General features: G+C 41.5%; 9 protein-coding genes across 16 annotated transcripts; 1 reads left to right on the forward strand and 8 right to left on the reverse strand.

Annotated features, from left to right (window-relative positions):
- Nucleotides 1-7099: 7099 nt before the first annotated feature.
- On the forward strand, nt 7100-15645 carry cdkn1d (cyclin-dependent kinase inhibitor 1D). The gene is made up of 4 exons (XM_084049646.1): nt 7100-7290; nt 10999-11182; nt 11879-12212; nt 12350-15645. Exons 2-4 carry the CDS (start codon nt 11003-11005, stop codon nt 12406-12408), a joined length of 573 nt encoding a protein of 190 aa, XP_083905772.1. The 5' UTR covers nt 7100-7290; nt 10999-11002; the 3' UTR covers nt 12409-15645.
- Nucleotides 15646-27265: 11620 nt separating this feature from the next.
- slc37a3 (solute carrier family 37 member 3) lies at nt 27266-47208 on the reverse strand. Of its 6 annotated transcripts, none has more exons than XM_084050468.1 (15): nt 47102-47208; nt 46152-46210; nt 44481-44750; nt 42795-42909; nt 41507-41599; nt 40520-40603; nt 39627-39772; nt 38329-38425; nt 37634-37718; nt 36149-36381; nt 35013-35154; nt 33911-34012; nt 32419-32618; nt 30409-30474; nt 27266-29822 (listed from the first exon to the last, which is right to left on the reverse strand). In XM_084050468.1, the coding sequence occupies exons 3-15, from the start codon at nt 44558-44560 to the stop codon at nt 29730-29732; spliced, it is 1536 nt and encodes a 511-aa protein (XP_083906594.1). In that variant the 5' UTR covers nt 44561-44750; nt 46152-46210; nt 47102-47208; the 3' UTR covers nt 27266-29729. The 6 variants fall into 6 exon arrangements, with proteins under 6 accessions (XP_083906594.1, XP_083906593.1, XP_083906597.1 ...); XM_084050467.1 differs by having other exon boundaries at nt 46152-46226; nt 47102-47183; XM_084050471.1 differs by having other exon boundaries at nt 44481-44627; nt 46152-46226; nt 47102-47178.
- LOC311039605 (C-C chemokine receptor type 8-like) lies at nt 44684-52220 on the reverse strand (the record flags this gene model as incomplete). The annotated part of the gene is made up of 4 exons (XM_084049545.1): nt 52112-52220; nt 50456-51519; nt 46163-46226; nt 44684-44750 (listed from the first exon to the last, which is right to left on the reverse strand). The coding sequence occupies exons 1-4, from the start codon at nt 52159-52161 to the stop codon at nt 44684-44686; spliced, it is 1245 nt and encodes a 414-aa protein (XP_083905671.1). The 5' UTR covers nt 52162-52220.
- A 5432-nt stretch (nt 52221-57652) lies between these two features.
- On the reverse strand, nt 57653-60165 carry LOC311040243 (C-C chemokine receptor type 8-like). The gene is made up of 2 exons (XM_084050400.1): nt 60034-60165; nt 57653-58867 (listed from the first exon to the last, which is right to left on the reverse strand). Exons 1-2 carry the CDS (start codon nt 60081-60083, stop codon nt 57892-57894), a joined length of 1026 nt encoding a protein of 341 aa, XP_083906526.1. The 5' UTR covers nt 60084-60165; the 3' UTR covers nt 57653-57891.
- Nucleotides 60166-68550: 8385 nt separating this feature from the next.
- LOC311040242 (C-C chemokine receptor type 8-like) lies at nt 68551-79338 on the reverse strand. 2 transcript variants are annotated; one of them, XR_014600250.1, is made up of 2 exons: nt 76528-77846; nt 68551-68639 (listed from the first exon to the last, which is right to left on the reverse strand). XR_014600250.1 is itself a non-coding variant. In XM_084050399.1 (2 exons), the coding sequence occupies exon 2, from the start codon at nt 77782-77784 to the stop codon at nt 76711-76713; it is 1074 nt and encodes a 357-aa protein (XP_083906525.1). In that variant the 5' UTR covers nt 77785-77794; nt 79321-79338; the 3' UTR covers nt 75952-76710. The 2 variants fall into 2 exon arrangements, 1 of the variants encoding a protein (XP_083906525.1); XM_084050399.1 differs by lacking the exon at nt 68551-68639 and adding an exon at nt 79321-79338 and having other exon boundaries at nt 75952-77794.
- On the reverse strand, nt 68560-71140 carry LOC311040241 (C-C chemokine receptor type 4-like). Its single transcript, XM_084050398.1, has 2 exons — nt 71021-71140; nt 68560-69895 (listed from the first exon to the last, which is right to left on the reverse strand). Exons 1-2 carry the CDS (start codon nt 71068-71070, stop codon nt 68767-68769), a joined length of 1179 nt encoding a protein of 392 aa, XP_083906524.1. The 5' UTR covers nt 71071-71140; the 3' UTR covers nt 68560-68766.
- A 61-nt stretch (nt 79339-79399) lies between the features above and the next one.
- Nucleotides 79400-84516, reverse strand: LOC311040042 (C-C chemokine receptor type 1-like; the record flags this gene model as incomplete). The annotated part of the gene is made up of 3 exons (XM_084050115.1): nt 84395-84516; nt 82151-83216; nt 79400-79447 (listed from the first exon to the last, which is right to left on the reverse strand). Exons 1-3 carry the CDS (start codon nt 84442-84444, stop codon nt 79400-79402), a joined length of 1164 nt encoding a protein of 387 aa, XP_083906241.1. The 5' UTR covers nt 84445-84516.
- A 1796-nt stretch (nt 84517-86312) lies between these two features.
- On the reverse strand, nt 86313-104700 carry LOC311039606 (C-C chemokine receptor type 4-like; the record flags this gene model as incomplete). The annotated part of the gene is made up of 2 exons (XM_084049546.1): nt 104686-104700; nt 86313-87306 (listed from the first exon to the last, which is right to left on the reverse strand). Exon 2 carries the CDS (start codon nt 87294-87296, stop codon nt 86313-86315), a length of 984 nt encoding a protein of 327 aa, XP_083905672.1. The 5' UTR covers nt 87297-87306; nt 104686-104700.
- A 3519-nt stretch (nt 104701-108219) lies between these two features.
- LOC311039859 (C-C chemokine receptor type 1-like) lies at nt 108220-113498 on the reverse strand. 2 transcript variants are annotated; one of them, XM_084049867.1, is made up of 2 exons: nt 113276-113498; nt 108220-110190 (listed from the first exon to the last, which is right to left on the reverse strand). In XM_084049867.1, exon 2 carries the CDS (start codon nt 110178-110180, stop codon nt 109074-109076), a length of 1107 nt encoding a protein of 368 aa, XP_083905993.1. In that variant the 5' UTR covers nt 110181-110190; nt 113276-113498; the 3' UTR covers nt 108220-109073. The 2 variants fall into 2 exon arrangements, with proteins under 2 accessions (XP_083905993.1, XP_083905992.1); XM_084049866.1 differs by lacking the exon at nt 113276-113498 and adding an exon at nt 111484-111570.
- Between the last annotated feature and the right edge of the window lie 6405 nt (nt 113499-119903).

The following is a 119903-nucleotide window of genomic DNA, read 5'->3' on the forward strand; positions in this document are numbered from 1 at the left end:
TCCAGTGCCAATTCTTCCTTCATATTAATCGATTATTTCATTAAATGATCAATTATCAATTCTTTGTTATTTAAACATAATCGATTAAATCGATTAGTTGGATCAAGTGCTGCGCCCCTACAACGTGGCAGCAGTACAGCAGATCAATGCCTGCCTCAACATGATGAACATAAATCACCATTTCCTTTCATTTTGTGCTCTCTAGGCTGTAGTTTAATTTAGTTTGGTGTAATAGCATAATTAGAATTCGATTTTTCTGTCCCTCATAAATCATTCAGAAGCTTTTTTTGGTTTTCTGCCCGGTGGCTATATTCCTGTCCTCTCCTCTTCTCATCCTCAAACGCGGCACGCCTAGCTCATATAATTGGCTCTGGTGTGTCAGTCATTTACGGTGTGCATAAACAGCCTACTGTCTGCCGCAAGCCGACAAGAGCTTTGATTTCCGCAGTGGTGGAAAGTAACCAAGTTCATTTACTCAAGGACTGTACTTAACGCTGTATGTAACCTTTTTTGTGTTATTACTAATGTTATTTTGTGGGGCCGATTTTAAAGACGCCTTCTAAATCCTAACCTAAGTTTTCTGAAAAACTTGAAATTGATATTCAAAAAATGTATACGTTGGCTATTCAAAAGTCAGATTTATAATACAGGAATTTTACTTGTAACAGAGTATTTTCATATTGTGGTATTGCTACGTTTACTTAAGTAAAACACATCACATTATTTCTTCCACCACTAGATTTCCTCAAGTCAAGGGCAGAGGCATGCTAGGGAAAACCCCCTTACTGCACCTGTACACCGGTTATTTCCCTCTCCTCTCTCTGTCTCACTGCCCCCTCCATTTCCCCTTCACCACACAACTTTCCTGTTGAACAGAAACTACTCTACATGGTATATCCACAGTGCTGTTGGCTGTGCCAGTCAACCACCATGGAGACAGACTATTCACAATCACTGAATCTAACAGGTGTTTGGCCCTGGAGGATGCCATTCAAATGCCAGCACAAAAACCCTATATGTATAATTATGCCCACCGTTACGAGGTATTTGTAATGTGGGTGACGTATTTGCCAGTTAAGAATGTACAAACGATTCCTGATCACTATGGTAATTTGTGTATAACAGGTTCCACATCATTTCCGTAATACGCGTAATACGCAGACAGAATGATATGTTATTACAAAGTGAAGCAAAATGGCAATGTTTGGATTGAATGATCACCTTCGTAGAGACACGCCTCTCTTTGTTGGGTGAAAGGGCGTATTCACAGGCCAGGGATGGTGGAACAGAGACAATGGACTTAATGGCCACATAACGCATAATGACGGAATGCTTATTAACACGTTTGCACAACGGTAGAACTGTTAGGATTAAGGTTAGGGTGTGTCAGAATAAATGTGTACACACAGACACAGACACACACACACACACACACACACACACACACACACACACACACACACACACACACACACACACACACACACACACACACACACACACACACACACACACACACACACACACACACACACACACACACACACACACACACACACACACACACACACACACACACACACACACACAGGGATTAGGATCTTGAACAATAAGGATGGGCTGGTGATGGTAAACACTGACTAGATCACGCTGGCGAGGCATTATTGTTTGTTGATGACCCTTCAAACTTCATAATGTGTACAGACATCTTGACACACAGATTAGTAGGGAATTAAGGACCGGGGGCAACACAACATTTTAATTCAGATAATCACAAACACAGCACTGTATTCCAAAACGATTACAGTAACCAGCACGAGTACTATAACGTGTTCCATTGCAAAATAAGGCAGCTTCCATTTGAATACATTTTTTAATTAATAACTAGAAACTAACTAAGACCATTTTTGTAGTTTTACCCAATTAAAAAATATAGTCAAATTCTACCTTAACAGAATAATATAGTCTAGTTAGCATCTAAAACTGAGTTGTAGTTTATTCTATCAATAAATTAAATACATTTAGTTTTAACTTTTGTATTAATATTATTGTTTTAATTTATATATTTTTTTAAACTGGAGGGACAAATGAGAACCCTTTGTTGGGCAGTTGACAAACATCAAATGTCTGTTGGAATCAGGGACGTGCTGGGCCCCTAATTCAGCCTGGGAATCTCAGATAGAGAGGCCCGTAAAGTGCAGGGCCAATGGCCGCTCACCATATTTTTTACAGCTTTTTAAACAGCTGGCCGTCCGGTACTTAATTTCGGCCGTTTTTTTTTTAACGGCCGGCCTGGTCGGCCTGGAATGGAATTGTCCCAAATTTCCCAGTGGCCAGCACGTCCCTGGTTGGAATTGTCAAAGGTTTGTAGTATTATGCAGCTGATGCTTGTCCAAACCTCCAGCTATAAACATAAAATAAAATAAAACGTTTATATTATATTAATATTCTGTTGTAATGTGTAAATGTATTTTGAATTATGCGATCCAGCTGTTCATGGAAAAATACGTTTTTTAGATATTTTTGAGCCTTGTTGGGAACAACTACATAGCAACTGTACCTTGAATTTTTTTTAACACATAAGCCCTATTCATACACTTTAAAAAAAAATAGCAGATCTACAAGCTCACCAGGCATCAATTCGCGATGTGATGCTTCTTTTTTTTTAGGTTTGAAAATGTTCGCCTATTTTTTGGCATGCCCAAAATAGGAATGCCAGGTTGAAAGTGGTCCCATGTGAAAATAGTGCCCTCTTAACAGACACATTCCACAGTGCTGATGTCATCAGTAGTAGCCTACCCCTCCCCTTTTCTTTTTGTGTGAGAGCTGGCGAGAACTTCTGGGAACTCAGATTAGTAGTAGTAGCCTAATCCCTGACTGTCATTGTCAGACTCATTCACAAACACTACATACTCGCCTCGTCTTTGTGGTTTGACCATTGACTAAGGACTTCAAATCAATATTGAGATTATTTCAAACGTTCGCCTCAATTACAATTAATGTACGATTATTGAAAAAAAATAATTAAATCATATATTTATTGAAAATAGCTGAGCTACAAGCTCACAACGTGTTGCAACTATTTGTGTGAGCCACCATTTTACAACCAAGTATACCACAGGGTTAAGAGGTTGATCAGACTAAACTATTAGAATTTTTGGTTCTCGATTATTCAATTAACCCAGGCAAACACTACATGAGCAACATTAAGTGGGTTATTACTTGTAAATATCAGTTTCAATATATTTTCGGTTAATTGCCCAGCCCTAGACTATACCCAAATCAGTTATTTTAGTACATTCATATCAGGCTGGTTTTGACAGCAGAGAGTTGCTTCTCTATTTATTATTATGGGGCGTCAATACGTATTTTAACAGACATTAAGGACTTCCCATAATGGTATAGTGACAATGTACCTCATAAACCCATAATTGTACAATGGAATGTGTAACCTTCGGCTCAAATGGCCTTGTGCATGCACGTTGGATGTTCAAACAAAGGACACGTGATTGGTTCAAAGTGTGATGTATACACATTTACCTAGAATTCACCTCCATAGGGGTGTTGGCTCTGCAAACAGGCCTCTCAGATGACCATGATGTCACTGCACAACAGACACTGTCAGTCATCCATTAGTAAGCCAGGAGCAACCTGTAACCCAGAACCTTTACGTAATGATCTGACTGAGAACACTTGTCACGACAGACTCAACACTGATGAGCAGTCAAAATACAACAAAACTGTACAAATACATCAATGGATCAGTGTTGTGTTTTGCATTATGCAACCTACTTGTTTGACAAGCCAATTTGTCTTATCATTATTAAAGTTGCAATCCGGAAGTTACTGTAATGAATAAAATGTTACATAAACAAACAACATAACACACACACACACACACACACACACACACACACACACACACACACACACACACGTAAATATATATATATATATCAATACACCTACTGGTAGCCCTGCCTGGAGCTAATAAGCGTACTATCACCCCCCTGGCCAAGAGAGAGAGTTCCCTCTTGAATGACGGGTAGACATTTCTTATCTTGCGCGTCGCGTTACCCCTTAAGCCTAAACTTTTTAGGCATTTTAAAATTGTGAAAATAGCCGATCTACATCGACACGGTGTGAGCTTGTAGATTGGCTAGTTCAACTATATATATTTTTTTAAATAGTAAATAATGCCTTAAAGGTTTAGGCATAAGGGGTAAGACAAGGGCCCTTGGTCTCTCACACAGTAGAAGACCAAGGTTAACACCGGAAGAAATCCACATACAGTGTTTTTTATCATTAGGCTACATACCTTATCTTTACCAATGCAGTTTGATGAGCCTGTTTGTTTTAATGCCATATGAATGTAGCAAGTGGTGACAATGTTTACCACTGAGATACTGTTATAGAGCATATTGAGTACTTGCTCAGGGGAGATATTGCATTTTGAGCTTCAGGCAGTACCACTTGTCAACCAGTAGTGGTCCTACCGGACCACCGGCTCTAAATGTCTGAATAGAGATCAGGGAGACCTATTACTACTGCTTTAACATACTCTACCATACAGATTAGTCACAATAACATTTTATTCACTTTAAAAAAATGTGAAATAAGTTAAAGTTCATATAAGGTTATTACATAAGTTATGTAATCTTCAGTAATGTAATATAAGGTTATGGAACGACACCGGTGACCCTAAAGCAAGTTCAGCCACGAAACCTCCCCTTGATTTCTATGCATATTGCCCGCCAAAACTCCTTTACCGCCAAACCTAAGCACGTGGGAAAGAGCTGGAGAGAGAGAGACGGAGTGAACCTATAGGTTGAATTGGGCTATAGGCCCCTGTGCCTCACGTTGCAGACTGCAGTTCCACGTGACTTGGACAGTTGGAGGGCTGCCAAGACTGTGACGTGATGCATGCACGAGAATGTATGTCACACATTGGAGGACTTGACCTACTTCCTGCCGCACTGCAGGAGAACACAGAGCAACAAGGGCACAGTTTGAATTGAGCAAGATTCCTTCTTCCTCTCCCACTCACAGGCTGGGGGCCGGGGGCCCCCCATGCACTGTAATCAGTGGTGGTAGGAGAAGTACTCACATTTTGTGCTTGAGTAAAAGTACCAATACCACAATGTAGAAAGTACTCCGTTACGAATAAAGGTCTGGTATTCAAAATGTACTTTGAGTAAAAGTACAAAATAATTCGCATTCAAATGTTCTTAAGTACTGAAAGTAAAAGTACTCATTTTGCAGAATGTCCCATTTCACAAGTTTCCACATGAATGCTTTGAAAATAGCAGATCTACAAGCTCGCAAAGCGATGCGTTGTGAGCTTATAGCTCGGCTATTTTCAAATAGCCTAGGTATGCATAGGGCTCAAGTGGTTAATAGGTTTTGCAATCATAATCTAAATCTACAAAGTAACTAGTATCTAAAGTTGTCAAATAATTGTAGTGGAGTAAAAAGTAAAATATTTGCCTCTGAGATGTAGTGGAGTAGAAGTAAAAGTATTGAAAATTGGAAACACTCCAGTAAAGCAAAACATCCTCAAAAGTGTACTTAAGTACAGTACTTGAGTAAATGTACTTACTTTACACCACTGAGAAAGATTCCTTCTTCCTCTCGCTCAGGCTGGGGCCCCTGCACTGCAACAAAAAAAAAAGTGTCAATTTAACTCAGAGACTCTTTAAATGGCACCAGGCGGGTCCATTTGGTCCCATTTATACACTCTCTGACTGAGTTACAAACGGGTGTAGCATTCCGTTTGGTTACGTATGTAGACTGAGGTTAAACGAACACTCTGGGTTTTTATTGTGTGCGGAAAACTCCCGGGAACCACTGTCGCATGCAGTCTTACTGAGAAGTGAATACTGAGTACTGAGAAAGGCATTCCTTATGACTAATGGGTGCATTTCAACACTATTCGCAGAAATTCGCACTGTTCTTTCTGCGTGCATACACAACTTCTTTCTTTCTTTTTTTCCCCAGCTATGTCTTTTTCTTTTTTCACCCTTTTTTTAAAATAAAACAAGAAAACTGATCAAAACAAAATAGCTAAAAATAAATGCTTAAACTGAAAAATACCCCCAAAAAAAGGTTTCACAGAAGATATTCATTAAATAAACAAACAAACAAACAAACAAACAAATAAAGAGACTGTCAAGTCTCTAGGATATCTGAGTGCATCTTAATTGTCATTATCATTATAAACTTACAGGGGGTTAAGTTTAATACAAAAATACATTTAAAAAAAAGTTAATCAGTTATGACAGAGCACATGGGCTCTTTTGGAGTACATATTAAATGTTGACTATTTATGTTTATTTATGATGAGGCTATGAACTTTACAGAGGTGTCACAGAGCAGTGTTTCTCGATGTCTGGTCCGGGGACCACCAGGGGTCGAAAGAGTTTGAGAACTAGTTCAGAAGGCATTTGTTGTAGAATGAAGAAAGGTAGAAGACTCACATGTCTCTAGTAGAGGAGGTTGTTGTTTTGACCCCCACTGGATTCCAAGAACAGGGGGATTGTTTTGATGAAAAGCACGTGATGTAGAGGAGCCAGGAGCCCCCCCCCCCCACACACACCCAACCACCCACCACCCTTCAGGTTCATAACAAACACGCTGTATGTAGTCAGCAGTGGTGGAAAAAGTACAACATTATTTTACTTAAGTAAAAGTATCAATACTGTAATACAGAAATACTCTATTACTCTATTTAGTCTGGAATTCAGAGCAGATCTACAAGGCCACAATGCGTCACATGAGCTTGTAGATCAGCTATTTTCAAGGCTACAGTTAATATGTATGTTTTGTAATGATAATCAAAATCTACAAGTTACTAACTAAAGTTTTCAAATAATTGTAGTGGAGTAGTATAATATTTGCCTCTGAGATGTAGTGGATTAGAAGTAAAAGTACAGAAAATTGGAAATACTCCAGTAAAGTAAAAGTACCTCAAAATCGTACTTAAGTACAGTCCTTGAGTAAATGTACTTACTTTACACCACTGCCCCTCCCCCTTCAGGTCCATAACAAACATGTAGTGAGATAGTCAGGGGGAAGGCTTTAGGTGGGTAGTGTCTATAACCTACTACTACTATAGTATACTACTACTACTACTACTACTTCAGCGTGGTGTTGTTTTTACTGACTGTCACAGAGGAGCCTACGGATCGTCTCTTTAAGGAACTCAAACAGCGTGCTTGTTTTGTTTTTAAACGAAATACATTGTAATCGTTTCCCAGGATTATACTACTTTTTGCGTTTCCGACACTAATGGTAAGAGACGTTTCAGTTCTTGTTTTTTTTTTTGTTTTCTTTACCATTTTGCTTGTTAATATTTAATAACGTTTGTAATGATTGTTCTATTTCAATGCTATTCGTTGTAATTATGCCTGTGGCACATTTATGATGTTTTCGGTTTCATAGCTTTAAGAGGTCTAAACGATCAATGTAGGCTGTAAAGTAAATAACGATGTGAAAAAGCCAATTATCAGCATATACTTGGTTTTAGGGGAGGTTAAAAAGGCACATTTTTGATTGAAAAGCCAGATTATTTATCTGTCTTTGGTCTTAAATTCTCATCTGGTTTTGACAAGACGGGGTCCGTTGTGTCGCATCCTACGTATAATATTGTGGACTAGTGTCGGACTCGTAGATATGTGAGTCAACTTATGTCTTATATACAGTTCTAGTCATTGCGCCATACTTTACGACTATTACAAACAAGGTTTAGGGGAGCATATTATTGATTTTTTTTTGTCAGAAGTAAAAAGAAAAAAATGAGTTGAAGCTACGGTGTTGTTTTCCTCGGTAGTGTCGTACCGGGAGACACCGCTAGGGGCGTAGATCTGCACACAGCACCGACCGCGCCCACCTTTTCCACGTAAACAACTTTCACTAGAACAGCATGGTTCTCAACGTCGGGCTCGGGGACCACCGGTGGTCCAAATGTACCCTTATTTACTTGCTTCCACACCAATACATTATCCTTATGTTTTCATCTAAAACTTGTGGACAGTTTTAACCCGTCATAGGCCTATTATCTCAAACCAGTTGCGCAACACCCATTTCCAGTGGTGTAAAGTCATTAAGTACATGTACTCAAGTACTGTAGGCTACTTCCTACAGTGTTGAGGTATTTTTTACTTTACTGGAGTACCAATTTTCCATACTTTTACTTACTTCTACTCCACTACATCTCAGAACCAAATATTGTACTACTTTTACTCCACTATAATTATTATTATAATTATTTCAAAACATACATGCACTTCAACACTTTTATATACTTCGGCAGTTCAGCTAAAATATTTTCAAAAGACTTCTATATAGGCTACATTTTGAAAACTTGTGAAATGGGACATTCTGCCTAACTAGTACTTTTACTTTTACTATTTTAAGTATAGTACATTTTGAATACTGGACTTTTAACACAGTATTTCTACCTTGTGGCATTAAAAAAAATGTGAGTACTTCTTCCAACACTGCCTATTTCTAACACCCAACCTGCCAGCCAGGACCGCCAGGACCCATCTCTCATGTACTTTTGATGTGAGCCCTTTTAGATAATGCTCTTGTTCAAAAATAACTTGTTGGTGTTTAGACACATGAGAGCTTATAGCTGCTGATGAATTAAAAGCCTATAGGCTATATTTGCTGCACTCACAATGCCCTTTGCCTGCAGTAGTGTGTGAGCTTTTTATTAATTCTGGGTTGAGGTGATGGAATAATGAGTGCTATTCACAGTCCGTTAGTGACTCACTGTCTGGCCTGGCCTGGCCTGGGCACACCTCCTTTTACTGCTGCAGAGCCTCATTCATGCCAGCCTGATGCTAATGAACCACTGAGCCGTCAATACCACAATGTAGAAATACTCTACTCAATTGACTTGAGTAAAAGTACAAGAGTATTGGTATCAAAAATTCTAAATGTACTTAAAGTACCAAAAGTAGAAAGTACTCATTTATGCAGATATGTGTGTAAGGCTGTGTTGTGTAATCATAGCCTATCTACAAAGTAACTAGTAACTAAAGTTTTCAAATAATTGTAGTGGAGTTAAAAGTATAAAATGTTTCTCTCTGAGATGTAGTGGAGTAGAAGTAAAATTACTGACAATTGGAAATACTCCAGTAAAGTAAAAAAATATACCACAGAATTGTACTTAAGTACAGTACAGAGTAAATGTACTTTAGTTACTTTAAACCACTGGCCTTTGGTCAGGCGGGTAAAACGGCAGTGCAAGGAGGCAAAATGGGAAGGGAAAAACTTACGCAACGTAGACGTTTGTGAGGGTTCATACAGCAGACAGCAGGGCAAGAAAAGGGAAGGTTACCGTCAAACAAGGCTCAGATTAGATAAAGGCCTACAGGTCGGCGGGGAAGCTCCTTTAGTCTACAACAAGGTAAAGTGATCTGTCTGTGGCCTGTGGGTTATTAGAATGTGGATTCTAGATCTCTAGTTAAGATGCAAATGGCATTCAAGGGAATTCATTCATCTCCATTTTCAATTTCAGCTTTATTGACACTACAGGTTTAGAAAAGTGGGTGAAATATTTGTTTTTGTACAAGCTCCCATTAGGCTATTTGTAGTTTTCAGGAAAGGGAAGAATAGAGATAGGAAAAAAGATCAAGGAAAACGGGTCAGATATTAAAACATTCCTGATAGGAGTATAGTGAAATGTATACTAGGCTACAATTAAGTTCAGATATTCTAAAAATGGCATGGGGATCAGGGGATTTTTGGTTTATTGGAGACTCCTTCTGTGAGTTTAATCAATAGTGGATTCAGCTCTAAAAGGAGCTAGCTAAACAGATGGTATTATACTTTTTCAGAAGGATGGAGAGGGTGCCAAAAGTAATATATGACACTTAGCTAATTACTTTATGATGCCAAGTAACAAGTAAATTACTGTTACCTTTCAAAGGAGTAATGAGCAAATAATACTAACTTATTACAAGTGGCTGTGGACATGGCTTTACGCTGGCCCAACATTCCGCGCTATATGGTCTTTTTCTACAGTTGACCTTTTGCATTTGACCTCTGGCTGCCAGACACCAGAGCAGGTGGAGGATGGGGTTCAAATCAGGGTGCACAGGGCAGGGTGCACAGGGCAGGGCGTATGGGTGAATACTGACAGGGATTTATTTGGTGTCGCTCTAATCTGATAGTCATTCCCTGTAGTAATTACTCAGTGGGTTAGGGCACACATGTGTCTGATCACATAAAACACCAAAGCACAGGAGGGCAAACTGCCAGGGGTTGGGGGGGTGGGGGTGTACTTGTATTTCTATACTTGTGAGGGCCAAATGTGCCCGCAACTATAGTAGAATCTGAGAAATAGACATTGTGAGGACAATTTTCCTGGTTCTCACAAGATAAATGCTTATTTTATGGGTAGAGGGGTTAGGTTTACAATTAGGAAAATATTCAGGGTGGGGTTAGGATTCAACATTTAGAAGTTAGGTTTTGGGGTTGGACTTGCATGCATAGTTTACACATACAGACCCTGTAGATTGGCTATTTGCGGCGTTAGGGTTAGGCATCTTAAAATGTTCATGTCCTCAGAAGTATAGTAATACAAACGTGTGTGTAAGTGTGGTTTTTAAGCACTTAATGCCTAGTGTGTGTGCAACACGTAATCCACGCCTATAAAACTGAGATCACACCTCATTGAAACTATGCAGGCCATAGTTTCAACATACTCCACACTAAACCAGTGGTTCTCAAAGTTGGGTCCGAGGACTCCCAGGGGTGGGGGGGGGGTGTTCCAAGAATAAGCTCACTACAAAGTTTGGCAAGATTTAGAAAAATCCTGAAGAAGATTTGAAATAATTTTGAAAATATTTTAGCGACACAAATCTTATCCTATGGGGGTCCCTGGCACAACATCTTTTCAGATGGGGGTCCGTGGCCAAATACATGACAATGACGTTGTTTGAGAACCAGTGCATTAAACTTTGCATGTGTGTGTGTGCGCTCTCACAGGGAAATGGCGATGGATTCTTCATCGACATCTTTGGGCGCACCGTGTGATTCGGACCTGGCCATCCTGGGGGGCATCGAGGCCCTGAACCTGAAGGTGGGTCCGGTGCGGAGGAACCTGTTCGGCCCGGTGGACCACCGGCAGCTCCAGCAGGACTTCCAGAAGCTGCTCAGCATGAGCGTGGAGGTAAGGCCTGTCACAGTCATTACATACATAATCGCCTGCACCCCATTTGGATGCTATCAATAGATTGAATGGGACATTAGCATGTTTTATCAGACCATTGAATGGGCGAAGTAGGCGACATACTGACCTACCCGTGATTTATCAGACCATTCATTGGGTGTAATCAGGACATACTGACCTACTGACGGAGATGACTTATAAAGTAAGTTTCGGTTTCGGACCATGACGGAAGCGCGCAGTCTCAAGCGAACTGGAAACACAAGATGTTCGCTTGAGCCTACTCAGCGCCGTTCGAATTATGTATCGATAGGCACAGAATGGTAAATCATGTTCTGGGGACTGCTCCGCCCCCGAGTAGGTCAGTATCTCCTAATTACGCCCAATGAATAGTCTGATAAATCGCGGGTAGGTCAGAATGTCGCTTACTTCGCCCATTCAATGGTGGTCTGATAATCACGGGTAGGTCAGTATGTCGCCTACTCGCCCATTCAATGGTCTGATAAAACGTGATATTGTCCCATTCAATGCATTGATAGCATTCGAAGCCGGTGGTTTGTTTACAAAGCCTAAAAGTTAAAAAAAAATTGCTTCAGTGTTCAATGCCAAAAACACAATTAAATTGTCAATCGCAATTCTTTGTTCGACAATATTAATCGCCAACTAATATTTAATGATCGTCATTTCTCTATGCGTTAGGTAGCCACCAAGCGCTGGAGCTTCGACTTCCAGGGCGACCGGCCCACGCCAGGGTCCGCTGTGGAGTGGGAGGAGCTACGGTGCCAGGATGTGCCAGCGTTCTACCGCAGCTGCGTGGTGAGACACGCCGCCGCGGGGGCTGGCCTCGGCAGGAAGGGCGCCCAGAGGCGACCAGTGTCGCCGGCTTCACCGGCGTCCTCCTCCTCGTCCGTCGAGGGCTCCCCGGGGTCCAGCAGCAGCTCATGCGGGTCGGGGGACGAGTATCTGGAGTTGGCCACCAGGAGGTGCTACAGGCTTCAGAGGCCGATCAAACGCAAGCAGGCCAACATCACAGGTCAGTCAGCCCTTTTATCGTACAGCGAATAGCTTGAAGATATGCTATTTTGTGGCATTCTTGAAAAAAATGTGGAACTTTTTTTGAAATTCTTTGCGTTAACACCTGTCCTAATGTGGTGTTCTTGCCCTTCGCAGATTTCTTCAGGGTGAAGAAGCGGAGGCTCCTACATTATAAAGGCTCTTCTCGACAATAGAAAAGACCTGAGGCCCTTGACCCACTCAGTGGCACACACGTCCTCTGCAAAAGCCACCGAAGTCTCCTATCCTCTGTATGTAGCAAATTACTAATTGACTGTCCAAAACCTCAACTAACGCGGGCTTAAAAGCTCCTCCGACAACAACAGATACCTTGTCATTACTTACATGGAAGCTACCATACAAGTCCACCAGGCTTGGATTCCGTTTTTTGTATATATGGTTTATACACATATTGTATACAATTTCTTTCAAGCTTGTATGTTTTTAAAGCTTTTTTGTTTTTGTTTTGTTCAATTATACTGTGAAATCATTTGAGTGCACTCTGTCAGGGAATGACCATGACTAGGCTCAAGCTCTAAAAAGGTTCATTCTCAGGCTCAGGCCGTTGCTGTTATTTATTTTATTTTTTTCCAAGGTTCATGTGACCGTAGTCCTCGACCCCTCTTTGTCTCTCGCCAAGCGCATAAGAGCTGCAACTATCCATTATTTCTTAGATTACTTTTAATTCTATCGATTACTTTTAATTAATTGAATAAGAGAAGCACATCTTTATATATATATTTTAGATTTTGTACACATAACAAATTATTAGCTAATTTCTGGAAGTGGTATTTTATACTTTTTGCATAACGGTGTCATGCAAAAATATTGAAAATACCAGATCTACAAGCTCACGACATGAGTTGTGATTTTCACTTTTTGTGAAAGTTTTTGCCTACAATGACATGCCGAAAATAGGGATCAATTATCAATTTATTATTTTATTAAATTATCAATACATTTTATTTTATTTTATTATCGATTAAATCGATTAGTGTTGCAGCCCCATTTATTAGTGCGAGTTACTATTCCTGGCCCCCGCTACTTTTAGTCTGACCCTGCAGCTCGGAAAGACTTTTGAGTGCGGCAGGACGAGGAAGGGGTCAAATTTTGGCAGCACGCCTTTGATTAGTTCCAGGTTAAAAGGTAATGCGTCCGTGCCTGGACAATAGGGACTTCTAAAGTAAATTAATAATATTGTTTTTACTCTAAGGTTGATTATACGGTTTATTTATTTATCTTTTGCAATCCTAGGTCGTAAAAAAGTAACAAATTGCAAAGAAAAGCCCAAAAAATACAAAAAAACAACAACCATAAGCAATGCGTAAAACGAGGTAAGATAAGGTCTTTCTCAAAACCTGTGCCATTGCCCTTATATTATGCATTAGGTAAAAAAAAACAGTTAAATGAGGCGAGAGAAGTCATTATGGGCGACAATACACTCCACCGTTGCCACTTTGTGTCTTTCTTCCATCTTAAACCATTGACTTCTCTGTCCATAATAATCAAAACGATCATTTTGAAAGCACAAATTATACCGTGCGCCTAACCTGTATTTTATTACCTATCTTGCTTTGTATCATTTGCATAATGGGGTTGTAAAAATCTATCTAGGATTTTGCTGTTGTGGTGAACAGACCAGAGATGACCTTATGTGCTTGTATTTTTGTCAGCTTGATGGCTTTTTAATGATGTAGCATGTTCTACTCTTCTCTTTGTAAATCTGTAGGGCTTTGAACACGCCTCTTTTCTCTATGAAGGGAATGTAGCATTGACAGTTGTAAGGAGTGGATATTATGTTATCACTGACGTGAAATGTGTCACGTTTCTACCGCTGTGCAGTAGTCTGGATGTGAGTCATGTGTGTTGTACATATTTACATGTACGTCTATCAGTGTGGTGCGTTTGCCTGTGTGTGTGTGTGTGTGTGTGTGTGTGGCTTGTTAGCCTTTGTGGCAGCTGAGATGATTTGAACCAAAGAGGAATATTACTACACCATTTAACCACTTAAGCCCTATATACATTTGTTGTACGACAAATGGCAAACATTGTCATTTTTGTTTTAATGCGCCCAAAATAGGGAGGATAGGGTTAACGTGGTTAAACACCAATGCATCATCGACATGTTCTTCTTCGACTGCTGCTTGAGTGAAAAGTGATGGGTCACAGTTCATAAAAACACACCTGTGTCTTCAAAGTTCATCTAATGCTAAACACACTCTCAATTGGTTCAACGCAGACTGGAGTAACATTTGATTTGAAGTGACCCATAACCTACTCAAGCAGCAGAGGGAAGAGTCCTTTATTCATTTTTGTTTTTTTGTTACTGGATAAATAGCCATAATCTGGATTAACATCTACCTCATTCAGTGATTTGTCAAAAAAGTTGGACAAATCACATTAATAAGTATAATAATACTTTTTTTAAACAAAAAAAAAAGAAATACGGAAAAATAGGAAATAATCCATTTGTTTGTTTTTTAAGTAATGTAAAATCAAACTGAAACCGAGCCACCTGGACCTGTAAAAGTCCATTTGGGTCCATTTGTACACTCTCAGAGTTACAAATGGATAAATTAACAGAAGATTCTGTGCAGTTCAGCCTAATAAATAGGATTATGGTGGTAATTTGACTTGTCGGTTAATCTCGACCATACAGAGTTTATTTTGTAGACATTCAGTGAGGTTTTATGCTTCACAAATGACATGTGTGTATTTGTTCGTTTGTGTGTGACAGTCTGTGTGCTTGTGTCTCTTTTCAGCGTGTTCAAAACAAAACTTTAAAAGTATATATTAACTTATTTTGTTTTTCAATTTGTTCAGAGGGATATAATTACAAATGCCCTATTTTTGATATAACTAACTGATCATGTGTTTTTTTGTAACATATTTTGCACTACATTTTTACAAGAATTCTGATTCTCATGGCATATCAGGCAGTGTTTGACAAAAAAAAAATGTTTTCCCTGTCATTGGCTGGGGCACAGCCTGTATAGTAGTCTCTGGGTTTTAAAGTATATACATAGATCATAAATCTGGTGGTCAAAAACATGCATAGAGACAGTTATACATTTCCAGTCATGTCTTTAATAAAACCTAACTTCATAGTTACTGGGTCGTCATTTCCACACCTTGCCTAACAGTCGGTGCCCCACCATGCCCCCCAAAAACAAATATTAGCTTTCCTAATTGACCTGTCGCAGGTTCAATTATAGCATTCCTATGGCCAATTATATGCTTGAATGCATGGTAATCTCGGTATACACAGTTTGTGATACTTTTATAGTAATTAATATTGGCCTATGTATCTTTTTTTAAACATGTAATGAGAAGTGTAACTGTATGGGAACAGAATCATATCCATTTTGATTGGGTTTTTATCTGTATACAAATAAATGTTGTTGAGCACTGTTGACTTTGGTATCATTTGGTTGTGTACAGTGTTCAAAATATAATGGTTAATAAATGATATTGACAAAAAACGTTTTTTTTGGTGTTAACATAATTTCCATGGCTGTCAGAATCTCAGTGTTATATGCTAAACTAGAGCGAGAACTCTGAAAATAAGATCATTTACCACCTAGTGGTCATAAAGTAACACTACATCTCATCGCTACAAAGTGGCTAGTTTACCAGTGGTTCTCAAAGTGGGGTCCGGGGACCTCCAGGGGTCCTTGAGACCACTTTAAGCCCATTTTGGGAGTCCTTACTTCCTGAGGATTCCAGCAAAGCTTCTAAAGCCAGCTGGAACCTCTCCTTTGGCTTGCCCCCCCACATCAGTGTCACTACTTTCCCCTTTATGTCATGCTCCTGCTCTCCACCTTGCACAGCAATCATTCAGCCCCAACACACCTCCTCCTGCCCTCCACCAGCCACCATCGTCAGGCCCCTGTATCCTATTATAATTCTAGTAAGCTCACGGTGGTGGTTGGTGGTAGGGTGGACTCTTGATCAAACTGCGCATGCGTCGTTGCCAGGTTTCGCGAGAGAAACAAGCAGCAAGGTCTATGAAAACGAGGCCAAACCAAACGAACCCTATAACACCAACATTGGCCCTAAAGCGCTTACAATCGGCGGACATGGCAACACCGACGCCGACGCTACACCATAGACCCCGCCCACTCTCTACTGTGGAAAGTAAACACTCCAGATTTTTTCCCCCACACACGATGCACATTAGCTCCATAAAGAACGGTTCTATGTCGTTCTCTTCCAGGATCGGGCGAACGTCCGCCAAGGCTCCGCTGTTTACCCTTTTGTATACATCGTATCCCAAAACTAATGGTAGATTCTAAACCGCACGGATGTTTTTAAGGTTTGGTCGGCTGCATAATATTTTAGGTCGCCAGCGAAACTACCCGTTTAAATCGCTTATTTAGTCAGCCTGTGGCCATGTTTGGCTGCTCATATTCCCCTACTGAAAATAGCTCATCTACAAGCTCACAACGCCTCGCGATGCGTTGTGAAAATAGGGAGATGGAGAGAGAGAGAGAGGGACGGAGAGAATACTCAAATACCTTGAGTAAAAACACTTCACAGTACTGAAAATGAGTACAAATACTTAAAAGTACTGAAAATGAGTAAAAAATACTTCAAAGTTGAAAAACAAAGTACAAATACTTAAAGATTGATAAAAACACAAAAAATACCTAAAAGTTGAGGAAAACAGTAAAAATACTTAAAAATAGGGGGGCGCCACGACGGGGCGCGCGCGGGGGAGAAACCGCGCGACAGGACGTGCATTAACCCCAACTTTGCAAATACTTTCGCCTGCGCCCTTCACCGGGTATGGTCTAGTCAGTTTGTAATGAGACCAGATTAAGTGGGGACCGCCTTCCGACTGTGTCTGCTTGATTGATGTGATAAAAATACTCAATGTGAAAAACTATATACTGTACTTGCTTGGTCTACGGGCAGGGCAGCACAAGAAGATGTGGCACTGATCAGCCCAGTGTTCCTGAGATTAGCCGTGGACGGACGGGCGGACGGACGGACGGACAGACAGAGACAGACGGGGTGAACATATAATCTCCCCCCTTGCCTTCGGCCTGGTGAAGAGAACACATTTAGTTGTCGAGACCTGTGATGAGGTGTATTTAAGTAATATTATTGTTTCATTTTGTGTATTTTACGTAATGACATCACACAATGACATCATCACAATGACATCACAACATTGTCATCACAACCATGTAAATGTCTTATAAAGTGTATTGTCAAATAAAAACAACAACATTTGGCATCAAACCCCCGGATAAGAGTATAGTGATTTGATTTGAACATTGGTACTCATATAAGCTTCATTTCAAAGACATCAAGCGTAAATCAAAGCAATGTCCCTGCTGAGCTACAAGTCCGAAGAAGAAATAAGCCACCTGCTTGACGACTACGGAATATACCACGGCCCTGTGGTCGACAGCACCAGAGGTCTGTATGAGAGGAAGCTGACCGAGGCCATGAAACGGCCCAAACCAAGCCCTGATATTAAAACCTACTGCAGAGAAGAGGATGTCACCGATGTCACACACATGTTACAGGTCAGAAATGACGGACTGGGAAACAGACCTTGCATGAGGAATGTGTGCCACGTTGATACGCCACCGTCCACATGCAAACATGTCTCTTCCACACCATCAATGTCTAGCGGGGACACTCAAAGGGACGTAGCGCAATCGTCTAGTCTGGTCCCCCGGTGGGTCAAGGTCCTGGTCTTCCTAGCAGTGGCAGTTTTTCTCTACTTTGTGTTCTCCGAAATGGACACATCATACAGTGGTCTTTAAACATCATCGCTGAAAGTGAAGGACCGCCAGGTGACTGGACAGCATATAAACCGTCACACACTTAAAGTGTCATTGATGCAAGTGTCCCTCCGTCAACTAAATAAAAAGAGGCTATACCTTTATGCGTTGCTACAGGTCATTTCAGATGGCCTGTGCCATGTGTCAAAGCTCCAAAATATAACAGTGCTCTGAGAGACGTGTCAACAGGTTTTGACGCGTCCAATGACGCCTCCAGTGTGGTTGCAGACACCATTGTAAACAATGGCTGATAATGTCCTTTAGAATCAATGGTGGTCGAGTAAAAAACACAAAAATGTAATTTGCTCAGGAGACGTTAGTTCTATGAAGCCCTGGACTTTGTTGGAACCGAGCTAAAGGGGATGAGATTAGCTGTCCAGAGAGAAGCCACACACACATTGCTACTGCCTGGTTTCTATTTACTGTTCAGTGTGCTTTTCCGGTCAAGTACCCGCCTCCTGTATCTGGTCATTTCTTGTGCACGCTGCAAAGAAGTACCATGACACATACGCATGTTATGTGGGGATAATAGAACATAAAAAGAAAAGAAAATCTACGGTCTTCAAAGAAAAACATTTTCCACTCCTCCACAAATGCACAGGTGCAAAAATGTCACAAACATGACATCCGTGACGCAACATGCCCATATATGGGTGGGACATCAGACATAATTTCAAAGGGTGCAAAAAATTGGATGTTACGTGACATCTGTGTGACTGTCGTTACATGCCCAAATATGGCTGGGACATCAGACATAATTTAAACAGGCGCAAAAATGTGGTTGTGACGTGACATCTGCGACGTAACATGCCCATATATGAACCCATGAAAATTGTGTTGTTAAGCTTGATTTTCTCAGTTTCTCAAAAAGTTTATAACAATATATGACTATTGACATACAAATAATGCTCTGTTTGACTTGCGCAAGATAAAATGGTCTCACATCCTTGACATAGGCCATTATACTAATGTGGTGGGAACAGCATGCTCTTTTCAATAAGGTAGGCGATTTTACCAGGTGGCCACAGTGTCATGAAGAGATGATTTAAGCAAAAAAAACAAAGAAAACCCTCAAAAATGTACATGCTTCAATATTTTAGGAAGCTGGCAACATATCAATGAAGAGGTCAAAGTATTGAACATAACCACCAGAGAGACAGCCTGCAACATGGACCATTGTTGTTGGAGGACTAAACCAAAATGCCTCTGCCTTAATATGAGTGCAGCACCAATTGGGATTGGAACAAAGACATGATGAATGTATAGCGGTCATGCACCAATGCACCATATTGTTATTTTGTATGGCATGGGTCTGTGTGCATGCAAGCATGTGTCTGTAGCTAATCTCACAAACTGTTGGACTGACAGATTTCTTGTGCACAACCGCCAGTAGTTTTTTTTTTCCCCTACCCGTTTTGTAATTACAGTATATATTGTCAAAGCGGTTGGGACCGGAGTGAAGCTGAGATAATTACATTACATTATACTTACATTTTATAATGGAAGTCAAAGGGGCTGGGACCGCTGTGCCCAGATTTGGTGATGAGCAATGTCATCATTGATAAGTCATATACAACAGGGGCTCTCAAAGTTAAATTAGTTAATGTAGCATCAACATCAGTTTAACCATTTTGAGCCCATTTTATACTTCATAATGTTTGAGTAATGTAGAAAGATAGTGAAATTGTGTCAAATTGTTCCGCAGCCAAATACTCAATTTGGGGGTCCTTCACATGACAACGTTTGAGAACCACTGATATACAGTAGGAAGTTATAAATGTTGTGTGTCAAGGCTATTCATTTACGGCAGTGGCTGACAGTGGCTGACCCTCACGGGTCTGTAACTCTCAAGATTGTACAAATGAAACCAAATGGACCCCTCAGAGTTAAGTTAACAATTAATTCCATATTACAGTGTAGAGGGTCCCAGTAAGAAATTTAAAAAGTTGAAAACCACTGCATTCGGGAATAAAGCGTTAAGTTCAAGTGCATTAATACTACAACCAATGTAAGAAATCGAATCATGCAAAGTGGAGAAACATGGATGCATTAAGACAACTAAAGGCTCACAAAAGAAACAGCAGAGCTGCAAACCTCCGGTGACCGTCAGCCTGACAAGCCTTTGTGGAGCATAGGGCACAACAAAGACAAGATTATTGGTTCTCAACCTTTAAAGTTTCAAGGACCTCCAGTTTGATTAGGCCACAAACCCCCATTTGATATAATTTAGAATCCACATTGTAAAATCCTCAGTGTTATTTTAACTCCTGAGTTTGTGAAAGAGAAACCCCCGGCAGTGGAGTTCAGGTTTGTAGACTATGACAAGGGACAGGTCTGCACCTAATCCGATTTGAAGAATTTGGGGTGGAGGTTCTTTCTTGGCCTACTGGGAGTGTGCATGCAAAGCACGCCACTCGGTCTACGGTGTCCGAAATTAGCTGCTCACAGACAAGCAATCTCCCTCGGCCAGTTCCGGCGCGAATATACAGTGACACTGGCAAATGACTCATGAGTCATTAAGGTTGTAGGTCACCCGAGGGTCACTATTTAAATGATGACTTATTCAAAACACAATTCATCCAACTGCTTTGTTATGTGGTGCGTACATTTAAGTCATGTTAAATCCAGATTCTCAGGATGGGGAAAAAAAATACTGGGGAGAGAGGTCAGGGGCGTCATTTGGGGGTCCCAGGAGGATGGCTGTTGTTTGTCCAGTTTGTTTGCGTGTTGAATGAGTGGAAACAAGCCTTTGGCTGTTTTGTGTCTCATCCATTTGGCGTTACGTTGTACTGCTGTACTAAAAAATGTTCAGTGTTATATTCAGTTATTTTATGTACATATACATTCTCAACACCACTGGTTCTCAATGTGGGGTCCGGGGACCACCAGGGGTTCAAATGGACCCGTACAGGTCTGTAACCGAGTGTACAAATCGAACCAAGTACCATGAGGGTACATCTGGTTCCATTTCACTCTCAATTAACAATGAGGATTTTACAGTGTAAATTGGGGTTCCAAATCTGATTAAATGGGGGTCTCAAACTGGGGGTTGCGAACCATGCTCATCTAACATGTGTTACATTATAGATGCGTGTTTTCTTATCTGCAATGATACATTTCATTAACCACCTTCAACCTGGCGTCCCTATTTTGGGAATGTCATTATATACTTTTTTTCAAAAGTGTAAATAATTGTAACGTTTCTTCCAAAAGCAAAAACATGCTCACAACACGTCTCATCATCACACATTGAGCTATTTTTTTAAGTGGTCACTGCCCGGGGGACTCAACCCGGCGGCGGGTTGACCGCCCGGGGCCGGGGATCCCCTTCGGGAGACTCAGCCCTGGTGCGTCCTGACCGGTGCACCGCTCGGGCGGGGACCGGCCCTCGTACATCGGGCGCTAGGGGTCGGCGACGATGTCTGAATTGACATGTGAGAGGGGTTTGTAATCGAGACGACAACCCTCTACTACACAACCACCAACATCATTACTATACTGGAACCCTAATCTACACTTTAAAATCCTCAGCGCTTATTTAACTCAAAGAGTGTAAAAATGGAACCAAATGGACCCCATTCATTCATACACTCTCAAAGAGCCACAGACCCAGGCAGGGTCCATTTGGACTCCTGGTGGTCCGCAGACAAATGTTGAGCAACACTGTGCTCTAAAAAACCCTCCGCTTTTAGCCTCCATCTCAGACAAGCCTTCGTATGGCAGGCTCGAGACCAAAACACAAGACAACACAGCAATAAATGAAGTGCGAGTATAAATACAAAGTGTAGAGGAAAATCCACCGTCTGGCTTGGCTCTTCCTCTTCCTCTTCTTGATCATGTTGGGATCGAACGCCGTGTAGTCAGAGAGCTTGGCCTTCTTCTTGATGGCGTTGGCCACCGAGCAGCGCGAGTGGCACGTCTCACACTGAAGGATGTCCAGGGTGGCGTCGTTGTTCTGGAGGACGGTGTTGGGGGAAAGGCAGGCGCGACACTCCACATACTCCTTGACGTAGCTTCTCAACACGCGCTCGATGTGCTTCAGCTCAAGGAGTTTGCCTTTGAACACGAGCTTGTTGCTGCTGTCTATGGAGGCACTTGTGCTCAGCTCGACGGAGAGGAACGTCAGCAGGTGCTTGGGCTTGCGATGCAGCAGTCTGCAGATGTCCGTGAAGTTCACCACGGCCATTTTCTTCTTGGCCTTCACTCGCACCACGTGAGGCTTTATGCCCAGCTTGTCGTACGTGTCACCTCCTCCCTCCGATTCTACCTGCTGGTAGGGCTCCTCCTGTTTCTTGCTCTTGGACATGTTGGGGTCGAAAACTCTAGCCTGATGACATGTTTGTGGACTGAAAATAGCCTGATATCTGGTTTTAAGTTCTATCCCTCAAGTGCATCTTCCATGTAGGGTGTAAAACAACTAATGAAACCGTGGAGATAATTGAAAGTAGTCGGTTCAGTTACTGTTTAAATACCCAGATGGTCCACAGAGGCGTGACGTATTGTAGGTTAAGCTTCTCAGCCAATCACATGAGGCAAGTCGTCCATAAGCGGGTCTGTCTGTCTGGTCTGCATGCCTGTCTTGTCTGGAGCTAATCTCCCAAGCCCCTGGACTGGTCAGTGCCATATTTCTTGTGCACCCTGCCAGTAGGCCAACTTAGTACCTACTTTGTGTCCAGGTAGATCAGTCGAGACCTCGCCTTTGGCCCGCAAGGTTTTGGGTTCAATCCCAGGCACCGCACTGCCCAGCACAATGCATGAGTAGCACTGCGTGGGTAACTAAGTTGTGCAGTAAGTACTGGGAGCTGATGGTAGGGGTTGTGCTCCACTTCTCTCTGCCGATCAATTACAACAATAAGCCACTCGGACCCATGCATAAAATGTCACCGATAGGATGTTATTTATATGCCAGATGTAAATAATTAAAGCTGATCCTTTTTATTGACACCAGAAGTTGCAGATGTCCCAAAGGGTGCAACCAAGACGAGAGGCCGTATAGGGACGTAGAAAGTCAGACAGAAGAGGCAAAAGCCCGAACCCCATTACAGCACAACATTTCTCTAAATAGCAGTAGCAGCCTTTTTTTGAGCGGTGCAACCGCTCCTATAAGTGGGTTTAGGACCCATCCGTGGCGAAAGTTTTTCTTTCCGTCGTGAAAATTTGTCTTTCGCTGTGACGCCATGCTGTGGAAAACACGCCCATTGGTTAAGCTCCGCAGGACGTACTGTGATTGGCTAGCGAGACGCATGATGAAATTAATAACTCATAAATATCACCGCTCACTTCACACTGGGTGTGATTTTTTTTTAGGATAAGTCAGCTAACCTGTGGGCCATGAGGACATTGCAAGTGGGCCCCCAAATAATTGAGAAAACATTGATCATAAAAATAAACAGTTAAACATGGTCTGAAAATGCACAAGGTCCACCCATCTGACCACTTAACACGGCAGCCGAGTGGTCAGACGGGCACTGCCGGACAGATAGATCTTTGGACATTTTATAGAAGTTAGTAAGATGTTGGTACTGAATGGGAACATTAATTTGTAGTATCCTTGTTGGCCACCAGATGGTGCACTGACTGTCTTGTGATTTCAGTGTTTAACTTAAGAAGCACTTGAATTTTACTTTATCACTTTCCCAACCTTCTCTCCTCTATACTGTTTCTTTCAGAAATGTATCTAAAAGAAATTGCCATATAAAATATACTAACTCAAGGATTAAAAAAAAACAAAAAACAAATCTCACAACTGAAATAGTTTGTTTCACAGGGGTTAGAAAGTGTGAAACACTAGTGCTGCGTTTCCTAAACAATTAGCACATAGACCATTATAATTTGAAACCAACCGTTTGTTCTTGCTGTTCTACTTACAGCCAACCAGTTGAAGAAATTTCAGTTTTTTTTAATTATAACATATCAAAGACCATTAGATGCTTCTGAACATCAATTTACAATTAAGCAACAAAACATATATTAAATTGTTAGTTTGAACCATTCTAATACTATTTCATATAAAAATGCCTGAAATCCAGTGCACGATTCCTGCAATGCTTTGGTATCATGGTTTGGGCGAACATTTGGAACGCCATGTTCTGGTGAAGGATAATGTAGCGAGTGAGGTGCACATCACTAGAGAGCTGCTGCAGGTCTGTACAACAAACAATACTCTAAATTCCCAACAACTTTAACATTGACCAAATGACTAAAACCCAATTAGAATATGGCTTTTAGATTTCCACAACCCACACCTGATTGAACTGGCTGGCTGTGTGAAACTGATCGAGATGGAAATTGGCCAGGTTTTTCCCATGCCATGAAAGATGAGCATGATGGCGAGCTAACCACGACCCAGAGAGGCCTGAAGGGTCTACTACAATAATTTGGCCTGCCAGGGCGGGTAGGCCAAATCTGCAGCAGCAGCCACACACCCACTTCCCCTCAATTCACACATCTACACTGCCCTCACATTACCATTGCCCTCTGACAATACCACTTACTCTGCCTACCTCAAGAGCTGCTTAAGGACTTGTTTGGAATTTGATGAAACATGTGTTGTTTTATAAAATGAAATAAATTGTTTTATTTTATCAATACATGGTACATTTTCTTCACTTCCGTCTCCTCCTACCTATTTAACCCATTAAGACCTGGAGAAGCATCTGTGTCATTTTTAAGATTTGAGCTAAAAAGCATTATTTTACATATTGGCTATTCAAAAATAGCGGATATACACGCTCATAGCGTGGCACCGAGTGCCGCGCTATGAGCTTGTAGATCTAGGGTGACCACCCGTCCCGAAATTCGCGGGACAGTCCCGAAATTGGACCCTCTGTCCCGCGTCCCGCACAAGCAGAGCAATGTCCCGAAAATCAAAGATATGAAAAAAAAAGAAAAAACGATTTTTTTTGGGATAATAAATCGGTAAAATCAGGCAAAAATAAGAATTAAATAACATAACCCTAACCTAACCCTAATCTTAACCCTAAAACCGAAATAAAGAAACCAAAAACGAACCCAATCCGCCCAGAACCGCGCGCGAACGGGAGTGCATGAGGATCGTGCATGTGTCCCGCGATGTCCCGCGGAACGGGTACGTCTGTCCCTCAATGGGTCTGTTTGAAGGTGGTCACCCTATGTAGATAGGCCAAATACATATCATTTTGGGGGTCCTCCATCAGAATACTGTTGGGATTTAGAAGACATTTGTAGAATCGGCCACAGATGACCCACTTCGCTTCCACGACTTGCCCGCATCTCAAATAAACGGGTGTGTGTTTCTATGGAGAGCCTACCTCATATATGAGACTCCAGTCAGCCAAGCCCTGAAGAGCTCCGAGTCTGAACAGGTCATGGTTGGTAGAACGTGATTTAAGAAATTGGGCTCATCAGGGTCATCATTTAACTGTGCTGAAATTCTATAATAAATACATTTTACAGACAAAAGTAATATGCTCAAAATAAGATTTATAAAAATGGCACACCTGCAATCGGCTTGAAAAGGCGAACACCTGCACAAGCCTTATATCCTGCACTGTTTACTCCCTCAATTAACCACTATTAACCTTTAATATACATTTGAACAGTCCGATTTTACAGTCTACATCAAAAGAGTGAAAATAGAGAACTCAGTTTCTCTAATGAATATCAAAGCTACAATCTGGGATTTGAATGAATACGATTCTATTTTAACATATCTCTATGGTTGAGTATGCTAGCACATGATCTGCAGTGGCTGGAGGTGGTCTCCACCCCACACTTATGTTGAGAGGTGTGGGGAGACCACACCACCCTTAAAAAAGGCGTAAATATGGCCTTAAAAATACTTTAATGTCTTAAATTCATGCTTCAATGGTCTTACAAAATGCCAAAGACAGGGACGGACCAGAATGACGCAGCCCATAGGCTTTCACTCGCTTCCGTTATGTTGTCGGGGAACATCAGCGAGCGTTATCATAATAATAGGGAGTCAAAGGTACTCCAAAGGGAGTGCATGATGACGGGAAGCCATAGCCAATAACATTTGCAAAAAAGGTTTTTTTTTTGTCCCCGCCAGGCCGAAGGCGTGGCCGAGACCATGTTTTCGCCCCCGTCCTTCCGTCCGTGTACAGCAAATCTCTGGCACCGTTGGACAGATCAGCATGAAACCGTGCACAGACTCCCTGGAGACCAGAGCAGATTGCCGTGAAACTTTGCGCTCACATTCCCACTAGGCCAAGGCCAAGTGATCGAGACTTGGATGTGATTGGTTGAGGTTTGGATCGGAAAAGGAGTCGGACGTTGATGATGGGGGATCGTATGATTGGACCAAAGAATACACTGCGTTTTCAATGGCAGAAAAATGATGAGAGATGTTTGGAAGAACTCGCATGAGATTTTTCGGAAGCGAAGACAAGAGGAGCCAGTGGCAAGTTTTGATGTTTGGGAGTTGAACAGTGTGAATTTTAGAACAGTGACTGTACACATGTATAATCTGTATGCGACAGAAGATGACATTTGGGGATTTAAAGATTTGTTCCAGATAACACTTTCTGCCATTGTGCGTTTTCTTCAAAACGCACATTTTACTACTACTCCTACAGATTGTCAAAAAAAGTGTGCTTTAAGGAGCACACTATGCTCAATACATGCAAGGTCACACTACTCTGAATCTGACCAGGGAAGCTCAGTCAGCTTCAAACACAAAACTCACTAAAAACAAAATGTGGAAGGACTTTTGCACTTTTGGCCATTGTTAACCCATTTAGACCTGGAACCCAATACATACAGTAACTATACCTTTCAATCCGGGAACCCCTTTGGGGTAGTTGTTGCCATGTACAGTATAGCAACATAACGTTTTTGTAATGTTTGAATAAATATTTTTATTTTTTCAGAAAACGTAGTCAGGATTTAGAAGGCGTTTTTAGAATCGGTAAACAATGAACATGCATTAACGGTCCAACAATTAATCTAACAAATCAATTTAATCCATTATTTAAAAAATAAATCAATAACTTAATAAAATAATCAATAACCTATCCCTATTTTTGAGATGTAATCATAGGTGAAAAGTAAAAAATACATAGACAAAATAGCTGATCTACAAGCTCACAACGCACATCAGCTATTTTCACTGTTATTGCATGACACTGTTGTGCGACAAAATAACAATTTTAAGTGGTTCATCAATTAGTTGGTATATAAAAAACAAACATAGGCTATATATTAAACGTGTTTCTCGATTATTCGATAAATCAAAAAAGTAATCAATAATAAAATAATCAATAGTTGCAGCCCTAATGAAGTCATTAAGGACTAAGTAATGTGCAACAGCATTCCCTAGATTTTCTTTATTAGGGCTATAAGATTATCTGTCTGAAATTAAACTGTATTCACAGCCATTCACCAACACTGACACAGCTGAAAAAGCTGGAAAGAAAACCTACCAACTTCTGCTTGTAGTGTTTGAAAAATGTTGTGGTGCAAGACATTTTGAGATGGACTGAAAAAGTCTCCTTGTTTTGGTACACGTGCATTAATCAGTGTAGTTAAAAGGTAAGTGATTTTTTTTGGTTAATACAAAACATTTTTTGTTTAAATGTTTTGGTTAAATTACTATATTCTGATAGCAATCATTGCTATAGAGTGTTTGTTCAGTAACAGGAGTCTCCCCATTTCTCCAGCTCTTTAATAAACAGAAAACATATTTTCAGGTGGGTTACAAAATGTCAGCCAATCAAGAGAGTACCCATTTATCAGCTTAGTTTTTATAGTGTTTCAGTTCCAATTTTGTCATCACTTTCTTCTGTGTGCACTTGTTTAATTTGTATCCTGTCTGAAATCTCTATCCTGATTGGATCAAATTGGTATCCCGACCTGAAAATGCATGTTCTGTTCAATAAAGAGCTGGAGAGACATGGGGACATTCTATAACAATGAGTACAGAATAAAGAGCTATTTAACACTTATTTTAACCAAAGAAAATGACCCTACCTTCAAACAATTAAACACAATCCCTTCAACTATAAGACTGTTTACACCATGATGAAGGCCCTGTGAAGCCTGGTAGGGCATGGTCACACATACTCGTCAGAAGCGTCCCGTTTACTTCCATTCTATTTAGGGACACACCATTAATCGTTCATCAAATCGGTATCGGATAATATTTACTTAATCACTTCAACCCCATATGGTTGCCTGGAGACCCTCAGGGCTCTATATTAGCGTATTTTTTATTATTGTGGGGAAGGCTTTTGCTGAAAATAGCTGATAGCGTCGCGTTGTGAGTTGTCGATCTGCTATTCGACTTGACCAATTCAATCAGTCATCGGATATTGCTCATCCCTATTTCTATGGAAGCAAAGCTTCCCAGTGTGGCATATTGATGGCATTGACGTGTGTTGATTTCATCATGTCTGGAGCATGGAGTTCAACACCGGTGAACTTTGACAGTAGGAAAGAAGAGCGTCGTTGACGCCACTTGGCTGGCATTTGGCTTGTAGTTTTCTTTCAGTGAGCCAACCATTCCAACGTCAGCCAAACAAACTACACAGCAGAAAACTAGGTTAATTGGCGCGTCTGCCGCCTCGGCAGACATGCGTTGGCTATACTTCTTCTCAGACGCGTATCTGTGACCGTACCCTTGTACTTGTCGCACAACGAAAAAAGTCAAAAGATTTCGATCCAAATTAAGATCTTTCCCACCTTGTCCACACATGAAATAGCAGGCACACTGTGCCTATACATAACATATTTTCTTGCTTTAAGTTCTTGTTTCTAATTTCCTTCTGTGACAGTGAAGAAGGCTTCATTTTTGGCCAGTTTTTTTGTTTGGTGGTTAGTTTTTGTTTGGGTTTTCCATTAGCTCCAGACACTAAAAGAGAAATGTGTTTGTTTGAAAGGAAAATTCATTCACTTGGGCCTTAATAGTTCAGCTTACACAAGATTAAAAAAATAAAATAAACATAGGCTTACAGTATACTATACAGTATGTATCCTAAAATAAGACTCTACATGGATGACTTAATGAATGATACAATTGGGATTTCCCTTTCACCTGACTTGGCTCGGCTCAACTCTGCTCAAGTAAAACCACATCTTAAAAAATTGAATATTTACATCGATTGCACAAATAAAACTATACATAATAATACATTCCGAGTTGACGCTGAAATAATCCACAGGCAGGTCCAATTGAGAAGTTGCATCCTGATCACAGGAAGTCCTACAGTACCATGTCTCAATCAGGAACTTAAAAAACTCAAAATCCAGCACTGGCGAATCTGCAACGCAGCTCAAACTAAGATACTGTGATGATCGCTAAGACCTTGTACGAGTAGAACTATAATTTACAGCACATTTCACATTTTTGCTCGTAATCCACAGCCATGTGTAGAGAGGGAGAACGACGGCCGCGGCGTGTCTCTTGCTCAAGCGCGCGCCGTCAAGATGTGCATCCGTTGTGGGCAATTAACTTCAAGTTACAAGACGACCTCGATAACCGCAGCGCCAAAAATCCGATGCTGTATTATTCCTTTTCCTCTGTACAGATGGAATTCTAACCGTGCCACTATGAGGAAAATATTGTCCGACAGATCATTCCCCAAGTATCTAAGCTTACCCCGGAAGACTGGACTTGTTAGTGGACGGGGGAAATTGAAAGACTGGCGTGCCAGAAACATACTCCCAGAAGGAACGTTAAGGCCGGTGACTCGTTGAGGCTTTCAGAGCTGGCGGACGAGAGCCCGCCTGTCTCTCCACAAGGTATGGAGCTCCTTGAAGATCAGGGGACCGATGAACATGATGCTGCACCCTGTCTGTAGTCACAGACACACACAAAAACACAGAATTAGATCCCTCTGATTTCATTGCCATTTCAGTATCTGCAGCAGTGAAGTCACGAGAGATTTACTGATTTACACTGGGGATTTGTACGCTTTTTTTTTTTACAGTAAAAATGGTATGAGATGGGGGTCCATGGTCTAATGCAGTGGTTCGCAAAGTGGGGTCCGGTGACGCCCAGAGGTCCCTGATTGGGTTCAGGACCAAAGGCTAAGGGTATTTGGGGATCCTGCTGGGCATGGAAAAGTTTGGGATCATCCCCTGATCAAGACTTAGCACATCATGTGAACATCATGTGAACAGAAGAGTGATGCAACCGGGGAAATATATCACGAAGGTTCAATGTAAACCAGTGGTTCTTCTCAAAGTGAGGTCCACGGACTCTCTGGGTCACTTGAAGGGGGTTCCAAATGGACCCTTACAGGTCTGTAACCCTGAGAGTGTACAAATGGAACCAAATGGACACTCACGGGTCCATTTAGTTCCATTCGTACGTACACTCTCAAAGAGTTATAATGGTCCTTGAAATTAAAAAGTGCAGAAAAGGGGAATATATCTTACCATGACAATGAAGAAGTAGAAGACACTGATCCAGCCCAGTTTGCTCTCGATCAGTGACACCAAGTACTGCAGGACAATACAGTGTTGTAAAAAAAATGCAGGAGATTCACTCGCACAGTCACAGCGATGCTAATCATACATTCATCAACATGAATGTGCTAAGGACTGGCTCTTAAAGGGATTGTTCACCCAAAAAAAACGTTTTTCTATTGGCTTAGGAATGCGACAAAAAATAATAATCCATGAATACAAGTCTCCAAAAAGTCATTTTGGGGGTGAACTATCCCTTTAAAGGGGAAATCCACCCATTTTCAATATTTAACTATGTCATTAATATAGCATAAAGGAGTTGTGTGGAAATAAGAAAAAAGTTCCCCCCTTTCTGTGTTGCCTTGAACTGGAGGATTGATTGTGGGTTTAACATTGCAAATTACAACGTGATGACTCATCATGTTGTAATTTGCAATGTTAAACCCACAATCAATCCTCCAGTTCAAGGCAACACAGAAAGGGGGGAACTTTTTTCTTATTTCCACACAACTCCTTTATGCTATATTAATGACATAGTTAAATATTGAAAATGGGTGGATTTCCCCTTTAAGTGCTGTATTCAGTCTTCTATCTGTGCTCCCTCCCTCTCTCCCTCTCTCTACATGCAAGGCTATGGCACCCTCCCTCTCCCCCGGCTAATGTTTATTTATACTTTGTTGTACAAAAGGTGTCACGCACCAAAATTAGCAGTTCTACAAGCTTGTGAGCTTGTAGATTGGCTATTCTTCGGCGCTCAACACCATCACATGACAAAGTACATCAGTTAAAATGTACGGCTCAGTGCTGTTTACCAACCGATGTTACAAAACGTCAAATACTGAGGTTCAAGAGTTTTATTCACATCCATCATGCTGGAACAATGCATGGAGTGAAAATACTTTATATTTTGCTTATAGGAGATGCATGCAATCAGTATTCATGTCTGCAAAGATGTGTTAATTAGCAGGAATGTGGCACAATTCAAAAGTGAAAGCAGTGCTCTGTTGATTTAATTTAGTGTTAAATTTGTGTATTTCTTCTGAGATGCACAGAATGTATACGAATGAATTCGCATACATTTTATTAAAAAATGGGTACATTAGTAGAAATGTACAGTAGCACAACATAGAAGAAAAAAAGATTGTCACTAAATTGTGCGAATAATCTTGATCTCAATATTGATAAAACATAAACCGTGATAATAATTTTGGCCATAATCATGCAGGCTTGGGGTCCTTCCTGCATACATTTGATTGCGGTTTAACATTAATATATTAAATAAAGCTTATACTTATACTCGGCGGTCCATCCAACATGTTTAGCTCAGCCATCGCCGCTGACCTGGGCAGCTCACAACGCGCGTGGCGAGCTCGTAGATCGGCTATTTTTGGCTATTGTCTTTATCAGTGGTGTAAATTAACTAAGTATATTTACTGTGCTTTCTGTGGGTGAAAACAAATTCCACCCACTGCTTTACAGCCATGTCATGTGACAATAAAACTCTGATTCCGATTCTCTACTTAAGTACAACTTCAAAGGTACTGTATTACCATTGCTTGATACATTATACACTGCTCAAAATAATTAAGGGAACACTTTGATCCCTTAATTCTTTTGAGCAGTTTTTGTTAGCAGTATGTACACAGTTAATGAAAATTCAAAATAATTAAGGGTTCATAGTGTTCCCTACATTTCTTTGAGCAGTATACTTCTACTCCACTACTTTGCAGATTTAAATAATTAATCAAAAATATGTTTTCTTCTTTTTTTTGTTGTGTAAAATAGGGCTGAAGTGGTTAATTATCAATAATTAGAGTCCAGCATGATGTATATGATTCTGCATAATGAGTATAATTAATTTAACTGACGCCAATAATGCTGACTTAAGATTTTGAATGCAGGACTTTTACTTGCAAGAAAGTATTTTTATGCATCGGTATTGCTTCATTTACTTAAAGTCCAAAATCGGAACACTAATACCTGGCCGCCTGCGGCTCCGATGCTGCCGGTGCCATCTATGATGCCCGTGACGGTGGCGAGGGCCTTGCGGCTGCCCTTCAGGGCCTCCTGTCTGCCCAGGTCAGCCGAGATGGCCGAGCTGATCATGTTGGACGGACCGCCGATGAAGAAACCTGTGGTGGCCAACAGTGCAGCATTCACCACCTTGTCATCAGGAGAGTCTGAGAGAGAGAGAGAGAGGGGTGGGGGGGGGGGGGGGGGGGTAAAGACACGAGATGATAAAGAGATGAGGTTGGGATTGTCTAGCCTCGCGTAGCCAGACTATATCACTATATCACTGCGTGGATATGAGTCTGGTGCTTCCATGAGGACGTTTTTTTTTCCCAAGGGGCGGGATCAAAACAATGGCCCTCGACGCAATTGGTTAGACCTACAACCAACTACCAATTACAGTCTCCCATATTTGAATCCTGGGCCCTGATTGGTCACCCACGTCTTCTGGAGCAGGAAATGGATTATCTATGGAGCGGTGCCAGACCCAAATCGCAGAGTGCAAATTTTTTTTTTGATTCGTCTGGTCCCAGGCTAGGGATTGTCCATGAGAAAACACCTAGAATGTCCCATAGACTCAAGTTTACATCAGTGGTTCTCAAAGTGCAGTTCAAGGACACCCACCGTCCTTGGGTGGGTTCCAGGGGGTCCCTAGCAAAATGAGGCACTGTTTAACTTCACTATTATTTAACCCAATGAGTAAGACTGCCCATTCAGATTTTACTCTCACCACTGCTGTAAAAATGTTTTATAAATCTAATCCAAAAACAATCAGTGTCAGATTGAGGGTACTTGACAAGAAAATGTTTGAGAACCACTCGTTTACGTGATGTGACATTTTGGATGATTCAGTGAAATAAGTCTGTGCATTTACGTCTGTAGTCCACCAGGGGTCATAAATTGTAGAAAAAGACATAATAGCAATAGGGAAAATTGTAATACACCATGCCAGCTGTTTGTGCATGGCTCGGAATCAATGTCTTAAAAGCACACTCTGGCAACACCCTTAATAAATCCTAGATAAACAAGAGTATTCAGGGGTAGCTCACCGCTCCCATATGCTCACACAGTGGAAACGACAACATATGTATCAGTCATACACCAAAATCCTCAGTTTAACTCTGAAAGTGTACAAATGTAACCAAATGGGTACATTTGGTTACATTTGTACACTACTGTACACTGTAATTATATTAGCATATTTTTTAGATGAATGAACACGAAGGACTATATTCTGTATGCAGATTAGACTGTGTGTGTGTGTGTGTGTGTGTGTGTGTGTGTGTGTGTGTGTGTGTGTGTGTGTGTGTGTGTGTGTGTGTGTGTGCGTGCGTGCGTGCGTGCGTGCGTGCGTGCGTGCGTGCGTGCGTGCGTGCGTGCGTGCGTGCGTGCGTGCGTGCGTGCGTGCGTGCGTGCGTGCGTGCGTGCGTGCGTGCGTGCGTGCGTGCGTGCGTGTACTCACGGCTGTAGCCCACCAGGGACCCCATGGCCAGCAGCAAACTGACCGCCAACACAGGCGCTCTCTTGCCCAAGCAGTCAGAGATCAGACCCTGCACTGTACCTCCTGAGAAAGACAGGGACAAATGGTATTGGGGCATTATGCTTCAGACGTGTCACCTGAGCTTGTAAATCAGCTATTTCTGGTGTTTGCTATACAAAGTATATAGGGCTTAGGTGGTTAAGAAAAAGTCACTCAGTTTTCACTCATTGAACCCAGTGTGTATTGAACAAGGAGTGATCACACTTGTTCTAGGAACTGAGAGGCAAACTGGAACCGGAAGTTTGATGGAACCTTGAAGTCAAAGAGCATAGTGTATTAAAAGTGTATAAACAATATATTTAAATTCTTATGACCTTTGTCAGATAATCACTTCAATAAAAGAAGACATATCACACGCTTTCTGATCTCTTGATCTTCAACGTGCACACTATATAATTTTATTGAGGTATCTAAAAAGCATAATGACTGTGGACTGTCTTGGTCCATTCTGCCCAGGCAAGAAACGTACTCTTTGCTCCTTAGATATAGAGTGCACATTGAAACACTGTGTGATTATGTCTTCTTTTATTTCCTGGTCCTTCTTTGATAAAGGTCACAATCACTCAAAGTTTATGTCTTCTTTTATTTCCTGGTCCTTCTTTGATAAAGGTCACAATCACTCAAAGTTAGTGACAATTCATACGCTTGCCCATCTGCCTCGAAAACTTTTGACTCCTGTTTGCCTCCAAGTGCCTAGAACATGATATCTCTGTTCTCTCCTTGTTCAATATTGTTGCTAAGGGGCAGAAACCTTGTATTTCTATATTCAAATTATTTATGTTTTTCCGTAAATAAATGCAGTACTTCCTCATACAAGTGTCATGCAAAAGTAGAAGAAATAACTGATGCACAAGCTCACATCGCGTTGCATTGCGGTGCATTGTGAGCAGTACACTACATAACTATATCCAAGGCGTAATGCCCTAATCGGGGTACGATCGGTTCACTGTATCATCAATGTGTATGACGTGAACACACTTGGCGTTGTCTTAAACACTATTGGTGGGGCACACTTGTCACTCACCGATGATCCCGCCCACGTCGTACCAGATGGACAGGCGGTCGGCCTGGGCCTCCTTCCAGCCGTAGTTGTTGCTCAGGTAGAACGGAAGCCAGAAGAAGAAGGAGTAATTCACCAGTTTCAGACAGGCGTAGGCCAGGGAATACTGCAACACAGGGTGGGAGGGGTAATTAGAAATACGGGGGGAAAAAAACACAGGCCTGTCCCAACAACAACTCAACTCAAAGTTCAACTCATTAAACTCACCCACGCCTTTTTGTCTAAATGTGTATTTTATTTACCCAACTTTTATTGTTCTCTTACTGGTATTCTATGTGGCCTGTATAAGATACTATACAGATAAAATGATATGATTGGGATGATGTCACGAGTTAACATTGTGTCCTGTGCTACTCTCCCCTAGTTGGAATGCATACACAGTAATCTTAACCACTTTCAACCTGGTGTTCATATTTTGGGCATGTCATTACAGGCATGCCCAGACAAGTGTTTGCAACATTTTCATTGAAAATAGCAGATCTACAAGCTCACAACGCGTATAAAATAGTATAAAATAAGCGTTTAAAAGATTGTACATCTGGTACTGAATGTAAGGACTGAATGAGACAGACCAAATGCAAATATGCTCACAAAATATGACGGCAGGAGACTGGGGGTGACTCATCCTACTATAAATGTGTGTGTCTGTAGTTCACCTATCTCGAGCACCGCCTGACTGACCGACTTCAAACTCGGCACCTGTGTCACTGATGACCCCTCGGAGTGCTTTAGCCGGCCTCGGACGGGCGGGCGGTTCAAATCAATATCACGATTATTTAAAACTTTTGCCATGATTAAGATTAGGGCACAACGCATCGCAATGCAACATGCTGTGAGCTTGTAGTTCGGCTATTTTAGCAATTGTTTTACAACAAAGTATAATACAGGGTTAAGTGCTTAATCAGACTAATAGATTTAGTCAATTATGAAAAAGATATCTTTTTTTTTTGTCTTGGAAACATGCTTCTGAATTATTCGTTTAGAGACACACATTTTATGATGTTAAGAGGGAATCTTTAAAATCCTAAAGGATCCCAGCCCTAACTGTACATTGAACAGAGATTAGTTTCTCCATCACGGTCAAGACAACATGGACTCACGGGTAGGACGCCGGGCAGGCAGAAGGCCTGGCAGAACCCGATGGGGGCGGGAGGAGGACGGGGCGGCGGCTCGTCCTGTTCCTGGATGGAGTAGTAGCCTCCGTTACACACCTCCACCTCCTCCTCCTCCCCCTCCTCCTCCTCCTCCACCTCCTCGTCACTCATCAGAGGGCGGTGGCTGTCCGTGTCCGTCTCCACCCGCCGCACACACGGCTCCTCCTCCAAATCCAGACCTGACGGAGAGACGCAACATGGAGAGAGAGAGACAGACAGAGAGAGAGGGAGAGAGAGAGAGAGAGAGAGAGAGAAGGAGAGAGATAGAGAGACACACAGAGAGCGAGCCATGTTCAATACAATCTCTGGGAACAAGACTTTCTACACCAGTGTTTCCCAAACACTGGGTCGGGACCCAATTTTACGGGTCGCGAGTAAACTTTTGTTTATTACAATTTTATTTCTGAAGATTTTTTTAAAGTAAATGAATTAACAAGACATTTCAAAAGAATTTCATACATTTTCAATTAACATTCATTAAAAAAATAAAAAAAATAAAATAGTAGTGACAATAGCAGATCTACAAGCTCATAATGCGTCGCGATGCGTTGTGAGCATGTAGTCGGCTATTTTCACTAGTTTGGGCCCCGGGGAGACATCAAATTTCTATGTCTCGAGCTAAAACGTTTGGGAACCACTGTTCTACACCACCGATTCTCAGCGTGGGGTCCGGTGACCCCCAGGGGTCCTTGAGGGAGTTCCAGGGGGTCCCCAGCTAAAAGACTGCTATTTAATGGTTCTGTAACTCTGAGAGTCATCATTTGGTCCATTTGTATAGTGTGCTGTATGTATATTGGGGTCCCAGAGATAAAAATCTTATCAAATGGTGGTCTGTGGCCTAATATGCATATCAAACTGGGGGTCCTTGAAATCAAAAAGGTTGTGAATCACTGCCTATAGCTACAGGGTGAACTATTTTAAACACCCATTCCTCTGCAAAATAATGAAAGGCATGCAAATTCTATAATATACAATTCTATATAATAGAGTTAAATAACTCCATAATGTATTATTACATGTAATTGAGTTTTATTATATATAATTCTATGGAACAGACCCAAAAGAAAAGCTTTACTGTTGTGCGTGAACTCACTCTCATGAGACCAGTAGTACTACTTGTCAACCAGTAGGTGTCCTACCGAACAGCAAGGTCTAAATGTCTCAATGGAAGAGTAGGAAGACCACCTCCAACCACTGTACATGTTTTATTGTATTAACATATCGTTGCTGTCGGGCAGAATCCTCTTATCTCCATATTTTTACTTTTTGTGTTTTTACGTAAATGAATGCCCTACTACTTGATCATACTCACACAAACGTATCCAAAGTAGCAGATCTGCAAGCCTGCATGCATTCAACACATATCTTACAACACACATTCAAATGATGGGTAAGGTAATCGATATCCAAGAAGCTTGTTGGGACACTTACCAACTTCTTTGGGGGAGGTGAGCAGACCAAAGAACACGACCACGCCACCAGCAAACTGCACCACAGACGTCACTAGAAAGGCATACTGAACGCACCCAGACACACAACCACAACCAGTTAGCATATACTTTTGTACTTTAGCTATCTACACATGTCTTCTAAATCCAGTCTTCTGAAAAACTTATGTTGCTATAATATCAGTGGTGCTCAAACTTTATCATAATTGTCAAGGGCCCCCAAAATTATATGTATTTGGCCACGGACCACCATCTCAAAATATTTCGTTCCAGGGACCCCCAAGAAGCAAAGATTTGAGTTACAAATGTTCGATTTAAAAAATATATATATATATTCAAAAAATTGCACACATTTTCACGATTTTTCAAAAAATAGCAGATCTACAAGCTCATAGCTATGAGCTTTTATTTAATTTTATTTTATATGCATTAGTAGGCGATGGACCCCCATTTGATGGCATTTCTATCTCTGGGGCCCAAACATACACTGTAAAATCAATGTTAATCTAACTCAGAGAGAGTACAAATGGAACCAAATGAACCCGTAAGGGTCATTTGGTTGAAGGGGACACCCTGGAACCCCTTCAAGGACCCCTGGGGGTCCCTGGACCCCACTTTGAGAACCAACAGCTTACACATCATGCACCAGTTAACTGTGTGTATGTGCGCGCGCCTCACCTCGTATCCGTACTTGAGCACGCTGGATGCCAGGAAGGCTCCCAGGATGTTCCCCACAGAGGCGCACGCGCTCCACAGTCCAAATATGAAGCCTCGCCTGCAAGACCAAATGGATGTCGAATGTATTTTATTGTTTGTTCAAAAACAAGTTTATCATTAAATACAGGTGGCAGATGTGGTCTGTAAACGTGCCATCGTTACACCAGGCCCAGAGTCAATTAGACCTAAATTACCTCTTCGATCCTTCAAAAGAGGACCATTGTTTGTTGAAACTGTGCAATCATGTCAGGTTTGTTGAAATGGCACATATCACATTTTGGAACAGCATGTCTAACTCTTGCTATTAAAATCCCAACTGATGTTTACAAGTCGTCCAACTGCCAAAAAAAACACATTCTGTGACTCAGGCCCCTGAATGGTGCCTGTGTTTTGGCTGCAGCCTGGCATGAATGGATATGATTCAGCATGGGTGTGTGTGTGCGCGTGTGCGTGTGCGCGCGCGTGTCCTGGTGTGAATGTATTTCTAGATTAGGGTCATGACATGTTGTAAGGTCAGATGTTGGATAGATTATTAACCTGCAATTTGGTAAACACACACTCAGCCCTCGCTCACATATCTTTTCCTGCAATGTCAAAGAGAATGAAGTGATTGTGTTTAAGTACAAGCCCTTCTGAGATTAAAGGGAATGGTTGAAAGCCCAAAACGGGGCCTTGAGCCATTCCCTTGAGTTTACAGCAGGCATTCTCCATTATACAGAGTTCTCATCTACGGTATCTCACATGACATAAACCTAAGGTCTAAAAGGGTTAAAACGGCACTTTTGTTAACCTCTTTAACCCCCAGCACAAAATGTTGCGTTGCAACGCGTTGTGAGCTTGTAGATCTGCTATTTTTGGCGAATCGATTTGTATAAAGTGAAATAAGAGCGTACCAAATGCGTTCTTTACAGGTCCGTTTTATCAAGTATAGAGGGTGGTACTGAATTTGCAGCTCAACAAAAGCCAATTCATCCTAGCGTATAATTTCACGATGAATTTAAAATCTCCACGATGCGATTATTGTTTTGCATCACGATAAACTATAATAGCGATTATCGTCCCATCCCTAACCCAAATAGGGATGCCAGGTTGAAAGCGGACGAAAGCAAGTTATGACTTGTTGCAGCATGTTAAAAATGTTGGACTACCTCCACAGAGACAAAGCCCCTGTGATCTTCGGCAACTCCACCTGGGGTGTGCCCCCCCCCCCCCCCCAGGTTGGGAAACGCTGACCCCCAGACCCAACGTCCCACACTCACCCTGACTTGCCGAACCAGTTGCCCATCACAGCCACCACGCACGGCCACACGGCTGACTGCAGCAGGCCGTTGAGCACCCACAGACCACAGTATAGGTAGACGTTGTAGACATGGAGCCATTCTGTCAGGGTCCCAAACACAAACTCCTGCAAACACACACAAAAAGATGTATTTTTTAACCCATTGAGACCTGAGGCCGATTCTACAAATGCCTTCTGAATCAGTAGTTTTCTAAAATGATGTGTATTTGGCTGCAGACCCCCTATCTGAAAAGGTTTTGTGCCAGGGACCCCCAGAGGAGAAGATTTGCGTTGAATAAAATCTAAATGAGTTAAAAAGGGGTCTGGTCCGGAACTGCTCTCTCACTGGTTCTCAAAGTGGGTTCTCAAGGGGTCCTTGATGGGGTTCCAGAGAGGTCCCCAGCTACATGATTGTTAGTCAGGTTCAGGTACTGAATGGGCACTTACAGGTCTGTAACTCTGAGTACAAATGGCTCCAGTTGTACACTGTGTGGATTGGACTCCCAGAGATTTTAAATAAAAGTATGAAATGTAGGTCCGTGGCCTAACGCCCATTTATTATGAATATTTTAATTGGGCCCTAATGCAAGTAAAACTTGAAATTAAAATGCTGATTACATCCATTGAAAACATTGTGACTATGTCACTTGAAGGAAGTGGAAATGTTTCAAATTCACACACATACTATCATTCAATGCCTTGTTATAGTATGTGAAAAGCCACCTGTGTTTGGTCACCTGGACAAATAGAGGTTACAATACAAGTGTGTGTGTGTGTGTGTGTGTGTGTGTGTGTGTGTGTGTGTGTGTGTGTGTGTGTGTGTGTGTGTGTGTGTGTGTGTGTGTGTGTGTGTGTGTGTGTGCAGTAACTCACCACCACAGCAGAGCCACACAGGCCGATGCAGAGCACATAGCGCAGGTTCAGTCTGTCCCCGATTACGCCACTTATGTACAGACCCTGTGACATCAAGGACAAGACGACAAATGGAGAAGGAAACCATGAGGGCGGCTGGTACAGTATATTATGATAAACATCTACCCATGGTACTTATGTCATGGTTTTGCTACATTTTCAGTTTGTCTTACAACTCGACATTACTCCTGATGTGGTTAAAATGTGTGAGGATATCTTGCCTGTGTATTTTTACTTTCCTATTGTAAGCTGCAAGGTTCTCTGGCAGACGGGTGGATAGGAACAGACTGACTCCTGATTTATCAGCATCGCGTACCACCCCTCACATTGACTTAATATCAAATCACGTCGCTCTAAAATATAGTCGTGTCCGAATGCACCCACACCCACACACACACCCACACACCCACACAGTGCTACTTCTAGATAATCCATGTAATCCTGAAATAAAGTTCCTATTCATCTGTATCACAATGAAAATATTTCTTTAAGGTTTGAGTGAAAGAAATATTGATTTTATCATTTTTTACTTCAATTTTGTTATATTAATGTTATATTACCAATACAATCTTAAATGTTTTGCCAATTATTTGGGGGCCCACTTGCAATATCCTCACCGCCCACCATTAGGCCCCGGGCCACAGGTTGGGAATCGCTGGTGTAAGAGATCACAGATTCTATGCTTGTGTGCAGTGACCCCCACTGCATAATAAGAGATAAGAGGCTGACCTTCTAACCCAGTTCCATCACAATAGAAGCATGTGGAGAATGTCTAGACTGCTGATCTATCGTCAGTTTTAGCAACTCAAATCCTCATCAAATCTAAAAACCACTGAGGTCCAAGGAAAGCTAAAACCACTCCAGCCACCAGAATGTAAAATGGGTTTCCATAAGATGATATACCACATGTGGATTACAGTTATGATGACGTTCAGTACAGTCACTCACCACAGCATATGAGAAGAGGAATATGGTGTCCAGGGCTCCCAGGAAGAGTGTGGCCTCCTCTTCATCTTTAAACAGACGGTTGTCCTCCCATGTCTGAGACACACAGAAACATCAGAATAACCATCTAACCGAGTATGGGGTCCTATTTTGTGCATCGTAAGCACCAGGTCTTATGACTTAACTGAAGATCTGGAGACGTGGCCAATGCTGTTTGGCTATTTTGAGTGGCCAAACAGACATGCAAAATAGGGCCCATAGTCTCTCAAGACCGACTGTTACCTCCCACATTTTCACCTCAGTTTGTCCTACTGTAAATCAAACTATTCAAAGCATAAATAGCTTGCTGCTTAGCAGAAATTAAAATATATATTTAAAATATATTTCCGCGCCCATGAGAGTGCGTCTACCTCGCGTATTGATCAAAAACAACCATCGCACCTCTTACCAACGCTTACAAACGCATCCGAGTGTCAACAGCGTGAATTAACATGGATGCATATCAGTGGTCCATTGTGTGACCTGTAGGTGTAGGCATACTGTCAGATGTTCTGAAGCAGTCCAAAGAGAACGTTTGGATAATGGTTTCATGAATTAAATTACAGAGGTGTCTGCAAGCTAAGGAAGGTATGACAACAACAATGTCTCCCCATTCTGCAAGTAAATAAAATAACGTTCTATATATAATGTGGATTAATAAATAGGCCTATATATTAAAGAGGTTATTTAAATCGGCGATCGCTCACATGCGTGTGTATGCGCGAGTGGGTGCACATGCGCGTGACGTAGCCCTCCACTAGTAAATCCACAGTGGTGTACTGTGGATTTACCCAACCACCCACAGGATCTAAATGACTCAATAAAAGGGACACACCAAATACAACCACCACAGTTCGTTGTATTGGTTATATTGTAAAAAATATACTCTACCGTACATACCATGGATCTCTGCATATTGACAGACCATGTTGCTACAAGCAATAGGCTCCATTATATTCTCAACCACTTCCACCAGTACAGTAACTCAACACAAAAGGAGAGGGGAGTCTATCTATTAAACAGTGGTCTATTGTGATTCCACCCACAGATGACCTCTTACAGGGTAGAGGAGGGTGGGGGGGAAATAAACCAGTACCTCTTTGGCAGTGACAGAAAATTCCCTAAAGTCTTTGGAGTGCAATTATTTATTTTTTTCACCAGTGGAACAATTCCACTGGAATGGAAGTGACCTTCTCTTGTCCTACTCGCGTTGCGTCACATACAGTACAGATGATTATTGCTAATACGTCACCTCTCCCGGGGAGAACGGGGCCACGCTGTCATTGTGGACGGAAGGGGTCCACTGGGCCGAGATGCTCACTTTCACATTACTGAACGTCTTCCTGGACGAGTGCAGCAGCACATAGCTAGAGAGAGAGAGAGAAATATGCAGAGAGACAGAGACAGTAACTTAGCAAAGCAACAACCTGGTAACCTGCAGGTAAATTATATTCACACGAACCAGCATACACAGTCACATTTAACTCTGAGAGAGTACAAATGGAACTTAGATTTTACTAAGGATTTGACTGTGCAGTCATCAAACAATGTGAGCAATCCCGTTCACACGTTTGTTAGGTAGACACAAGCTTTTGCATAATTACTGATTACCATTATAGATCTGCAGTGAGCTCATACGTATTACACAATAGCACACAGACAGTCAGTTCCACACTCTATTCTAACCTCATACTCGCATGATAGTAGCTCGATGTGGTGTTTTAATGCTACATATGCATTGCAGTGTATGTTTACGGTTTGGGGGTAAAGTTGAGGTGAGGTTATTCACAGTGAGAGCAGGATGTTGGCCGTCTTGTGTGACAGGCTGGACAAACGGGTTCTCAAAGTGGTTTATTTGCCTCCGTCTTTGCCACTTGGCACTTTGCAGTGTAAAAGCCGGTGGACCAAGAAGGACCAAGGCGGATTAGGAGAAGAAACACAGTAATACCGCAAAATCCTGAGCGTTCACTTTAACTCTGAGGGGTCCGGTAACTGCAGTTCTGAAATGAGTAGTCTATCATTTATCAGTAGCGGTAGTCAAAGAGACTAGTCTATTTGTTCACAATTTGTCATGTATGTTGGAGAAAGAAAGAAAGAAAGAATCCCTAAAGAATGCCTAAAATCCCCAATCTACAAGTTCACAACGTATCCCGTGTGCGACACCTTGTGAACTTGTAGATCGGCTATTGTTGCTAATTGTTTTTTAAGAAATATACGCTATTTTCGAATGTTACACTGGCACGCACGCAACTAAGTACAGACTTCAGGCCTAGAAGGCTTAGACGGGTCTGGATGGCTGGAAGTGGTCAAACATCGACCCAAACCGCCACGTTGGGGTTTTGCTGAGGTGTCCAGTGTGCGGTCTCTTAAAGGCACAGCTGCAGACCTCACTTTACTTTTCTTATCTAGACTCTCCTGATAAGCAAGTCTGAAATGGGCTCACACTTATGATACTTAAAACTACTGCAGTCAAACATTAACTCGCCACCGGCTACACGGTAAAATCCTCAGTGTTAATTTAACTCAGAGAGTGTACAAATAGACCCTTGTTTCATCCACGGATGAATCAACGCTGGAGAATTTTCTGTGTACCGAGTGCGGTGTAAATAAATAAACTGATTTCTGAATGTACATTTCGGTTTAGCGGCAGTCGACCTAGTCTTTAGATGTCACATTTTCAAAAAGAAATCCTACCCCCCCCACCCCCACCTAAAAAAAGTAGCTTTTCACTTTAAAATCTCCTCAAATCGAAACTTTAATCAAAGTTTTTCAAATCGATTAGAAGATGTTGCACCAGTCCCAACAATCTGGCATCAGCCCGGCTCTACTGAGAAGTCGGCTATAGTCAGGTCAGGTCAGGTCAGGTCTTAACGGGTTAAAATAAACCACACCCATCTGCGAAAAGGCCCGGGGGAGCGCTGTGGGTCTAACAGGTTACCTAAAGAAGGTGAGGAGGAAGGCTGCGAGGTGATGATGGGTGTACTGCGTCGGATAGCCACAGCACGAGGAGGGAGGCATCACAGGGTCAGCTGGCTGGGAGGAGGACGGAGAAGGAGAAGGGGGGGAGCAGGTGGAGGAGGTGTAACTTCAGGGAACAGCCACGGGAGGAAGAGGAGGAGGAGGAAGAGGAGGAGGAGGGGATCAGCTAAGGTGGTCCACAATGGTAGCTAGGAGGACGCACTGGCCTACATCCACACAACAGCTTTGTCTGGAAAGAGAAGGAGTAGACAATGAAAACGCTGACTGGAGTTGATATTTAGAAGCCCGGGTAGAAGTCTGAATTAAAATGTTTATGGGGTCACAAGTAAAAAACATTTTTCTTGCGATTCTTACATTTCTTTCTGGAGATTAAAAAAAACAAAACAAGTCTACATACATTTTGTCAAAAGAACTTCAAAAATTGTAAAAACAAAGAAGAATCCATTCAAACAGCGACAATAACACACCAACAAGCTCACAACACGTGGCATTGCAGCGTGTTGTGAGCTTGCATTGGAGGTCGGGTATTTTCACTGTTTTTGGAATAGGGCTTTAAGAGGTTAATTTTGTAAGTTTGGGTCCCGGGGGAGACACCAAATGTATCTTTTGGGTCTGGAGCTGAAAAGGTCTGGGAACCTAGGGAACGACGCTTTCAGGCTGGATCTAGCACAAGTTGGAGGTGTTGTTGCTATGGTGGAATGCTGAAGCATTTATCGATGCACACAAGGTTGGATTTGCTGGAGCGGATAGGGAGGGAATCCATGCCTCTGCATTTGAGATCCCCCCATCTCTTTTTTTAAAGATTTTTATTTTTGGGCTTTTTTTATGCCTTTGTTGATAGGCTAGTAGGCTGACAGGAAATGGGGAGAGAGAGATGGGGAGTGACATGCAGCAAAGGCTGTCGGGATCGGGACTCGAACCCGCAAAGCGATGTCAGGCTACTTTGGAGCCTAGGTGCCCGGACCGCTACGCCAGCGGTCCGAGCCTGAGATCCCCATCTCTGGTCATTCATTGTTATGGCTGGTGGGGATACATTTAGTCCCTGCCTCTAGTCAGACTGAATTAAATACATGCAGCATGTCCTTTTGGGAAATGATATGTTCAATAAGAGACATATGTAAGCTACATTAACTCTGGGGTCTCTATTTCGGGCAAAAAGGTTTTACAGTAATTATTTTTAAATTATATATTTTTTAATTTAAAAAAAGAAATTGCCTATTAACTAGCTCACAACGTGATGTGACGAGTGACGTGTATGTTTGCCATTTGTCATACAATGAAGTATCGGGCTTAAAGGGATAGTATACCCCCAAAATGACTTTTTTTCTATCGATTAGTCACCTCATGGAGACTTGAATTCATGGATATTTTTTTTGTTTTTGTCGCATTCCTAAGCCAATCATTTGATGACCGGCAGCGGTTCCGATAGGAGACACAAAGAGTCTCCTTTGTATCTCTTACCGGAACCGCTGCCTACCGGTCCGCTGGTCATCAAAATATTGGCTTAGGAATGCGACAAAAAGAAAACAAATATCCATGAAATCAAGTCTCCATGGGGTCACTAATCGATAGAAAATAAGTATTTTTGGGGGGTGAACTATCCCTTTAAGTTAAGCTTGGAAAATGCTACCTCTGGTGCACCTTTGGATGAGAGCCACCATAGACAGGTATTTTGGCCAGCCCTCCGCCCTGAAACACCCGAAACCTACATAGAAAGGGAAAGGGAGATTAGTTACAAACTGAGAGAGTTGTTGTTGTTGCAATTGGGTTATCAAGTGGTCCAAACATTTGTTTCAGTAAATTAGGCCCTGGGTGGGTAGCCTAAAGTAATAGAGCTTTAAGACTGACTGTTAAGCTACTACTTAGACATATTAATGTTACATAGTAGTTTTCTAACCTTCCTTATAATTACATAATTCGGTAATTTACCCTCATAATATGTCTACTGAAATCACACTTCTGAACCTGATGATGGACTAGTCTGTACATACAGACAATCAATCCAGAAAATCTCTGTTGAAGGCCTGTTGACATACTGGGTGTATATGTATATGTATATGTACTGTATATGTATGTATGTCTGTATCAAGCAATGAATTGAATTGCTGGTGTCCCAGAATCACCTATAGGTGATTCTGGGACACCAGCATGTTGAACTGGTTTGCTTGTTTTTTTTTTATTGATTAAATACTTTATTACCAATGCATGGGTTATAGTTTGTTGATCAGATTTGTTTACAAGGCTGAGACTGATTGTTGGTGGATCTGAGGCATTTATTACACATTTACAAACCATGTAATAAGGAAATAAACAGAGCCCTTGTCAACATATGCAGCTATATTTACAGTTTTCTTGAGGACCTATGCTGTCTATGTTAATAATAGTCCCACTTCTGACACCGATGTAACGTCAGACAACATATATACTAAAGATATATGATGTCTAGTATCTTTAGTATGGCACTGTTAATAATAGCCTCATTCTGCTCATTTAACACCAATGTAACGAACACTCCGAGCAGACAGCCAGAGACATTTAAAAAACAGTACAAATATAAAACAGTAGCGTTGTAAATCTGACCTGTTTGTGTTGTTTTTGTTGTAACGCGTTCCGCTGCTTTCAGTGACTGTGTGTTAGTGTGTTTACTGTGACAACAGCAGGATGCGCCGATGCGGATAGGAAGGCTCTTATTTCCATAGCCTGGAGGGACGCTCGCGCTTGTGATTGGCCAGTCTGCGCTGCCAATGGAGACGACGTTAAATGTTGAATGTTTTTTTTGTGTCTCCGTACGTGTGTTGTTGATTAAAATAGTCAGTGGTCGAAAAAGTACTCAAATAATTTTGCTTCAGTAAAAGTACCAATACTGCAATGTAGAAATACTCCGTTACAAGTAAAATTCCGGAATTGAAAATGTACTTTAGTAAAAGTACAAGCATTGGTATCAAAATGTACTTAAATGGGTTAAAGTACGAAGTAGAAAGTTCTCATTATGCAGAATGTCCCAGGCCATTTCACAAATTTTCAAATGTATAAAATGTATAAAAATCTTTTGAAAATAGCAGATCTACAAGCTTACAATGTGTGCATTGTGAGCTTGTATCAGCTAGCCTATTTTCAAATGGACAAAATGTATATCGGGGCTGAGAAGTGGTTATGATGTATGTTTTGTAATAATAATCAAAATCTCCAAAGTAACTAGTAACTATAGGTTACAAATAATTGCAGTGAGTAAAAAGTTAAATATTTGACTCGAGATGTAGAGGAGTAGAATTTAGTAAAAGCACTGAAAACTGGAAATACTCCAGGAAAGTAAAAATACCTCAAAATTTTACTTAAGTACAGTACTTGAGTAAATGTACTTAGTTACTTACTTACTTTACACACCACTGACTGACACACCAAATAAATCTCTGTTGTCTCCACGCGTCAGCAGTTGCCTGACAACCGGGCACTCCAGGATATGGGATACTTGCGATCGCGTCACCGTTAGCTAATGGCGTGTTACCGCCGCCAGCTGGCCAGAGGTGGAACAACAGACACGTTGAAGGTAAAACATCCGCACACGCACACATGGTTTAAAGCTAAAAAAAATGAATTAATTTAATGGCACAACGTTTCGACCTTTTAGGTCCTCATCAGGCAAATATTTTAATGACAGACAAATGAACATATACATACCAAAAAAAAAGTATATATAATATATACATAGGCCTACACAATTTTCTTCCCTTCTTTTTCTTTTCTCTTACTGAAAACAACATAAATGAGCTTGTAAACGAATTTCACCTACTTCTTTACACCTGTAAACCTGTGATGTGACAATAAAGATAATTCTGATGATTCTGATTCAGCGGAAGGAACGCTGAAAAGGAATGTCATAAGGCCCTAGTAGGATGTTTTGGAAAGCAACATGTCTTCAGAAGTGGTATTTATTAAATGAATAAATAGGTGTCCGAATACATTTCCTGTGCCTCCTTTTGGCACGAGTGTTGGCCCCTGACACGAATAAAACGTTAAATAATGTTTAGAGAAGTTGTAAAAAAAAAAAAAAAAAAAAAGGTTATTGTATAGCCTAGGCTACTAGTGAAAGATTGTATTAAAACATACACTTTTGTTTAATTGAAAAGGTTACACAGTATGACTTTAAAACATGTATTTTATTTTGAATACAAAACGTAAACTATATTCTGATGGTAATCATTGCTGATTGCTCCCTGTCTCTACACCTCTTAATATGTTCTGTAATATGGGTCTTTGTATCTACATCTCTTTATGTTCAATAACATATGGGTCTCCCTGTCTCTACACCTCTTAATATGTTCTGTAATATGGGTCTCCTTGTATCTATATCTCTTTATGTTCAGTAACATGGGTCTACCTGTCTCTACAGCTCTTAAAGGAGGAGTTCACCCTTATTTTCTATCAATTACACACCCCATGAAGCCTTAATTTCATGGATTTATTTTTGTTTTTGTGGCATTCCTAAGACAATAATTTGATGACCGTGTGTATTTCCGGTAGGAGACACAAATACTCTACTTTGTGTCTCCTACCGGATACATTAGCCGGTAGGAGACGGGAATCAAATTATTAGCTTAGGAATGCCACAAAAACAAAAAAGAATCCATGGATTCAAGGCTTCATAGGGTGTGCAATTGATAGAAAATAAGTCATTTTTTGGGTGAACTCCTCCTTTAATATGTTCAGCAACATGGGTCTCCCTGTATCTACATCTCTTTATGTTCAGTAGCATGGGTCTCCCTGTCTCTACATCTCTTTATGTTCTGGTGGGTTACAAATGAAAAGCAACCCCACAAAGATCATTTGTCAACTTCTCGCATAAGCCCCCCTATAGGGTTTCCATAATAATTACTATCAGAATATATAGCTATTTAACAGTTTTTTTAATTTTAACAATAAAATATCACTCACATTATTACACATTAATACATAAAATACCTCCTTGACTCTGCTGCATAAGGAGACTTAGAAATTGAAAGTGTCTCAAAACAAAACCACAGTGACACTGATGGTAGATGTTCATGGATGTTACGAAATTATCCATTCCAGGTGCAAGAAGAGAAAATTAAAGTGGCTTTTTATTGTGAGTAACAAAACGAAACTACAGTATAGGTAATGATGGATTTATTTTTTTACAGAAGACAGCTGACCATGCCTGAAACACAGATGTTATTAAAGGGATATTTCACTTTCAAAAAACCTTGGGTCATTTTATCGTCTACTCAGGCTTTTGTGAACCCCTAGACCGTTTTTAAGTTGCTTGATTCAGTATTTATATATTTAATATTCATTTTATCAGACACGCCCCCTTCCTATACAAACCCATTGTAACTTCAAACTCTATTTTTAACATGTTAGATTCAATAAAAAACACCCGTCCTTGGTTCTGGTAACTCACCTTGCCCTCCTAATACGCGAGGGGGCCGTGTTTTTTCGATTTTATTTTATTTAATTTTTTTATTGTATTTAATTTTTTCCATTTTCCGAAAAAAATATTAAAAATAAATGGAAAACGTTATGGAAAAAACACGGCCCCCTCGCGTATTAGGAGGGCAGGGTGAGTTACCAGAACCAAGGACGGGTGTTTTTATTGAATCTAACATGTTAAAAATGGAGTTTGAAGTTACAATGGGTTTGTATAGGAAGGGGGCGTGTCTGATAAAATGAATATCAAATATATAAATACTGAATCAAGCAACTTAAAAACGGTCTGGGGGTTCACAAAAGCCTGAGTAGACGATAAAATGACCCAAAGTTTTTTTGAAAGTGAAATATCCCTTTAAGTTACAAAGCCCAGACAGATCTTTGGACATGCCAAATTGTTAAAAAGTAAATTAATTAATTAATTTAGTTAATTTATAGAATTAATGCTTTCAATTTGTCTTAATGCAATTAAATCCACACAATTGTCACCCACACAGGGGGTTTGTGGATTACCAGGCCCTGTGACTCTGTCCGGAGGGATAAGGGTGGTCATAACCTGACACAGCCTACATGGAGCACTGTTCATCAACCTAAGGAGGTCCCTCCTGAACCTCCCCCCTACACAAAAATACAGGAGGGGGTTGAGACAGCTGTGAGAGTAAGCAATGGCCTCTGTGATTTGTAAAGTCAACATGATTGCCTTGCTGCTGTCACATTCTGTATGGACATCAAGCAACTCCAAGGCTTTGAAGAAGGAAGCAACATTATAGGGCATCCAGCAGCAGAAAAACACAGCTACAACTACGAGAACCAAGCGGATTGCACTTTGTTTCATGGGTGTCCGGCTCAATCGGAGCACACAAATGATCCTGGTGTAGCAAAAACCCATGATGGCCATCGGAATCAGTAAGCCTAGAATGTTCATTTTGAAAAGGCCAAAGATACACCAGAAGTTCCTTTTGTATGGTGTGGAACCATCCTCAGGAGTGTATAAAGGAGCACAGAATATTCTTTTGCTCGGGTTTGGGTACTCCTGTACCTGAAGAAAAAGCAGTGTTGGAAAAGAAGAGAGAAATCCAGCAAACCAAATAACAGCAGCTACAGTCATTCCAACAGAGCGTGTTCTTTTTTCTGGTGCAGAAAATACGTACACTATAGCCAGGTACCAGTCAACACTCATCAGGGTGATGAAAAATATCCCGCAGTAAAAGCCAATATGGTAAGCACCGAGGACCACCTTGCACATAGCATCGCCAAACAGCCACTGGTCCCGGGCTTGGTGGGCTAGGAAGGGAAGGGTGCACACTAGGAGAAGGTCAGCGAGGGCCAGGTTGAGGAGGCACACATCAGTCATGGTTCGGATCCGCTTCCCAAATATTTTGACCCAGACGACAAACACATTCCCTAGAAATCCCAGGACAAAGAAGAGAGAATAGAGCACTGGTAGAAAGTAGGATCCATGATGTTTATATTCACACGGGGCGGAGCGGACATCGGTGTAGTCAGGGTAGTCATATTCGGAAGAGGATTCATTGGTTGCCATGGTAGAAGATCTATAGTAATTGCAGGAAAAGAGAAGGGATTAGGTGCATTTTGTATTAAGTATATTGGGTCAGTTCTTGAAAGAAAACAACATAGCCTAATAGAGCTGTGTATAATTAAGGAGTGTGCTTCAAGAGTCTCTATATTACAATGTGTTCATTCCAGACTGTTTTTTAAAGTATTTAGGTGTTTTCAGGGAGATGACTTGCATTGATGCACATAAAAAAATACGCAAATGGGGGAAGAATTACGTTTATTAAGGTTAGCCTACGGTTTATTCGAGGAAGCAGTAAAACCTCATGCTCAGTGCTTCAACCACAATGAATGAATAAATAAAATATAACAATCATGTTAGATAGCATATAAGGGTATAGTAGGCTACTATACCATTATATACTATCTAACGTGATTGTTATACTATATTATATAATTAAATACTATCTTACTCTATTATATTTATTATTATTATATTATTATTATTGCTACTACTTGTATTTGCATATATCTCCCTCTCTGTCTCTCTCTCTCTAAAATGTTTGAGAAACACTAAACAGTAAATTTGAAACGAAACAGTTTGTTCATTTAACAAGAAGATGACCTTACCCGTTAAATGGAGCAAAATCCATATTACTTCCCGAGTTCACGTCAACCATAAAGCTCGTCCAGATACACAAACAGAGGAAGAATTAGCCCATTAAATTAGGAGCGTCCGTCCGGCATGGAGCTGCTCACAGCAATCTGAGGGTTTATTCGAGGGAGCAGTGATTTAACATCACATTCAACCAAAAAAATGAGAGATCTCAGAGAAAACTTGCATCACACCTGTGTGTGTGGGCAGTGGTGAAACAAACACCTCTGCTCAGCAGCTTCAAAAAATTATGAGGTGGAGGAAAGCCTATCTGTCTCAGATCAATAGATAGACACATCCTGTATAGGCACATCCTGTGTAGATAGACACATCCTGTGTTACAACCCACAATTTGATTTGTGATGTGATTTTACTCAAACCACCATAGATCTCATTCTACCATCGGACAGGTCCAAAATATCAGTTATTGTATGCGGACTGAGTGATCATTATATGATCTTTTGTATACGTAATAAACAAAAACCTAAGGCCGGCTGTCACAAAACAGTCGTATCTAGATCCCTTAAAACCTACTCTAGTGAGGCCTTTAATCACGGACTGGAGAGACTGGATTGGTCTGATGAACTCAACAGCACACAGGTCTACAGGTAGACAAATCATGGCATGGCTTCAAAACCAAGTAACTGCCATGACCAGATCTGCAAAAAAAACGACCTTAATGATAAAGTTGACGAAAACATAAACAAACCATGTGAGCTTTGGAAGTTACTTAACAACCAACTAGGCTGCAGTCAGAAACTGAAAACCAGGTTTACCAACATCAACATTAAGTCGGACGACACTCTCATTACAGACAAGCTGGATGTGGCTAATCGCTTAAACATCCTCTTTACAACCATAGCCACAACACTGGTTAACAAACTGCCCGTTTTGGTGTAGAGCACATCCAAGCATTCTACAAAGATCCAGGTGTACGCAAAGATGATTTTAAACTCACCATGGTGACAACAGATGAGGTGTTTAAACAATTGAGCGCCCTTCAACAAAACAAGGCCACTGGCCATGACAATATTCCCTCCAAATATCTCAAAGACTCAGCCGCCATTGCTCCAATCATCACCCACATAGTAAACCTCTCCATCAAACAGGGACACACGCCCCCCATGATTTCAAAATAGCGAGAGTAACCCCTCTGTACAAAAAAGGAAGCAAATTAGACCCCAGCAACTACCGTCCTATTTCTACTCTTAGTTCCATCTAGAAAGTTATGAGGAAAACAGGTTGAAAAGTTTCTTGCTGAAAAAAAAACCCCGAATGTACAAATTCTAATCTGTCTTCAGAACATCCCACTCCACTCATCCCAGCACGACACATGCTTTCTCTATTTGAACGACCACATCAAACAAGAGGTGGACTTGGGCAAATATTGCGGCATGGTCATGAGGCTTTTGACACCGTTAATCACTCTATTGATTGATAAACTAAAAGTAATCGGTTTTGATAGCACATCAGTGAGCTGAATGCAATCCTATCTGGAGGGGAGATAACAGGTGATGGAGGTGAACGGAACCCTGTCCCCTACCAGTGAGCTGTGACCATAGGCGATTTTTGCCTCTGCCACCAGGGGGGGGGGGGGGGGGGGGGGGGGGGAGGAAAGGAAATATATGAACATATATTTTTATATATATATGCACATTATGTAATAATACTTTGAGGACTCTAACAGGAGCACTCATCCAAGGTTACATCGACTATGCATGCACCTCATGGTACCATAGCACCACAAAGGCCTTAAAAAAGGCTCCAGACATCCCAAAACAAACTGGTAAGGCTAATTCTTGGACTCATTTAACAACTCATTTAACCCCCGCTCACTTTGCTAGGGTCGGATGGCTAAGGGTAGAAGACAGAGTACAGCAACTTGCAATGGGCCTGGTATACAAGATACACTAAACCACAAAGACACCCATGTACCTGTCAAAATACTTCACAAACGTCAATCAAGTCCACAATCACAACACCAGAGGGAGCTCCACTAATCACGATTTGGCTCTAACAAGGGGTTAAATTTGTTCTCCTGCAATGCCACAAAAATGTGGAACGCCCTACAAACATTCGTAAAGGAGTGTAAATCCCTACTCTCCTTCAAAACCACTTACAGCTACCCCCCCCCCCATAGTAGTGTATATTTGTCTGTCATTGATGTTTCGATGAATTGAGTATGTAAAGGACCCCAATGGAAACAAGCCATAGGCTTAGCAGACCTTGTATTGAACTGTTCTTTCCTGTGCTCAATCAATCAATCAATCAATCAATCACCATGACAGGATGGAGTGGCCGTTTAACCGGCAAAATAATAGGTGTATGATCTGGCCGCTTCTCTTCCCCAGGGTGATGTGACAGACGCATGCACAAGAACTCCCTCTCTCAACAGTATAGCCTACATCAGTGGTTCTCAACCTTTTCAGGCCGTGACCCCCCCAAATGATCATATTTGAAGTTTGAACTTGGGGGACCCCACCCTGACAAGCACAATTTAGTTTGACTCGGTTCCACAGATAAATATTGTGAAAACAGCAGATATACGAACTCACAACATCTCGCGTTGCGAGGCGTTGATCAATTTCATTGAAATGAATAGCTGGCGACGGGGCAATCCGCCCTCTAGATATTATAACTCTATGGGTTTAGCAGAAAGTTTGAGGATCCAATGGAGTTGGCTGGTTTTGTCAGAAGCGCTTTTTAATACTTTTCATTGGTTACATTTTTTTTTTACCAACACACAGACGTAAAGGGTGTTCAATAACACTTTACAAAACATGTAAAAGCATCAAAATGGAGTTAGCTGAATTCTGCCAACAGCAACGATATGTTCCTTTGTCTGTCAGTAAAATATTTGCCTGATGTAAGATACATACTGTATTATGTTCCTTACTCTGTACTGTAACAGCTGGATTTATGCTGTGTTGATTTTGTAGATTTTTGCCAATCCTCTACATGTTTTTCTTTCTTTTCTCCTTGCTCTTCCCTTCTTTTTTTCTTTTCTCTTGCTGAAAACAACAGAAATGATGGAGCTTGTACAAAAACGAATTTCACCCACTTGTTTACACCGGTAAACCTGTGATGTGACAATAAAGATAATTTTGGAGATTCTGATTCAGCAGAAGGAACGCTGAAAAGGAATGCCGTAGGGCCCTAGTAGGATGTTTTGGAAAGCAACAACACGTCTTCAGAAGTGGAATTTATTAAATGTAAAATACATTAATAAATAGTTGTTCGATACATTTCCTGCGCCTATGTTATTTTGGCACGATTGCTGGTCCCTGACCTGAAATAAATAAAAAATTATGAGTGTTAGCTGTAGTTGTAAAAAAAAACATAAAAAAACACATTTATGTGGAATGGTTATTGTGAAGAACATACATTACCAATGAAAGAAAAAAGAAAGAAAAAAATATATAAACTATATTCTGATAGCCCTAATCATTGCTATTAGTGTTTGTTCAGTAACATGGGTCTCCCTGTCTCTACATCTCTTTATGTTCAGTAACATGGGTCTCCCTGTCTCTACATCTCTTTGTGTTCAGTAACATGGGTCTCCCTGTCTCTACATCTCTTTGTGTTCAGTAACATGGGTCTCCCTGTCTCTACAATTGGTACAGAATGCCGCCGCCAGACTCATTACCGGAACTAGGAGATCTGAGCACATAACCCCGGTACTGGCGGCACTGCACTGGCTGCCTGTAACTTTTAGAATAGATTTTAAAATGTTATTGTTAACATTTAAAGCTCTTAATGGCCTGGCACCACAATATCTCACTGACCTGCTCGATCCCCATGTGCCTGTCCGCCGCCTAAGATCTTCTGACACCGCCCTACTAGATGTCCCTACATCTATAGGCTGGTGACCAAGGGTGATCGGGCCTTTGCCGTCAGGGCCCCTACACTCTGGAACAGCCTCCCTTTGGACATTAGGGTTTCAAATTCCATTGCCATTTTTAAAACCAAATTAAAGACCCATTTTTATAGGAAGGCCTTTTCAACCTCGTAACAGCAGAATTTCGGTGCTTCTCATTTTACTCACTGTTGTGTGTTGTTGCAAAATTGTATTTCATTGTTCACTGTCTGATTTTAAGTTGTTAAGCACTTTGTAACATTGTTTAAAAAGGTGCTATATAAATAAAGTTTATTATTATTATTATTACATCTCTTTATGTTCAGAAACGTGGGTCTCCCTGTCTCTACACCTCTTACTATGTTCCTTAACATGGATGGGTCTCTCTGTCTCAGTGTCTCTACACCTCTTAATATGTTCAGTAACATGGGTCTCCATCTACACCTCAATATATTCATTAACATGGGTCTCCCTGTCTCTACATCTTTTTATGTTCAGTAGCATGGGTCTCCCTGTCTCTACACCAGGGGTGCAATGCTCAGTGGACGGGGTTGCACGCCGAGCAACCACTTATTTGGCCAGGGGGACGCGCAGGCACACGCATAGATTTAAAACTACTTTAAATTCACACTTCATCAAAGTTTACAAAGGCTCCCGACTCACGCCAGGTACATTAACATAGGAATTAGCCTATATGCATATCAATTGTCCACTGTGTGACCTGTACTGTAGGTGTTAAGCGACGTGAGCGTCACGTCATTAAAATAGAGAGCAACCACTTCTCAAATGAGCATAGCATCACTGCTCTACACCTCTTAATATGTTCATTAACATGGGTCTCCCTGTCTCTACATCTCTTTATGTTCAGAAACGTGGGTCTCCCTGTCTCTACACCTCTTAATATGTTCATTAACATGGTTCTCCCTGTCTCTACATCTCTTTATGTTCAGTAACATGGGTCTCCCTGTCTCTACATCTCTTTATGTTCTGGTGGGTTACAAATGAAAAGCAACCCCACAAAGATCATTTATCAACTTCTCGCTTAAGCCCCCCTAGGGTTTCATACCTTACCGGCACAACAACTAACTGTCAACTTTCCCATGGAAAGAACTAACATTTCATGCATATGTATATATAAACTGTTGTGCAAATCCAATAAATAGAATGAATCAACTTGATAGTTTTAGTTCATCACTTAAGTCATCACTTGAAATTTCACTTGTTTATCCTGTATGAGTTCTCTCTCCTGATTGGATGAAATTGTTATCCCAACCTGAAAATGTATTTTCTGTTTACTTGAGCTGGAGACAGGGAGGTCCCTGTTATTGACACTCTCTAATGATTACTATCAGAATAAAGAGCTATTTAAAAAAATACAAATAAAATAACAATAAAATATCACTTGCTACCTTACATTATTACAAAATACATTAATACATACAATACCTCCTTAGTCTCTACTGCTTAAGGAGAATTAGAAAATGAAAGTGTCTCCAAACAAAAACCACACTGATGGTAAATGTTCATGGATGTTACAAATTATCCATTCCAGGTGCAAGAAGAGAACATAAAAGTGGCTTTTTATTGTGAGTAACAAAACGAACCTACAGTATAGGTACTGATGGAATTCTTTTTACTGAAGACAGCTGACCATGCCTGAAACACAGATGGTATTAAGTTACAAAGCCCAGATAGAAAACTACTGTATATCTTTGGATATCAAAATGAAAATAAAAGTGCATTGGTTAAGTCATTTAGTTAATTCATAGAATCGATGCATTCACTTTGATTTAATGCAACTGACACCTCACAATTGTCACCCACACAGGGGGTTTGTGGATTATCAGGCCCTTTGACTCTGTCCGGAGGGATAAGGGTGGTCATAACCTGACACAGCCTTCATGGAGCACTGTTCATCAACCTAAGGAGGTTCTTCCTGAACCTCCCCCCTACACAAAAATACAGGAGGGGGTTGAGACAGCTGTGAGAGTAAGCAATGGCCTCTGTGATTTCAAAAGTCAATTTGATTGCCTTGCTGCTGTTACATTCTGTATAGACATCAAGCAACTCCAAAGCTTTGAAGAAGGAAGCAACATTGTAGGGCGTCCAGCAGCAGAAAAACGCAGCAACAACTACGAGAACCAAGCGGATTGCGCTTTGTTTCATGCGTGTTCGGTTCAATCGGAGCACACAAATGATCCTTGTGTAGCAAAAACCCATGATGGCCATCGGAATCAGTAAGCCTAGAATGTTCATTTTGAAAAGGCCGAAGATACCCCAGCGGTGCCTTTCGTATGGTGTGGTACCATTCTCAGGGGTGTATAAGGGAGCACAGAATATATTTTTTCTCATATTTGTCTCTGTCTGTACCTGAAGAAAAAGCAGTTCTGGAAAAGAGGCGACACATCCAGCAAACCAAATAACAGCAGCTACAGTCATTCCAACAGAGCGTGTTCGTGTTTCTGTTGCAGAAAATACGTGCACTACAGCCAGGTACCAGTCAACACTCATCAGGGTGATGAAAAAGATCCCGCAGTAAAAGCCAATAAGGTAAGCACTGAGGACCACCTTGCACATAACATCCCCAAACAGCCACTGGTCCCGGGCTTGGTGGGCTAGGAAGGGAAGGGAGCACACTAGGAGAAGGTCAGCGAGGGCCAGGTTGAGGAGGCACACATCAGTCATGGTACGGATCCGCTCCCCAAATATTTTGACCAAGACAACAAACACATTCCCTAGAAATCCCAGGACGAAGAAGAGAGAATAGAGCACTGGTAGAAAGTAGGATCCATAATCTTCATATTCACATGGGGCGTAGCCGCCATCGTTGTAGTCATAGTCGGTAGAGGATTCAATGGTTGCCATGGTAGATGATCTAAGAGTAATTGTAGGAAAAGAGAAGGGATTAGGTGCATTTTATAATTAAGTATATTGTGACCATCTTTGAAAGATAACAACATAGCCTAATAGATAGAGCTGTGTACATATAGTATATATGTGTAGGATTTTGCTTCAAGAGTCTCTATATTATAATGTAATCATTCCAGACATTTTTTTAAAGGATTTAGGTGTTTTCAGGGGGACGACTTGATGCACATAAAAAATTACGCAAATGGGAAAGAATTACGTTTATCAAGGTAACAGTTTATTCGAGGAAGCAGTCATTTTCAGTGCTTCAACCACAATGAATGAATGAATAAATAAAACCTGTAACCTTGGCTTGCATCACACCCAGCTGTCAAACCAAAGTTATTACAAGTTGTAGTTAAGCAATATTTAAAAATATAAAGTAAATCTTAAAGAGAAAAAGACACAATTTGGTCAAACCAGACAAGACTGGCTCCATCTCCATTTAACCTAAGTTTCACATACATTAAGGCCATAAACAAATACATAGATGGTGTTATTGCCGACAAGGCCTCTCCATGGAGCACTACTGTGGCTTGCTACTATATTATACTATACCACTACACAGTATTATCTTAACATTCTTATAGGCTTACTAATAGTAGTAACAATCATGTTAGATAGTATATAAAGGTACAGGCTCTCTCTCTCTCTCTTTCCCCCCCAACACGGTCGAGGCAGATGGCCGCCCACCCTAAAGCCTGGGTCTGCCTGATGTTGCTTCCTGTTAAGGGGGAGTTTTTGGTTGCCACCGTCGCAAAATTGCTTGCTCAGGGTGGGACAATGTTGGGTCTCTGCTCTACATGTAAAGTGTCTTGAGACAACTTGTTGTGATTTGACACTTTAATTGAATTGAATGGTTATTTAGCAGAGAGAGAGAGAGAGAGAGAGAGAGAGAGAGAGAGAAAGACCGATATGCCCAGAATTCTTCACTAAATTAATCAGAAGACATCTGCCACTACATTTGCCACTACCCTGGTGATACTCTGACTACCAGGGTTCCTTGAGGGGGTTCCAAATGGACCCTTACAGGTCTATAACTTTGAGAATTATGGGCTCCTTGAAATTAAAAAGGTTTGAGAAACACTAAACGGTAAAACAAAACAGTTTGTTTATTTAACAAGAAGGCCTTACCCGTTAAATACAGCAAAATCCATATTACTTCCCGAGTTTCCGTCAGCCATAAAGCTCGTCCAGATACACAAACGGAGGAAGAATTAGCCCATTCAATTAGGAGCGTCCGCCATGGAGCTGCTCACAGCAATCTGAGGGTTTACTGGAGGGAGCAGTAATATAACACCTCACATTCAACCAATAAAAAGAGAGATCTCAGATAAAACTTGGTGCATTTGTGTGCTGTAAGGGACATCCGTCATGCATGTGTAATATCTAACATCCTGTGTTACCATGACAGGATGGAGTGGGTGTAACGCAGTAAACAGACGGCCAAATAATACAGTAGGTGTATGATATGGCCACTTCTCTTCCCCAGTGTGATGTGACAGACGCATGCACGAGAACCCTCTCTCTCAACAGTATAGCCTACGGTACATCAGTGGTTCTCAACCTTTTCAGGCCCTGACCCCCCCCCCCCCCCCCCCCCCCCAAAATGATCATATTTGAACTGGGGACCCCCCCACTCTGACAAGCACGGTCACAGATAAATATTGTTGATATTGATAGAATTGTTATCCCAACCTGAAAATGTATTTTCTGTTTACTTGAGCAGGAGAAACAGGGAGATCCCTGTTATTGACACTCTATGATTATTACTATCAGAATATAGAGCTATTTAACACTTTTTAAATTTTAACAATAACATATCACTTACATACATACTCACATACTACCTTAAATTATTACAACATACATTAATACAGTACATAAAATACCTCCTTAGCATCTTCTGCTTAAAGGAGGAGTTCACCCAAAAAATTACTTATTTTCTATCAATTGCACACCCTATGAAGCCTTGAATCCATGGATTCTTTTTTGTTTTTGTCGCATTCCTAAGCTAATAATTTGATTCCCGTCTCCTACCGGCTAATGTATCCGGTAGGAGACACAAAGTAGATTATTTGTGTCTCCTACCGGAAATACACACGGTCATCAAATTATTGTCTTAGGAATGCCACAAAAACAAAAATAAATCCATGAAATCAAGGCTTCATGGGGTGTGTAATTGATAGAAAATAAGTAATTTTTTGGGTGAACTCCTCCTTTAAGGAGAATTAGAAAATGAAAGTGTCTCAAAATAAAACCACACTGTCAAAGTCACACTGATAGTAAATGTTAATGGTGGTAACGAAATTATCCATTCCAGGTGCAAGAAGAGAAAATGAAAGTGCTTTTTATAGTGAGTAACAAAACAAAACTACAGTATAGGTACTGATGGAAAATACATTTACAGAAGACAGCTGACCACGCCTGAAACACAGATGTTATTAAGTTACAAAGCCCAGACAGAAAACCATATATTTGGACATGCCAAACTGTATTTAGTATTAGTTAATTTATAGCCTACATCAATGGTTCTCAACCTTTTCAGGCCGTGACCCCCCAAAATGATCATATTTGAACTGGGGACTCCCCAGCCTGACAAGCACAATTTAGTTTGACTCGGTTCCACAGATAAATACTGTGAGAATAGCAGCTTATAGATCTGCTATTTTGTAGATCTACAATTTTTGCCTCTTTCTTATATTGTTTGACAAGTTGGCCAATGTTCGACCAGTTTTATAGTAGGCCTATAGTTTGTTGATTACTTTTGATGCAGTAATGGTCTTTTTTTTTGGTATAAAAAAGTCTCCCCCAAAATCCCAACCAACAGGTTGAGAACCACTGGCCTACATGGGGGAATAGAAACCCACAGACATTTTCACTGTTGTAACCTCCCTGTCCTGTAAATTAAAAATCCCACATTGATCTACATGCATCAAACTGATTAGCCCATGACCCACCTTTCTCACACTCATTTTGCCAGTCTAGGCTGGCTCAGGGTAGAAGACAGGGTTAAAGAACTAAAAATGGGATTTGTCTTCAAAATTGTAAATGCAAATTTGCCCGAAATGCCCCCAATACCCTCATATCTGACTATGATAAATACTATGCCCCCCAATACCAATAATAAATACTATGCCCCCACCCTCATATCTGACTATGATAAATACCTCCAAAAAGTTAGCGACACCCACAGTCACAATACTAGAGGGAGCGCTAACAACATTCTGGTACCACCCACCCATAAAACAAACATGGGGAAATTCTCCTTCTACAGCACTGCCACCCAGGTTTGGAATAGTCTAACACCATCCCTCAAAAAATGCAGTTCGCTGTACTCATTTAAATCAGCCCTGAAAATCCACCTTTCAGGAGGCTAAAAAAGGAGGTAGTTCCATTTTTCCCGTTAGATAGACAAACCCACCCCCCCTTTTCTTTCTGCCCTGACTCCGACTCCCCCATTGTTGTACATATAGTGTTATTATTGCTTTGACCCTCATTCCCCCCATTGTTTGTACTGTATTATTATTTTCCCCCTGCTTTTTATTTTATTTTATTGCATTTGTTTTTGTTTGTAGATATAGTGATATTCTTTTTTATCTGTATTTTGTTCGTGATGATATTTGAACTGTTTTTGAACAGACCTTTTAGACAAAGTATTTTAAATGTAACTGTGCTGTTTTACATTTTTTCCTAATACAATATTCAATGAATCAATCAATCAATCAATATGGTGAGGTTCAGCACCACTTACGATGGATAGCGACAGGCCAGCGCGCTGTGAGTGACCTAGCAGCATGTTGGACCAACCTTTAAAGTGAAAGCGAAAGTGGAGTGCAATGTGTGACGCATTAAGGCATGGCACACACACACACACACACACACACACACACACAATCAAGAGCCGAAAATCAGTAGTCTATGGTTTGAGCTTACTCCTACCAAGTCTAGAGGATCCGAGAATCAAGTCATTTAATAAAATCACTAGTGTACAAACAGAATCAGTCTTTATCTAACAAAGTATTTTAATTCAGTAGAACACAACGTCAATATTGCAAGAAGTTGATACATTATTCTGATTCGTTTTCTCAGCCAGCAGTTCACAATGTAATTCCTCAGTCACTAGTCAGGACAGCTACAGACAGACCAGAACATGCTCTAACAAGGCCTAACATGCCCCAGGCAAGGCAATAAGCCAAAGATAGACATTGCCAGTGCTTATCAAACCTTTTAATTTCAAGGAAACCTCAGTTTGGTATGCATTAGGCCACTGACCCCCAAAAACTCTCAGAGTTACAGGCCTGCCTAATAGACAGGGTAAAAGCTATAATGATTAGATAAACGGGTGTACCAAACTTTTCTCAGTTATTCCTAAGGTGATTTTTGGCGTGGAATCCATTTCTGCTTGATCCATTTTTGTATTTTGCATAGTAAATGAGATAATTTGCACATTTTAATAGAATTGCAGAAATAACGAGCTCCAACTAAATCTGATTCATCTAATAAGAGGCCTTGTAGTGGCCCTTGGATTTGAATGATGACGAAGTGGATGGTTTCAACTGGTGTATTTATTTTCTCTTCAACACAGAATGAAGCTTTGTTCGAACACTGTGAAAACTATAAAAATAGAAATAAATACTGTTATAATCATATTAAATCATTTCATAGTTTCACTCAACAATAAAATCAGTGCATTTCAAAGTATCACTTTCAAAGTACAATTCAACAATAAAATAGTTAATTTATAGTTGATATAACTCAAGTGAAATAATGCAAATACCAAACAAAAATGTACCATAACCAAATCAAAATCCCAGACAAACAATTCATAGATCCCAAATTAAATCCAAACAAACAAACAAAAGAACACTCCTGTACTTCGCTCCGCTATCCAAAGGGTGCTATGGGCTGCATACAAATCCACCTTGGCTTCAGGTAACTCAAACAATCATTTAGTTGCCCCCAAACGTCACTCACAGCAGGCACTGTGATATATAAACAACCTTACTCCAACTGCGCATTTAAAGTGCAGAATACAGGGTTATGGTTATGTGTTATGGTTGGTTACAAATGGGCCACAGAACGTTAAAGCAAACAAACAAACATTTCATACCAAGTCGCGCTGTGAAGGAAACACGCTGGAGTGCAACTGCGTCTCTACAGTCACTCTGCTCTGACCGGCAGTGAGTGGATCTGTGTGCGTAACGCTAGCACACCTCAGCCAAGTCTGTTCTGGTGACAGGAAGTGTCAAAATAAAGGTACCCCAAATACACAGGAATAGGAAGTGTCAGAATAAAGGTATCCCAAAAAATACACAAAACAACAAATTAACTTCAAACTAAAGAAACAATTGAAGTTAAAAAGAACAAGTGTCACAGACACTTACAGGCCTTGATCAACTAATATTTCCATGGAGCACCAAATAAAGACAATTCCCACAAGTGACTCCATGATCAGACAGATGATAACGCTCTCCTCTTCATGCTGTTGTCCCAATGATGACCAACCAGGCAAACGCACAGCAAGCCACCCTGTACCTGAGGGATTTGTATTTGAGGAATAATAGTATATCGCCTATAGGCTACTAGATGTGAGGGCCTAGGCTGGATGTGAGGGCCTAGGCTAGATGTGAGGGCCGCATAGCGGCCCAAACCTCTACTTTACATCTCTCAAGACATATGCTGAGTACAGTCCAAACACATGATTATACATAATACAGTATGGTCATAAAACAATAAAATAAAACAAAATAATATAATCACATTTTTGATTTCTTCAGGATGAAAAAAGTTATACTGAGGAAAATACTTATTTATAGTCTCAAAGTACTTAAAGAATAAAAATGAATTAAATCAACAATAATTCACATGACATTTTGTCAAAATCATAGTACACCCATGTTCCCATGATTAATATCACACTTTAGCATAATTAATAATTTGTTCTACAATATATAAATAAATAAAGAAATACATCACATGGATGCAACTGGGACGCATCATCAGTGTTGTAGCCTGGGGTCATAGGGTGTTTCGGGTCTCGCAACATACAACATACACCCTCGCCCAGGTGACCCAGCCAGGGTTGATCAAGCCCCGACTTACGTCCCAGTAGCACCCACGGTCAGTCCTATAGGGAAAGACAGGGCCACTCAGTCCGCTTCTCCGGAAGTACTCTGCCGGGACTCGGGGAGGCTCTGGCACGTGGAGGGACTAGGCACTGTGGGTTGTCTCCTGGCCGGGCTCCTCCTTCGTCTCACCAGGTCCAGGACCTGAGCGCTGCGCCAGATCAGATGCACCGCCCCGATCCAAACATTTCCTTCTGGCGTGATGGTTCCTTGGGCCGATACCACTAGATTGGGCCGTCTAATGGTATTAGCTCCGCTTGCGGTACGCTGGAATGGAATGGCCCTCCTAAAGGCCTCACCGCGGGTTTTTTGGGCTTCTTCCTCACGGAAGACACAGCATGGGGCGCTAACCCATACTGCTCCCGGGATTCCGTCTACATTCCGGCTGTCAACAGTCTCTCCTGTGGTCACCAAACTATTCCTGGTTGTCACGTAGTCTATAAATTCCTATGAGCCACTATAAATAGAATAACTAATAAAGAAATACATCACATGGATGCAACTGGGACGCATCATCAGTGTTGTAGCCTGGGGTCATAGGGTGTTTCGGGTCTCGCAACATACAACATACACCCTCGCCCAGGTGACCCAGCCAGGGTTGATCAAGCCCCGACTTACGTCCCAGTAGCACCCACGGTCAGTCCTATAGGGAAAGACAGGGCCACTCAGTCCGCTTCTCCGGAAGTACTCTGCCGGGACTCGGGGAGGCTCTGGCACGTGGAGGGACTAGGCACTGTGGGTTGTCTCCTGGCCGGGCTCCTCCTTCGTCTCACCAGGTCCAGGACCTGAGCGCTGCGCCAGATCAGATGCACCGCCCCGATCCAAACATTTCCTTCTGGCGTGATGGTTCCTTGGGCCGATACCACTAGATTGGGCCGTCTAATGGTATTAGTGGTACAATATAACACAACCAAATTAAAGATTAGATGCAGATTATATTGTCATCTATTTCTTTGTTTCTTCATCCTGTTTGCGACCAGTCCTGTCAACAGCTCCTGTGTCATCGTAAGTCGCATGCAAGGCCTGCGTGCATTCAGTAACTTTCCAGCACCCATTATTCTGGCTTGTGTGTGTGTGTGTGTGTGTGTGTGTGTGTGTGTGTGTGTGTGTGTGTGTGTGTGTGTGTGTGTGTGTGTGTGTGTGTGTGTGTGTGTGTGCCATGCCTGGCTTAATGCGTCACACATTGCACTTGATTCGTTGTTCATTATTGTAGAGTAAACGTATTCAAGGTATATGAGCACATCTGTGCTATACTCTTTCCTATTCATTCTTCTCTTCTTTGATCATCGTTTAGTTGGTCTAATAGAAGGAAATGGATAACCTCACACTTGTCAACCTGCGTCAACCACAAAAAAAACCTCCAGAAAATAATTATATTTTGCATCATTAAAAACCTTTCCAAACTGTCTTTCCAAACCAAATAAGGTATCACAGCCAGACTGACTAGAAACGTTATTGTTCACTTGCCACCGGCTGCATAACAACAATTATTAGGCCCTAATCTTAACTGGAAAGTTCAGCCTAACTCTAAATACTTAAGTTCACATCCTGTGTTACTATGACAGGATGGAGTTAACAGCCAGCAAATAGAAGGTAAATGGCTCCAGGAATTTAGATATTTTATTTAGAATTTAGTATTTAGAGGTAGGTGAGCATGAACAGAACATGATAAACGTGTATGCAACCCATAAAAACAATTATTATTTTAATTGTGGGGAAAACTACAGCGAATTACTGAGCATGTGACAGCACAGGAATGCATGCAGTCTCACAGGCAGTACACCAGTGCACCTACAGTAGTGCCATGCAACTCTTCCTAGTGCCCAGTTTCCCGGTGCCCAGTCTTCCTGGTGCCCACTCTGAATCTAGTTGATCTACCTATCTAGCTATGTATCATAGAATTTCAATAAATGCTGTAAAAATGCACACGGCCCACCCATCTGACCACTTAATAAGTGGTCAGATGGGTGGGCTGTGTGCATTTGTACGCTTAACACGGATAGGCTGCCGTGTAAAGTAAAAGGTTGAGAACCGCTGCTGTATGTGTGTTTTTGGTTAAAGTCATACGGTGTAACCTTCATTAGTAGTCTGTTTTACACCCCTTGTAGCTCCACTTGTCATTACAGCATTGCCTTACAAGGACCGTGGCCAGGCAAGGAGGCCTATACCATAGTATCAAGGGCTTATATCACTGTTGAACAAGGCCTGACCACCGCCTGTCATCAGGCTGGCCTTGGTGTGGATTTTACCTGTGTAAATTACCGCTCTATGTGAGCCTGTCACCTGTCTGGACATAGACTTTACTTTTCCTGTGAATCTATACAGTACCATGTAGATTTAATCTGTTAAAGTTAACCTTCTGGACTGTGTGGTTGAACTTACAAATTATGTTGATACTCTGTTTGCACTTTATCTCATGTACAATGTGCTGACACACTTTTGCACCTTATGTCTAACCTCATGTACATATAATAGCTGGATTATGCTATGTGTAGACTTTTTTTGTAAATCCTCAACATGTTTTATTGTTTTTCTTTCTTTTCTCCCTGCTCTCCCCTTCTTCTTCTTTTTTTCTCTTACTGAAAACAACAGAAATTATGGAGCTTGTAAAAAAACTAATTTCACACACTTCTTTACTGATGATTCTGATTCAGCGGAAGGAACACCGAAAAGAAATGCTGTAGGGCCCTAGTAGGAAGTTTTGGAAAGCAACTACACGTCTTCAGAAGTGGTATTTATTACATGTAAAATATATTAATAAATAGGTGTTCGATACATTTCCTGTGCTTACAGTACTGTATGTCATTTTGGCGGGAGTGTTAGCCCCTGACAAAATAAAATGTTTAATAGTGTTTAGAGAAGTTGTCAAAATGAATAAATAAACCAAACAAACGCACAAGAACACACATTTATATGGAATGGTTTTGACATTCAAAGATTGTATAAAAAAGGATAGTTTTGATTAATTGAAAAGGTTAAACAGTTAAAACATGTTTTTTTTTTTTTTTAAATACAAAATTCTAACTATATTCTGATAGTAATCATTGCTATTGGTGCATGTTTGTTCAGTAACAGGGGCCTCCCTGTCCCTACATCTCTTTAATCGACAGACAATTTCAGGTGGGTTACACATTTCATTCAACCAGGAAATATAATTTAATAATATAATTTATCAACTTGAGTTCCAGTTCAATTATTGTCTGTTTCTTTATTTGTTTCATCACTTCCAATTTCACTTGTTTATCCTGTATCTTCTTACATAAGTTCTCTCTGGATTAAATTGTTATCCCGACCTGAAAATGTATTTCTGTTTACTTAAGAGCTGGAGAGACAGGAAGATCCCTGTTATTGTGACTCTATTGATTACTATCACAATATAGAGCTATTTAACACTTTTTTTTATTTAAACAATATAATGTCACTTATACTACCTTAAATTATTACAACATACAATACCTCCTGAGCCTCTGCTGCTTAAGGAGATTAAGGAGAGTTTGAAAATATCTCAAAACAAAACCACACTGATGGGAAATATTCATGAATATTACAAAATGATCCATTCCAGGTGCAAGAAGAGAAAATGAAAGTGGCTTTCTATTATGAGTAACAAAACTAAACTACAGTATAGGTACTGATGGAAAATACATTTACAGAAGACTGACCACGCCTGAAACACAGATGTTAGCCCAGATAGAAAACATATATTATGACATGCCAAACTGTTATAAAGTAAATTTTGTTAATTTATAGAATTGATGCTTTCAATTTGTCTTAATGCAATTGAATCCTCACAATTGTCACCCACACAAGGGGTTTGTGGATTACCAGGCCCTGTGACTCTGTCCGGAGGGATAAGGGTGGTCATAACCTGACACAGCCTACATGGAGCACTGTTCATCAACTTAAGGAGGTTCCTCCTGAACCTCCCCCCTACACAAAAATACAGGAGGGGGTTGAGACAGCTGTGAGAGTAAGCAATGGCCTCTGTGATTTCAAAAGACAATTTGATTGCCTTGCTGCTGTTACATTCTGTATAGACATCAAGCAACTCCAAAGCTTTGAAGAAGGAAGCAACATTATAGGGCGTCCAGCAGCAGAAAAACGCAGCTACAACTACGAGAACCAAGCGGATTGCGTTTTTTTTCATGGGTGTCTGCTGGTTCAATCGGAGCACACAAATGATCCTGGTGTAGCAAAAACCCATGATGGCCATCGGAATCAGTAAGCCTAGAATGTTCATTTTGAAAAGGCCGAAGACACCCCAGAAGTGCCTTTCGTACCATTCAGGTGTGGTACCATTCTTAGACGAGTATAAAGGAGCACAGAATAATGTTTTGCTCGAATCTGGGGACTCCTGTACCTGAAGAAAAAGCAGTTCTGGAAACGAGGCGAGAAATCCACCAAACCATATAACAGCAGCTACAGTCATTCCAACAGAGCGTGTTCTTGTTTCAGGGGAAGAAAATACGTGCACTATAGCCAGGTACCAGTCAACACTCATCAGGATGATGAAAAAGATACCGCAGTAAAAGCCAATAAGGTAAGCACCAAGGACCACCTTGCACATAGCATCCCCAAACAGCCACTGGTCCCGGGCTTGGTGGGCTAGGAAGGGAAGGGTGCACACTAGGAGAAGGTCAGCGAGGGCCAGGTTGAGGAGGCACACATCAGTCATTGTATGGATGCGCTCCCCAAATATTTTCACCCAGACGACAAACACATTCCCTAGAAATCCCAGGACAAAGAAGAGAGAATAGAGCACTGGTAGAAAGTAGGATCCATGATGTTTATATTCACACGGGCCATATTTTTCTTCGTCGGGGTACTCATAGTCGGAAGAGGATTCCGTGGTTGCCATGGTAGATGATCTAAGAGTAATTGCAGGAAAAGAGAAGGGATTAGGCGCATTTTATAATTAAGTATATTGTGTCCATCTTTGAAAGATAACAACCTAATAGATAGAGCTGTGTATAAAATATTAAGGATTGTGCTTCAAGAGTCGCTATATTACAATGTGTTCATTCCAGACAGTTATTTAAAGGATTTAGGTGTTTTCAGGGGGACGACTTGATGCACATAAAAGATTACGCAAATGGGAAATAATTACGTTTATTAAGGTAACAGTTTATTCGAGGAAGCAGTAATTTTCATTGCGTCAACCACAATGAATGAATGAATAAATAAAACCTGTAACCTTGGCTTGCATCACACCCAGATATCAAACTAAAGTTATTACAAGTTGTAGTTAAGCAATATTTAATAATATAAAGTAAATCTTAAAGAGAAAAAGACACACTTTGGTCAAACCAGACAAGACTGGCTCCATCTCCATTCAACCTAAGTTTCACATGCATTAAGGCCATAAACAAATACACAGATGGTGTGATTGCCGACAGGTACTCTCCATGGAGCACTACTGTGGATTGGTACTATATTATACTATACCACTATACAGTATTATCTTAACATTCTTATAATCTTACTAATAGTAGTATAACAATCATGTTAGATAGTATATAATGGTATAGTTTCTCTCTCTCTTTCCCCCCCGACACGGTCGAGGCAGATGGCCGCCCACCCTAGAGCCTGGGTCTGCCTGGAGTTTCTTCCAGTTAAGGGGGAGTTTTTGGTTGCCACTGTCGCAAAATTGCTTGCTCAGGGTTGGGTCTCTGTTCTACATGTAAAGTGTCGTGAGACAACTTGTTGTGATTTGACACTCTAATTGAATTGAATGGTTATTTAGCAGAGAGAGAGAGAGAGACCAATATGCCCAGAATTCTTCACTAAATTAATCAGAAGACATCTGCCACTACATTTGCCACTACCCTGGTGATACTCTGACCACCAGGGTTCCTTGAGGGGGTTCCAAATGGACCCTTACAGGTCTATAACTTTGAGAATTATGGGCTCCTTGAAATTAAAAGGTTTAAGAAACACTAAACGGTAAATTTAAAACAAAACAGTTTGTTTATTTAACAAGAAGACGGCCTTACCCGTTAAATACAGCAAAATCCATATTACTTCCCGAGTTTCCGTCAGCCATAAAGCTCGTCCAGATACACAAATGGAGGAAGAATTAGCCCATTCAATTAGGAGCGTCCGCCATGGAGCTGCTCACAGCAATCTGAGGGTTTATTCGAGGGAGCAGTAATATAACACCTCACATTCAACCAATAAAAAGAGAGATCTCAGAGAAGACTTGTTGCATCACGCCTGGTGATGCAACAACGAGTGGGCGTATGATCTGGCCGCTTCTCTTCCGACAGACGCATGCACCAGAACTCCCTCTCTCAACAGTAGCCTACATCAGTGGTTCTCAACCTTTTCAGGCTGTGACCCCCCCCAAATGATCATATTTGAACTGGGGACTGGCACAATTTAGTTTGACTCATCACAGATAAATATTGTTGATATTGATGGAATTGTTATCCCTGCCTGAACATTTTTTTCCTGTTTATTGAGCAGGAGAAACAGCGAGATCCCTGTTATTGACACTATATGATTATTGCTATATTATATCAGAATATAGAGCTATTTAACACTTTTTTAGATTTTAACAATAACATATCACTTATACTACCTTAAATTATTACAACATACATTAATACATAAAATACCATCTAGTGCTTAAGGATAGTTAGAAAATAAAAACACAGTCACACTGATGGTAAAGGTAAATGTTCATGGATGTTACGAAATTATCCATTCCAGGTGCAAGAAGAGAAAAAGAAAGCGGCTTTTTATAGTGAGTAACAAAACAAAACTACAGTATAGGTAATGATGGAAAATACATTTCCAGAAGACAGCTGACCATGCCTGAAACACATGTTATTAAGTTACAAAGCCCAGATAGAAAACCATATATTTGGACACATAGATACTAATATAACAAATATAATATAATACAGGGCTGCCAACATTGGCCTGTCAGAATCCAGGAGATTTTATTTGGGGGGCTGGGGGGCTGGGGGGCGTGGCCACTAGCCAAGCACCCCCCCCCCAGCCAACCTCACACAACCCACACAATAACAATATATAACATTGCAAGGTGCAACAAAGTTCTTTTTGTGAGTTTGATACTTTTATCAGGCTTGCTGTAGTCCTACTAGCATTGGAAAATGATGGGTACAATTTCACCCATTAAACCGCTTAAAGTAGGCCTACAGAAATTGATTTGATGACTGAATGTAAGACCCATCTTTAATAATAACCATTCATTACTCAAAAGTGAATATCTCTGTATGATTGAATGCACTGACCACAACCCCCAAGCGGGGGGTCTGGGGGTCCTCCCCCAGAATTAAAAAAAAAAAAGTTTCAACTTGTCAATAAGTGAAGGTGGGGGCCGCATGTGGCTCCCGGGCTGCCAGTTGCCCATGTATGATGTAGAGCAAAATGGTCACTATGTGAAGGTATTTATGTTGACCTGAACAGCTGGAGATCAGATCTGAACTGAAGTTCTGTTTTCCTTCAAACGCCTTGTTATCAGATGACACTTAGGTCAGAGGGTTTTTATTACTCTCATCATTGTTGTCTGTTCTTGTTTGCTGGAGCCTCCCACACTCAGAGCCCCCCAACTCACGTCTAAAATAAACTTTTTGTCTAGAAAAATCTGGTCAATAGAAAATTTCCATTGACCAGATCTGTAGAGGGCCCAGTGGAGTAACTATTTTGTTTTCCTTCCAGTGAAATATTATCTTGATAAGAACGATATACCTTCATCGTTCTTTTTGCTTACAGAATCTGCACACATGTCTGTCTTGTGTCTGTTTCTTACTTCATGTGTGTGTGTGAGAGAGAGAGAGAGAGAGAGAGAGAGAGAGAGAGAGAGAGAGAGGGGGGGAGAGAGGGGGAGAGAGAGGGGGAGGGGGGAGGGAGGGAGGGAGGGAGGGAGGGACGGACGAACGGACGGACGGACGGACGGACGGACGGACAGACGGACGGACAGACAGAGTTGGTATTATTATAACAATAGATCTGCATATGAAGACTGTGAAGACAGATTGTGCAATAAACACAATCAAAGACTATTATCTTTTATACGAATAATTCTGAGATGTGAACATTTAAATTAACTCAAATATGCAAAACATTATCCTCTCTCCATAAGCAGCTGTGGGAAGGTTCATGAGATATGAGGGCCTTGAGGGCAAGGTATTTATGTTAAAGGCATTTGCTGCTTGTGTTGACCTGAACACCTGGCTCTGTGGAGATCAGATCTGAACTGAAGATCTGTTTTCTTTCAAACACTTAGGTCCGAGGGTGTGGCTTATTACTCTCATCATTCTTGTCTGTTCTTGTTTGGTGGAGCCCCCCACACTCGGAGCCCCCCACCTCACATCGTCCAAAATACACCTTTTGCAGGGCTGCCAACATTGCATTGCATTGCAAAATAAACATTCTATACACTTTCACTGGAAAGGGTTTACAACAAAGCTTTTTGTGTGAGTTTGATACTTTTATCAGGCTTGCTGTACTAGCATTGGACAATGGGTACAATTTCACCCATTAAACCGCTTAAAGTAGGCCTACAGAAATTCATTTGACGACTGAATGTAAGACCCATCTTTAATAATAACCATTCATTACTTAAAAGTGAATATCTCTATATGATTGCATGCACTGACCACAATGCCCAAGCGGGGGGTCTGGGGGTCCTCCCGCAGAAACTTTTTAACACAGTAGATGTATAACAACATAGTATTTATATATCCGTTTTTATATTTATATTTTGCTATATTAAAATAGCAAGCCTATATTGGTGCTATTTAATGTACTATACTGTTCTATGTTTGCATATAATTTGCAAATATTAAAGATTTGGAATTGTGTAGATTTCTTTCAGAGACATGTATGGACTGTTATATCTTGAACATTTATTCATTTCCACTTACCAGACACTTTTTTTATGGTAAAAATGAGCATAAAAAGCAAAATACAGAATTCAGAAATATTACAATGGAAAAAACAGTCAACAGAATTTGGGAAAAAAAATAAAACGGATTTCATATGGCTCTTGCCGCGACGGGAGCGACCGGGGGGGGGGGGGGTGCCACGACGGGACGCGCGCGGGGGAGAAACCGCGCGACAGGACGTGCATTAACCCCACGTTTGCAACGACTTTCGTCTGCGCCCTTCACCGGGTATGGTCTAGTAACTGTAAATTCCACAAACCTCGTATTTTTGTCATCTGGACTTTACCAACCAAGTGCAGCCTAGTTATTTCCAACAGCTTAAAACAAATCTATAATAGCAGATACAGTATAATACCATGTAAACAATCTTAGATTAGATAGGCCTATTTGAGAGTGCAGAGGCTTAATTGCTCTGATGCATGTCACATTAACGAGCATCAACAAGCATCAGCTGACACACAACACCTCCCCCCTCTGCAGTGCTTTAAACTGAAAGTGACTGGAGTCTGTTTCATTTCTCTCCAAAATACCTTGAATATGATGGAAGACATGATTAATAATTACTGTGATTATGATAAGCTTTACATTTCATACCATACAGCAAGAACTCCTATAACTCTCACCGGCAAAAAAATAAACTTTTTTTCTTATATTAAATTTTTTTTTTTTTAAATATTACAATACAGTATGACATCATGACAATACCTATCGTCAGATTTTAATACCACGATAGGCTATATCGTGGGACAATATATCGTGACACTCCTATAGGCGGGGAGGGTTAATCTTTTTTTTTTAATTACTTGGGGAGGGTCATTATTATTATTTTTTTTTCAAAGGGAGGGTCATGGCATTTTAGATTAGGGCGCATACATTTTCTCCAGGGGTACCCTTCTTTAAAAATCGACCTGTCCCTTATCAAACCTTTTAATTTCAAGGAAACCTTAGTTTGGTATGGATTAGGCCATTGACCCCAATAACTCTCAGAGTTACAGGCCTGCCTAATAGACAGGGTAAAAGCTATAATGATTAGATAAACGGGGGTACCAAACTTTTCTCAGTTATTCCTAAGGTGATTTTTGGCGTAGAATCCATTGCTGCTAGCATTTTTGTATTGTGCATTGTAAATGAGATAATTTGCACATTTGAATAGATTCGCCGAAATAACAAGTAGGTGTGTGTGTGTGTGTGTGTGTGTGTGTGTGTGTGTGTGTGTGTGTGTGTGTGTGTGTGTGTGTGTGTGTGTGTGTGTGTGTGTGTGTGTGTGTGTGTGTGTACATATAGCTCCAACTAAATCCAAGTAATCTAATAAGAGCCCTTGATCAACTAATATTTCCATGAAGCACCAAATAAAGACAGTTCCCACAAATGACACCATGATCAGACAGATGATAATGAACGCTCTCCTCTGCATGCTGTTGTCCCTCTCCCTCTCCCTCCCAATCTCTCATGGCGAGGCTGCAGAACAGCATCACTAATATGACAAATAGGCATTTACCCAAATGAACATTATACCATATCTTATTATAGCCCACCAGCATAGTGAAAACCCATTGATGACCAACCAGGCCGACGCACAGCAAGACACCCTGTCACCTGAGGGGTTTGTATTTGAGGAATAATAGTATATCGCCTATATTGTAGGCTATTAGATGTGAGGGCCTATAGGCTAGATGTTTGCCACTTCTGAGTGACCAGTCCTGTCAACATCTCCTGTGTCATCGTAAGTCGCATATGAGGCCCTATCATGACCAAATGTGCATTCAGTTTTCAGCACCCATTATTTTGGCTTAAAAAATCTGTGCTATACTCTTTCCTATTCATTCTTCTCTTCTTTGACCATCGTTTAGTTGGCCTAAAAGGCGGAAAGCCAGACTGAACAGAAACGTTATTGTTCACAAGCCACCGGCTGCATAACAACAATTATTAGGCCCTACTCATAACTGGAAAGTTCAACCTATCTCTAAATGCTTAAGTTCACATCCTGTGTTATATTACAGGATGGAGTTAACAGCCGGCAAATAAAAGAAAATGGCTCCAGGAAATTATATGAAATTTACAGGAAAGATGGACAGTGGTCCCTGGACTCTCTGAGGATGTGTTTGTATGCCCCTACAGTATACGCCGCCCTGCCAGTTAGTGCTTCCATTTTGAACAAAATGCCTAAAAGCATGAAAGCAGCATACGATTTCCGTGAAATTCCGCACGCACATTCCCGTCTATCTAGCTTTATCTATCTATCTGTTTTCATAGTATTGAAATAAATGCTATGAAAATGCCCAAGCCCTGTGACTCTGTCCTGAGGGATGAGGGAGGTGATAACCTGACACAGCCTACAGGGAGCACTGTTCATCATTCCTCCTGAACTTCCTCCCTACACAAAAATACAGGAGGGGGTTGAGACAGCTGTGAGAGTAAGCAATGGCCTCTGTGATTTGTAAAGTCAATTTGATTGCCTTGCTGCTGTCACATTCTGTATAGACATCAAGCAACTCCAAGGCTTTGAAGAAGGAAGCAACATTATAGGGCGTCCAGCAGCAGAAAAACATAGCTACAACAACAAGAACAAATTATAGTAACAAAACACAACTACAGGTGGTACTGATGGAAAATACATTTACAGAAGACAACTGACCACGCCTGAAACACAGATGTTATTAAGTTAAAAAGTCCAGGTAGAAAACATATATTTGCACATGCCAAACTGCTAAAAAGTAAAATAGTTAATTTATTTTCTTAATTTATAGAATTGATGCTTTAAATTTGTCTTAATAACATTGAATCCTCACAATTGTCACCCACACAGGGGCTTTGTGATTACCAGGCCCTGTGACTCTGTCCGGAGGGATAAGGGTGGTCATAACCTGACACAGCCTACATGGGGCACTGTTCATCAACTTAAGGAGGTTCTTCCTGAACCTCCCCCCTACACAAAAATACAGGAGGGGGTTGAGACAACTGTGAGAGTAAGCAATGGCCTCTGTGATTTGTAAAGTCAATTTGATTGCCTTGCTGCTGTCACATTCTGTATAGACATCAAGCAACTCCAAGGCTTTGAAGAAGGAAGCAACATTATAGGGCGTCCAGCAGCAGAAAAACGCAGCTACAACAACAAGAACCAAGCGGATTGCACTATGTCTCATTGGTGTTCGGCTCAATCGGAGCACACAAATGATCCTGGTGTAGCAAAAACCCATGATGGCCATCGGAATGAGTAAGCCTAGAATGTTCATTTTGAAAAGGCCGAAGATACCCCAGCGGTGCCTTTCGTATGGTGTGGTACCATTTTCAGGGGTGTATAAGGGAGCACAGACTTTTTTGCTCATATTTGTCTGTACCTGAAGAAAAAGCAGTTCTGGAAAAGAGGAGAGAAATCCAGCAAACCATATAACAGCGGCTACAGTCATTCCAACAGAGCGTGTTCTTGTTTCTGGTGCAGAAAATACACGCACTATAGCCAGGTACCAGTCAACACTCATCAGCGTGATGAAAAATATCCCGCAGTAAAAGCCAATATGGTAAGCACTGAGGACCACCTTGCACATAGCATCCCCAAACAGCCACTGGTCCCAGGCTTGGTGGGCTAGGAAGGGAAGGGAGCACACTAGGAGAAGGTCAGCGAGGGCCAGGTTGAGGAGACACACATCAGTCATGGTACGGATCCGCTCCACAAATATTTTGACCCAGACGACAAACACATTCCCTAGAAATCCCAGGACAAAGAAGAGAGAATAGAGCACTGGTAGAAAGTAGGATCCATGATGTTTATATTCACACGGGGCGGAGCTGCCATCGTTGTAGTCGGGGTAGTCATAGTCGGAAGAGAATTCATTGGTTGCCATGGTAGAAGATCTAAGAGTAATTGTAGGAAAAGAGAAGGGATTAGGTGCATTTTATAATTCATTATATTGTGTCCATCTGTGAAAGTTAACAACATAGTCTAATAGATAGAGCTGTGTATACAATATTAAGGATTGTGCTTCAAGAGTCTCTATATTACAATGTGTTTATTCTAGACAATTTTTAAAAGGATTTAGGTGTTTTGAGGGAGATGACTTGCATTGATGCACATAAAGAATGACGCAAATGGGGGAATAATTAAGTTTATTAAGGTACGGTTTACACGAGGAAGCAGTAAAACTTCAAGCTCAGTGCTTCAACCACAATAAATTAATAAAATAAAATAAAACCTGTAACCTACTGTAGGCTTCACACCCAGCTGTGAACTTGTAATAATAAAGTTATTACAAGTTGTAGCTAAGCAATATTTCATAATGTAAAGTAAATCTTAAAGAGAAAAAGACACAATTTGTTGAAACCAGACAAGACTGGCTCCATCTCCATTAAACCTAAGTTTCACATACATAAGGCCATAAACAAATACACAGATGGTTTGATTGCCAACAGGGCCTCTCCATGGAGCACTACTGTGGATTGCTACTATATTATGCTATAACACTATACAGTATTATCTTAACATTCTTATAGGCCTACTAATAGTAGTATAACAATCATGTTAGATAGTATATAATGGTACAGTCTCTCTCTCTCTCTCTTTCCCCCCCGACACGGTCGAGGCAGATGGCTTAAAAACTCACCTTTCTGGAGGCTAAAGGAGGAGGTAGTAAAATGTTCCCGTTAGACAGACGACCCCCCCCCCCCCGCCACACATTTTTTGTACATATGTTATTATTATTATTTTCTGCATCTTTTGCTTTGATTGTACATATAGTGTTATTTTTGTTCTGTCTCTTTGTGTTGATATTTGAACTGTTTGGTTGCTACTATATATGTCTATGAATTGAATACCAAGGACCCCAATGGAAACAAGATCGCAAGGACTTTTTTGGACTGACCTTTTAGACAAAGTATTATAAATGTAACTGTGCTGTTTACATTTTTTTGCCTAATAAAATATTCAATCAATCAATCAATGGCCGCCCACCCTATAGAGTCTAGGGTCTGCCTGTTTCTTCCAGTTAAGAGGGAGGTTTTCGCAAAATTGCTTGCTCAGGGTGGGACAATGTTGGGTCTCTGCTCTACATGTAAAGTGTCTTGAGACAACTTGTTGTGATTTGACACTTTAAATGAATTGAATTGAATAGTTATTTAGCAGAGAGAGACTGATTTGCCAAGAACTATTCACTAACTGAATCAGAAGACATTTGCCACTAGATTTATGTGATCCGATCTAGGGCAGTGGTTCTCAAAGTGGGGTCAGGGACGGGACCACCAGGGTCACTTGAGGGGGTGCCAAATGAACCCTTACAGGTCTATAACTTTGAGAATTATGGGCTCCTTGAAATTAAAAGGTTTGAGACACTAAACGGTAAATTTGAAACAAAACAGTTTGTTATTTAACAAGAAGATGGCCTTACCCGTTAAATACAGCAAAATCCATAATTCCCTACTTTTGTCAACTATAAAGCTCGTCCAGATACACAAACGGAGGAAGAATTAGCCCATTGAATTGGGAGCGTCCGGCATGGAGCTGCTCACAGCAATCTGATGGTTTATTCGAGGGAGCAGTAATATAACACCTCACATTCAACCAAAAAAAAGAGAGATATCAGAGAAGACTTGTTGCATCACACCTGTGTGATGCAATTCCATGACGGGATGGAGTGGGCGTTTAACGCAGAAAACATTTGGCAAATGAATAGGTGCATTCATTTCCCCAGGGTGACGTGACAGACGCATGCACGAGAACTCCCTCTCTCAACAGTATAGCCTACATCAGCCTACCCCCCCCCAATGATCTTATTTGAACTGGGGACCCCCCACCCTGACAAGCACAATTTAGTTTGATTCGGTCACAGATAAATATTGCTGATATTGACGGAATTGTTATCCCAACCTGAAAATGTATTTTCTGTTTACTTGAGCAGGAGAAACAGGGAGATCCCTGTTATTGACACTATACATGTATGATTATTACTATCAGAAACAATAATAAAACATATACTACCTTAAATTATTACAACATACATTCATACATAAAATACCTCCTTAGCATCTAGTGCTTAGGAGAGTTAGAACATGAAAGTGTCTCAAAATAAAACCAAAGTCACACTGATGGTAAAGGTAAATGTTCATGGATGTTACGAAATTATCCATTCCAGGTGCAAGAAGAGAAAATGAAAGTGCTTTTTATAGTGAGTAACAAAACGAAACTACAGTATAGGTACTGATGGGAAATACATTTACAGAAGACAGCTGACCACGCCTGAAACACAGATGCTATTATGTTACAACGCCTCTGTCTTATATATTTTGACAAGTTGGCCAATGTTTGACCAGTTTTATAGTAAGCCTATAGTTTGTTGATTACTTTTGATGCAGTAATAGTTTTCTTTTCTTTCTTTTTTTCAGGTATTAAAAAAGTCCTTACACTGTCATTTCATTGTCATCTGGGGACCCCCCAAACTCATATGGGGACCCCTCTGGGGATCCCAACCAACAGGTTGAGAACCATTGGCCTACATGAGAGAATAGAAACCCACACACGTTTTCACTGTTGTAACCTCCCTGTCCTGTAAATTAAAATATCCACGTTGATCTATATGCATCAATAAGGTGAATGGTAGTAATTGGAAAAGAGAAAGGGATTAGTTGCCTTTTATAATGAAGGGCTTGAGTATATTGGGTCAGTTTTTGAAAGAAAACAACGTAGAGCTTTGTAGAAAATATGATTTCTGCATAATGTGTTCATTTCAGAATGCTGTTTAAACTCATCATACTATAATTCTAGTAAGGGCGTAGTGGTGAGTACGGTGGTGAGTACGTGAAGATACCCGGTTCTCCTCAGTGGCTGGAGCAATTGCTCTGATTTTGCACACAGCCATTGACCATTACCATCTGAACTTAACTGTGAAGCCCGTTTTTCAATTTCACCAAATCTCAGCTTCTTATTAGCGTTTTTGTGTCAAACACTGTCGCCATGGTTACGGGGCTGCCCAGCTATGGGACGAACTGCCTGCCGGGTTGCCAGATCATGTGCGCATATCCCCCCACGGATGCGCTGCGCCGACCGGGTATGGTCTAGTAAAAAGGAAAGGAGGTAAAGTCCTGCATTAGCTAAACACCTTTTTTTATGTCACACATAGTAACAATTCACCCCTAACTTTTTTTCAAATTCTCAAAACATACAAGCTCTTACTATTTCAAGCCCCCAAACCAGGAACACGTTTGTGTATGCCCATGACCATAGTCGTTATTACATACAGGCATTGTTCATGTTTTCTATTTTCTTTAATATACATTTTTTTATCCCAGGATTTTGTAACCCTTATTTTTTACCCGGTGCCAATTTTCTAAGTGATCACACCCCTCACCAGCCGGGGCTGGTGAGACAAACATGCACTAAAGCCTAGGGAGGCCAGGGCCTCCCTAGGCTTTAGTGCATGTTTGTTTGTGCATGTTTTGTTAGTGCATGTTTGTTCAGTAACAGGGGTCTCCCTGTCCCTACATCTCTTTAATCGACAGACAATTTCAGGTGGGTTACACATTTCATTCAACCAGGAAATATAAATAAATAATTTATCAACTTGAGTTCCAGTTCAATTATTGTCTGTTTCTTTATTTGTTTCATCACTTCCAATTTCACTTGTTTATCCTGTATCTTCTTACATAAGTTCTCTCTGGATTAAATTGTTATCCCGACCTGAACATGTATTTCTGTTTACTTAAGAGCTGGAGATACAGGACGATCCCTGTTATTGACACTCTATTGCAAAGATTACTATCAATATAGAGCTATTTAACATTTTTTAAATATACTACCTTAAATTATTACAACATAGCCTACAATACCTCCTGAGCCTCTGCTGCTTAAGGAGAGTTAGAAAATGAAAGTGTCTCAAAACGAAACCACACTGATGGGAAATGTCCATTGAAATTACGCAATTATCCATTCCAGGTACAAGAAGAGAAAATGAAAGCAGCTTTTTATTATGAGTAACAAAACAAAACTGCAGTATAGGTACTGATGGAAAATACATTTACAGAAGACTGACCACGCCTGAAACACAGATGTTATTAAGTTACAAAGCCCATATAGAAAACCATATCTTTGGATATGCCAAACTGTTAAAAACACAGTGGTCAGAATGAAAAGGAAAGTACATTGGTTAATTATTTTAGTTAATTCATAGAATTGATGCGTTCAATTTGATTTAATGCAATTGAATCCTCACAATTGTCACTCACACAGGGGGTTTGTTGTGGATTATCAGGCCCTGTGACTCTGTCCAGACTCAGAGGGATAAGGGTGGTCATAAACTGACACAGCCTACATGGAGCACTGTCCATCAATTTAAGGAGGTTCTTCTTGAACCTCCCCCCTACACACAAATACAGGAGGGGGTTGAGACAGCTGTGAGAGTAAGCAATGACCTCTGTGATTTGTAAAGTCAATCTGATTGCCTTGCTGCTGTTACATTCTGTATAGACATCAAGCAACTCCAAGGCTTTGAAGAAGGAAGCAACATTATAGGGCGTCCAGCAGCAGAAAAACGCAGCTACAACTACGCGAACCAAACGGATTACGCTTCGTTTCAGGGGTGCTTGGCTCAATCGGAGCACACAAATGATCCTGGTGTAACAAAAACACATGATGGCCATCGGAATCAGTAAGCCTAGAATGTTCATTTTGAAAAGGCCAAAGATACCCCAGAAGTGGTTTGTTTCGTATGTTGTTTTACGATTCTTATCGTATAAGGGAGCACAGAAAGTCTTCTTCGAATTTGTTGTCTGTACCTTAAATAAAAGCAGTTCTGGAAAAGAGGCGAGAAATCCAGCAAACCATATAACAGCAGCTACTGTAATTCCAACACAGCCTGTTCGTGTTTCTGGTGCATAAAATACATGCACTATAGTCAGGTACCAGTCAACAGTAATTACGATGATGAAAAAGATCCCGCAGTAAAAGCCAATAAGGTAAGCACCGAGGACCACCTTGCACATAGCATCCCCAAACGACCACTGGTCCCGGGCTTGGTGGGCTAGGAAGGGAAGGGAGCACACTAGGAGAAGGTCAGCGAGGGCTAGGTTGAGGAGGCACAACTCAGTCATGGTATGGATCCGCTCCACAAACATTTTGACCCAGACGACAAACACATTCCCTAGAAATCCCAGGACAAAGAAAAGAGAGTAGAGCACTGGTAAAAAGTAGGATCCATAATCTTCATATTCACACAGGCCCCAGTTTCCTTCGATTTGGGTCCAGTCAGTGGTGTTGTTGGGAGAGGATTCCTTGGTTGCCATGGTAGTTGATCTAAGAGTATAATTGCAGGAAAAGAGAAGGGATTATATATTAGGTGCATGAAGGGCTTCAGTATATTGGTTCAATTTTTGAAAGAAAACAACATAGCCTAACATACTCATATACTGTATAAAATAAAATAAATAAAATAAATAAAATAAATAAAATAAATAAAATAAATAAAATAAATAAAATAAATAAAATAAATAAAATAAATAAAATAAATAAAATAAATAAAATAAATAAATAATCAAACTAAAGTTATTACAAGTTGGAGCTCAGAAATATTTCATATTATAAAGACAATTTGGTCAAATCAGGCATTTTTATACCAAGAACAAGGAAGTGAAACGGTTCTACTGCCATCTGATTGGCTAAAAGAAAATGTTAGCACAAACTGGATTGGAGGATATTCACACTAGCGAAATCACTGCAGTCGGTGTGTTATGGCCAGTATTTGCAGACTGCTGAAATATGCTTGATGTTAAAGCAATCATTTTGTTACTATTTGAGTTGGCTGACATCAAAACGTTTTGTGGTTCGTCTGCATTGCTCAGATTGGGGAGGTAGTGCATGGTTGACTTAAATAGCAATTTAACCACATTCTCTTCTTCGCAAAGAAGGCAAACATTTTGCAAAAATTGTAGATCTGCAAGCTCTCAACACATCGTGATGTGAGCTTGCATATCTGCTATTTTATGTGATGTACATGGTAAGTATACAGAGAAATCATTTCCAATTCTGCATATCCCTTTCAGGAGACGTTCATCGTTTATGCATATTGTATGTTTCAGTCAACAGTAAAAAATACAATTTCAGCTGAAATAATTTGCTATTATATGGTAAATATCTACATTTTTCACATAAACAAATACACTGTACACCTATGGTTATTTAGCCGAGAGTCTGACATGCCCAGAATTCTTTACTAAATTAATCAAAAGACATTTGCCACTACTTCACATGACTTCAAAAGATTTATGTGATCCGATCCAGGGCAGTGGTTCTCAAATTGGGGTCAGGGGACCACAAGGTTCCTTGGGGGGGTTCCAATTGGACCCTTACAGATCTGTAACTCTAAGAACAATGGGGTCCTTGATATTAAAAGGTTTGAGAACCACTAATCTAGTGCAAGGGTAAATTGAAACAAAGCAGATTTTAATGTTTATTTAACAAGAAGACGGCCTTACCCATTAAATACAGGAAAATCCATATTACTTCCTGAGTTCCCGTCAACCATAAAGCTCTTCCAGATACACAAACGGAGGAAGAATTAGCCCATTGAATTAGGAGCGTCTGGCATGGAGCTGCTCACAGCATTCTGAGGGTTTATTCAAGGGAGCAGTAATATAACCTCACATTCAACCAATAAAAAGAGAGATCTCAGAGAAGACTTGTTGTAACACACCTGTGTGATGCAACGAAATTCCTTGACAGGATGGAGTGGGCGTTTAACGCAGTAAACAGCCGGCAAAATAATAGGTGTATGATCTGGCCGCTTCTCTTCCCCAGGGTGATATGACAGACGCATGCACGAGAACTCCCTCTCTCAACAGTAGCCTACATCAGTGGTTCTCAACCTTTTCAGGCCGTGACCCCCCCCAAATGATCATATTTGAACTGGGGACCACCCACCCTGACAAGCACAATTTAGTTTGACTCGGTAACAGATAAATATTGTTGATATTGATGGAATTGTTATCCCTGCCTCTAAATGTATCCCCCCCCCTGGCCTACATGAGAGAAAAGAAACCCACACACATTTTCACTGTCCTGGAAATTAAAATATCCACGTTGATCTAAATGCATCAATAAGGTGAATGGTTCAGCACCAACGACGAAGGACAGCGACAGGCCAGCGCGCGCTGAGTGACCCAGCAGCACGTTAGACCAACCTTTAAAGTGAAAGCGAAAGTGGAGTGCAATGTGTGACTCACATAGGCATAGATATAGCACACACACACACACACACACACACACACACACACACACACACACACACACACACACACACACTGTCACGCCCACGGGAGCTCACACACTCACACACCTGTGCCCACTTCCACACCTGTGCCTGTTTCCACTGAGTAGCCAAGGTTATGTAAGGCCTCACTCTGCATTATTCTCTGCCTGCTGATCAGACCAGTTTACCCTAGTCTAGCTCGCTCTAAACCCAGTATTCGGAATCTGTATTCCCTGCCTGTATCTGGATTTTCCTCTGGCTAACCCTTCTGTACTTCAGCCTACTAGGTCGGATAACCTGTGTTTGGATTTGGATTGGACCCACGGACTACGGCTAAGCTTTACCCCACACTGATGGTATATAATGTTCATGGATATTACGGAATGATCCATTTCTGTACAAGAAGAGACAATGAATTCAGCTTTTTATTATGAGTAACAAAACAAAACTACAGTATAGAGGATATGCGCATGCTTAAAGTGAATGGCACATCGAGTGGCAAAGAAACATGCAAAATGAGTTTAACATTGTTTAATGTTGTTTAATGCAATCAGATATGACTTTTCTGTTTGGATGCATGGGCTGTCAAGGCCAGAAAGTATTTTTTTGACACTCAGTAGGCATTCCTGCATAACTTCCGGGTTTGATGATGATGTCACACGCATATCCTCTATAGGTACTGTTGGAAAATATATTTAGAAAAGACAACTGACCACGCCTGAACACAGATGTTATTAAGTAAAGTTACAAAGCCCAGATAGAAAACCATATTTTTGGACATGCCAAACTGTTAAAAACACAGTGGTCAGAATGAAAATGAAAGTACATTGGTTAATTAATTTAGTTAATTCATGAATTGATGCATTCAATTTGATTTAATGCAATTGAATCCTCACAATTGTCACCCACACAGAGGGTTTGTTGTGGATTATCAGGCTCTTTGACTCTGTCCAGAGGGATGAGGGTGGACATAAACTGACACAGCCTACATGGAGCACTGTCCAGGGGTGCAGTACGTTAGTCCGACAGCGCATTCCTCTGACAGCGCAACGCTCCGACGTTTCCAATACTAAACCCGAACCAAACCCGCACCCTAACCCTAACCGCACGCGGATGCCACATAGTCGGAGAAAAGGTCTGTCGGATTAACGCATGCCTCCCCTGTCGAGCAACTTAAGGAGGTTCTTCTTGAACATCCCCCCTACACAAAAATACAGGAGGGGGTTGAGAGCGCTGTGAGAGTAAGCAATGACCTCTGTGATTTGTAAAGTCAATCTGATTGCCTTGCTGCTGTCACATTCTGTATAGACATCAAGCAACTCCAAGGCTTTGAAGAAGGAAGCAACATTATAGGGCGTCCAGCAGCAGAAAAACGCAGCTACAACAACTAGAGCCAAGCGGATTGCGCTTTGTTTCATGGGTGTCCGCTGGTTCAATCGGAGCTCACAAATGATCCTGGTGTAGCAAAAACCCATGATGGCCATCGGAATCAGTAAGCCTAGAATGTTCATTTTGAAAAGGCCGAAGATACCCCAGAAGTGCCTTTTGAATGGTGTGGAACCATTCTCAGGAGTGTATGAAGGAGCACAGAATAATGTTTTGCTCAAGTTTGGGGACGCCTGTACCTGAAGATAAAGCAGTTCTGGAAAAGAGGCGAGAAATCCAGCAAACCATATAACAGCAGCTACAGTCATTCCAACAGAGCGTGTTCTTGTTTCTGGTGCAGAAAATACGTACACTGTAGCCAGGTACCAGTCAACACTCATCAGGATGATGAAAAAGATCCCGCAGTAAAAGCCAATAAGGTAAGCACCGAGGACCACCTTGCACATAGCATCCCCAAACAGCCACTGGTCCCGGGCTTGGTGGGCTAGGAAGGGAAGGGTGCACACTAGGAGAAGGTCAGCAAAGGCCAGGTTGAGGAGGCACACATCAGTCATGGTATGGATCCGCTCCACAAAAATTTTGACCCAGACGACAAACACATTCCCTAGAAATCCCAGGCCAAAGAAGAGAGAATAGAGCACTGGTAGAAAGTAGGATCCATAATCTTCATATTCACACGGGAAGGGGCCGCCATCGTTGTAGTCGGCGTAGTCATGATCGGGAGAGGATTCATTGGTTGCCATGGTAGATGATCTAAGAGTAATTGTAGGAAAAGAGAAGGGATTAGGTGCATTTTATAATTCAGTATATTGTGTCCATCTGTGAAAGTTAACAACATAGTCTAATAGATAGAGCTGTGTATAAAATATTAAGGATTGTGCTTCAAGAGTCTCTATATTACAATATGTTAATTCTAGACAATTTTTAAAAGGATTTAGGTGTTTTCAGGGAGATGACTTGCATTGATGCACATAAAGAATGACGCACATAGGGGAATAATTAAGTTTATTAAGGTTGCGGTTTACACGAGGAAGCAGTTAAACTTCAAGCTCAGTGCTTCAACCACAATAAATGAATAAAATAAAATAAAACCTGTAACCTACTGTAGGCTGGCATCACACCCAGCTGTCAAACTAAAGTTATTACAAGTTGTAGCTAAGCAATATTTCATAATGTAAAGTAAATCTTAAAGAGAAAAAGACACAATTTGTTGAAACCAGACAAGACTGGCTCCATCTCCATAAAACCTAAGTTTCACATACATTAAGGCCATAAACAAATACACAGATGGTGTGATTGCCAACAGGGCCTCTCCATGGAGCACTACTGTGGATTGCTACTATATTATGCTATACCACTATACAGTATTATCTTAACATTCTTATAGGCCTACTAATAGTAGTATAACATCATGTTAGATAGTATATAATGGTACAGTCTCTCTCTCTCTCTCTCTCTTTCCCCCCTGACACGGTCGAGGCAGATGGCTTAAAAACTCACCTTTCTGGAGGCCAAAGGAGGAGGTAGTACCATTTTCGCGTTAGACAGACGACCCCCCCCACACATTTTTTGTACATACAGTATGTTTTTTTTCTGCATCTTTTGCTTTGATTGTACATATAGTGTTATTTTTGTTCTGTCTCTTTGTGTAGATATTTGAACTGTTTGGTTGCTACTATATATGTCTATGAATTGAATACCAAGGACCCCAATGGAAACAAGATTGCAAGGACTTTTTTGGACTGACCTTTTAGACAAAGTATTATAAATGTAATTGTGCTGTTTACATTTTTTTGCCTAATAAAATATTCAATCAATCAATCAATGGCCGCCCACCCTATAGAGCCTAGGGTCTGCCTGTTTCTTCCAGTTAAGGGGGAGGTTTTCGTTGCCACTGTCGCAAAATTGCTTGCTCAGGGTGGGACAATGTTGGGTCTCTGCTCTACATGTAAAGTGTCTTGAGACAACTTGTTGTGATTTGACACTTTAAATGAATTGAATTGAATGGTTATTTAGCAGAGAGAGAGACCGATATGCCAAGAATTCTTCACTAAATTAATCAGAAGACATATTTGCCACTAGATTTATGTGATCCGATCTAGGGCAGTGGTTCTCAAAGTGGGGTCAGGGGACCATCAGGGTCCCTTGAGGGGGTGCCAAATGGACCCTTACAGGTCTATAACTTTGAGAATTATGGGCTCCTTGAAATTAAAAGGTTTGAGACACTAAACGGTAAATTTGAAATAAAACAGTTTGCTTATTTAACAAGAAGATGGCCTTACCCGTTACATACAGCAAAATTCAGAATTCCCTAGTTTTCGTCAGCTATAAAGCTCGTCCAGATACACAAACGGAGGAAGAATTATAGCCCATTGAATTAGGAGCGTCCGGCATGGAGCTGCTCACAGCAATCTGAGGGTTTGTTCGAGGGAGCAGTAATATAACACCTCACATTCAACCAATAAAAAATAGAGATCTCAGAGAAGACTTGTTGCATCAAAAAAAAAAAGATCATATTTGAACTGGGGACCCCCCACCCTGACAACCACAATTTAGTTTGATTCGGTCACAGATAAATATTGTTGATATTGATGGAATTGTTATCCCTGCCTGAAAATGTATTTTCTGTTTACTTGAGCAGGAGAAACAGGGAGATCCCTGTTATTGACACTCTATGATTATTTCTATCAGAATATAGAGCTATTTAACACTTTTTTTTTATTTTAACAATAAAATATCACTTATACTACCTTAAATTATTACAACATACATTAATACATAACATACCTCCTTAGCATCTACTGCTTAGGGAGAGTTAGAACATGAAAGTGTCTCAAAATAAAACCACAGTCACACTGATGGTGAAGGTAAATGTTCATAGATGTTACGAAATTATCCATTCCAGGTGCAAGAAGGGAAAATGAAAGTGGCTTTTTATAGTGAGTAACAAAACGAAACTACAGTATAGGTACTGATGGAAAATACATTTACAGAAGACAGCTGACCACGCCTGAAACACAGATGTTATTAAGTTACAAAGCCCAGACAGAAAACCATATAATTGGACATGCCAAACTGTTAAAAAGTAAATTACTTAATTTATTGAGTTAATTTATAACCTACATCAATGGTTCTCAACCTTTTCAGGCCGTGACCCCCCCAAAATGATCATATTTGAACTGGGAACCCCCCAGCCTGACAAGCACAATTTACAGTTTTCATGCCTGTTCGGCTCAATCGGAGCACACAAATGATCCTGGTGTAGGCTTTGATGTGGAATTTACCTGTGTAAGTTACCGCTCTATGTGAGCCTGTCACCTGGCTGGACATAGACTTTACTTTTCCTGTGAATTTACAGTACCATGTAGATTGTATCTGTTAAAGTTAACCTTCTGGACTGTGTGGTTGAACTTACAAATTATGTTGATACTCTGTTTGCACTTTATCTCATGTACAATGTGCTGACACACTTTTGCACCATATGTCTAACCTCATGTACATATAGTAGCTGGATTATGTGTAGATTTATTTGCTTTTGTCAATCCTCAACATGTTTTTCTTTCTTTTCTCCCTGCTCTCCCCTTCTCCTTCTTTTTTCTCTTACTGAAAACAACAGAAATTATGGAGCTTGTATAAAACACTAGGGCCCTAGTAGGATGTTTTGGAAAGCAACAACACGTCTTCAGAAGTGGTATTTATTAAATATAAAATACATGAATAAATAGGTGTTCGATACATTTCCTGTGCCTATGTTATTTTCGCACGAGTGTTGGCCGCTGACTCAAATAAAATGTTTAATAGTGTTTAGAGAAGTAGTCGAAAACTGAATACATAAATCAAACAAACACACAAAAACACACATTTATGTGGAATGGTTATACAGTACCACTCAAAGATTGCATAAAAAAATATACTATTGATATATTGAAAAAGTTACACAGTTAAAACATGTTTTTTTCTCTTTTTTGAATACAAAATTCTACTATATTCTGATAGTAATCATTGCTATTAGTGTTTGTTCAGTAACAACGGTCTCCCTGTCCTTCTCTTTAATCAACAGACAATTTCAGGTGGGTTACACATTTCATTCAACCAGGAAGTATAACTAAATAATTTATCAACTTGAGTTCCAGTTCAATTATTGTCTGTTTCTTTATTTGTTTCATCACTTCCAATTTCACTTGTTTGTCCTGTATCCTATATGAGTTCTCTCTGGATGAAATTGTTATCCTGACCTAAGGTGTATTTTCTGTTTTCTTAAGAGCTGGAGATACAGGACAATCCCTGTTATTGACACTCTATTGCAAAGATTACTATCACAATATAGAGCTATTTAACATTTTTAGCCGCCAGCTGAAAGCGCGGCTCTGTATTCACTCTGACTCTGACCCGACAGATTTCCGACATGTATTCAACACTTTTTTTGCTATTGGCTGTCCTGGCTTTCCTTCACTACTTCACAGCCAATGGGGAGACACTACTTTAAAGCCAATGGACGGCCGTCCTAGCCAATGGACGGCCGTCGTTTACAGCACCCGCCTTGGTATGTTGTTAGCTGCTAGCATGGCCTGCTACTTGTATTGTGTAACTGCTGGTTCATAATGCAACCTGATAATAATGTCCAAAGCATGTCTGTGAACGTTTACATCCATTACTGTGTTGGCATTAGTTGGGATTAATGATTATTAGCCAAACCAACTTAATATGAGCCGTTAGCGTGTTGCTAAGCTAACGGACGTTTAGCGTTAGCATGCGGCTAACGTTAATGCTAACGTCGTCACCGTGACTGAACTAACAATGTAAACATCTCATCTACAAACTTTATGAACCTTACTGTGGTTAATGTTATCAGTGCTACCCAAGTAGTCCATTGAAAAGTATTATTTTGGTGTATTTTGTGTATTGTAACTTGGACACTGTAACTTAATGGTAGAGGGGGACGCGTTGTACGTTCAGAATGCCTCATGGGTAATGTAGTCATTTTCTGCTATTTCGGTTCTACTGTGATAGACTGTATTGGGGCAAAAAAAGCCTGCCGCTGGCGGCTATATTATGACTTGTCATATCTTGTTTTTATATACTACCTTAAATTATTACAACATACAATACCTCCTGAGCCTCTGCTGCTTAAGGAGAGTTAGACAATGGAAGTGTCTCAAAACGAAACCACACTGATTGGAAATGTTCATGGATGTTACGAAATTATCCATTCCAGGTGCAAGAAGGGAAAATGAAAGTGGCTTTTTATAGTGAGTAACAAAACGAAACTACAGTATAGGTACTGATGGAAAATACATTTACAGAAGACAGCTGACCACGCCTGAAACACAGATGTTATTAAGTTACAAAGCCCAGACAGAAAACCATATATTTGGACATGCCAAACTGTTAAAAAGTAAATTAGTTAATTTATTGAGTTAATTTATAGCCTACATCAATGGTTCTCAACCTTTTCAGGCCGTGACCCCCCCAAAATGATCATATTTGAACTGGGAACCCCCCAGCCTGACAAGCACAATTTACAGTTTTCATGCGTGTTCGGCTCAATCGGAGCACACAAATAATCCTGGTGTAGGTTTGATGTGGAATTTACCTGTGTAAGTTACCGCTCCATGAGCCTGTCACCTGGCTGGACATAGACTTTACTTTTCCTGTGAATTTACAGTACCATGTGGATTTTATCTGTTAAAGTTAACCTTCTGGACTGTGTGGTTGAACTTACAAATTATGTTGATACTCTGTTTGCACTTTATCTCATGTACAATGTGCTGACACACTTTTGCACCTTATGTCTAACCTCATGTACATATAGTAGCTGGATTATGTGTAGATTTATTTGCTTTTGTCAATCCTCAACATGTTTTTCTTTCTTTTCTCCCTGCTCTCTCCTTCTCCTTCTTTTTTCTCTTACTGAAAACAACAGAAATTATGGAGCTTGTATAAAACACTAGGGCCCTAGTAGGATGTTTTGGAAAGCAACAACACGTCTTCAGAAGTGGTATTTATTAAATGTAAAATACATGAATAAATAGGTGTTCGATACATTTCCTGTGCCTATGTTATTTTCGCACGAGTGTTGGCCGCTGACTCAAATAAAATGTTTAATAGTGCTTAGAGAAGTTGTCAAAAACTGAATACATAAATCAAACAAACACACACACAAAAACATACATTTATGTGGAATGGTTATACAGTACCACTCAAAGATTGCATTAAAAAACATACTATTGATATATTGAAAAAGTTACACAGTTAAAACATGTTTTTTTCTCTTTTTTAAATACAAAATTCTACTATATTCTGATAGTAATCATTGCTATTAGTGTTTGTTCAGTAACAACGGTCTCCCTGTCCTTCTCTTTAATCAACAGACAATTTCAGGTGGGTTACACATTTCATTCAACCAGGAAGTATAACTAAATAATTTATCAACTGGAGTTCCAGTTCAATTATTGCCTGCTTCTTTATTTGTTTCATCACTTCCAATTTCACTTGTTTATCCTGTATCCTATATGAGTTCTCTCTGGATGAAATTGTTATCCTGACCTGAAGGTGTATTTTCTGTTTTCTTAAGAGCTGGAGATACAGGACGATCCCTGTTATTGACACTCTATTGCAAAGATTACTATCACAATATAGAGCTATTTAACATTTTTAGCCGCCAGCTGAAAGCGCGGCTCTGTATTCACTCTGACTCTGACCCGACAGATTTCCGACATGTATTCAACACTTTTTTTGCTATTGGCTGTCCTGGCTTTCCTTCACTACTTCACAGCCAATGGGGAGACACTACTTTAAAGCCAATGGACGGCCGTCCTAGCCAATGGACGGCCGTCGTTTACAGCACCCGCCTTGGTATGTTGTTAGCTGCTAGCATGGCCTGCTACTTGTATTGTGTAACTGCTGGTTCATAATGCAACCTGATAATAATGTCCAAAGCATGTCTGTGAACGTTTACATCCATTACTGTGTTGGCATTAGTTGGGATTAATGATTATTAGCCAAACCAACTTAATATGAGCCGTTAGCGTGTTGCTAAGCTAACGGACGTTTAGCGTTAGCATGCGGCTAACGTTAATGCTAACGTCGTCACCGTGACTGAACTAACAATGTAAACATCTCATCTACAAACTTTATGAACCTTACTGTGGTTAATGTTATCAGTGCTACCCAAGTAGTCCATTGAAAAGTATTATTTTGGTGTATTTTGTGTATTGTAACTTGGACACTGTAACTTAATGGTAGAGGGGGACGCGTTGTACGTTCAGAATGCCTCATGGGTAATGTAGTCATTTTCTGCTATTTCGGTTCTACTGTGATAGACTGTATTGGGGCAAAAAAAGCCTGCCGCTGGCGGCTATATTATGACTTGTCATATCTTGTTTTTATATACTACCTTAAATTATTACAACATACAATACCTCCTGAGCCTCTGCTGCTTAAGGAGAGTTAGACAATGGAAGTGTCTCAAAACGAAACCACACTGATTGGAAATGTTCATGGATGTTACGAAATTATCCATTCCAGGTGCAAGAAGGGAAAATGAAAGTGGCTTTTTATAGTGAGTAACAAAACGAAACTACAGTATAGGTACTGATGGAAAATACATTTACAGAAGACAGCTGACCACGCCTGAAACACAGATGTTATTAAGTTACAAAGCCCAGACAGAAAACCATATATTTGGACATGCCAAACTGTTAAAAACACAGTGGTCAGAATGAAAATGGAAGTACATTGGTTAATTATTTTAGTTAATTTATAGAATTGATGCGTTCAATTTGATTTAATGCAATTGAATCCTCACAATTGTCACCCACACAGGGGGTTTGTTGTGGATTATCAGGCTCTTTGACTCTGTCCAGAGGGATAAGGGTGGTCATAACCTGACACAGCCTACATGGAGCACTGTCCATCAACTTAAGGAGGTTCTTCTTGAACCTCCCCCCTACACAAAAATACAGGAGGGGGTTGAGACAGCTGTGAGAGTAAGCAATGACCTCTGTGATTTGTAAAGTCCATCTGATATCCTTGCTGCGCGTACATCCTGTATAGACACCAAGGAACTCCAAGGCTTTGAAGAAGGAAGCAACATTATAGGGCGTCCAGCAGCAGAAAAACGCAGCTACAACAACAAGAGCCAAGCGGATTGCGCTTCGTTTCATGGGTGTTCGGTTCACTCGGAGCACACAAATGATCCTGGTGTAGCAAAAACCCATGATGGCCATCGGAATCAGTAAGCCTAAAATGTTCATTTTGAAAAAGCCGAAGTTATCCCAGAAGTGATAGTTCTCGTAAGTTGCGTTACGATTTGCATAGTATAAGGGAGCACAGAAAGTTTTGTTCGAATTTTGGGACCTTTGTACCTTAAATAAAATCAGTTCTGGAAAAGAGGCGACAATTCCAGCAAACCATATAACAGCAGCTACAGTTATTCCAACACAGCCTGTTCGTGTTTTTGGTGCAGAAAATACATGCACTATAGCCAGGTACCAGTCAACACTAATCACGATGATGAAAAAGATCCCGCAGTAAAAGCCAATAAGGTAAGCACCGAGGACCAGCTTGCACATAGTATCCCCAAACAGCCACTGGTCCCGGGCTTGGTGGGCTAGGAAGGGAAGGGTGCACACTAGGAGAAGGTCAGCGAGGGCCAGGTTGAGGAGGCACACATCAGTCATGGTACGGATCCGCTCCCCAAATATTTTGACCCAGAGGACAAACACATTCCCTAGAAATCCCAGTACAAAGAAGAGAGAATAGAGCACTGGTAGAAAGTCAGCGCCATAATCTCCATATACACACGGGCTGAAGTCTTCGTAGTTGGGAGAATATTCTGTGGTTGCCATGGTAGTTGATCTAAGAGTATAATTGAAGGAAAAGAGAAGGGATTAGTTGCATGAAGGGCTTCAGTATATTGTTTCAGTTTTTGAAAGAAAACAACACAGCCTAATAGGCCTGTCAAAAAAAATCGATTCATGAATAAATCGCGATTCTTAATGCCACGATTTTAGAAATCGATTCAAAATATTAAAATCAATTTTTTGAAAAAAAAAAAAAAAAAAAAAAAAAAAAATTATAAGTTAGTACCTTTTTCACTGGCAATTTGTCTGAAATCAATGTCAGAAAGACTGCCTGACATGATCTGGCTGCATTGAAGTGTATGATTCAACTTTTCATTGTTTATATCATATGAAAATGTTCTAGTATAATTAAAGCAAAGTGATTTGGGGTAGAAAATCGCAATAAATCGCAGAATCGAATATCAATTAATCGCAGAATCGCAATTTTAATCGAATCGGCACCCTAGAAAATCGCAATAAATCTCAGAATCGAATCGAATATCAATTAATCGCAGAATCACAATTTTAATCGAATCGGCACCCTAGGAATCGATTTTGAATCGAATCGTGAGGTAAGTGAATCGTGACACCCCTACAGCCTAACATACTCATATACTGTATACAGTGTACACTGTATATGGATTATTCGAGGAAGCAGTAAAACCTCATGCTCAGCACTTCAACTACAATAAATGATAAATTAAATAAATAAATACTGAAACTAAAGTTATTACAAGTTGGAGCTAAGCAATATTTCATAATATAAAGACACAATTTGGTCAAATCAGACACATACAGTAAACACATACACAGATGGTTATTTAGCAGAGAGAGACCAACATGCCGAGAATTCTTTACTAAATTAATCAGAAGACATTCGCCACTACTTCACATGAGCTCATAAGATTCATGTGATTCGATCCAGGGCAGTGGTTCTCAAAGTGGGGTCAGGGGACCACCAGGTTCTTTGGGGGGGTTCCAAATGGACCCATGTTGGACCCTTAGGCTACAGGTCAATTCTCCATGAATTGTGTGAGGACCACATTTGAAACAAGCCAATGCGGCTTTTCTGGGCAATCTGTGGGTTTATTCGAGGGAGCAGTAATATAACCTCACATTCAACCAAAAAAACCTGTAGGCCTATCTATGTGTGGACGGTGGGGGCACACACCCTAAAAAAAACTCCAGAAAGGAATTCCGTAATGTATGCATCATCTAGAAACTTTTGTTGAAGGACCCCCATGGACCCCCCCCCCCCAGATGCATCAATAAGGTGAATTGTTCAGCACCACCAACGATGGACAGTGACAGGCCAGCTTGCTCTGAGTGACCCAGCAGCACGTTGACCAACCTTTAAGTGAAAGCGAAAGTGGAGTGCAATGTGTGAGGCACATACTCTGTGTGTGTGTGTGTGTGTGTGTGTGTGTGTGTGTGTGTGTGTGTGTGTGTGTGTGTGTGTGTGTGTGTGTGTGTGTGTGTGTGTGTGTGTGTCTGTGCGCGCACGCGCGTGCGTGCGTGCGTGCGTGTGTGTGTGTGCGCGTGTGACGGTGGCCAGGTTGTCACATGTAACTTGCCACTTCTTTTTAGAATGCTGACACTCTTTACTTTGTCTCAATAATAAATAAATAACAATACACATTAAACTCACAACAATAAAATATCAGTTGCACGGTAAAGTGCGGGGTGCGTAATTACTGTGAGAATAATACTGTTTGTTAGGTACTGCAAGACTACGCCACCTTTTTATTTAAGAGGTAGGGTCCTCTGTAACACTCTTTCTTAGGCTATTCACAGGTTCGAGTTTACCCAGGTAAGTACAATACTTTTAAATGAGAACAACACTTCAACACATATCCCTTGGAGAAAGCTGGACGGAAACAGGTTTGTATAAAAAGGTAATCTATTTTATTAAGCTAATACAGTGGCGTCTATAAGCCATAAAATATTGAAAAGCATAAACAAAATATAACACTAATTCTAAAACCTCAACCTCCTAATGCGCCCACTAACTAACTAAAATACAGGAATACAGACAATCACCAAACACTAAAAACAGACAGGGCTTGTGCAAACTATAGCAAATAAATAATGAATTTAGCGTTAAAGTGCCAACTATTACTGAAGCAGTAAAGTGCCAAATGCCAATTCAATTGCTATATGTCATATACTCATCACGGTTCAATGCAAAAGGTGGGAATGTCCTTATATGGGGTTTAACTGGAGCGGGGGTTTAGGCCAGGAATCACTGTCTCTTCTTGTCTTCGTGCGTATTGCCTGCAATCATAGAAACTAGAACCAGTTCATCTGTTCAGGTATATTTCACATATGAGGTTTAGGACCGTGGGTTTATAAAGGTAACGTTGCATAGAAGGACACTTACTCGCCCGCCAGACTGTACGTCTGGCTTTGAGGGTGTGAAGCGCGCAACGTTATCGCCACTGGACCTCTCCTCCGTTCCTTGGTTCGTCTGTCTGTCCTCCCCGTCTCTGCTGCTACTGCGCCGTCTGCTCACCGTCCGCTGCTGGTGGCTTGGTACGTGCCGCGATCACTGTATTCCCCACCTCTGCTCCGTGGTATGTCTGCTCCTCCTGTGCACAACCGTCCCTTCTGGCTGTCACTTCCACACTGCCCTGTATGCCTGTCTCTCTGCTGTCCAAGTGGCTCGCGCTCACTTTTGAATAAGGTGGGCCACACCCTACTCCGCCCTCATTCGCTCTGCCACCAGCGTGACCTGGGGACATTGGCCGTCCGCTGTCACAAGGCCAATGTCACACAGCCTATAGGGGAGTCCAATGTCAAGTGGCTCGGGGACCGGGGGGAAATACATTGTCAACCATAAAACATGCAGTGCAGAAATATAGTTAAGAGAATGATGTTTTTAAGTGCGTAATACAGGTTTTTCATCATCAATAAAAAATGTTACAATTTGGTTTCACCCCCCTGCTTTGACCCCGTCACATCCCCCCCCACTTTTCCGTTGCCAGTCCCTGCAACTGTCCCTAATCATGTCCATACCTCTGGGGTGGCTGGCCTATATTTGCTCTTCCCGAGCGCCGTGGCTCATCTGGTGCTCTCGGGACGGAGAGAAACCCATAATACTGCGGCGTTGTTGCTTCTACCTGCTCGGGCTGCACTACAGCTGGGGGGTCCTCGTGGGGCGACCTGGGGGCTACACACACTTTCAACGCATTTCTATGTATGGTCTTTTCTCGCCCCCCCTTCTCGGGTCTGACTCGGTACACCAACCCCGTAGCTCCCACCTGTTCCATCACTGCGTAAGGCTCGGGGTCCCACCACGTACTCAATTTCCCCTGGCCATCTCTCTTCCTATTTCGAATCCACACTCTCTCTCCTGGTAATAGGGGTGTAATACCGGCCCTACGGTCATAAACCTGCTTTCTCCTCTTGGCCGTTTCTCCCATCCTCTCCCCTGCGGTCCTATAAGCTGTCGCCATTCTCTGTTGGTGGTCCTGTACCCAGCCACCCACTCCCATGCGCTCTTGCGCTGACTGCACTCCTAACTGGACATCTATAGGGCGCCTCAAATGTCGGCCAAACATTAAGTAGGCGGGGGCATAACCCGTAGCACTATGGATCGTGTTGTTATAAGCATGAACTAACTCGGGTAAGTGCTCATTCCATCTTCCTTGTTTATCAGTGTCTAGTGATCGCAACATGTTCAGTAATGTCTGATTAAATCGTTCCACTCCACCGTTCCCAGCCGGGTGGTACGGAGTGGTGCGACTTTTTGCAATACCATAAGTCTGACATAAATGGTGCATTAACTCGGACTCGAAGTTGGGGCCTCGATCTGAGTGGAACCGGGCCGGACAGCCGAACGGCTGGATAATATGCGTCCATAACGCACGGACAGTGGTGTGCGCAGTCTGGTCTCGGGTGGCAATAGCCCAACTATAACGGGTGAATAAGTCAGTAGCTACCAGAATGTTTTGCCACGCATCAGCAGGCCTACCTAATGTGAGGAAATCAATGGCTATTACTTCTAGTGGATATGAGACTTCAAAGGGTTGTAAGGGGGCCCGAGGCTCTGACCTGTTCCTCTGCAGGCTGCAGGCGACACAACCCTGTTGTAACTGACGCACCGCTCCCTCCATGCCTGGCCAATAGAACCGACGTCGCAGCTGGGCCAAGGTCCTCTCCAACCCAGCATGCGCCGCGGCCGTGTGGATTCCTCTCCATACCTCCTCTCTGCGTGAACCTGGACAAATGATCTGTGAGTATTGTTCTTTGGTATAAGGATCGGTCACCTTCCTATATAACACATGATTTCGTATAATCAGTTTGTTCCACTGGCGTAACAGTTGCCGCGCTCCCCGAGTCCAATTCTTCCTCTCCACCATATTAGGGGCTCTCCCCCGTTCCACGCACCTCTTCACCACCTGCACATCTGGATCCCGATCCTGCGTCTCTCTCCACTCATCCTCCCGGGCTGCTGGCGTCGATTGTACAGCCGCCACATCTACAGGCTGCACTGGGAACCGCGATAGGGCATCAGCGTTGGCGTTGTTTTTGCCCGGTCGATACTTGATGTCGAAAGTAAACGACGCAAGTTGAGCAGCCCACCGTTGTTCCACAGCTCCCAATCTAGCCGTTTGGAGATGCGCAACAGGGTTATTGTCCGTGAATATTGTGAATCGAGCGCCAGTGAGATAATCTTTAAACTTCTCGGTCACGGCCCATTTAAGGGCCAAAAGCTCCAATTTGAACGAGCTATAATTTGCGTCATTCTGCTCGGTCGGGTGGAGACTGCGGCTTGCATAAGCTATTACACGTTCGTGACCGTCTTGGACCTGGGCTAGAACCGCTCCCAACCCACGGCCACTCGCATCAGTGTAAACCACAAAAGGCTGTGTATAATCCGCATACGCTAACACCGGGGCTTGTGTGAGGGCACTCTTTAACGCATCAAACGCCCGCTGGCACTCCGAAGTCCACTCGACTTTACACTGGTGGGATTTTACGTCATTTGGGATTCCTATCAATAAGTTGTTTAAGGGTCGTGCTATAGCAGCAAAAGAGGACACGAAACGCCTATAGTAACCCGCTAGACCTAGAAACGCGCGGACCTCGCGGACCGTTGAGGGTGGTGTCCAGTCCCGCACTGCCACCACTTTCTCCGGATCGGGCCGCACTCCCTCTTTGTCCACGACATGGCCCAGAAATTGCACTTCCCTCCGCAGAAGTTTGCATTTGTCTAACCGCAGCTTCAGTCCATGTCTCCACAGGCGTTGGAAGACGAGCTCGAGGTGCTGTAGATGAGAGGAGAAGTCAGGTGAATATACTATAATGTCATCAAGATATACCAGCAAGGATTCTGTCACCTGACCACTCAGACACTGCTGCATCAGCCTCTGGAACGTCGCGGGCGCATTACAAAGCCCGAACGGCATGCGTTGAAACTCGAACAGGCCCAGCGGGGTCGTAAAGGCGGTCTTCTCCCGGTCCCGGGGATCCATTCCTACTTGCCAATACCCGCTGGCCAGGTCTAACGTGGAGAACCATTGCGCCTTCGTCAGGCTGGTGAGCGTCTCTTCTATCCTGGGTAGGGGGAAGGCGTCCTTGTGCGTCACGGCGTTAAGTTTCCTGTAGTCGACGCAGAACCTCCAGCTGCCATCTTTCTTCTTGACCAGTACGATAGGTGCCGCCCACGGACTGCAACTCTCCTTGATGACTCCCTTCTCCAGCATCTCATTCAGGAGGGTCTTCATCTCCCGGTACATGGAGGGCGGCAACGGCCGGTGTCGCTCTCGTATGGGTGCCGCGTCTCCGGTCGGTATCTGGTGTTGCACGACGTCCGTCCGTCCGAAATCCTCGTCATGGATGGCGAACACCTTCTTCCACCGACACAACATCTCGTGTAACTCTCTCTTCTGCGCCTCCGGCAGGTCATCACGCTCCGTCAACACTTCCATCTCTTCGGGCAGGGTCTTCAGTGGTCCATCATCTTCCACACTGATTACGGCCACTTCCACCTCTCCGTCGGTCCCCAGGGACAGGCTCAGGTCCCTGCCGCCTCGGACATCCGCTTCTTCCACCGGGTACAGCCTCCCCAGCTTCTGGTGGCGGTCCAGGACCAGACTATATGCGTGTGGGTTGCACACTCGTATGGGAACACGTCCGTGGCGCACCGTGACGAGGGCACGGGCCACTCCCAAATCTTTTCCATCCGGCAAGGCTTCCATCAAGGCCTCGTAGTCCGCTCCATTTGGTCCTCTCCAAGCGCGGCCCCAGATCATCACTTCACTCTGCGCGGGGATTCGAATCTTCCGCCGGCCGACCGGCCACACATAACCGATGGACCCATCTTCGTTCGTCACTGCCTCCACCCTCCTACAGGTGGCGAATGCGTCCTTCCACAGCGTCCTTCCCTGCTGACATGGAAACACAGGCCTCCCAGGCCATTTAAAGAGGGCATGCCATACAGCGTTCACGACATTCATCCCAATAATCAGCGGTTGAGTACAATGTTCATCTTTCACGATTACAACTCCTCTCCCTGGGATCTTCATTCCCTCCAGCTCTAGGTCCAATATGGCATAGCCAGTGTACGGTAAGTCAAGACCATTAGCGGCGCGTAATTTAAAAACAAGGGGCCCATTTCCCAACGTTAGGTGTGAGAATTTTTCCTCAAATAAGCTTTGCTGCATTAATGTGACTTGTGACCCAGTATCCAGTAACCCCCTTAAGTGGACTCCTCCCATAGTGATCCCAATAGTCGGACAGTCCCCAATAAACACTTCATTAGCCCTTGATCTGGCGAGTGCGCGCTGCACCCCTGTCTCCCGGACCTCGGCGACAGGGCGTACTAGTTTAAATGATTGGGGTCAGATTTACAAAAGCGAGCAATGTGCCCAGACTGCCTACAGCTCCTACAGATCGGCCTACCTCCCTCATCCCACTCGTTGCGTTGGTACGGCTCCCGGCGTCGTTCAGATGGAGGCGAACCGCGAGGTCGTGTATCGGTGGTGTTGGGTCGAAGGAGCGGTCTGATCTCTTTCATGAGCTCCTGCGTAAACCCCTGCATTTGCGATTTGACGTCTTCCATAATCTCCTGTTTCAGTTTCTCTCTCCATTCAGATTCCTGTGAGGGTGTTGGGATAGAGACAGGTTTAACAGCATGGCACAAGATTTCAGCAGTCCCTTCTCTTCTATGTTCAGTGTCTAGTAGGAAGGCCTCATTTTTTAGGGCGGCGAAGTCTTCTGTGGGGTTTCGACGGGCATATATTCTTAAGGCTTGACCCAGAGGGCCTTCAGACAGTCCTACAAGTAACTGCTCTCGCAGAATGGCATCGGAGGGAGCGGTGTCTGGGTCGAGCCGCCGCAGCCCGCAGAACAACTCTCTAAGCCTCAAAATATAAGCCTGCACACTTTCGCCTGCGCGTTGCGCACAGCCATAGAACAAGGCACGAGCTTGGGAAGCAGAAACAGATGTTTGATACAACGTGTCTAAACATTTAAAGACTTTGGCCACTGTATTGCGATCTTCCTTGTCAATTACACTAATTTGTCGCTTAGCTTCCTCAGTAAGGGTCTGTACTACAAAAGCAACTTTTTTCTCCTCTGTTAAATCCTGAGTGCCCAATAATCCTTTAATCTGTTCTCTCCATTCCCTGTATTTCTCCTCACCTTCTATGCCCGAAAACTTAGGTAGCCACGGTGCCCCTGGATACACTGGCATCATCATCATTACTTTCTTGATTCAACCAAACAAAACAAAACAAAAAGCAGCAAAACAGCAAAATTTCAATACAGTTTCTCTTAGGGATTTTGTGTTGTTCTCTACCCAGTCCTGCCGCGCTACGCCAAATATGTGACGGTGGCCAGGTTGTCACATGTAACTTGCCACTTCTTTTTAGAATGCTGACACTCTTTACTTTGTCTCAATAATAAATAAATAACAATACACATTAAACTCACAACAATAAAATATCAGTTGCACGGTAAAGTGCGGGGTGCGTAATTACTGTGAGAATAATACTGTTTGTTAGGTACTGCAAGACTACGCCACCTTTTTATTTAAGAGGTAGGGTCCTCTGTAACACTCTTTCTTAGGCTATTCACAGGTTCGAGTTTACCCAGGTAAGTACAATACTTTTAAATGAGAACAACACTTCAACACATATCCCTTGGAGAAAGCTGGACGGAAACAGGTTTGTATAAAAAGGTAATCTATTTTATTAAGCTAATACAGTGGCGTCTATAAGCCATAAAATATTGAAAAGCATAAACAAAATATAACACTAATTCTAAAACCTCAACCTCCTAATGCGCCCACTAACTAACTAAAATACAGGAATACAGACAATCACCAAACACTAAAAACAGACAGGGCTTGTGCAAACTATAGCAAATAAATAATGAATTTAGCGTTAAAGTGCCAACTATTACTGAAGCAGTAAAGTGCCAAATGCCAATTCAATTGCTATATGTCATATACTCATCACGGTTCAATGCAAAAGGTGGGAATGTCCTTATATGGGGTTTAACTGGAGCGGGGGTTTAGGCCAGGAATCACTGTCTCTTCTTGTCTTCGTGCGTATTGCCTGCAATCATAGAAACTAGAACCAGTTCATCTGTTCAGGTATATTTCACATATGAGGTTTAGGACCGTGGGTTTATAAAGGTAACGTTGCATAGAAGGACACTTACTCGCCCGCCAGACTGTACGTCTGGCTTTGAGGGTGTGAAGCGCGCAACGTTATCGCCACTGGACCTCTCCTCCGTTCCTTGGTTCGTCTGTCTGTCCTCCCCGTCTCTGCTGCTACTGCGCCGTCTGCTCACCGTCCGCTGCTGGTGGCTTGGTACGTGCCGCGATCACTGTATTCCCCACCTCTGCTCCGTGGTATGTCTGCTCCTCCTGTGCACAACCGTCCCTTCTGGCTGTCACTTCCACACTGCCCTGTATGCCTGTCTCTCTGCTGTCCAAGTGGCTCGCGCTCACTTTTGAATAAGGTGGGCCACACCCTACTCCGCCCTCATTCGCTCTGCCACCAGCGTGACCTGGGGACATTGGCCGTCCGCTGTCACAAGGCCAATGTCACACAGCCTATAGGGGAGTCCAATGTCAAGTGGCTCGGGGACCGGGGGGAAATACATTGTCAACCATAAAACATGCAGTGCAGAAATATAGTTAAGAGAATGATGTTTTTAAGTGCGTAATACAGGTTTTTCATCATCAATAAAAAATGTTACAATTTGGTTTCACCCCCCTGCTTTGACCCCGTCACACGCGCGTGTGTGAGAGAGAAATAATAGTGAAATGTCTCACCTGACAGTGCTGTTGATAAAATAGCTTGTGTTGATGTTCTCCTAGACCTACAGATGGGAATCCAAGCCCGGTTCCGAATTTATCAAGACCCGTAAATCAACTAGTCTACCAACAGTCTATTATCTAATATAATTCAATTGAGTTCAATTGAGTTGAGTTGTGTTCAGTTAAGTTGATAGATTATTCAGAGGAGTTTTCTCATGCAGCAGTTCACAATGTAATTCCTCAGTGAATAGCGAGGATTTCAGCTACAGACAGACAGACAAGGAAGAACCACACCCACATGCTCTCAGGTTACTGTTAAGCACACTCAAAACACTCCCCATATAGGCCTAACATGTCCCAGCAAATATGTAACCAAGGATAGACATTCTAAGCAATCAAAAGTAAAAGTAATCAAAAAAGTAAACCAAAGAACTTTTTCACTGGTCAGTAAGAACATACATTGAAGAAAGTCACTTTGACTATGCATGCACCTCATGGTACCATAGCACCACAAAGGCCTTAAAAACAAGAATCCAGACATCCCTAAACAAACTGGTCAGGCAGGCTGCTTGGCCTTACATCAACTCATTTAACCCCTGCTCACTTTGCTAGGGTCGGATGGCTCAGGGTAGAGGACAGAGTACAGGAACTTGCAATGGGCCTGGTCTACAAGATACACTACTACACCACAAAGACAAACCCCTCAAACGGGGTTAAATTAGTTTTCCTGCTATGCCACAAAAATGTGGAATGCCAACAGTCGTAAAGGAGTGTAAATCTCTAAAAGCTAAAAGAGCACTTACAGGTGGCTGCAATTTGAAATTGGCCCCTGTAAAAAGTTAATGCTTTGCCTGCAGCCCAGTTTTCCCGGTGCCCACTCTTCCGGGTGCCCACTTTTCCCTAAACTTTGGCAATTGAGTGCTGTTATTTATGACCTGGTGTATTTACGTCCTGGCGTTGTGCGTTGTTTCAGTTTCACATGCACTGTTCTCACCCCACCTGTTTTTATAGACAGACAATTAATTTCTGGAAACTCAGCTGAGTTCCCAGAAATTCTCACATGCACGGACCAGTGCATGTGTAATCTAGATTACACATGCACTGGTCTGTTCATGTAGGTGCAGTAGTAATAATACACGCTAATCTAATCAATTGGAGTTTTCTATTTTAAACTGGGAATAGTGTTCAGTGGTTGACAGTAACTAAGTTATACGTTCACCAAAGGTGACCGGGCTTTTGATACCAAGGCCACTAGACTCAGAGGACCTCAAGCTAACTAGCCCACTATCCAGTTTTAAATCTCTTTTGAAACCCCATTTAAAACAAGGCCCTTTGTCCACCTAAAACGGCAAGCAACTGTTTTAAATTCAACCTATTAATGTTAATTGAAATTTTATGTTATTGTTTCACTGCTCTGTTATCTGATATAACTCATTATTGTTTATTGCATTACTGTTGTATTTGGATTAATTGTTGGTTCTATTTGTACAAGCACTGCGTTGTTGAAGAATGTGCTATATAAATATAGTTTATTAATTAAAATAGGATCAATATTTAACAGAACTTCATCAGCTTAGCTTGGAAACATGCTCTTTTGCACAAGTGAATGTGAACTGCATGACAGTGAAAGAGAAGAGAGGGAGAAAGACTGTGCAGAAGACCTGACTGTAGGCTACACACCATCACCCTGTGTGTTCATTTGGAAATGGACTGCATTTCATTCGGAACTCCAGTAATACTTTGGATTATTTAAATTTTCAGTCAAAAATATTTAGTCCATATGGTCACACAGACATCTTGATAACTGACAGTTTGATAGAACTTTGAAGTAGACAAAACAGTGGAAATTCTGTCTTTATGCAGGCGTTGCCATTGCCCATTGCCTAATAATACGTATTAAATATAGTATTAAAATACCACTGCCACCATGGGTTTATTCTCTTAATTAGTTTTGTATTATTTTACAAAATGGAAGTGAAGTTTCACTGTATTGCAGTATAATCCAGTGTCCAAGCTAAATTACACTTATTACTATGTCATTTGACCTTGACCTTGATTTAAATGTATGTCCTTGGGTTCTGGCAATCTCCAAAGTATCATAAAATGATGGAAAGAACACCTTAAGGTTTTTTAAACAGTATTTAGATCCAAAATGATATGTTTGTTTGGCATTTAGACCTGGTGGACTGCAGGCGGCCATCTGGGATCTGACTTCCCTCCACATCTGAAACTTAATATTATGGTATTTACTAACTATGCTGAAATTGTCACGCTTCTTTACAAAAAGTGCACGATTTTATTGCTAATCCGTTGCACTACCTGAGGACAGAGATTTCATCATTTTCATTTGAGGTGCAATAGGTGGCGCTAGGCCCCTGTAGACGTTGGTTCCAATCAGCTATACTGAGATGACATGGAAGGGTTTCGTAACAAATCAAACAGATGGCCGGTTACCGGTGGGTTGACGTCTGAGTAGCTGTAGACACTGGCTGATCCGGTCTGGGTGCAGAGTGGATACGGAAACAATGCATGCATGTGTGTGTGCGTGGAAATGACCGGATACGGAAAGGCGGGCTCTATACCGGATCAGAGCACTATTTTACACCCCTTGTAGCTCCACTTGTCATTACAGCTTTCCCTTACAACGACTGCAACCAGGCAAGGAGGCCTATACCATAGTATCAATGGGCTTCTATCAGACTGTTGAACAAGGCCGGACCACCGCCTGTCATCAGGCAGGCTTTGGTGTGGATTTTACCTGTGTAAGTTATCGCTCTATGAGAGCCTGTCACCTGGCTGAACATAGACCATGTGGATTTTATCTGTTAAAGTTAACCTTGAGGACTGTGTGGTTGAACTTACAAATGATGTTGATACTCTGTTTGCACTTTATCTCATGTACAGGGGTGCAATGCTCACTGGACGGCCTTCCACGCCGCGCATGAACCTATTTGACCAGGAGCATGCGCAGGCACACGCATAGATTTAAAACTACTTTAAATTCACACTTCAACAAAGTTTTCAAAGGCTCCCGACTCACACCTGGTGAATTAACATAGGAATAAGCCTAGATGCATATCAATTGTCCATTGTGTGACCTGTATTGTAGGTGTTAAGGGACGCGCACGTCACGTCATTAAAATACAGTGCAACCACGTTCTAATTCAGCATTGCAACACTGCTCATGTACAATGTGCTGACACTCTTTTTTGCACCTTATGTCTAACCTGTATGTACATACTGTGTGTATGTACATACTGTATAGCAGATTATGCTATGTTTAGATTTCTTTGCTTTTGTCAATCCTTAACATTACTGTTTTTCTTTCTTTTCTGCCTGCTCTCCCCTTCTTTTTTTCTCTTACTGAAAACAACAGAAATTATGGAGCTTGTACAAAAACTAATTTCACACACTTCTTTACACCTGTAAACCTGTGATGTGACAATAAAGATGATTCTGTTTTCTGATGATTCTGATTCAGCGGAAGGAACGCTGAAAAATAAATGTTGTAGGGCCTTAGTAGAACGTTTTGGAAAGCAACAACACGTCTTCAGAAGTGGTATTTATTAAATGTAAAATACATGAATGTTCGATACATTTCCTGTGTCATTTTGGCACGAGTGTTGGCCCCTGACACAAATACAAACAAACAAAAACACACATTTATGTGGAATGGTAATTCCATTGAAAGACTATATAGAAGAATATACTTTTGATTAATTGAAAAAGTTACACAGTTAAGAACATGTTTTTTCCCCCTTTTTTTAATACAAAATTCAAACTATATTCTGATAGTAATCATTGTTATTAGTGCATGTTTGTTCATTAACAGGCCGTCTCATTTGTTTATCCTGTATCTTATATGAGTTCTCTCTGGATGAAATTGTTATCCCGACCTGAAAACGTATTTTCTGTTTACTTAAGAGCTGGAGAGACAGGAAGATCCTTGTTATTAAGACTCTATTGCAATGATTACAATCACAATATAGAGCTATTTAACACTTTAAAAAAAAATGTTTTAACAATATAATGTCACTTATACTACCTTAAATTATTACAACATACAATACCTCCTGAGCCTCTGCTGCTTAAGGAGAATTAGAAAATGAAAGTGTCTCTGAACAAAACCACACTGGTGGTAAATGTTCATGGATATTACGGAATTATCCATTCCAAGTGCAAGAAGAGAAAATGAAAGCAGCTTTTTATTATGAGTAACAAAACAAACCTACAGTATAGGTACTGATGGAAAATGTATTTACAAAAGACAACTGACCACGCCTGAAACACAGATGTTATTAAGTTACAAAGCCCAGATAGAAAACTATATCTTTGGACATACCAAACTGTTAAAAACACAGTGGTCAGAATGAAAAATAAAGTAAATTGGTTAATTAATTTAGTTAATTCATAGAATTGATGCATTCAATTTGATTTAATGCAATTGAAACCTCACAATTGTCACCCACACAGGGGGTTTGTTGTGGATTATCAGGCTCTTGGACTCTGTCCAGAGGGATGAGGGTGGACATAAACTGACACAGCCTACATGGAGCACTGTCCATCAACTTACGGAGATTCTTCTTGAACCTCCCCCCTACACAAAAATACAGGACGGGGTTGAGACAGCTGTGAGAGTAAGCAATGACCTGTGTGATTTCTACAGTCAATTTGACTGCCTTGCTGTGGGCACATGTCTTACTAAAAAATGCAAGCAATTCCAAGGCTTTGAAGAAGGAAGCAACATTATAGGGCGTCCGACAGCAGAAAAACACAGCTACAACTACGAGAGCAAAGCGGATTGCGCTTTGTTTCATGGGTGTCCGGTTCACTCGGAGCACACAAATGATCCTGGTGTAGCAAAAACCCATGATGGCCATCGGAATCAGTAAGCCTAGAAAGTTCATTTTGAAAAGGCCAAAGATTTCCCAGAAGTTCTTTTCGTCGTATGATTTGGTTTGATCCCCATAGATGGTAGTACAGATTTGTTCGAGTTTGTTCGAATATGGGGACCATTTTAAATGTACCTTAAATAAAAGCAGTTCTGGAAAACAGGCGAGAAATCCAGCAAACCATATAACAGCAGCTACAGTCATTCCAACAGAGCGTGTTCTTATTTCTGTTGCAGAAAATACGTGCACTATAGCCAGGTACCAGTCAACACTAATCAGGATGATGAAAAAGATCCCGCAGTAAAGGCCAATATGGAAAGCACTGAGGACCACCTTACACATAGCATCCCCAAACAGCCACTGGTCCCGGGCTTGGTGGGCTAGGAAGGGAAGAGAGCACACTAGGAGAAGGTCAGCGAGGGCCAGGTTGAGGAGGCACACATCAGTCATGGTACGGATCCGCTCCCCAAATATTTTGACCCAGAGGACAAACACATTCCCTAGAAATCCCAGTACAAAGAAGAGAGAATAGAGCACTGGTAGAAAGTCAGCGCCATAATCTTCATATACACACGGGCTGAAGTCTTCGTAGTTGGGAGAATATTCTGTGGTTGCCATGGTAGTTGATCTAAGAGTATAATTGAAGGAAAAGAGAAGGGATTAGTTGCATGAAGGGCTTCAGTATATTGTTTCAGTTTTTGAAAGAAAACAGCATAGCCTAACGTACTCATTTACTGTGCATATGGTTTATTCGAGGAAGCAGTAAAACCTCATGCTCAGCACTTCAACCACAATAAATAAATAAAGCTGCAAGCAGCAATAAGCGGTTTCGAGGGATAAGGCAGAGACAGGAAGAGGCAGGCAGAGAGAGAGAGAGAGAGAGAGAGAGAGAGAGAGAGAGAGAGAGAGAGAGAGAGAGAGAGAGAGAGAGAGAGAGGGAGAGAGAGAGGCAGAGAGAGAGAGAGAGAAGAGAGAGAGAGAGAGAGAGAGAGAGAGAGAGAGAGAGAGAGAGAGAGAGAGGGGGCAGAGAGAGAGAGAGAGAGAGAGAGAGAGAGGCAGAGGAAGAGAGCAGTGTGAGAGAGAGAGAGAGAGAGAGAGAGAGAGAGAGAGAGAGAGAGAGAGAGAGAGAGAGAGAGAGAGAGAGAGAGGCAGAGAGAGAGAGAGAGAGAGAGAGAGAGAGAGGCAGAGAGAGAGAGGAAGAGAGGCAGTGAGAGAGAGAGAGGCAGAGAGAGAGAGGAAGAGAGGCAGTGTGAGAGAGAGAGGCAGAGAGAGAGGAAGAGAGGCAGTGTGAGAGAGAGAGAGAGAGGAAGAGAGAGAGAGAGAGAGAGAGAGAGAGAGAGAAGAGAGAGAGAGAGAAGAGAGAGAGAGAGAGACGAGAGAGAGAGAGAGGCAGCGAGAGAGAGAGAGAGAGAGAGAGAGAGAGAGAGAGAGAGAAAGGCAGCGAGAGAGAGAGAGAGAGAGAGAGAGAGAGAGAGAGAGGCAGCGAGAGAGAGAGAGAGAGAGAGAGAGAGAGAGAGAGAGAGAGAGAGAGAGAGAGAGAGAGAGAGAAGAAGTGAACATGCATTAATTAACAAAGTCATGATTTGTGTCCAGTAAATTATATTTGGACTGGTTAAATTGGGGTTTGAACCAGGGACCTATACACTTGCGGGTAGACAATGTAAAGGATAAGGATAATTCCTTTAACAGGTCCGTTCATGGAAGTCCTTGCGGTCTTGTTTCCAATGAGGGCCTGTGAGCAATTAGGGGTTAAGAGTCTTGCTCAGGGACAAATTTCATTTCATCGACACATTTGCTGGCCTGATGGCCTGGAATTGTACCTGGGGCAACCAGGGCCTCTGGCTCCCTAGGCGGTAACTAAAGTAACTAAAGCTGTCATCTGCTGTAATTGTAGTAGAGTAGAGTAGTAAAGTAAAAGTACCTAAAAAATGTACTGTGCATGTGTGATTGGTGATGAGCGAGAGCAGGTGAGAGGGGTGGATCCAATCCATGGGAATTCCAAATGATGATCACCTCAACGAATTGTTGGGGACAGGGATCGAACCAGCGACCTATGGATTCACACGCTGCCTCTCTTCTCATTGAGCTAGAGATATGAGAGATCCCTGATGGTGTCTGTTGATATCTATAGGTTTTTCCGTCCGTTATGAACCAAGCCTCTGTTTCGCGAACCGGCGACCCTGTGGTTTCAAGGCAGATGATTAAGCTAACAGACCTGAACCTGTGAAAAAGGTCCTCACACATTTATTTGACACAGTTTCACGCTTTCGTAAAAAGCGTATGCACGGTTGGGCCAGAACTGAAAAAACGGCGGAAGAAGAAAGCCTACAATCTCAAGAAAGGCTTCGAGCATGATAGTCCTCCAAACCTTAATAAATAAAATAAATAAATACTCAAACTAAAGTTATTACAAGTTGGAGCTAAGCACTATTTCATAATATAAAGGCAATCTTACAAATAAAAAGACACAATTTGGTCAAATCAGACACATAAACACATACACAGATGGTTATTTAGCAGAGAGAGACTGACATGCCCAGAATTCTTTACTAAATTAATCAGAAGACATTTGCCACTACTTCACATGAGCTCATAAGATTGATGTGATCTGATCTAGGGCAGTGGTTCTCAAAGTGGGGTCAGGGGACCACCAGGTTCATTGGGGGGGGTTCCAAATGGACCCAATTGGACCCTTACAGGTCAATTCTCCATGAATTGAGTATGTGAGGACCACATTTGAAACAAGCCAATGCGGCTTTTCCAGGCTTTTCAATCGTATTTAGCTGACCTTGTATTGTGAACTGTACTTCCTTGTGCTTTTTTTCTCTGCACACTTCTAAATAAAGTATTCAATCAATCAATGTAACTCTAAGAATAATGGAGTCCTTAAAATTAAAAGGTTTGAGAACCACTAATCTAGTGCAATGGTAAATTGAAACCAAACAGATTTTTATGGTTACCTAACAAGAAGAAGGCCTTACCCATTAAATACAGCAAAATTCATTTTACTTCCTGAGTTCCCGTCAACCATAAAGCTCATCCAGATACACAAACGGAGGAAGAATTAGCCCATTGAATTAGGAGCATATGGCATGGAGCTGCTCACAGCAATCTGAGGGTTTATTTGAGGGAGCAGTAATATAACCTCACATTCAACCCAAAAAAAACTGTAGGCCTATCTACAGTATGTGTGGACGGTGGGGGCACACACCCTAAAAACACCTCCAGAAAGGAATTCCGTAACTTAAGCATCATCATTCTAGAAACTTTTTTTGGAGGACCCCCATGGACCCCCCCCCCCCCCCCCCCCCAACAAAAAAAGGACCTCCTTCATTGATGGTTCAGCACCACCAACGATGAACAGCGACAGGCCAGCGCGCTGTGAGAGACCCAGCAGCACGTTGACTGTTGACGAACCTTTAAAGTGAAAGCGAAAGTGGAGTGCAGTGTGTGACGCACATAGTGTGTGTGTGTGTGTGTGTGTGTGTGTGTGTGTGTGTGTGTGTGTGTGTGTGTGTGTGTGTGTGTGTGTGTGTGTGTGTGTGTGTGTGTGCGTGCGTGCGCACGTGCGTGCCATGAGCATGATGGCGAGCAGGGACGTGCTGGCCACTGGGAAATTTGGGACAATTCCAGAGAGGGAAATGAAGTACCGGCTGGCTGGCCATTTAAAAAAGATGATTAAGAGAGAGAGAAATAATAGTGAAATGTCTCACCTGACAGTGCTGTTGATAAAATAGCTTGTGGTGATGTTCTCCGAGACCTACAGATGGGAATCCAAGCCCGGTTCCAAATTTATCAAGAAAAAAATCGGAAATCAACCGGAAATCAACTAGTCTACCAACAGTCTATTATCTAATAGAATTCAAATGAGTTCAATTGAGTCGAGTTGTGTTCAGTTAAGTTGATATAGGAGTTTTCTCATGCAGCAGTTCACAATGTAATTCCTCAGTGAATAGTGAGGATTTCAGCTACAGACAGACAGACAAGGAAGAATCACACCCCACATGCTCTCAGGTTACTGTTAAGCACAGTCAAAACACTCCCCATATAGGCGTAACATGTCCCAGCAAATATGAAACTAAGGATAGACATTCTAAGCAATCAAAAGTAAAAGTAATCAAAAAAGTAAACCAAAGAACAAGATTTTTGAACAAGATTTTTTCACTGGTCAAGAACATACATTGAAGACTCTAAAAGGAGTCCAAAGTCACTTCGACTATGCATGCACCTCATGGTACCATAGCACCACAAAGGCCTTAAAAACAAGAATCCAGACATCCCTAAACAAACTGGTCAGGCTGCTTGGCCTTACATCAACTCATTTAACCCCTGCTCACTTTGCTAGGGTCGGATGGCTCAGGGTAGAGGACAGAGTACAGGAACTTGCAATGGGCCTGGTCTACAAGATACACTACTACACCACAAAGTCAAACCCCTCAAACAAGGGGTTAAATTAGTTCTCCTGCTATGCCACAAAAATGTGGAATGCCAACAGTCGTGCAGGAGTGTAAATCTCTAAAAGCTAAAAGAGGTGGCTGCAAATCGAAACTGGCCCCTGTAAAAAGTCATTGCCTTGCTGGGCACTAGTGCCCAGTTTTCCCGGTGCCCACTCTTCCGGGTGCCCACTTTTCCCTAAACTTTGGCAGTTGCTGGAGTGCTGTTATTTATGACCTGGTGTATTTATGACCTGGCGTTGTGCGTTGTTTCCGTTTCACATGCACTGTTCTCACCCCACCTGTTTTTAATGACAGACAATTAATTTCTGGAAACTGAGTTCCCAGAAATTCTCACATGCACAGACCAGTGCATGTGTAATCTAGATTACACATGAACTGGTCTGTTCATGTAGGTGCAGTAGTAATAATACACCCTAATCTAATCAATTGGAATTTTCTATTTTAAACTGGGAATAGTGTTCAGTGGTTGACAGTAACTAAGTTATAAGTTTACATTTAGCCTACTTTTGTTTTGTTTTGTTTTGTTTTTGCAAGCACGTGATTTCTAATAGAAATATTGTGCTTTTGGTGTTTTGACCAAAGGTGACCGGGCTTTTGGTACCAAGGCCCCTATACTCAGAGGACCACAAGCTAACTAGCCCACTATCCACTTTTAAATCTCTTTTGAAACCCCATTTAAAACAAGGCCCTTTGTCCACCTAAAACGGCAAGCAACTGTTTTAAATTCAACCTATTAATGTTAAGTTTATGTTATTGTTTCACTGCTCTGTTATCTGATATAACTCATTATTGTTTATTGCATTACTGTTGTATTTGGATTAATTGTTGGTTCTATTTGTACAAGCACTGCGTTGTTGAAAAATGTGCTATATAAATATAGTTTATTAATTAAAATAGGATCAATATTTAACAGAACTTCATCAGCGTAGCTTGGAAACAAGCTCTTGTGCACAAGTGAACGTGAACTGCATGACAGTGAAAGAGAAGAGAGGGAGAAAGACTGTGCAGAAGAACTGACTGTAGACTACACACCATCATCATTTGGAAATGGACTGCATTTCATTTGGAACTCCAGTAAAACTTTGGATTATTTAAATTTTCAGTCAAAAATATTTAGTCCATATGGTCACACAGACATCTTGATAACTGAAAGTTTGATAGAACTTTGAAGTAGACAAAACAGTGGAAATTCTGTTTTTATGCAGGCGTTGCCATTGCCCATTGCCTAATAATACGTATTAAATATAGTATTAAAATACCACTACCACCATGGGTTTATTCTGTTAATTAGTTTTGTATTATTTCTATTGTCACAAAATGGAAGTGAAGTTTCACTGTATTGCAGTAGCCTATAATCCAGTGTCCAAGCTAAATTACACTTATTACTATGTCATTTGACCTTGACCTTGATTTAAATGTATGTCCTTGGGTTCTGGCATTCTCCAAAGTATCATAACATGTTGGAAAGAACGCCTTTAAGGTTTTTCTACAGTATTTAGTTCCAAAATTATGTTTGACATTTAGACCTGGTGGACTGGCGGCCATTTGGATCTGACTTCGCTCCACCTCTGAAAATGTATATTATGGTATTTACTAACTATGCTGAAAGTTTCACGCTTCTTTACAAAAAGTGCACGATTTTATTGCTAATCCGTTGCACCACCACTGAGGACCATAGAGCAGGGGTCTTCAACGTTTTCAGGCCAAGGACCCCCTAGCTGAGAGAGAGATGAAGCAGGGACCCCCTACTCTATATTGTATAAAATTGTGTTTCAGATTAAACTTTTTTTTTTTACTTGGTCTGTTCTTTTTTCCCTCTACACCTATATACCTCTTCTCAACGCCTCGCGCTGCAAGGAGTTAATTATGAGCTTGTAGATCGGCTATTTTTGGCTCAAGTTCTCCTCAGAAAAGGGATGCTGGGGTAGTAGTTAATGTAAAAAAAAAATCATATCACACAAAGATTTGGCGGACCCCCTGTAGTAACTCTGAGGACCCCCTAGGGGTCCCGGACCCCCTGTTGAAGACCCCTGCCATAGAGGTTGAGGACAGAGATTTCGTCATTTTCATTTGATGTCCAATAGGTGGTGCTAGGCCCCTGTAGACGTTGGTTCCGTTCAACTACTGAGATGACGTAAAAGGCTTTCGTAACCAATCAAACAGACGGCCGGTTACCGGTAGGCTGACGTCTGAGTAGCTGTAGACTGGCTGATCCGGTCTGGGTGCAGAGCGGATATGGAAACAGTGCATGCATGTCTGTGTGCGTGGAAATGCCCGGATATGGAAAGGCGGGCTCTATACCGGATCAGAGCACTGAGCAGAAATAGAAACCAGGCTTTCCACAGGTGCTGCTGAGGAGAGAGCCTGGAGACGCGAGGTTTAGAGCAGCTGCGTTTGTTTCAGGTTTGTTTCTGTTCATTATCTGGCTTTTTAAATGTATATCTTTACTGTCTTTACATCACATTATTACTGTATAATATTAGCATTTATTATCATACCTTCCCAGGCTATTGTTGCCTGTCTATGGTTTACTATGCTAGCCATTGTTGGCTAACTTGCTAACTCAGTTCCATCAACAACACATGGACGACAATAATATAACAATAATACATAATATTAGTAATAATGATAATAATAATAAATACGTTATGTTGGCATGTGCTTATATTCTTAGAGGTTATTATAGAAAACTTCTACCACTTTCAAGTTCAACAGCTTGTTGTGGCCATCTTAAAAAAATGGTCACAATTGTTCGAAAATAGCACAAATAGTACGAAATGGGGCTTATTGTGTCCAAGTATCTATGTAAGCTTCTACTCTTAATGAAAAGTAACTGAGCTGCACTAAAAGAGGGCTTTGAAAAGCTCTCTTTCAAATAGTTAAACTACTTGTTACTTTAACAGTAAAAGTACCTAGGTAATATTAAAGCTATACCTTGGTATCTATGGCTGAGGATATTTTTACATTAGTGATTGAATGAAACGTGTGACTGTGTTAACCCATAGCTACTAGCAACTCTTAGATCCTATTTTTAATATCTGGAATCTAGAGTTCCAATACCAACCCTTGACAGCCCATACATCCACACAGAAAAGTCTGATTGTATCTGACATTTAAACTCACAAACATTGCAGCTGTATGGAAAGCTTGAATTAACCTCTTTCTACCTGCAAAGTTTTTGTTTTATAAAAATCCACCATAGACATGTTATGAGCTACTTTCTCTCAATAAATTCCGTGCAGGTGATAATTTTTCTAAGCAATTTGCATATTATATTTAAAAAATAAATAGATTTTTATGGAAGTATATGTTGCCCTACCTTTTCAGGTAGGGCAACAGATACTTGCCCTAGTTGTTTTGTTTTGTTAAAAAGTAAAAGTTATATGTTGAGATAATACATTGTCAGGTGGGTTGCCATTCATCGATTCAGGAGAGAGTACCCACTTATCAGCTTCAATTTTATAGTGTTCCGGTTCCAATTTTGCCTTTCATGTCTTTGTGTCATCACTTCCAAGTTCCCTAACCTGATTGGATGACATTGGTATCCCAACCTGAAAATGCATTTTCTGTTTACTAAAGAGCTGGAGAGACGGGCAGACCCCTGTTACTGAACCAGCACTCTCAGTGATTGCTATCAGAATATAGAGCTGTTGAACACTAACAAAAGAAAATCACTTACTGCACCTTTAAGCTACTGCCCAACAACTGGTAGTGCATAACATTCCAACATGTCATGTTAGATACGTGTAGCTTGTTGTTAAGTAACATTGGTGTAGAGCTGGTCACAGCACTGGGTGCCCTGTTGCTTTCAATCCTCGGGTAATTAAATTCTGACAGGGTCAAAAATGGATCTTTACAGGTCTGTAACTCTGAAAGGGTACACTTTTTTTGTTGTTGCTTTTTTTTTGCTTTTTACCAATTTTTCTCCCCAATTTAGTTGCCATGTCAATTCCCCTCACATCACACAATTGTGTGTTGTCACTGCTGTTGTATCCTACTGGCTGACCTGCCAGTGAGGAGCCCCCACCGGGAGGACGTAGAGCCTTCGTCCTACTCTTCCGGCCCAACACTCCCTGCTGACAGGTGCCGCCCCAGCCCGTAGGATTCTGCGCAGTGACAAATATCACCCTCCCCGCCCTGCTCCCCCCCAGGGGTACAAATGTGTACCCTCCCAGGGTTGAATGATCTGATGATTTTACTGTGTTGGTTGTTGAACGCTTGGTTGGTTGCCACCAGCTCTGTGTGTCAAACACCATCTCATCGTTTCCACTTAAAGAGAACTGACTGTGTGTGTGTGTGTGTGTGTGTGTGTGTGTGTGTGTGTGTGTGTGTGTGTGTGTGTGTGTGTGTGTTTGCGCGTGTGCGCACCATCTCTGGAGTATCTTCCTCGTGGATTGTTCATGCTCCTCTCCCTCTCCTATGTAGGTCATCTAATTCAGGCAGCATTTCCGTCTCCACAGGCCGGGCGGTGTCCGACACGAACGGATGCTGATTAAAGGTGAGAAGCTGTCTTTGTCTTTGTCAACTTAATTGAATGAAAAAGCGTCATTTTAACCAAACCGTAATGGTAGAGAATGTTAATACAATTAACTAGAACATTTGCAGTGTTTGGACGTGACTCTTCCACTGAGATATTAAATATGTCAGGGTCTACATTTTAGACCCTGGTGTCGGGTTAGGACACAAGTGGTACTGCCTGAAGCTCAAAAGCACAGTATCTTCCCAGGCCAAGCAGGGGTTGCCTCTTGATTGAGCGGTAGGTGGAGATTTGGTCTCTCACGCGGAAGAGCCTGGTTTGAATCCTGGGTTGGACAAGATTTAATGTGTGGATTGCAGATATTTCGTCGTATGATGGGAGCTGTTTAGCGCTGGCTTAGTTTGTTTGAATCTATCTGTGTCGTGATCCACTTCTTATTGCAGAGGACACAGAGAAATGAGTGCGAGGAGAAGAGGAGGAAAACCCAACAGGGGGGGAGGAAGATTCAACAAGCCAAGAGGAGGAGGAGGAGGTGGTGGTGGTGGAGGAGGAGGAGGAGGAGGAGGAGGGGGCAGGAAGGGAGCGGGTGGCTGGGATGACGATGACGACTTCAGCCTCCATCTTGGGCCCAGTCGCTCTAGCAGGTAACGCTGGCGAACGATGATGATGTTGAAATTATCCGATGCAATTCCGTTTTTAAGTCTGGCGTCAATTTGTAGTCCGGCGTCACTTCCGGGTCCAAGAGGCACCAGGCACCATCCACTCCTAATTGTAAACAAACATGTCGGAACCCGTACATCTTTTAACAATAACCTCCTTTTTCAGAAAGGAACCATTGAGGGTTAAGAAGGGTCTTAATGCTTTCAACGAGTGTTCTCCCAGGGGGTATAATTTTGTCAGTTTAGTGAATAAATAAGACAAAATGATTATACTTTGGTGACAAAATGGACATTTTAGTGACTAAATAAGACAAAATTATTATACTTTAATCACTAAATTATATAGTGTTGTTAAATTATTTAACGACACTTTAAGTTATTTTAGTCTCAGATCTATTAAAACAGCGAGGGACACAGCACTGCAGCATATTGGCAAAACACACTTGTACCCGGAAGTTGTTCTGACGGGGCGCTTACGGCATAACAACAGAATAACAATTTTTGATTTATTTATTCGCACAATAAAAAAACAGAATAACAATTCACTCACTGGTTCTCAACGTGGGGTCCGGGGACCCACCAGCTGAACTTGAGATTGTTCTAGGGGGTCTCTAGCTAAATGATTGATAGTTGGGAACCAAATGGACCCTTATGGTATTGGTAACTCTGATAGTGTACATGTGGAACCAATTAAGGTTATTCGGTCCCATTTGTACACTCTCCAAGTTAAATGAATACAGGATTTTAT

Source organism: Gymnoscopelus microlampas, assembly GCF_963454915.1.
Source record: "Gymnoscopelus microlampas genome assembly, chromosome: 23".
In the NCBI taxonomy this organism is placed as follows: Eukaryota; Metazoa; Chordata; class Actinopteri; order Myctophiformes; family Myctophidae; genus Gymnoscopelus; species Gymnoscopelus microlampas.

Bases quoted from the DNA above. Each gene is read 5' to 3' on its own strand.
- LOC311039859 (XM_084049866.1), bottom strand. From the start codon at position 111,503: ATGCACAGTACATTTTTTAG. The intron at 110,191-111,483 runs GTACTTTTACTT...TTATACTCTTAG, and splicing joins ATGCACAGTACATTTTTTAG to ATCAACTACCATGGCAACCA.
- cdkn1d (XM_084049646.1), top strand. From the start codon at position 11,003: ATGGCGATGGATTCTTCATCGACATCTTTGGGCGCACCGTGTGATTCG. The intron at 11,183-11,878 runs GTAAGGCCTGTC...TCTATGCGTTAG, and splicing joins TGCTCAGCATGAGCGTGGAG to GTAGCCACCAAGCGCTGGAG. The intron at 12,213-12,349 runs GTCAGTCAGCCC...TGCCCTTCGCAG, and splicing joins CAAGCAGGCCAACATCACAG to ATTTCTTCAGGGTGAAGAAG.
- slc37a3 (XM_084050468.1), bottom strand. From the start codon at position 44,560: ATGCCTCCCTCCTCGTGCTGTGGCTATCCGACGCAGTACACCCATCAT. The intron at 37,719-38,328 runs GTGAGGCGCGCG...GGGTGCGTTCAG, and splicing joins TGCTCAAGTACGGATACGAG to TATGCCTTTCTAGTGACGTC. The intron at 36,382-37,633 runs GTAAGTGTCCCA...TCTCTCCGTCAG, and splicing joins CACCTCCCCCAAAGAAGTTG to GTCTGGATTTGGAGGAGGAG.
- LOC311040243 (XM_084050400.1), bottom strand. From the start codon at position 60,083: ATGGCTGACGGAAACTCGGGAAGTAATATGGATTTTGCTGTATTTAAC. The intron at 58,868-60,033 runs GTAAGGCCTTCT...AATTACTCTTAG, and splicing joins GATTTTGCTGTATTTAACGG to ATCATCTACCATGGCAACCA.
- LOC311040241 (XM_084050398.1), bottom strand. From the start codon at position 71,070: ATGGCTGACGGAAACTCGGGAAGTAATATGGATTTTGCTGTATTTAAC. The intron at 69,896-71,020 runs GTAAGGCCGTCT...AATTACTCTTAG, and splicing joins GATTTTGCTGTATTTAACGG to ATCATCTACCATGGCAACCA.
- LOC311040242 (XM_084050399.1), bottom strand. From the start codon at position 77,784: ATGGCAACCAATGAATTCTCTTCCGACTATGACTACCCCGACTACAAC.